The sequence below is a fragment of the Pyrus communis genome, chromosome 14 (assembly GCF_963583255.1).
Source record: "Pyrus communis chromosome 14, drPyrComm1.1, whole genome shotgun sequence".
NCBI classification, from domain to species: domain Eukaryota; kingdom Viridiplantae; phylum Streptophyta; class Magnoliopsida; order Rosales; family Rosaceae; genus Pyrus; species Pyrus communis.
This window is the reverse complement of record NC_084816.1, coordinates 3,062,378-3,186,255: the sequence shown is the minus strand read 5'-3', so window position 1 is coordinate 3,186,255 and position 123,878 is coordinate 3,062,378. Positions and strand designations below refer to the sequence as shown.

The following is a 123,878-nucleotide window of genomic DNA, read 5'->3' as shown; positions in this document are numbered from 1 at the left end:
GTCAAAATGAGTGCACATGAAGGAAAAAATTTGGAAGATGCGACGATGTATCGACAATTGGTAGGTAGTCTGATCTACTTAACCTTGACTCGACCTGACATTTCTTATGCAGTTGGTGTGATGAGTCGGTACATGCAAAATCCAAAGAAGCCTCACTTGGAAGCAGTTCGACGAATACTAAGATATGTGAAGAGTACAATTGATTATGGTCTTTTGTACAAGAAAGGTGAAGACTGCAAGTTAGTTGGTTACTGTGATGCTGACTATGCGGGAGATCATGACACCAGGAGATCAACAACTGGGTATGTGTTTAAGCTTGGTTCTGGAACCATCTCTTGGTGTAGCAAGAGACAGCCGACGGTATCATTGTCAACCACTGAAGCAGAGTATAGAGCAGCAGCAATGGCAGCTCAAGAGAATGCATGGCTAATACAGTTGATGAGTGATCTACATCAACCAGTAGATTATCCAGTACCATTGTACTGTGATAACCAATCGGCAATTCGCTTGGCGGAAAATCCAGTCTTTCATGCAAGAACTAAACATGTGGAAGTGCACTACCACTTTATCAGAGAAAAGGTTCTACAAGAAGAGATTGAGATGAGACAGGTCAAGACGAATGATCAAGTTGCGGACTTGTTCACAAAAAGTTTGAGTACAGGCAAGCTCGAAAATTTTCGCTGTCTGCTCAGCACAGTGCAAAGAATGAGAGCTAACATTGAGGGGGAGTGTTGAGAATCAATGTTAGGTAGAATCAATGTTAGGTATGGTTGAGTGGAAAAAATTAGGTGCAATTAATGGGTTTTGTGTGGTAGCAAATAATCTTAGTTTAATTAAGTGTGTGGTGTAGCTTTCATTTGGTTTGCTATAAATACCCAAGTCCTCAAGCATTGTAAATCATCCAAGGAAAAACAAAGCCTAGAGCTAAATAAGAAAAGCTTTGCTAATTAGTTTGTTTTGTAAGCTTTCTTTAAGAGTGTGCTCTATTTTCTTCTTCTTGAGATCATTAGAGTTATCTTGGATACTCTTCTTATTCAACACTATATCACTCTTTTCTGATAAAAAACAGAACCTACACACTAGAGGCCTAGGAACTCTTCTCCAGCCATTAATGGACATTGGAGGATATCATCCATCCACTTGGAAGAAGATGGGAAACACAGTACAATTAAAAAACAGATAAGAACACAGCGGTAAGCATTCTAAAATCAGAAACTCAACTAGCCGTTGCACATTTGAACCTAACGGCTACTTGCTAAAAATAGCAAGTTCTTCACCTCTTCGATTTCAGAGTTCTCTTCACTTCTTTCTGCAGGATTGTCATCTGCAGTTCGACATTAAGCTTGTATGCAGCTTAAATCTCAACATTTTTCTTATTCTGCTTTAGTTTAAAAAGTGTAATATTATATTGTGTTTGTTATACTTCTCTCTTCCTTATGTTTCGTGTCTTTTCCCTTTTGAGCAGTCACATGAACAACAATTCAATAAGCGGGCAAATTCCACCCGAGCTTTCCAGATTACCAATGCTTAAGCACTTGTAAGTAGAACGCCAGCGATATTCAGAATACAACTTGGTTCATTAGTTTCAGTTTACCCTCTTCATTTGTGTGTCTGTATGGCCACCTCGAGTTGAATAAATGTATCGAACTCATTGCAGTCTTCTTGACAACAACAACTTATCTGGGTATCTTCCACCGCAGTTCTCGGAGTTGCCAAGCTTATCAATACTGTATGTTTCCTTACTTTTGGAACATAAATTCGCATCTTAATTATGTGTTCATGCTTTCCTTTCTTGAATTTTCTCACTGTTGGTGAACAATTCTTTAGAATTTCCTTTTCTACAACAACAATCCCGCATTGAGTTTCTTAGCCTTATCATCTTATTTGTCTTGCAGTCAACTTGACAGCAACAACTTTGAAGGCACTACAATTCCAGATTCGTATAGCGACATGTCTAAACTGTTGAAGTTGTAAGTGCTCCTTCTGATTCTGTCTTTTAGTTGGTTTAAAGGTAAAAGTGTGTGATCTAAGGACTAGAATCTCTATTTATTCATAATTCATACATCAGATGTAAAGCGAAAAGATTTGTGATTAATCATAGCAAAAAACAGAGAGAATCATAGTTTTTGTTGGGAAACACGTATTTCTGACCACTGCATAGGGAACATCTCCCGTTGCTGTTTATATCACGTTAGGTGAGGTGCCCTGGTTGTTTGGAATGACAATCAAGAAGTATGCTCTATATTTAACGCGACGAATCAGGTCAAGATTGAATGTCTTTGTGTTCTTTCAGGAGTTTGAGGAACTGCAACTTACAAGGGCCTATTCCTGATTTGAGTAGGATTCCAAACCTTGCTTATATGTAAGTTCATTCAAGAAGTTTCACTTCATACCTGATTATTTGTTCTGATTTTCTGGCTTTTCTAAATTCTTGAATATAGTATACGTTATGTTTTGACAGTATCTTAAGTAATTCGTTATTTATTCATACCAATTTTCAGAGACCTAAGCTCAAATCAGCTAAACGGATCCTTGCCTGAGGGTATACTTTCTGATAACATCACAACGATGTAAGACGCTATCTACCTTGCAAATGATACGCCATATGTATTGTATTTGACATTTAGTAGCATTTTCCCGTTAAATGTTCTCTAAAAAACATTGTTTAGCTTTGAAGATCATATAATCAAATTCTAAAAGGATTACATGGATTTTTAATATTCAACTTATGAACTTTGTGTGCAGCAATTTATCAAACAACACTCTGACCGGAACAATTCCCAGCAACTTTTCGGATCTTCCTAATCTTCAGAGATTGTGAGCCACTTCAAACTGATCTTTTGGTGTTTTTGAGCTTCCGTCTATCTTACTTTGTGAACAGCAAGAGTTTGAAGTTATTCTCTTTTAGCAGTGCCAATAATGGAAACTATGTTATGAAGTAAAGTGGGAGTTTATTCCGCATGGCAGGTCTATAGCAAACAATTCATTGAACGGCTCCATTCCAGCAACGCTTTGGGAGAACAGGAAACTCAACGAGACAGAAAGACTAATCATGTAAGAACTGGAGTGAGAAAAGTTGTTACTTCTGTTGTGTGTGTGAATTTAAACTCTCTAGTGTTAGGATGCCGGTGTATAGAAATGTTATTCAATTTCCTATTCTGGTCATCCTTTTCTTTTTACTAATATGTTTTATAGCATGTTCTTGAAATTTTGTTAAGAAGTGGAGTGTGGCTTCTGATATTGCAGGGAGATGCAGAACAATAACCTTACAAATATTACCGGCAGTACTGTACTTCCGCAAAATGTCACTGTCTGGTTTGCTTCTGGACTTTGTTCTCTGTTAATATATCTCTAAGTGCAAGTTATGTTGTTCTTATACTCCGTTAAACTTTCTCTTCTGATTATTATTGTTCAGGCTTCGGGGAAATCCGGTTTGCTTAAATGGCAACCTTGATAACTTCTGTGGAACCGAAAGTGATGACGAAAGTGATAGTCAGATTTCGACAAACTCCACTGCCAACTGTGTGAATCAAGGATGTCCACCCCCTTTCGAATATATTCCTGTAGCCTGTTTTTGTGCTGCTCCTCTAATTGTTGACATTCGGTTGAAAAGTCCCGCATTCACAGATTTTCGCCCTTACGAAAGTACATTTGAGCAGCATCTTACTTCTGGTATCAAATTACATCTCGATCAGCTGGACATTACTTCGTTTGTGTGGGAAAACGGACCTCGTCTGGGAATATCTCTGAAGCTTTTCCCTGTATATGTTGATAATGCCAATAATTCCAATACTTTCAATAGAACTGAACTTAAAAGAATCATGAATATGTTCGCATCATGGAACATTCCTACTAGTGGCCTATTTGGACCCTATGAACTTCTCAACTTCATTCTACTGGATCCTTACAAGGACGGTTTGTCTCAAAAGCCTTATTTTTTCTAGATGTGAAACTGTGTGTTGATTTTGATTTGTTGATCTCACGTCTCTTCTTGATATCACAGTGGTTGCCTCCTCTTCAAAGTCCGGTCTAGGCAAGGGCGCTCTGGCTGGCGTAATACTAGGGACTATTGCTGGTGCCGTTACATTATCTGCAATTGTTTCTCTTCTTATATTGAGAAAGCATTTGAAGGATCGCCATGCAATTTCAAGAAGACGTCGTAGTGAGTGTCTTACTATCATAAGGCAGAAGACATATTTGTATAAATGATCATTTCCATGGGGCTTCTCCCGAGTTAGGAATCCTGAGAAGCCCCGCACCCAATTGAATTTAACAAGATTGAACAGGTGCATCAGCTCTTGGTGCAAATACTTTCACTTTTAACATTGCGCCTTCGTTTATATGCAGCAACCAAGAGCTCCATAAAAATTGAAGGTGTCAAGGATTTTACTTTTAGAGAAATGGCCACGGCTACAAACAACTTTAACAGCTCTGCTCAAGTTGGACAAGGAGGTTATGGAAATGTTTATAAAGGCATCCTGGCTGACGGAACCAATGTGGCCATAAAACGTGCACAAGAGGGATCATTACAGGGCGAGAAGGAGTTTCTAACAGAAATAGAATTATTGTCACCCTTACATCATAGGAATCTCGTGTCCTTAGTCGGGTATTGTGATGAAGAAGGGGAACAGGTACATTTGATTATCCTTTCTGAATGTAGTTCTGCTACATTTTATCTCCTCTTCTTGCTCTCTTTTTTTTATGTCGGACCAACAATTTTACTTGGGAAAAGCTTGACGTTTGTTATTTTTGTGCTTGCAGATGTTGGTTTATGAGTTTATGTCCAATGGAACTCTAAGGGATCACCTTTCTGGTAAACCTAATACTCTTGTTTTACTGTCTTTGGTTCTTACTTCATCTCTGTCTGAATTTCAGTAGAGTAATTTACCGCTCGTAAATGTTCGACTAAGAATTTACAGTAGGGATTTCGGTTACATGCCATTCAACAAGCTTTATAATTGATGTGTGTCTCAGCAGCTAGGTCTAAAGAACCACTGGGTTTTGAGATGAGATTAAGAATTGCTCTGGGATCAGCCAAGGGCATCCTATACCTCCATACAGAAGCCAACCCTCCGATATTTCATCGAGATATCAAGGCCACCAATATATTATTGGACTCTAAGTTGATTGCAAAGGTTGCTGATTTTGGCCTTTCCCGTCTTGCCCCGGTTCCAGATTTTGAAGGGACTGTGCCTGCTCATGTATCCACAGTAGTGAAGGGGACACCGGTAAGACTCATAAACATTGTAATTACCTAACTAATAGCTACGCAGGTTAAAAACTCTCTTATTATTTGAATTGATTTTTCAGGGGTACCTTGATCCGGAGTACTTCTTAACTCATAAGCTAACGGATAAGAGCGATGTTTATAGCCTCGGTGTTGTGTTTTTGGAGCTCTTAACAGGCATGCAGCCAATCTCACATGGAAAAAACATTGTTCGAGAGGTAATTACTCGAACCTAATTACAGACTCTGTGGTTTGGATAGCACTATATATGTAGACCATCTTTTATGATTTGCACGTAAGGATATAATGTCTTAGTCAAGACCACTTATGGTTGACGCTAATTAATCCTTGTGATCGACTAGATGCATCAGTTTAGTGTTATTTACAAGTTTTTTTTTGCACTTCAGGTAAACATTGCATTTCAATCCGGTATGATCTTCTCAGTTATTGATGGAAGAATGGGGTCTTATCCTTCCGAGTGTGTGGAAAAGTTCTTGAGTTTGGCTCTCAAGTGTTGCAAAGAGGAGACAGACGCGAGACCCTCAATGGCAGAGGTTGTTCGAGAACTCGAGAACATATGGTTTATGTTGCCGGAGTCTGACAGCAGAACATCGGAATCAGTGACGAGCAGTAGTGGTGGAAAGGTAGTGACTCCTCCACCCTCATCCAATGCAGCGAGGCATCCTTACGTCTCTATAGACGTCTCTGGCAGTGACCTTGTTAGCGGAGTCGTACCGACAATTACACCAAGATAGGAACCGTAGAGAGAACAACTATAGCCGCATTTGATTTGGATTTTTGTAAGATAGGGGAGGTAGAGGAGTGCATTTTTTTATCCTTTTGTTATAAAACTAGTATACTTGAACATTCAAAACAGTGCGCATACTTGCATACAAGAAACTAAAATCTTTTGCCATAGATCAGATAATTCAGGAATGTTTTCTTCCAGTTTGTTCAAGTTGAGTACGCAAATACGATTAACGTTTTGAGTTCGCAAGGGCAGGAGGGAAGAGGAGAAACGGAGAGGGAAGGGCGGCGCTACGGGAGGCAGCTGGTTAGGAGGCGGTGGTTGGTGGCCAGTTACAGTGAAAAGTTACAAGCAGATTTTTAGGGGAAATGATAGCTGTTGTAGTCATATTTAGAATAGGAATGTGATTGTGTAAATCCTAGAGAATATGAGAATGTATCTTATATTCATATTAGGAGTAGATTACCTATTAAATATTGTAATCCTAAATGGAAAGGTTTTACCCTTCCTACTACTATAAATAAAGGCATAAGGGGGTGAATCAAACACACCTCAGAATTAAATCAATCTCTCTTCTCTCTAATAGTGGCCGGCCCCCTCTCTCTCTCAACCTTAGATCGTTCAATCAAATAGGCCTACAACACATTATCAGCACGCTCTTGCCAGAAACTGAGGAATTGACGCATCGTAGGAGGAGGCTATCATCCACCACATTCAAAGACTTATTCGTTTTCTACTAATCAGATACGCTTAAAATAAAAGAAGATATTTGAAACGTCCACGAAGTATGAAAACATTCCCATGATGCACGAACCCCTCTATGTTTATATTTTCCTTTCGATATATATATATATATATATATATATATATATATATTGTATATGTTCATATATTTGTCAATATATATATATATTTATATATATATGTGTGTGTGTTTCATGCATCGCACAATTAAATTGTTATGTGGAATTTGTGAGTCAAAATATAAAATTAGATTAGAACTGAAACCCTAGGTTCGAAAATTGGGTATGTTTTTGGTCTCACCATGGGATGGCATCACCCTGATGCCCTTGGACTACCTGCGCAGCCCCTGTAGGGCTTGCTGCTCCACAACCACGGGCTTGCAGCCCTAGTTTTTGGTCCACAACCCGCAAGGCTAGCTTGCTGGGTCCCCTGTGTCAAGGCATGCATCATCAGCAGCCAGCCCATTTGTTGGGCTTAGCTTCTCGTGCCCAAGACCCAGGTCCCAGCCTTCGCTGGGCCTTCTCGAGTGCTCGCCCACAAGCCAGCGTGTGCTCGGCTTATTTCCATGCCCCCCTCACGGTCCAATTTCAAAACCCAGCTTGCGGCTGGGGTTTCCTCCCTTCACTGTGGCCTGCAGACCACCTCAAGGTCCTTTTTGGGCCTCGCCTTATATTTAAGGCACCCACACTCGTGCCCTATTACCCACGACACTAAGCCCAAATTATTTTGGGACTATATTTTCGATCCAATAATATTATTTTAATATTATTTAGCTTCTACAATCGACCATGTATGACCCGATTTATTGAATTAATTAAAAGTGACATGCAGTCCATTAATCTGATAATGAATCCAAAATTATTGACCTGAAGATCACTTTTGGACATTAACGTACTTTGAACCGTCACATACTTTCATAGTAACAAAGCTCTCACACTTGAGTTCCCGAAGAACCTCATATCCACTATATTCAAATTAGTATATTGCATTATGTGTTTCTTGCAGGAACCTCTCATTATGAACTAATTGTTCATAAAAACTAAATAGAACCTGTAGTTTCAAATTTAGTGCCTTTGAAACCTGAAGTTTTCATTCAAAACATACCACATGAAACCCATAGTTTTCATGCATAAATTGAACCAATATATGTCTATATAACCTGTATGTTCTACGATATATGTCTATGGCTTACCATATGACTAATCACATTTTTTTCCCTCTATTTTAGGGACACGTCGAACTTGAACAAGCTCGATTTCTCCGCTCTAGAAGTCTCTGGAAAAACATTTCACAGCAACAAAAAAAGTGAAACAAAAAACTCAATTGAATCAAATGAAGAATTTTCTAGAGTGCAAACAATTAGTGTTATCAGCAAGAAGTTTCAGACCTTAAAATGCAAAAGCATGTGCCCAAAATGCAATCCTACAAAACATGAAACAGCAGCCATAAGAGAATTGGAAATTTTCTAATAAAATGAACCGAAGACCAACTTCGAATAATTGGTAACGATGACGCTTTGACATTGGCAGAGTGTATGTGTGAGAGAGAGAGAGAGAGAGAGAGAGATGGAAATAGAGTTAGAATTAGATCAATGCAGAAATCAACCTTAAGATTCCCTCTGGGTCAAATGGTTGCACCATAGATGAGAAACAGTTGGTAGAGGTTGATAGTAGGAGAACTGACATTGCATTCCTGAAACACAAAGTATTAACATTTTTCAATTATCATCAGTGAATGCACTAATACAGGACTTAAATTTGATATATTCAATAATCTATTTACCAGAGAAGGACCATGAGAATGACTTTTATTCTTCTACAAAGAGGCAGTTGATAAAGGTGACTCATTTTTGTTAACCTTCCATTCCCCCTTCCTCCAGATTCATCCTTATTTCCTCCTTTTTTTTCCACCCACTCCTCTGGACGACAATTCTCTGCTCTTGTTTTATTTGAATCAAAATATGGAATTACATTTTCTCAGCTACCAAACAAAAATTTACGAACTAAAATCACAGAAACACCAAAACTAAAACATGAGATCACATATTCTCAGTCAACAAACAAAAATTACAAATCCAAAGCTAAAAAGAATCAGAAACAAACTAAAACATGGGATTGGTGAAGGCCATACCTTCGAAAGCATAGACGCGGACAACTCTTCGAGAGCGATCCCAACTCCGGGCTCGGAGACGGAAACAGAGGCCAATATCCTCAAGATTTTGCGTTGACGATTGTGAGATCGCGATAAAACGGTCGAAACCAAATTTGCACGTTTTGAAAAAACGTTAAGGAATCTGGGTTTCAATGAATATGGAGGGTGCACATAAAATCCGAAACCAAAAGAAGGCCTCCTATGTCGGTATTTTGTGAGAGAAAAAGCGCAAGATTCGAGAGCGAGTTCAACAGCGACAGAAACACAGATTTGTGAGAGAGAAGAAACCCAAGGAAAAATCGGGAAGATGCAAGAGAGGCTTGGACGATGAACAGTACCATTATGTTTGGGTTTTGGTATATACTAGCCTCTCGCACGCACGCTGCGTGCAGCGTGCGTGCGAGAGACATTTTTGCATCACGGGCGCTACGCGCTCCAAAGATGTGTTGTTTTAGATATTCTTATATTTCTTAAGTGATTATTTTATAAATTGTGTTTGTGTCTATCACAACAATTTCTTATTATTTTCAATTTTTTATTATGTTCAATCATATAACTTAGTCTTTTTGCACCTGCCATTGTACCCAAAAATGAAATTTATGAATTGTACACTAACTAATCCACCTTTTTTTTTTTTTTTTTTTTTGCTTGCTAATTATTATGGTGTCTTTTTTTTTTTTTTTTTTTTGTTTGGCTGATAGAATTTGATTTCACGAAATGAACTATGCTTGATCATTATTATGACTTTGGTAATTAAGTTACTCAGTCTAGTTAGAATTTTGTTATCTCCATCAGTACCATTTTACCCTTATATATTGTACAGAAGAAGATCAAGAGTTAGGTTCCTTAAACTCTCATATAAAAAATAAAAAAATATGCTTAATTATTTAATGTTGTATAGAAAATATGAAATGATCAATATATTTTGTAACATGAGGATTAGTGGCTGTATTAAAAGGGTGCACAACAACATTTTTTTTATTATGGTGGACAAAAAGGTATTATGGGCAATATTTGGCGTCATTCGAGCAGGTTGGTAGATCATTTGTTCAATGGTTGTGTGAATGGGATAGTTGATGCAGTTAGAGGAGTGAGTACATAATTATGGGTGTGCCATTTTGGGTTGGGACTGAGATGTTCAACATTAGAGCATGGGCCAGACTACGTAGTTCCAATTGCTTGAGTTGAAGAAAGGTTGATGAGATAATGATGTTACCGTACAATCATCCCATCATTCCAATGTGATAATGGTGTTATCGCATGCCATATTGTCATATTGCCACATTTGTTGAATAATTTAGGAGCATATATTCCATCCAATTTGCACATATGTGAGTAATCTCTCATACATTTTTTTACTATTTTTCTTTAAAACAACAACGAAGATAAAATGGGAAAACATATACTATTTATAAATAAAAAAAATATGAAAATATGACATGTAATTTGATTTCTAAATACATATTGACAACACTTGATGTCCTTAAATCAAAATGTTTCAGATTCATAAGTTTTCAACCAAAGTTATAGGCTAGCTAGGGATGAACTCATAATATATGAAGCAAAGCAAAATATGGACAACATGTACATATGTAAACATAGCGCCTACGTGTGAAATCAAAGCCATGCTTGCCACCCATTTGCTTGCACTTGATGCTTTAGATTTTCATGATTAATCTGCAAGCAATGATGATAAAATAAGAAGTCTAACTATAATGCACAATCCCAACTATAAAGATTGTAAGCAACTTAACCTAAATACCTTTAAGTTTGACAATTTTCTCATGGCAATACTTTTACTCCAGTTACTTGTAGAATACTGAAAGATAAATATATTTATCAAGTTTGAGGTAACAAATTGTAACCATATTTACAAAATTAAATAATAAGAAATATTACCTTAATCTTGTACTTCAACCTTTGTACTTTGAGACGGGTGTGATGCTTGTAAAACTGACAAAAAATGCAATTTTATTTATATTTGAAAATTGAATGCAATTTGAATTTATAGTATACTTTTGTATGAAAATAAGAGAAGACTTACCGTATTTAGAAAAGTTGTTTGGCCACTGTTAATCTTTTTTCTGCACCCATAAATTGTTTTATTTTATTTTATAATTTGAGATAATTAATTTGTAGAATGATATAGAGAATGCCATTAAAAATAAATAGGTAAGAAATGGTGTTGTACCTTATTTGTTGGACTTTATTCCAAATACGTATAATCTGAGGAGTTGTTGAAGGTATTAATTCTTCCACAGCCTTTTTCAAGTGCCACCTATATATTGAAGGTATATATAATGTTAGATTTCTTGTAACAAATTTGTATATAATTTAGGATACATACTGCTCATGCTACTTCTTTTTCCACTCTTTGAGAATCAGTTGGCTTAGATCAGTAGTTTTTACTCCGACAGATATCTCCCAACCAGGTGTAAAAATAGAGACACGTCTGTTTGAGATCTTATCAATAGGTTCCTTCTTCATTTTTTGTGCGTATTTTTGTAAATATCCTAAGAATGAAAACAAATAATTTTTAAAATTATCATAGCACACGTATAGCACATTAAGATAATCAAAAGTGAAACTCATAATCTGACCGAAATTTTAAAAAACACACAATGAAGATTTCAAAGGAAGAAGTTAAAAGAACCCATATGAAGCTAAACCTGGATATGAAAATAAAAAAGACAAAGTAAAACAAAAAGTTTAATTACCAAAATGATTTGGAAAATTATAGGAGTGCAAAATGGAAAAGGGATATGATCAATACCCGATCGAATCACTGGCGAGAGAGCTCCGATTCCAAAAATTAATCCACAAATACTTAATGTTAGCCTCTTCAATCAAATTCTACTTAACCTAAGTCTAATCCAATCCTAATCAGCGAACATGACTTGAATATTTGTATGGCAAATAAACAGCAAGCAAATGCTCAAACCTGGAATGTGTAGCCACTGGTATGCTCCATGTGTATCACTCCCGAAACACGTTAAGAGCTTTGGCAAGTAAGCAAACTGCAACATCGATACAATGACAAACAGAACTTCAATTACACATTGCCAAACCATCCAAAACTTTACTCAATAAGAGAACAATTAAAACATATTATATTGTAATGAAAAAAATATTGGCCAATATTTAAGATTGAATTGTAGAGATAAAATTTAGAAATTGAAGAAACGTGACATACTTGTAAAGAAGGTGGATGGATTAAGGTGCAAAACAGGCAATGCTCCTTTAGGTTTTTCTTCTGCAAATTTGTCAAAGCCTCCTCAAACAAAACCGAAAACAAAAACAAAAACTTACCCATTGCCAAAGCCTCCTCAAGCAAAAAACAGAATGCCAAAATCAATTACATAGAAAACAAATTTCAAACCTCGTTACTTGTTTGTTCCACGATTGGTAAATTCCAGAGACTGATTTGTAGAAGAAATTCAATAATTCTGTGAAAATGCATGAGAAGATTAACAGTAAGGAATAAGGAGCACTGTGACAGAGAACAAAATACAAAAGTTTAATTAATAATTGAGAACTATGGAGGAGGAATTAAACTCAATTAACAGCAAAAAAAAAAATAAAAAAAAAATAAAATACACATACTTTATCGAATGACCAGTTCTTGTTGGTTTTTCACCAATTTCATCTTCTCCTCCGGGCTCCAGCAAAACAATTTCAATTTGCTCTTTTCAGGTTCTTTTATTTTGTGCTTTACTTAGATCTCCTTCCGCAAAACTGCTTCCCCTCCCATGTTTGAATTTTTTTTCATGCACGATCGTGTTTATAGTTCTACAAAACTACTCCCTTCACACGCTTCAAGTGTTCAATTGTTGAATAGCAGTTCTAATTCTAAACATATTAGGGTTCTTTTTATTTATTTATTTATTTTTATTCCATTAGTTTTACAATAACGTGAGTATGTAAACTACAGTCTCTCCCACGTTTCTTTCCTCATTTTTTTTCAAAATTTTCTAATTCTAAACATATTTGGTTTTTTTTTTTTTTCATTCGGTCAAATTTTACAATAACATGAGAGTTTGTAAACTAAAACCTGCAGTCTCTCTCCCACGTTTCTTTCCTCAATTTCCCAACATTTTTTTTCGTTTTTTTCTCATTTTTTTAACGGCATCCGTCTCTTTATGTTTTCATCTACTTTTTTTTTTTTTTTTTTTTTTTTTTTAAATCAAGATGAGTACCAATATTGCATTCATGGGTTATCTATTACGTGGACTCGTGACCAATATGCGTTTTAATTTCCGGTTTCCTATGTATTTTTTTTGCATTCCTTGCTCTCAATTTATAGTAAAAATTTAATATTTTTTTCATTACAGTTTTCTATTTGGTTATGAGTTTTTTACCAATTTGTCCTTATTTTCTGATTTCTTTTGGGTTTGATTGTGAAGCTTTGAGGGAGGGTTTGATTCATCCAACGAATAAAAACAATCTTGGCTAAGAGTGTAGAAAAAGTATATCTCACGTAAGCATCTCCCATGTGTGTTGTGTTTCATTTCACTATGTTACCCCTATTATAAGCACTTACTTTTGTGTTGTCTTTTTTATTGAATGAGGACATTATGGGAATATTGAAAACTTCATCAAACTGGGGCTCTCACTTTATATATATAGATTTTCTTATTTCTTTTGGGTTTGATTGTGAAGCTTTGAGGGAGGGTTTGATTCATCCAACGAATAAAAACAATCTTGGCTAAGAGTGTAGAAAAAGTATATCTCACGTAAGCATCTCCCATGTGTGTTGTGTTTCATTTCACTATGTTACCCCTATTATAAGCAGTTACTTTTGTGTTGTCTTTTTTATTGAATAATGACATTATGGGAATATTGAAAGCTTCATCAAACTGGGGCTCTCACTTTATATATATAGATAAATATAATTTTATTTGAATGCGACTTTTTTACATGATTTGTGACAGATAATTAGTAAACGCGATAATGAATATACCGTCGTGTTCACTTTGATCACTTCAAAACTCGATTGATGTTCACTTTGATCACTTCAAAACGGTCTCTCCCGCTCATTGGATAGTTGGCCGTTTCCCCAGACGTCAGTTTCTTGTCTTCCCCTCCTTGGTTGTAAACAATTACAAACTCTCACCAACTCCCTTTCCGTTTATGCATTTTTTATACAAAGAAGATTTCTCCAAATTGTTAAAAAAAAAAAAAGAGCAATAGAAAAGGATGGGCTGTATCATCATCGCCATCATCAACTTCAGTCATCTATGCAGCATTAGCTGTGGCGACCTGGTCAGAAAATACCAAGCCCAACTCCCGGGTAACTTTTCTTCTATTATTTTCATGCTATTAATCTTCTCACAGTTGGTACTATATATACAAATAAAATTCAACCCAAAACCAAAAGCTTATCTCGTTTTGCATCATTTGGTTTTAAATTTCAAAGCTTTGATTTTGTCCATGGTATCAATATCCCCGTTTTGCTATGTTTCTGTGAGTTTCTGGCAGTTCGGTTTTCTTTATTTCGTGTCCAAGCTGTCCGCCGTATGAATTTTCACTTTTAGATTCTTGTATATTTTGTTCTGAAGTTGTTGGAGCTTATTGTTGGTATTTGACAGTTTACTAACTCAATACCAAAATATGTGGGTGATAAGTTTACAAACTCTATCACACCTCTTTCACTTTGCACTCTCAAATAAAATTGGACAAAGAAAGAAATAGAGAAAGGAGGGAAGCAACAAGCTTTGGCAAAACACTTGGACTTTGATATATGAAAAAAGGTTTACAAACTTTTGGAATAAGAAAGCTTACAAGCTTCTTCACAATTGGAAGTGGGATTTGGATGGGATGATTTACAATGCTTGAGAACTTGGGTATTTATAGCAAACCAAATGATTAAACTAAGATTATTTATTACCACACAAAACACATTAATTGCACCTAATAATTTTTATTCAACCATACCTAACATTGCCTAACTTTCCATGCCTAACTTTGACATTGATTTTCAACAATAGCAACTTGTTTTGATTTGAATTTCCAACACTTATTGCTATTAGTGTTGAATTGCTTGAAGACTTGAGATATCAGTTCACTTTGTAGTGTTGAAGCTGTGATTTCAATATGTTTGGTTGCTTTCCGATTCAATTTGTAATCTTTTTTATGCTTGCTATCAGGGGGACTGTTCCAATTCTGCATAAATTTCTGCCGTTGTGTTGTAAGGGGTAAATTCGAGTTGTAGTGATTTTTGCGGTCTCGGGATGCATCAATCAAGAGTTTGGACATATGCATTTGTTTTCGCCACATTCCTGTGCTGGTCTTCGCTACGCGCTGGAGCACAAAATCTTAATATCACCGACCCTGCAGAAGGTGATTTTGCTTATGATTTGTGAAGCTTTGAATTCTGAATGGCTTTCTTCAGGAAATTGTACTATAGGGAATACTTGAATACATTTATTATGGTATGAGTTCAGTTTAGAAGTTTTTCGATTCAGGTGTATGGTTGGCTTATGTGCTGACACGGTAACTTCAATTGACAAACTAAGTGACTGATTTCTAGTTTACTTTCATCTAGATGGATTGAGGTCTATGTCCACTTCCAGTACATACATGCACTTGAATAATAATCTTGTGATTTTCGACTCATTTCTGATGTATAGCATGATTTTTGACATTCCCTTGTTTCTCAATTCTGATATGTGTTAGCGTTTTGTAAAATGGAAGAAGAAGAAAATGCACTGAGAATATAGAAAATGACTGCTATTCTCTCTGCAAGTTACAGAGGAACCTTTTCTTTCTTTGTAAAATATATTTTCCACCCAGCACACACACTCGTGCAAAAGGGAATAATTCTGTTAACAAGGCTTAGCTGCATACACACAACCAACAATACAATCTCAGCCTTACACTTGTCATAATCTAAGACTAAGTGAATACACAATTAGAAACAAGGCTTATTTACTTTAACTTTACTTAGCTCACAGCTTATACACTAATACTCCCCTTTAAGCTTTGAGCTGATATAACTCCAAGTTTGTCCCTGAGATAGTTGAATCTGTCCTTTGGTAATGCCTTGGTGAAAATGTCTGCCACTTGTTCTTTGGTAGGACAGTAAACCAAGTCAATTATCCCTTGCTGCAAGGCATCCTTGATGAAGTGATATCTCCTGTCAATGTGTTTTGTCTTCTGGTGAAACACAGGGTTCTTGGATATTGAGATTGCAGATGTGTTATCACACTGCAGAGGAGTTGCCTCAGCTTGTAATTCTCCAAAATCTTCAAGAACAAACCTGATCCATATAGCTTGAGATGTTGCTTCGGCAGCACTTATATATTCAGCCTCTGCTGTGGATAGTGCAACACAATTTTGTTTCACAGAAGCCCATGAGAACACTCCACTGCCAAAAGAAAACGCATAGCCTGAGGTACTCTTGCTGTCATCTATTGATCCTCCCCAATCACTATCACAGAAACCAACCAAAACTGTCTTCTTGCCTTTCATATAATGCAAACCATAGTCCAGTGTTCCCTTGATATATCTGAGCACTCTCTTAGCTATCCCATAGTGCTTGTTAGAAGGGCCATGCATATATCTAGCTAACAAACTAGCTGCATACATCACATCTGGTCTTGTAGCAGTAAGATACAATAAACTGCCTACAAGTTTTCTGTATTTCTCTTCATCTGCTGCACCACTTCCATCTTCTTTACTTAACTTTTCAGTAGCCACAAGAGGAATAGAGACAGATTTACATTCTTTCAATCCAAACTTATCCAACAGAGAAGAAGCATACTTCTTTTGATGAATGAAGATGCTAGATTCTGTTTGAATCACCCCCATCCCCAGAAAATGGTGAAGAAGACCCAAGTCTGACATCTCATACTTCTCCTTCATATCATCTTTGAACTCATCCAGCATATCTTGATTGTTTCCAGTATACACAATATCATCCACATATATGGAAACTATTAGTATATCCTTTTCTCCCCTTGTCTTAGTGTAGAGAGTTGCTTCACTTAAGCTTTTCTCAAACCCACACTTAGCAAAATAGCTGTCAATCTCTCCATACCAGGCCCTAGGCGCCTGTTTCAAGCCATAAAGAGCCTTGTGCAGCTTGTAAACCTTATCTTCCTTGCCACTAATCACAAACCCTTCAGGTTGATCAACATATACTTCTTCCTACAATATTCCATTTAAGAAAGCAGACTTAACGTCTAATTGAAGTAGCTTCCAGCTTCTGTGTGCAGCAAGTGCAATTAGTGTTCTGATGGTGTCCAATCTGGCAACTGGAGCAAACGTCTCATTGTAATCAAGTCCTGGTTTCTGCACATATCCTTTAGCAACCAGCCTTGCCTTGTTCTTTTGTACTGAGCCATCCAAATTTAGTTTGGTTTTGAACACCCATTTCACACCAATAACCTGCTTATCACTTGGTCTGTCTACAAGCTTCCAAGTCTCATTTTTCTCAATCATGGACAATTCTTCTTTCATAGCTTTTATCCAAGCTTTATCTTGTGCAGCTTCCTCATACTTCTCTGGCTCCACAATACAAAGATTGCATTGTGCTAGGATATCACTGATATTTCTCCATTTAACTGGTGTATGGTCATATGGACTAGTGATCTCAACAGTTTCAGAGACATCTCTATCTTGTTCTTCCATTTGATTACTGTCTACTATTTCTGTCACTTCTTGTAGACTGAAATCATTCACATTCCTATACTGATCTTGAATGTTAGTTATTGCAATAGACTTCTCTGAATTCTCCTTCCAATTCCAAGACATAGTTTCATCGAAGACCACATCCCTTGATAGAATTAGCTTCCTTGAACATGGATCAAATACTCTGTACCCTTTCTCACAAGTTGCATAACCCACAAACACACCTTTGACAGACTTTGCATCAAGCTTTTGTCTTCTTTCAGCTGGTACATGAACATAACAGAGTGATCCAAACACCTTTAAGTGACCAATTCCTGGTTTTCTCCCACTATAGGCTTTAAAAGGAGTCATGTTCTCAAGAGCTTTTGTAGGCGATCTGTTCAGAATATAAACAGATGTATGTACAGCTTCTGCCCACAGAAAGTATGGCATGCTCTTATCATGAAGCATTGCCTTAGCCATCTCTACAACTGTTCTATTCTTTCTCTCCACTACTCCATTTTGCTGTGGAGTATAAGCAATGGATAACTGTCTTTGTATGCCTTCAGATTCCAACAACTTGCTGAATTCAGTTGAGAGAAATTCTCCCCCTCTGTCACTTCTTAGACATTTCACTTTAAATCCACATTGTAACTCCACCATTGTTTTGAACTTTCTAAAACAGATTAGTGCCTCAGACTTATGTCGTAGGAAATAAACCCATGACATTCTTGTGTGATCATCAATAAACAACATGAAATATTTATTCCCAGCAATTGATTCATTATTCATGGGACCACACAAATCTGTGTGTATCAATTCTAGAGGATTCTTGGCTCTCCAAGCTTGTCCTTTTGGAAACCAATCTCTGTGTTGTTTTCCCATTTGACATCCTGCACACACACCATCAACATTTTCAAGGTGCGGACGACCATGCACCATTTCTTTTTCTCTAAGCTGCTTGAGGCTTCTAAGATTTAGGTGTCCTAGTCTCTTGTGCCAAGTCCAGGTACATTCAGCTACACTAGTTTTCAATGCAACTTGATCAGTTTGCATTAAAAACAAAGGGTAGCACCTATTACTTTTCATCTTAACCTTGATAACCAGACAATCAAGTGAAGGACCATCAAAGATACAACACTCTCCTCCACCAAATAGCAAATAATATCCATGTTCGTCCATCTATCCCACACTCAACAGATTTTCCTTCAAACCAGGTAGAAACATGACTTCCTTGATGCATTTACTACCAGAATTTGTATCAATCATAAGTGAACCTATTCCAGCAACATCTACCAGATTTCCAGTGGGCATTTGTACCTTTCCAGTGACATTTGTTCTTACATCCCTAAGTAGCTCAGCATTTCCAGTCATGTGGTTACTACAACCACTATCAATGTACCATTTTTCATTCACCTTGGCCTCAGTAATTGCACTGTTAGCATAAAACAGATTACCTGTCACTTCTGCCTGATTAGCACAGTTTGCCTTCTGAACAACCTTGCCTGCTGTGCATTCTCTAGCCCAATGTCCAAACCTATCACAGTTGTGACATTTGGATTGCCCCTTGTATCGACATTCTCCAAAGTGAAACTTAGAGCACACTTTACACTGTGGTTTAACTATATCTTGCTTCACATACCCAGAAGAGTTTGAGCTCTGTGTAGGATTAGTGAATGACCTCTGTTGAAACTTAGGCTTAGATTCCCATTTCTTTCCCTTCGAATTCAAGTGCTTATAGGATTTGAATGTACCAGATTGAGCATTTCCACTGGTTTGTCCTTTTGAACTCACAGAGAATGAGGCAAAAGCCTTTTCAGTGACATCAACACTATGCAAATCAAATCGTTGTTCTTGACTCTTCAAAATTGCTACAACCTCCTGCAGTTCTACAGTTTCTAAGCACTTGGTATTTTCAATAACTAGACATATGGGATCATATGGTTTACTGAGACTAATGAGCACTTTCTGTACAAGCCTTTCATTAGACAGAATCTCACCAAATGTTTTCATCTGATTGATCAATTCATTTAGCCTAGTAAGATACCCAGACAGAGTTTCATCATCACGCATCCTAGCATACTCAAATTCACGTCTCAGATTTTGTAGTTTCACAGATCTCACCTGATCACCACCATGATACTCGCCATATAACAGATCCCAAGCCATCTTCGCAGAATCTGCATTAGCAATCCGAGGAAATATCTGATCTGAGACTGCGTTCTGAATAATACCCAGAGCTTTTGCATCTTGCATATATGCTGCGACCATTTTCTCATCGTCTTCTTCTTCCTCTGAGCTTCCTTCAGCTTTCTTCTTCTTCTTTGTTTCTGAGATCGTAATCCCTTTTTCAACTAATTTCCATAACCCATGAGATTTGAAGATCGTCACCATCTTGATTCTCCAGAACTCGTAGTTCTCACCGGAGAAGATCGGAGTTCTCACCTCAGAACTTCCAGGTCCAGCCATCTTCGAGCTTTGATGATGCGAATACAAATCGAAATCGAGTTTTGTAAATTTCCGGCAACGTCACCCAACCCGGAACGAGTTCGAGTGTAGCTCGATTGGTTTTACGCCCAGATCTCAAACAATCGATCCTGGCTCTGAGGCCATGTTAGCGTTTTGTAAAATGGAAGAAGAAGAAAATGCACTGAGAATATAGAAAATGACTGCTATTCTCTCTGCAAGTTACAGAGGAACCTTTTCTTTCTTTGTAAAATATATTTTCCACCCAGCACACACACTCGTGCAAAAGGGAATAATTCTGTTAACAAGGCTTAGCTGCATACACACAACCAACAATACAATCTCAGCCTTACACTTGTCATAATCTAAGACTAAGTGAATACACAATTAGAAACAAGGCTTATTTACTTTAACTTTACTTAGCTCACAGCTTATACACTAATAATATGTTCATAGTTGGTCTCCTTCGAAAAACTTAGTCTGGTTGTGTTAATCAAGTAAGGTTTATCAATTGTGTAAAATTGCAGTGACCGCGCTGCGGGCCATCAAAAGCAGTTTGGTTGATCCCAACGAGTATCTGAGCGACTGGAATAGAGGAGACCCATGCACAGCAAATTGGACAGGAGTGTTTTGCTGCAACACAATATTAGATGATGGCTATCTTCATGTTCAAGAACTGTATGTTTCAATCTTTCTAAATTTTACCTGTACCTTGCAGCAACTGACTGAATGGAAATATTTTCCTTTTGACCCTTGCCTTTTCTCGTTTCATCTTGTTCCCCGTGTGTGGAGAGATTTAATTCCCATGTCTCTGGTTCCAAGTGGTCTTAACGAGCAAATTTCCCTGCACATAGGTGATTCCATTATGAACTTCGCAGAAATATCTGAATGAAATAAGAAAATCTGCCAATTTGATCCTGTTCCCACATCAATCAATAGTCATCTAGGGTTTACGGAATCAAGTAATGATCAATGTCTTGCATGAAAAGTATATTTTGTAACCGTTGGAAGCATGTTGAACTTTTAAACTTAGAGTAGAGTTTGGCTATAATGACATGTTCTCCTTCTTTACTGCAGGCGACTACTAAATATGAACCTGTCAGGAAGTTTATCGCCAGAGCTCGGACACTTATCTTATATGAAGATACTGTAAGGCACCACATACCTTGAAAGAAGCTTTAAATTCTTGGCCACTGTTCTCTCAGCATTACGGAAAACTTGTTAATCTCCTCCCTAATATGCCGGTGAATGATTTTATCTCTCCTCTGATCAATTCTTCTGATAGGGATTTTATGTGGAACACAATAAGTGGAAGTATACCAAAGGAGATAGGCAACATTACATCCTTGGACCTTTTGTAAGTTAAGCTGTTCGGATATTTTTGGCAATATTTGGTTAAATCTCTATCTAATATTCTGTGTTTACAGGCTCCTTAATGGAAACCAGTTATCAGGTTCCTTGCCCGAAATGCTCGGTTATCTTCCAAACTTGGAGAGACTACAAATTGACCAGAACCAAATATCGGGATCAATACCTATATCGTTTGCAAATTTAAACAAGACAAAGCATTTGTAAGGGTTTTTCTGATGCTGCTTTAGTTTAAAAAGTGTAATATTATCTTGTGTTTGTTATACTTCCTCTCTTCCTTATGTTTCATATCTTTTCCCTTTTGAGCAGTCACATGAACAACAATTCAATAAGTGGGCAAATTCCACCGGAGCTTTCCAGATTACCAAGGCTTGTTCACTTGTGAGTAGAACGCCAGCAATATTCAGAATCTTCAACTTGGTTCATTAGTTTCAATTTACCCTCTTCGTTTGTGTGTCTGTATGGCCACTTCAAACTTTTCGGATCTTCCTGATCTTCAGAGATTGTGAGCCACTTCAAACTGATCTTTTGGTGTTTTCGAGCTTCCGTCTATCTTACTTTGTGAACAGCAAGAGTTTGAAGTTATTATCTTTAAGATGTTATCAAATGTTTTAGCAGTGCCAATAATGAAAACTACGTTATGAAATAAAGTGGGAGTTTATTCCGCATGGCAGGTCTATAGCAAACAATTCATTGAGCGGCTCCATTCCAGGAACGCTTTGGGAGAACAGGAAACTCAACGAGGCAGAAAGACTAATCATGTAAGAACTGGAGTGAGAAAATTTGTTACTTCCATTGGTTAAGAGGAAGTGGTGTGTGTGAATTTACACTCTCTAGTGTTAGGATGCTGGTGTTTATAAATGTTATTCCATTTCCTATTCCGATCATCCTTTTTCTTGACTAATAAGTTTTATAGCATCTTCTTGAAGTTTTGTTAAGAAGTGGAATGTGGCTTCTGATATTGTAGGGAGATGCAAAACAATAACCTTACAAATATTACCGGCAGCACTGTACTTTCGCAAAATGTCACAGTCTGGTTTGCTTCTGGACTTTGTTCTCTTTTAATATATCTCTAAGCGCAAGTTATGTTGTTCTTATGCTCCGTTAAACTTTCTCTTCTGATTATTATTGTTCAGGCTTCGGGGAAATCCGGTTTGCTCAAATGGCAACCTTGATAACTTCTGTGGAACCGAAGGTGATGATGAAAGTGATAGTCAGATTTCGACTTCCACTGTCAACTGTGTGATTCAAGTATGCCCACCCCCTTTCGAATGTATTCCTGTAGCTTGTTTTTGTGCTGCTCCTCTAATTATTGACATTCGGTTGAAAAGTCCCGCATTCACAGATTTTAGCCCTTACAAAAGTACATTTGAGCAGCATCTTACTTCTGGTATCAAATTAGATCTCGATCAGCTGGACATTACTTCGTTTTTATGGGAAAAAGGACCTCGACTGATTATATCTCTGAAGCTTTTTCCTGTATATGTTGATAATGCCAATAATTCCCATACTTTCAATAGAACTGAACTTAAAAGAATCATGAGTGTGTTCGCAACATGGAAAATTCCCGACAGTGACCTATTTGGACCCTATGAACTTCTCGACTTCATTCTACTGGATCCTTACAAGGACAGTTTGTCTTAAAAGCCTTATTTTTTCTAGATGTGAAACTGTGTGTTGATTTTGATTTGTTGATCTCACGGCTCTTTTGATGTCGCAGTGGTTGCCCCCTCTTCAAAGTCCAGTCTAGGCAAGGGTGCTCTAGCTGGCGTAATACTAGGGACTATTGCTGGTGCCGTTACACTATCTGCAATTGTTTCTCTTCTTATATTGAGAAAGCATTTGAAGGATCGCCATGCAATTTCAAGAAGACGTCGTAGTGAGTGTCTTACTATCATAAGGCAGAAGACATATTTGTATAAATGATCATTTCCATGGGGCTTCTCCCGAGTTAGGAATCCTGAGAAGCCCCGCACCCAATTGAATTTAACAAGATTGAACAGGTACATCGGCTCTTGGTCCAAATAATTTCATTTTTAACATCGTGCCTTCGTTTATATGCAGCAACAAAGAGCTCCATAAAAATTGAGGGTGTCAAGGATTTTACTTTTGGAGAAATGGCCGTGGCTACAAACAATTTTAGCAGCTCTGCTCAAGTTGGACAAGGAGGTTATGGAAAGGTTTATAAAGGCATCCTGGCTGACAGAACCGTTGTGGCCATAAAACGTGCACAAGAGGGATCATTACAGGGCGAGAAGGAGTTTCTAACAGAGATAGAATTATTGTCACCCTTACATCATAGGAATCTCGTGTCCTTAGTCGAGTATTGTGATGAAGAAGGGGAACAGGCACCTTTGCTTATCCTTTCTGAATGTAGTTCTGCTGCATTTTTTTCTCCTCATCGTCTTGCTCTCTTTTGTTATGTCGGAGTCAGACCAACAATTTTATTTGGGAAAAGGTTGACGTGTGTGTATTTTTGTGCGTGCAGATGTTGGTTTATGAGTTTATGTCCAATGGAACTCTAAGGGATCACCTTTCTGGTAAACCTAATACTCTTGTTGTACTGTCTTTGGTTCTTACTTCATCTCTGTCTGAATTGGTAGAGTAATTTACCGCTCGTAAATGTTTGACTAAGAATTTACAGTAGGGATTTCGGTTACATGCCATTCGACAAGCTTTATAATTGATGCGTGTCTCAGCAGCTAGGTCTAAAGAACCACTGGGTTTTGAGATGAGATTAAGAATTGCTCTGGGATCAGCCAAGGGCATCCTATACCTCCATACAGAAGCCAACCCTCCGATATTTCATCGAGATATCAAGGCCACCAATATATTACTGGACTCTAAGTTTATTGCAAAGGTTGCTGATTTTGGCCTTTCCCGTCTTGCCCCGGTTCCAGATTTTGAAGGGACTGTGCCTGCTCATGTATCCACAGTAGTGAAGGGGACACCGGTAAGACTCATAAGCATTGTAATTACCTAACTAATAGCTACGCAGGTTAAAAACTATCTTATTATTTGAATTGATTTTTCGGGGTTACCTTGATCCGGAGTACTTCTTAACTCATAAGCTAACGGATAAGAGCGATGTTTATAGCCTCGGTGTTGTGTTTTTGGAGCTCTTAACAGGCATGCAGCCAATCTCACATGGAAAAAACATTGTTCGAGAGGTAATTACTCGAACCTAATTACAGACTCTGTGTTTTTTATAACACTACCATCTTCTATGCTTTGCATGTAAGGATATAACGTCTTAGTCAAGACCGCCTGGTTGACGCTAATTAATCCCTGTGATCGACTAGATGCACCAGTTTAGTGTTATTTACAAGTTTTTTTTTGCACTTCAGGTAAACATTGCATTCCAATCCGGTCTGATCTTCTCAGTTATTGATGGAAGAATGGGGTCTTATCCTTCCGAGTGTGAGGAAAAGTTCCTGAGTTTGGCTCTGAAGTGTTGCCGAGATGAGACAGACGCGAGACCCTCAATGGCGGAGGTTGTTCGAGAACTCGAAAACATATGGTTTATGATGCCGGAGTCTGACAGCAGAACATCGGAATCAGTGACGAGCAGTAGTGGTGGAAAGGTAGTGACTCTTCCACCCTCATCCAATGCAGCGAGGCATCCTTACGTCTCTATAGATGTCTCTGGCAGTGACCTTGTTAGCGGAGTCGTACCGACAATTACACCAAGATAGAAACCGTAGAGAGAACTATAGCCGCATTTGACTTGGATTTTTGTGAAGATTGGGGAGGTAGAGGAGTGCATTTTTTTTTTTTTTGGTATCCTTTTGATGTAAAACTAGTATACTTTGGACAGTCAAAACAGTTGCATACTTGCATACAAGAAACTAAAATCTTTTGCCATAGATAAGATAATTCAGGAATGTTTTCTTCCAGTTTGTTCAACTTGAGTATGAAAATACAATTAACGTTTTGAGTTCGCAAGGGCAGGAGGGAAGAGGAGAAACGGAGAGGGAAGGGCGGCGCTACGGGAGGCAGCTAGTTAGGAGGTGGTGGTTGCACTACAAAAAATATGGCCACTGCGCACAATAAATTATTAGTGCTCTTTGAGGCCAAAGAACACCAACATATGTGCCCATAGACCAATAGCAATAGTGCGGCAACTATATATCTATTTGTGCCCTCTATAGGCGTTGCCTTCGCTAAAAGAGCACAATAGACAGTTTGGTGCTCAACGAGGCAGGCACAAATGGACCACAATTTGTGCCTCGTTTCTGACAACTTGTCAGATAACCTTTTCCAGACAAGTTGGCACTTCATATTGTAATTGTGCCAACATGAATTAAATATTAAAAAAAAATCAAAATTTGAAACTAAAATTGAGGAAATGAAAATTTTAATTTTCTTAAAATGAAAAGGCCTGCAACACATTCCCAATCTCACAAACATCATGTAATGTTACATATTTTATCTCTAATACAATAAAACTTGAAAGCACATATTTTTGGGCACATGCACTTTCCCCAGCAAGCCTTGCACCTCATTAGAAGCCATAACAAATGTAGTCAAATTCAAAACAAGATCAGTCCAAAATTACACCTAAAAAGGAGTTAGTTAAAATCAATACGTACAAGTTTCAGATCTGCCATATCAAAGATTCATATTCCTCACTTTAGGTTGTAAAAGTAGCTTTTGGGTCTGAGACAACACATTTCTTCAGCTCATAGTCACCTGAATCGAAAAAATATGTAAGTTTGCATATTATTTAGGGTCAAAGTGAGTTGCTTATTTTAATGACATGTCTAGTATACATCATCAATAAACCTACAATTTTAAAGGAGAAATGAGTCTTAACAGTTGGAAACAATGAATAAATAGAATATTCACAAATATACAACTAAACAATGGAGAAAATGAGTCTTAACTATCAGTGATACTTAAATCTTCAAAGCGTGAAATGTCCAAATGGGGAGGCCAACTTGCTGGTACTTCCAAATCTCTGGTAACAAGACAAACACACTAACAAAGGCCAGTACTCTTTAGTCTTTAGTAAGAATAATTAAAGAAAAAAGTGCATCTTGTATACAATTCTAAGAAGACATAGTATAACTAGAATGCAAAACAGCAGACCCCTCAAGCCATTTCTCCTTGCAGAGATTGATAAAAGCATTTGTATATCTTTTAAAGATACCATCCAAACGATCCACCAAAATATCAATACCTTGTAGATCAGGCAATTAAACTATGGGTAGGGCAAAAACAAGCTTTTATGATTTAGTTCTACAAACCGATTTAGTTCTACAAACCGAATCATACGATATCCATTAGCTCATCTCACTAGCATACCTCACACAAATTAAGAATTTAGATCTCTCTCTTTAGCCGCCCAAATCTCCAAATTCTTGAGCTTCGGCCGCAGAAATCTAGAGAGTATCTCGAGTTATGTTCCATAGCCCTCGCTTTCAAAAGTGCCGTTTGGTTATTTATTTTCTTTAAATAATCTTTTTGAATTTTTTTTACATGTGGTTGAATTACAGACTGCAGGTTTTTTAATCTGTTGATTAGGATAGATAATACCGATTTGATAAATAATATTAATTCGTGCCATATATATAGGGCCGGACTTAATAGACAATACACATGTCATGCAAAAACATGCTGGTTGAGGAGGACTGAATTTTACGTGTTCCCACTTGCCACGTATTGATTATTATTCTTGCAATAGTTATGTTAGGATTGGATTATTCTTGCAATGGTTATGTTAGGATTGGATTATTAGTGTTTAACACCAATATCCTTTAGATATGAAATTATCAAGTTGGTAGGAGCAGTGTGATTTTCCGTTTAAATTTCCTTTCTACAATATAGATAAATTTAGTGTAAGAATTTTGTGTTGATTGTCGAACAATTAGTAAAGCAGGAGCGGTCATAATTAAAGATGAAATGAGAGAAAATCAGTTAAGATGGTTTGAACATGTTAATCGATGACCTACAGATGCTCCAGTTAAAATATGCAAATATGATATAGATGCTCGTGGTAAAAAAGTAGATGAAAACCTAAGAAGACTTGGAAATAGACTCCAAGAAAACACATGAAGCAGTTTGAGCTTACGGAAGATTTGAAGCAAGACCACGTGCAGTGATGTTTTAAAATTCATAGAACCGACTCTCCTTTGTGGAATAAGACTTTGTTGTCATTATCAGACAATCCATATTTAAGTAACTCAAATGGACCGTCTTCGTCGAATGAGGATCCTCTCTGGATCTTCTTTGGGATTCTCAAATCACATTTGTTTATCATACATTGTGCGGTCATAAATCATTATAATTTTTTTATTTAAAATAGAATATAAACAGTACCTGACAAAAACTGATCGTAGGATGTACGATGACCGAATGTGATTGAAGGATCCTCGAGATCGTCACAAAGAGGATCCGAATTCGTCTTCGTCTAGCTAAACGATTGAATTTTAACTAATTGCCTTCATAAATAGTAGCTCTACTTCTTGTTCTAATAGGCCAAGCTGGTTTATTTGGCCACCTAATTATATTGTGTAATACTTTATGGTAAAGAGATAATTAATGAGATGTGGAATCACTTTTCAAAAATGGAGTCAAGTTGAAACTCTTAGCAATGTTTATGGATTTATAAGTCTTGTTTTACCTTGTCTTATAATTTTCAATCCAATTATGATCTCTCTAAACTTTTATTTCGTTCATGTCAATGTCCCTCTCTACCATTAGTTTTATCAATTATCCTGTCAAACTAACGATTATTTTTGTTCATTTTGCATAACGAAATCGTTTGAATTTGCTGCGCAAGTTTCGGTTTCTCTAATTTTTTTCTTTCTCATAACTCAATTATCATAATTCTTAATATTTACTAATTTTTGTTGTGAATAAGATAGCATTTTGTTGATGTCTATAAGCCCTAAAAGTTATATTCATCATAGGTGATGGAAATAACTAAGAATTGTGACATAATTAATAGTTGGGAGGATATTGACACGAATTGAAAGTTTTAACTAACGGATTCAAAACTAATTGTAAGTTTGAAAGGCAAATCGAACATTGTCCAAAGTTTTAGGAAAATTCTTGTGTCCACTCTTAACACGATGGTATTTGTACGCTCATCCATGCATGCAATCAAGAGAGACTGCTTGGTTGAATAGGCATACATATGAACTCGTCCTCCAGGTGAATACAAAAATCCTCCCCTAACCTGAAACGAAAAGTTTCTCCTTTGTTTACTTTAATCAAACTAATTTTACGAGAATCTGATTCCTGATAGTTAGTAGACACTTTATTTGAATGCGACTTCTTTTCAGCATGATTCGTGATAAATAATTAGTAAACGTCATTATGAAAATACCGTCGTGTTCACTTTGATCACTTCAAAACTCGAATGATGTTCACTTTGATCACTTCAAAACGGTCTCTCCCGCTCCTTGGGTCGTTGGCCGTTTCCTCAGACGTCAGTTTCTTGTCTTCCCCTCCTTGGTTGTAAACAATTACAAACTCTCACCAACTCCCCTTTCGTTTATGCATTTTTTATACAAAGAAGATTTCTCTAAATTGTAAAATTAAAAAAAATTAAAAAAAGAGTAATGGAAAAGCATGGGCTGTATCATCATCGCCCTCATCAACTTCAGTCATCTACGCAGCATTAGCTATGGCGGACCTGGTCCTGGTCAGAAAAATACCAAGCCCAAATCCCGGGTAACTTTTCTTCTATTATTTTCATGCTATTAATCTTCTCACAGTTGGCAGTATATTCAAATAAAATTCGACCCAAAACCAAAAGCTTATCTCGTTTTGCATCATTGGTTTTTAAATTTCAAAGCTTTGAATTAGTCAATGGTATCAATATCTCCGTTTTGCTATGTTTCTGTGAGTTTCTGGCAGTTCTGTTTTCTTTATTTCGTATCCAAGCTGTCTGCCGTATGAATTTTCACTTTAGATTCTGAATCTGGTATATTTTGTTCTGAAGTTGTTGGAGCTTATTGGTTTTAGTGTTGAATTGCTTGAAGACTTGAGATATCAGTTCACTTTGTAGTGTTGAAGCTGTGTTTTCAATATGTTGGGTTGCTTTCTGATTCAATTTGCTTTCTTTTTTTATGCTTGCTATCAGGGGAACTGTTCCCATCCTGCATAAATTTCTGTCGTTGTGTTGTAAGGGGTAAATTACGATTGTAGTGATTTTTGAGGTATCGGGATGCATCAATCAAGAGTTTGGACATATGCATTTGTTTTCGCCACCTTCCTGTGCTGGTCTTCGCCACGAGCTGGAGCACAAAATTCTAATATCACCCATGTTGGGCAAATTTGTGGACTGAAATTAAACCTGCTTTTCCAGTTTTGTGTGAAAAAACAAAATTTCATGAGTCATGAAGTCTATTATTTTGAAAGGTGGGTCATTTGTGTTTCGAGCTTGATCCTAAAGGGAAAATTAGCCAGTTTTCCAATATTTGACGAATAATCATTAAAAGCTTTCTCAAAGAGGTGGTTCATATATGGTCTACAAAATGTGGTATTCCAAACATTTTTCTTCTATTAAGAGCTTTTTTTTTAGGTAAAATTATATATAAGCGTAAATGTTATGTATAAAAGTAGTCCTAAACAAACGTCAGACTGATAAAGAACTAGTCTTACCCATTATGCATAAGAATTGACCCAGTCCATTCAAAATATTGGATTAGCCCAATGGTCCCAAGGCCCAATTCATAGGGTTTCGTTTCTTTCTATATTTTTTGGGTCTGCAAGCTTATGGCATGAGATTGGTGAACGGTGATGAGTTTTGAGAATTGAGATCCACTTCTGATCTATGTGTCGAATCCTGCGAAATTAGAGATCTGAACTATTCAATTTCAATTTTACAGTCCTCATTAATCAATCTCACTCACTTAGTCCTAACCTTTCTCTCTCTTGAACGGTCCGGATTTTGGGTATGCGGGTTTTGAACACAAAAATTATGAGCGGATCTCAATCCGAATTTTGATCCAAAAATCTTAGTTTAATTATATGAAAACTAATTAGCCGGCCACACCCCTCTCAAAATAATTATATTGTAAAAAATCAAACTCAAAATAATAAATTGATAGCTTCATATTCACGTGACTATGAAATTTCTAAGTGATTCAAGGCAAAAAATAAAATAAACAACAAAATATAACATGCCAAAAATAATATATATAAATATATATATATATATTAGTTGAAGCTATAAACAAAAAGTCAATGTGTCGAGGTAAACAGTTGAGAATCAGATATTAATATTCCTTGTTTAAAGGTAGAAGAGTTCCATTTAACTGTATCTCCTTGTAATTAGACACAAAAGCTTGACAGTCCACACGTATCAATTAAACATTACCTAATTTGAGGAAATTGGATGATTCTTTGCAACTTTGTTATATTATTTGTTACATATAAAAGAAAATTGTACCCCAGATTCAACGTTGGAGCGAAACTCTATCTATGGAGGCCGATGCCATGGATTTTTATAAAAATTGCGTAAACATTTGTGAATGTATGCCACGGCTTTGACCATGTCTGTAATACATGATCATAATTCTAATATAACGTCACTCTCGCTCGTCGCTTGAGCTAACTTTGCATCTTTCAGTTTAACGCATTAATGTAATTATTCGGCTAGAATTAGATATTACCAACAAATCCAACTTTGATGGTTTAAAAATTTGTATGCCTAAACTCATCCACTACTATATAATTGATCCTAAAATCATATATAAATTTGATTTCATATTTCTTGAATTGAGATTCTCTTCGGATCTCTGTCTGGAGTCCGCGAATCAAGAGATTCGGACTACTCAATTTCAATCATACAACATCTATTAGCTCATCTCACTAACATACCTCACACAAACTAAAAATTAAATCTCTCTCTTCAACCGCTCAAACCTCTAAAATCTTGAGCTTCGTACACAGAGCTCTTGAGAAGATCTCTATTCATGTTCAATAGCCCTCGCTTTCAAAATTGCCGTTTGGTTATTTATTTATTTTACATAATAATTTTTAATTTTTGTTACGTGTGGTTGAATTGCAGACTGCAGGTTTTTTAATGGGGCTTTTAGATCCAGGTCCAAAAATGTAGAGTGTTTTTAGGAGTGAGTCCAGTTATCTAATTATATGTTTTTATTTCTTTTATACTCATTTTATATTTTCTAAAAATATTAAAAATCAATTAAAATCTTCTAATATTATGCATTTTCCAACTCCAAAAGAATATATTTAATATCTTATAACAAAAAAACTAATATACTAACATAAATTTATCTACAAAACATTCTACCCTAACTCAAGTAACAAATATATGAATGTATATAATACCTATACGTGAGATATGAAACCTAATTAAAATGTAGAAAAAACATAACATACCTACAAGTAAGACACATTAATTTGTGACAAGTTGATTATAAAAAAAGAATCTGTCATATAGGTAGATAAATATAATTAACCTGTGATATAGGTTGATTATAAAAATTAAAAATAAAATCTATAAATGGGGTTTAAAGTAGGAGGAAGAACGAGAAATAACAAAAAGATAAATAAAAAGAAATAAGCAAAGAGATAATCGGGAAGAAATTTGATTTTTATAATAAATCTTATCATTGAACAGATAACTATTGATAATTAAATAATTAAATATAACAAATTAGACTTATTTTAATAAACTGGACTATTCCTACTATTGGCTCAAAAAATTGAACTTATATCAAGTTTCCCTTTTTTAATCTGCTGATTATTGAGAGAAGGATAGATAATAACGATTAAATAAATAATATTAATTCACACCATGTATATAGGGCCGGACTTAATAGACAATACACATGTCATGCAAAAACATGCTGGTTGACGAGGACTGAATTTTACACGTTCCCACTCGCCACGTATTGATTATTATTCTTGCAATAGTTATGTTAGGATTATTCTTACAATAATTAATAATTAAAGTTAGTTTTTAACACCAATATCTTGTTTCTTCTCTATAAAAAAAAAAAAAGCACCGATGTCTTGTAGATATGAGCTTTTCGAGTTGGTAGGAGCAGTGTGTTTTTCTGTTTAAAACTCCTTTTTACATTATAGATAAATTTAGTTTAGAATTTCTTGTCGTTTATCAGACAATTAATAAAGCAAGAGCGGCCACAATTACAAATAAAATGAGAGAAAATCGATAAACATGATTTGGACATATGAACTGATGACCTACAAATGTTATGGTTAAAAGATGCAATTATGATATAGATGCTCATCGTAGAAGAGTAGATGAAAACCTAGGAAGACTTGGAAAGAGACTATTAGAAAATACAAGAAATAATTTGAGCTTACAGAATATTTGACGCAAAACCGAGTGCTAATGCTTTAAAATTCATAGAAACAACTCTCCTTAGTGGAATAAGACTTTGTTATTATTGTCAGACAATCAATATTTAAGTAACTCAATGGACGGTCTTCGTCTTGCTAAATGATTGAATTTTAACTAATTGCCTTCTTTAGTCATGCAGTTACCACCTAATTAAATAGTACCTCTACTTCTTGTTCCTATAGGCCAAGCAGTTTTAGTTGGCCACCTAATTATATTGTGTAATACTTTGTGATTTATCTTTTCAAATACTGTGTAGAAAAGAGATAAAGTTAATGAGATGTGGATAATTTAATCAACTTTTAAATATGGAGTCATGGACTTCTTTTTGTTGAAACTTTTAGCGGTGTTTTTTGGATTTATAGGTCTTGTTTTACTTTGTCTTATAATTTTTAATCCGGTTCTGAGCTCCCTAAATTTTTATTTCGTTCGTGCTAATGCTCCTCTACCATTAGTTTTATCAATTATCCTGTCAAACTAATGGTTATTTTGTTAATTTTGCATAACGAAATCATTTGAATTTGCAGTAAATGTGTAAGTTTCGGTTCCTCTTTTTTTTTTCTTCTCATAACTCAATTATCAGAATTCTTAATATTTACTAATTTGTGTTGTGAATAAGATAGCATTTTGTTGATGTCTATAAGCCCTAAAAGTTATATTCATCATAGGTGATGGAAATAACTAAGAATTGTGACATAATTAATAGTTGGGAGGATATTGACACGAATTGAAAGTTTTAACTAACAGATTCAAAATTATTTGTAAGTTTGAAAGGCAAATCGAACATTGTCCAAAGTTCTAGGAAAATTCTTGTGTCCACTCTTAACACGACGGTATTTGTACGCTCATCCATGCATGCAATCAAGAGAGATTGCTTTGTTGAATAGGCATACATATGAACTCGTCCTCCAGGTGAACACAAAAATCCTCTCCTAACCTGAAACGAGAAGTTTCTCCTTTGTTTACTTTAATCAAACTAATTTTCCGAAAATCTGATTCCTGATAGTTAGTAGACACTTTATTTGAATGCGACTTCTTTTCAGCATGATTCGTGACAGATAATTAATAAACACCATTATGAAAATACCGTTGTGTTCACTTTGATCACTTCAAAACTGGAATGATGTTCACTTTGATCACTTCAAAACGGTCTCTCCCGCTCATTGGGTCGTTGGCCGTTTCCTTAGACGTCAGTTTCTTCTCTTCCCCTCCTTGGTTGTAAACAATTACAAACTCTCACCAACTCCCTTTTCGTTTATGCATTTTTTATACAAAGAAGATTTCTCTAAATTGTAAAATAAAAAAAAAAATAAAAAAAAGGGTAATGGAAAAGGATGGGCTGTATCATCATCGCCCTCATCAACTTCATTCATCTACGCAGCATTAGCTATGGCGGACCTGGTCCTGGTCAGAAAAATACCAAGCCCAAATCCCGGGTAACTTTTCTTCTATTATTTTCATGTTATTAATCTTCTCACAGTTGGCAGTATATTCAAATAAAATTCAACCCAAAACCAAAATCTTATCTCGTTTTGCATCATTGTTTTTTAAATTTCAAAGCTTTGAATTTGCCAATGGCATAAATATCTCCGTTTTGCCATGTTTCTGTGAGTTTCTGGCAGTTCTGTTTTCTTTATTTCGTATCCAAGCTGTCTGCCGTATGAATTTTCACTTTAGATTCTGAATCTGGTATATTTTGTTCTGAAGTTGTTGGAGCTTATTGCTTTTAGTGTTGAATTGCTTAAAGACTTGAGATATCAGTTCACTTTGTAGTGTTGAAGCTGTGCTTTCAATATGTTGGGTTGCTTTCTGATTCAATTTGCTTTCTTTTTTCATGCTTGCTATCAGGGGGACTGTTCCAATTCTGCATAAATTTCTGCCGTTGTGTTGTAAGGGGTAAATTACAATTGTAGTGATTTTTGAGGTATCGGGATGCATCAATCAAGAGTTTGGACATATGCATTTGTTTTCGCCACGTTCCTGTGCTGGTCTTCGCCACGAGCTGGAGCACAAAATTCTAATATTACCCATCCTGGAGAAGGTGATTTTGCATATGTTTTGTGAAGCTTTGAATTCTGCATGGCTTTCAGGAAATTGTAGTACAGGGAATGCCTGAGTACAGTTATTATGGTGTGAGTTCGGTTTAGAAGTTCATCTATTCAGGTGTATGGTTGCTTTATGTGCTAACACGGTAACTTCAATTGACAAACGAAGTGACCGATTTCTAGTTTACTTTCATCTAGACGAATTGATGTCTATATCCACTTCCAGTACATACATGCACTCGAATAATAATCTTGTGATTTTCGACTCATTTCTAACGTATAGCTTGATTTTTGACATTCCCTTGTTGCTTAATTCTGATATGCTCATAGTTGGTCTCTTTTGAAAAACTTAGTCTGGTTGTGTTAATCAAGTAAGGTTTATCAATTGTGTAAAATTGCAGTGACCGCGCTGCGGGCCATCAAAAGCAGTTTGGTTGATCCCAACAAGAATCTGAGCAACTGGAATAGAGGAGACCCATGCACAGCAAATTGGACAGGAGTGTTTTGCTACAACACAACATTAGATGATGGCTATCTTCATGTTCAAGAACTGTATGTTTCAATCTTTCTAAATTTTACCTGTACCTTGCAGCAGCTGACTGAATGGAAATATTTTCCCTTTGACCCTTGCCTTTTCTCGTTTCATCTTGTTCCCCGTGTGTGGAGGGATTTAATTCCCATGTCTCTGGTTCCAAGTGGTCTTAACGAGCAAATTTCCCTGCTCATAGGTGATTCCATTATGAACTTCGTAGAAATATCTGAATGAAATAAGAAAATCTGCCAATTTGATCCTGTTCCGACATCAATCAATAGTCATCTAGGGTTTCCGGAATCAAGTAATGATCAATATCTTGCATGAAAAGTATATTTTGTTACCGTCGGAAACATGTTGAACTTTTAAACTTAGAGTAGACTTTGGCCATATGACATGTTTTCCTTCTCTACTGCAGGCGACTGCTAAATATGAACCTGTCAGGAAGTTTATCGCCAGAGCTTGGCCTTTTATCTTACATGAAGATATTGTAAGGCACCACATACCTTGAAAGAAGCTTTAAATTCTTGGCCAATCTTCTCTCAGTATTACGGAAAACTTGTTAATCTCTTCCCTAATATGCCGGTCAATGAATTTATCTTTCTCTGATGCATATTCCTCTATCAATCTTCTAATAGGGATTTTATGTGGAACAAAATAAGTGGAAGTATACCAAAGGAGATAGGCAACATTACATCCTTGGAACTTTTGTAAGTTAAGCTGTTTGGATATTTTTGGCAATGTTTGGTTAAATCTCTATCTAACATTCTGTGTTTACAGGCTCCTTAATGGAAACCAGTTATCAGGTTCCTTGCCCGAAAAGCTCGGTTATCTTCCAAACTTGGACAGACTACAAATTGACGAGAACCAAATATCGGGATCATTACCTGCATCGTTTGCAAACTTAAACAAGACAAGGCATTTGTAAGGGTTTTTCTTATTCTGCTTTAGTTTAAAAAGTGTAATATTATATTGTGTTTGTTATACTTCTCTCTTCCTTATGTTTCGTGTCTTTTCCCTTTTGAGCAGTCACATGAACAACAATTCAATAAGCGGGCAAATTCCACCCGAGCTTTCCAGATTACCAATGCTTAAGCACTTGTAAGTAGAACGCCAGCGATATTCAGAATACAACTTGGTTCATTAGTTTCAGTTTACCCTCTTCATTTGTGTGTCTGTATGGCCACCTCGAGTTGAATAAATGTATCGAACTCATTGCAGTCTTCTTGACAACAACAACTTATCTGGGTATCTTCCACCGCAGTTCTCGGAGTTGCCAAGCTTATCAATACTGTATGTTTCCTTACTTTTGGAACATAAATTCGCATCTTAATTATGTGTTCATGCTTTCCTTTCTTGAATTTTCTCACTGTTGGTGAACAATTCTTTAGAATTTCCTTTTCTACAACAACAATCCCGCATTGAGTTTCTTAGCCTTATCATCTTATTTGTCTTGCAGTCAACTTGACAGCAACAACTTTGAAGGCACTACAATTCCAGATTCGTATAGCGACATGTCTAAACTGTTGAAGTTGTAAGTGCTCCTTCTGATTCTGTCTTTTAGTTGGTTTAAAGGTAAAAGTGTGTGATCTAAGGACTAGAATCTCTATTTATTCATAATTCATACATCAGATGTAAAGCGAAAAGATTTGTGATTAATCATAGCAAAAAACAGAGAGAATCATAGTTTTTGTTGGGAAACACGTATTTCTGACCACTGCATAGGGAACAACGCCCGTTGCTGTTTATATCACGTTAGGTGATGTGCCCTGGTTGTTTGGAATGACAATCGAGAAGTATGCTCTATATTTAACGCGACGAATCGTGTCAAGATTGAATGTCTTTGTATTCTTTCAGGAGTTTGAGGAACTGCAACTTACAAGGGCCTATTCCTGATTTGAGTAGGATTCCAAACCTTGCTTATATGTAAGTTCATTCAAGAAGTTTCACTTCATACCCGATTATTTGTTCTGATTTTCTGGCTTTTCTAAATTCTTGAATATAGTATACGTTATGTTTTGACAGTATCTTAAGTAATTCGTTATTTATTCATACCAATTTTCAGAGACCTAAGCTCAAATCAGCTAAACGGATCCTTGCCTGAGGGTATACTTTCTGATAACATCACAACGATGTAAGACGCTATCTACCTTGCAAATGATACGCCATACGTATTGTATTTGACATTTAGTAGCATTTTCCCGTTAAATGTTCTCTAAAAAACATTGTTTAGCTTTGAAGATCATATAATCAAATTCTAAAAGGATTACATGGATTTTTAATATTCAACTTATGAACTTTGTGTGCAGCAATTTATCAAACAACACTCTGACCGGAACAATTCCCAGCAACTTTTCGGATCTTCCTAATCTTCAGAGATTGTGAGCCACTTCAAACTGATCTTTTGGTGTTTTTGAGCTTCCGTCTATCTTACTTTGTGAACAGCAAGAGTTTGAAGTTATTCTCTTTAAGATGTTATCAAATATTTTAGCAGTGCCAATAATGGAAACTATGTTATGAAGTAAAGTGGGAGTTTATTCCGCATGGCAGGTCTATAGCAAACAATTCATTGAACGGCTCCATTCCAGCAACGCTTTGGGAGAACAGGAAACTCAACGAGACAGAAAGACTAATCATGTAAGAACTGGAGTGAGAAAAGTTGTTACTTCTGTTGTGTGTGTGAATTTAAACTCTCTAGTGTTAGGATGCCGGTGTATAGAAATGTTATTCAATTTCCTATTCCGGTCATCGTTTTCTTTTTACTAATATGTTTTATAGCATCTTCTTGAAATTTTGTTAAGAAGTGGAGTGTGGCTTCTGATATTGCAGGGATATGCAGAACAATAACCTTACAAATATTACCGGCAGTACTGTACTTCCGCAAAATGTCACTGTCTGGTTTGCTTCTGGACTTTGTTTTCTGTTAATATATCTCTAATTGCAAGTTATGTTGTTCTTATACTCCGTTAAACTTTCTCTTCTGATTATTATTGTTCAGGCTTCGGGGAAATCCGGTTTGCTTAAATGGCAACCTTGATAACTTCTGTGGAACCGAAAGTGATGACGAAAGTGATAGTCAGATTTCGACAAACTCCACTGCCAACTGTGTGAATCAAGGATGTCCACCCCCTTTCGAATATATTCCTGTAGCCTGTTTTTGTGCTGCTCCTCTAATTGTTGACATTCGGTTGAAAAGTCCCGCATTCACAGATTTTCGCCCTTACGAAAGTACATTTGAGCAGTATCTTACTTCTGGTATCAAATTAGATCTCGATCAGCTGGACATTACTTCGTTTGTGTGGGAAAACGGACCTCGTCTGAGAATATCTCTGAAGCTTTTTCCTGTATATGTTGATAATGCCAATAATTCCAATACTTTCAATAGAACTGAACTTAAAAGAATCATGAATATGTTCGCATCATGGAACATTCCTGATAGTGGCCTATTTGGACCCTATGAACTTCTCAACTTACCGGATCCTTACAAGGACGGTTTGTCTCAAAAGCCTTATTTTTTCTAGATGTGAAACTGTGTGTTGATTTTGATTTGTTGATCTCACGTCTCTTCTTGATATCGCAGTGGTTGCCTCCTCTTCAAAGTCCGGTCTAGGCAAGGGTGCTCTGGCTGGCGTAATACTAGGGACTATTGCTGGTGCCGTTACATTATCTGCAATTGTTTCTCTTCTTATATTGAGAAAGCATTTGAAGGATCGCCATGCAATTTCAAGAAGACGTCGTAGTGAGTGTCTTACTATCATAAGGCAGAAGACATATTTGTATAAATGATCATTTCCATGGGGCTTCTCTTGAGTTAGGAATCCTGAGAAGCCCCGCACCCAATTGAATTTAACAAGATTGAACAGGTGCATCAGCTCTTGGTCCAAATACTTTCACTTTTAACATTGCGCCTTCGTTTATATGCAGCAACCAAGAGCTCCATAAAAATTGAAGGTGTCAAGGATTTTACTTTTAGAGAAATGGCCACGGCTACAAACAACTTTAACAGCTCTGCTCAAGTTGGACAAGGAGGTTATGGAAATGTTTATAAAGGCATCCTGGCTGACGGAACCGTTGTGGCCATAAAACGTGCACAAGAGGGATCATTACAGGGCGAGAAGGAGTTTCTAACAGAAATAGAATTATTGTCACCCTTACATCATAGGAATCTCGTGTCCTTAGTCGGGTATTGTGATGAAGAAGGGGAACAGGTACATTTTCTTATCCTTTCTGAATGTAGTTCTGCTACATTTTGTCTCCTCTTCTTGCTCTCTTTTTTTATGTCGGACCAACAATTTTACTTGGGAAAAGCTTGACGTGTGTTATTTTTGTGCGTGCAGATGTTGGTTTATGAGTTTATGTCCAATGGAACTCTAAGGGATCACCTTTCTGGTAAACCTAATACTCTTGTTTTACTGTCTTTGGTTCTTACTTCATCTCTGTCTGAATTTCAGTAGAGTAATTTACCGCTCGTAAATGTTGGACTAAGAATTTACAATAGGGATTTCGGTTACATGCCATTCAACAAGCTTTATAATTGATGCGTGTCTCAGCAGCTAGGTCTAAAGAACCACTGGGTTTTGAGATGAGATTAAGAATTGCTCTGGGATCAGCCAAGGGCATCCTATACCTCCATACAGAAGCCAACCCTCCGATATTTCATCGAGATATCAAGGCCACCAATATATTATTGGACTCTAAGTTTATTGCAAAGGTTGCTGATTTTGGCCTTTCCCGTCTTGCCCCGGTTCCAGATTTTGAAGGGACTGTGCCTGCTCATGTATCCACAGTAGTGAAGGGGACACCGGTAAGACTCATAAGCATTGTACTTACCTAACTAATAGCTACGCAGGTTAAAAACTCTCTCATTATTTGAATTGATTTTTCAGGGTTACCTTGATCCGGAGTACTTCTTAACTCATAAGCTAACGGATAAGAGCGATGTTTATAGCCTTGGTGTTGTGTTTTTGGAGCTCTTAACAGGCATGCAGCCAATCTCACATGGAAAAAACATTGTTCGAGAGGTAATTACTCGAACCTAATTACAGACTCTGTGTTTTGGATAACACTATATATGTAGACCATCTTCTATGCTTTGCATGTAAGGATATAACGTCTTAGTCAAGACCACTTATGGTTGACGCTAATTAATCCTTGTGATTGACTGGATGCATCAGTTTAGTGTTATTCACAAGTCTTTTTTGCACTTCAGGTAAACATTGCATTTCAATCCGGTATGATCTTCTCAGTTATTGATGGAAGAATGGGGTCTTATCCTTCCGAGTGTGTGGAAAAGTTCTTGAGTTTGGCTCTCAAGTGTTGCAAAGAGGAGACAGACGCGAGACCCCCAATGGCGGAGGTTGTTCGAGAACTCGAGAACATATGGCTTATGATGCCGGAGTCTGACAGCAGAACATCGGAATCAGTGACGAGCAGTAGTGGTGGAAAGGTCGTGACTCCTCCACCCTCATCCAATGCAGCGAGGCATCCTTACGTCTCTATAGACGTCTCTGGCAGTGACCTTGTTAGCGGAGTCGTACCGACAATTACACCAAGATAGGAACCGTAGAGAGAACTGTAGCCGCATTTGATTTGGATCTTTGTAAGATTGGGGAGGTAGAGGAGTGCATTTTTTTATCCTTTTGTTGTAAAACTAGTATACTTGAACATTCAAAACAGTTGCATACTTGCATACAAGAAACTAAAATCTTTTGCCATAGATCAGATAATTCAGGAATGTTTTCTTCCAGTTTGTTCAAGTTGAGTATGCAAATACGATTAACGTTTTGAGTTCGCAAGGGCAGGAGGGAAGAGGAGAAACGGAGAAGGAAGGGCGGCGCTACGGGAGGCAGCTGATTAGGAGGCCGTGGTTGGTGGCCAGTTACAGTGAAAAGTTACAAGAAGATTTTTAGAAGAAATGATAGCAATTTTATTAAGAGAATTAAGAGATATTTCAATCTTCGTAAAGGTCTTTATGAATCAAATTCAGAGGATCTCGAATATTAAAATAAAAACTTCAGAATCTGAATACAAGATTAACTTGGTCAATCTATGTGTCACCATACTAGTGAATTAGCGGACTTGACAAGCACAAGAAGCACCAATTGACCTTAACCAAGCATTGATGTCCATAGCCAAGTGAATGCCGTCTCTAGCAACTTTTTTAAATTTCAATCATATCAGTGCTCGTCGTGTGGGAAATTTTTAATCGAAAAACCCTCCAACATAGTTATCGGCTTCGTTGAGGAAAAACCACACCAACACTCTCATTATATGACACTGGTACACCGTCATGTTGGTGTCCCGTGCCAATGAAGAAAAGACACGTGTAAGTTTTTGTCCACATGTTATTGTTTCATTGGCATGAGACGCTAAAGTAAATTGTCACCCATTACAAAGAAGGCTTGGAGTGCAAGGCAAGTAGCCTACAACATATAAATTCCTACAATAATAGTCAACCTATACAAGAAAGGAAAGAACGTCGTTTAATAACTTGAGATTTTCCTAATCCAAATGGCGTGAGGATTTCCCATTGAACTTGAGGCGGCTGGAAAATTTTTAGTAATGATAAGAGGATTCCTAGCTAGTGGAGAAAAGAGTTGGCATCGATCAAACACATAAATATCCATTCCCTCTCGTTTCTATTTCACAGTCCGACGTTCACATCCAAACCCTAATTCTGTAACACAGCCATGACGCAACAACCGTCCAAGCTCCGATGGGGAGAGCTCGAAGACAAAGACGGCGAGGAGGACCTGGCATTCCTTCTGCCGCCGAAGCAGGTGATTGGGCCCGACAAGAACGGCATCAAGAAGGTGATTGAGTACAAGATCAAGAAGGACGGCACTAAGGTCAAGATCACAACCAATATTCAGGTTCGGAAAATCGTCGTCAATAAGCGGGTCGTGGACCGCCGCTCGTGGGCAAAGTTTGGTGACGCCGCGCCGTGAATAAAGATGCCGGTGACCAAGGGGTGGTAGACGACAGGCTCACTATGGTCTCCACGGAAGAGATCGTCCTCGAGCGCCCTAGGGCTCCAGGTATGTCTTGCTCTTCCTCTTTTAGGGTTTTTGGATTGTTTTGTTTTTTTTTTAATTTTCACATTATCTGAAATTTATTAGGGAGCTCTACATGTGTTAAAAAAAAAAAAAAAAAAAAAAAAAAAAAAGTTAGTGCCTTCATCACGGTAGTTCACTGTTTCAGAGGCAAAAAGATGGCTCTACATGTGTTTTGACTTGCATGAAATGAATTTTTTTATTAGCGAATCACATATATAATTTAGGTTTTTATAAAGTGGTTAGAAATGTTGATTAAGAAATTGTTGAATTGTCGTCTCAACTTCAAACAAATTTTAATTTATCAGTTCAAACTAAAGAAAATCATTACTTTAAATTTCAAAATCCTTAATGTGTCACTTAACACTGTCTCCATTCAAAATTCAATTAGAAGTTTAGTTTGTAATTTGTTCTATAATTTAGTATAAAAATTTAAAAAAAAAGAAAAAAGAGACGTTACCTGATTCTTCAGAATCTTTTAATGTGTCATATAACACGTATGAATGGGTTGTATGTTTATTTTTTAAAATTTTCTTTCTAAAGTTGTCTTTGTCTTTTAACTTTTTACTTCTCAAGTCGAATTAGATTATTGTTGACACTCCATTTTAACAGGTAGCAAAACTGCAGGAGGAGATGCTTTGGGTGATGGACTTGGAAAAGAAGGGGAGATCAAACTTTGTAGGACTTGTGGTAAGAAGGGTGACCACTGGACTGCCCATTGCCCTAACAAGGATTTAGCCCCACAGGACCCCGAACCGTTTACTGATCATAAGCGTCCTACGTCCGGACATGGCAAGTATGTGCCTCCTAACAAAAATGCAAGTGGTGACATGAGACGAAGGAACGATGACAACTCGGCTCGCGTTTCCAACCTTTCGGAGGACACGCAGGAGGCCGACTTGCACGAACTTTTCCGGCCTTTCGGCCCCGTGACCCGTGCTCACGTTGAATGGGCCCCACCCAATACAAAACAGAGCCTTCCATTCTAAAATTGTATCATGCTCTCACTCACTAATACGCGAATTAATCACATTTAGAGTTCTATATCTCATATATTGGTCGAGTTAGCATTGTCTTTTTTAATCCTTAATCATTTTGATTTAAAGAATTTTCGAATATTATTCGCGATGTTCTCATAGTTGTAATCCTCTCTATATTCAAGAAATTTGCTACTTTTTAACTTTCTATATTCAAGTTAGCTTTATTTTTTATTATATTTATTCGTGATCATATTACATTTCTAAAAAATAAATTTACATCTGTAACTCACGACGTTGCTACAGACACTTTAATTTAGTTAAAAAAAAAAAAGGACTAAAATATCATGCAAGAATGAGTTTAAGGAATAAAAAACGAAAACCATATGTTTAAATTATTTTTTGTAGACCATATAATGTGACAGTTATCCAACTGTCACATTATATGGTCTATAAAAAAAATGATATCTGTAACATTTTTCTTTCTGCAATGAACCTACACATTGTTTTCGAATTAGATTCAAAGCCCAAATAAGATGAGTCGGGTCCAACAAGCAACCCAAAACATTGATTTGGGCTAAATCCACCGACCTCAGCCGACCCAAGCTTCACATGACGCAAGCCCATACGCACACGCTCGAACGTCGCCTTAGGGCCTCCGATTTCAGAGACTATAAATACAAACACCAAACCGCATTTCGTCTTCAATCTCTCACTCCATCTTTCCCATCCAGAAAAACTAGGGTTTTGAGAACCAGCCGCCGCCGCCATGGGGAGAAGGCCCGCCAGATGCTACCGCCAGATCAAGAACAAGCCCTACCCGAAATCCCGCTTCTGCCGCGGTGTGCCCGACCCGAAGATCCGAATCTATGACGTCGGCATGAAGAAGAAGGGCGTCGACGAGTTCCCCTTCTGCATCCACCTCGTCTCCTGGGAGAAGGAAAACGTTTCCAGCGAGGCTCTCGAGGCGGCGCGAATTGCATGCAACAAGTACATGACCAAGTTCGCTGGCAAGGATACCTTCCACCTGAGAGTTAGGGTTCACCCCTTCCATGTCCTCCGAATCAACAAGATGCTTTCGTGCGCCGGAGCCGATAGGCTTCAGACTGGTATGCGCGGAGCTTTCGGGAAGCCGCTCGGTACTTGCGCTAGGGTTGCTATTGGGCAGGTGCTGCTCTCTGTGCGTTGCAAGGAAAGCAACAAGAGCCACGCTGCTGAGGCCCTCCGCCGTGCCAAGTTCAAGTTTCCCGGCCGCCAAAAGATCATTGAGAGCAGGAAATGGTATGATTTCTCACCTCTGAGTTTTTTTGGGCTTATTGGTTTTTGGGTTTTGATCTCTCTAACATAAAATCTAAAACCCAAAATCGTATTTCGATTGTTGTTCCTTCTCTTCTGATTTGTAAGATTAAGTCTTTTGCTTGTCATAAGTAGATTATAGTTAAACCATATTTTGCTGCAATATTGACATTTAACATTTTTTGTTGGAATATTGTCACTGCAATTTGTTAAATTTGGATTGTGAACTCTAAAACTCATAACCCAGAACCCAAAAGTTTGTTTTGGATTGTTTTGTATAATGGTTTCTCTAGAATTAGGCCTTATTGTGCTTCAAATTGGTGTGGTTTTATTCATGGCATGATAGCTAATGTGTTTCGAATCCGAGTAGTTTGATAACTAAAAGTGATCATGAATTCAAACTGGAATGCTTTCATGACTTCAGTAGAGGATTTCGTGTAGCTTCCGTTGATGAAATGTGTAGAATTGAACCTTATGCTGCAACTTCGTTGCTTTTTTCAGGGGATTCACCAAGTTCAACAGAACTGACTATGTGAGGTTGAAGTCCGAGGGTCGTATCATACCTGATGGTGTCAATGCCAAGGTTTGTCCATTTATTCCAAGTTAGCACGTTGTGTTTTACTGTTACTTCCTCGAATTGATTCTGGTTTTCTCGTATTTGTTCGTACAAATTAGTGATTCAGTTGTTGCTTTTGCAGCTTTTGGGATGCCATGGATCTTTGGCATTGCGTCGCCCTGGTGGAGCATTCATTGATGCTGCTGTGAACTGATTTCGCGTAATCCAACTTCCGCTAGGAATTGTATTCGTGTAATCCGAACTTCGTTTCTGTTCTCATTTCTGTTTGCTAGATTACGTGTTTTGAACAAGTTTTTGGAGATGTTATCCTTAAGCATTTGTTTAAGTTGTTATAATTTTGGGCAAACTTCTATCGGAGTTGAATTTCATATTTTGAGTAATGCCATTTGGTTAGATTCAATGTTACAAGAATGGGTTTTTTTTTTATAACAATTTGTCTGGAGAGATCTATATTGCATAAGTAATGTTGACTAACACTTAATTAATAATTTAATCATCTGTAATCACATCATTTATTTTGTAAATTTGTTCTTTTGAGCATTACTGTTGTTACGTATCCTTCGAGATTTGATAGATTCTTTGCGCTTACCATTGGATGTTGGTTACCGTGTAGCCGATCGATTGGCTGAACACAAACAAAGATTATTTAATGGATAATATTTGCATTTTTTAACTTACAAATAACATATTTGACCGTTTTCATAATTGGAACCCGTCAATTTCTTTTCCGTAGTGGTATACGATTTTGTAATACCACCCGATGTTTATGAAATGAATCTCGAGTCTAAGTTGACCAAAAGAAAGAAATTATGAACAAATTCCTGCCATTGAGCTAATCCACGTGTTATAATATCAAGCATATAACGGATCAATTTTTCCGATTTCTATCACTTGATATGATTCTGAAAATAAGTTTTTTGAATGAAATAAGACTCTGCAGACATGGAATGTCTTCTTGCTTCTACTTTTCAATTTTGCTTCTGAATCCTAACTGAACCGAGGTACGAACTTGGATCATAACAATTTGTAGTCTCGTCCAACAATTCTCTCTTCAGAATCCCGAGGTACGAAGAGTTCGTACCTCGAGTTCTGCCAGGCTTGATGCATGTGTTTTTAACGGAAGGAACTGTGGTGTTATTTTTATAGGCTTAATTGTCAGTTGTTCTAAAAGACTATCGGTTTCATATCGAGAAGCCCCAAAATGTTCTGCTGCAGCTCCGCCAAAGCTTGAGCGGAATCACTTTCCACTTCACAGCAGCCGCCACCAGCCACCGTCTGCAGCCCGCAAAGCACTTGGCTGCACAGGCAGCAACAAAGTGTTTATTTGGCTGCATGCTAATCAGAAAAACTAAAACCAATCAAGAGAAACAATCAATGGTTGAGACTCGAGAGCTGTTACGTACCAAAAAAGTTTCTAAATTTTGAGGGCTTGCTCCAAGTTTCGCCGTCAACTACAGTGGTTAATGAATCAGATGATTGGCTGCATAGTGGGCGAATCTGCAATGTTCAAATAAATAGTTTTCGTTTTATTGACTTGCTATGTGAGTCACACGACACACATTAGGATGCAGAGTTTTGATGAAAATGTAGTAAAGAACGCAGAACTTTACCTCACACGCTTTCTACCGTTTCGCTCTATATCCAACTCAACTCCTTTCCTCTTTCGTGCTTCAGTTCAACGGGATACTCCTAAATTCAAACGCGAAGAAATTATTATCTTAGAAACAAGCAAATGGAACTTAACACAGCGGAGATTGGAAAATTCAATTACAGCTCATCTGCAGTGCCCAACGTAAGAAATATCGGCCAACCACTTAATGTAGAACAAAATTTTCTGGAATTCCAACGAGCACAAGCATGACGACAGTGCTACGAGGAACGCATGCATGCACTCTTCAACTGCTTTGTCCGTATGCAAACATATCTGCACCCACTCGAAGATGACAGTGACATAGAGAGAAGATGAAAAGGCATGCCTCTCGCATTGAAACCTTAGCAATATCAGAAAAAAAAAGAAAAACATGATTCCAGGGGTTACCTCTCCAATTAAAGGAGAAATATATTCATACAATACGGCAGGAGCACCATTCAAGGACAACTAGTTCCAGAGTTTCGCTTTCTGCATCGATGAAGCCAACAGATACGTTAGTCCCATCACGTTGTCCTAGCTGATATCGTAATTGAATTGCACTGCTAAACATTTACGGATAAGTAGAACGTGCGATATTTACAAAAGCCTCGCGGATGATTTTTTTGCCCTTTCCCTTTATCACATTTTATCATGGCGATCAAATTCTGAAATAGGGAACAGAATTTAGCAGGCTTGTCCACTCATTAGGTGATAGTTTAGCTAGGGAATGAAAAACCAGGGGATCCAGAATTTGACAAGGAAAGAAGCCAATATGTTTTTGAGTCGCTGAATGCAAAATATCAAAGTCCTTCGTACCTTCACGTGTTTTCTCCCACTTCCGTTCAACATCAAATTTGCAAAACACCTATTTCTTGTCGTTGCTATTTATGTCGGTGTCAACTCAAGCGAATTCCTTTTTCATACCTCATCTCAACATCGCACTCCTAAATTCAAACATTAAGCTATATGAATTTATACAGTGAGATATCAGAAAACACGCAAACTGATCTTGTAGCTACAATGGAAATTAACGAATTAGCACAACTTCTTTAAATAAATACCACTTTATCCATCACAAAATTATTATGAGAAAACCATCATCCATTACCTTTTCCCATGCAGAACTCATATTCACCACAGATAACCAGAGGGAAAACTCAACGGTTTCTGATTGACTTAGGTGGCCGTGAGATAAAGACCACCAATAAGTCACCACCAGCTCGTTGTCCGGTAATCTCAAGAACCAGATTTTTTTCAAAGAAAGTCATGTCGAAGAGTAGCATAGTTGAATTCGAAATGTTGAACAAAACCAATCAATTCAAGAGAAATTTCTGCAGAAACAAGTAACAAATGTTACTCCTATTTTTTTTTCCCATTTGATCATACATCATAGCAGTTAAACTCTGAAACTTGAAATTAAAAAGGCGTGGTGGTAAATGCGTACCTGAGTTTGTCTAGAGAGCTGGAGGGAGTGAAATGAAAGCTCATATGGCAATTTCATAATCGTATAGAAGATCACAGAACAAACTTGAACTTTTCAAGTTTCAACTGACGGTACAAAGCTTGGAAATATCATCTAGCATTGCAATTGAAGATTCTTTTACCTAATTTCTGCAATAATGCGGGTATTTGACATTTCATCGAGTTCCTTAAGGGATACGAAATAGAGATAAAGAAATCAACCAAATCACAAACAAAAAGCATTTGCAGCAATTCTATATATTATATGAACATGGTTTTACATGATGATGAGCCTTTGGCATTACTCATCTAACACTACTTGGGTGCTGGTAATGTGTGATTAAACAAGATTCAGTACCATGATGGGTAATCAAATTGATGTTCCAGATGAAGTAAAGAAAGTTAAAATATCGAATTGATGTTGCAGGAACTAAGAAAGATAACATGTAAAAGAGAATGCCCAAATGGTACGAAAAAAAGAGGGTGGCTAGCTTGATAAGGACTATAACGTAAGGTATATTATTGAGAAATGAAGGTAGAGCGAGAGAGCTACCTGGACTCAGTTTACACCTATTGAGCATCCCAAGAAACGCCACAGCATGCTAAAAGAAATATAGATGCCACTGGAAAACACAACATATATAGCAAGTCAGGAGTCAGGAGTCAAGAGTAGAATGCATTTAGAAGAGGAGGAGATGCGGATTTGAAGAGCTTACATGGATTAATCTCAATGCGAAAGTTGACGCCATTTGGAGTCGTTTGTACATAAAACCGGAATAACTGTGGCCTTACCCACCATGAAATTTGGTTTTTCCAATACAAATTTGAGGTAGTTTGGTAAGGTGCTGCCTACCTTCCATCCAACTACTGTCTGTGACCGTCAACTGATTTAAAAGAAGAGGTAGAAGAATAAATAACTTTTGTTATGCTAGTTTAAATTTGTATGTAGTAGTTGAGACGAATAAAAGAAGAAAAGAGATAAACATGTAACATGATCTCTGTAATTTTAAGAATTTTAAAACGTACTTTCGATATATGGAATGTGAGAAATCTTGGGCCAATCTGTGCCGCTGTCCCTGCTGCATCTTTGCTTTAGAAGGGGATGACATTCATAAATATCCAGGGTTCGTAATTTGGTGAGGCGTTGCATAGCTTGGACACTAGGCAAATTCATCAGATTCTTGCACCCTCCAATACGCAGATATGTAAGGGATGTAAGGCTACCCAACCATTCTGGCAAAGTCTCCACTCCGTCAAAGTTACGTACCCACAATGATGTTAGAGAAGTGAGGTGTTGAATTTGTTGAGGCAGAGACTTGAGCTTAGGCCAACCCGTCAACTCTAAGCCTGTAAGGTGCATTAATGATCCAACTTGAAAATCAGGGAAGCAATCGAGCTCCTCCCAGAACCCACCGACTTCCAATATCTTCAAGGGCGGGAGCTGTTGTAACCCCATCGGCAGATATTTTAGCTTTTTCCAATTTACAATCCCCAATTCACGGAGAGAATTGAGGTTGTCTAAACTTGGAAGAATCTCTAAATTAGGGAAACCTTTTAATACTAGCTTCTCAAGAGAGAGTGGAAATTGCAGCCTGCTCACCCAACTTTCTAATCTTTCACATTCTCCTTCAATCCTCAGTTCTCGAAGGGAGGTGAAGGTGCGCCAATCTGAAAAAGATTGTAGACTAATGCTGCTACTTTGGACACCAAACCATGCTACCTTTGGGCATTTCCGTATAAACAAATGCTGAAGAGAAGGACATTGTTGTGGAAGAGCAGGTAAGCTTGATAATTCTTTGCAATTACTAATTCTCAAATGCTGAAGAGAGGACATGCCGCCTTTAATTTCAATTGATGTCAGATTATTACCACCAACTATAATCAATTCCACGAGAGAGGCCCATACACTCAGTGGGCCTGATAGTCCATTACAATCCCAAATATACAAACGGCGAAGACGTGCAAGGGTGTAAAATGGAAACGATGTTACACCACCGCAGTTACTTATAGACAAGTTCTGGAGAGAGGAGCAGTACTCTAACCCACTCGGTAGGCTTGACAATCCTTCACAATACGTAATGCGTAATTCCCGAAGAGATGTCATGCCTTGTGTAATAGGAATCAACTCTAGACTAGGACACCGCCTAATACTCAGATATTCAAGAAGGGGGAGCGTGTCTAGCCCATCCGTCAAATGCCTCAGCTTTTCACATATCGAAATATCCAGTCTCTCAAGAGAGCCCGGCAATCCAAATACATCGGGGGCAATACAAGTTAAATCATTGCAATCTCTTATCTCCAAAGAAGAGAGATTATTATTGTTCTTCAAAATTCCTTGCGGCAAACAAGTAAGCTTCTTAATACTTTCTATTTTGAGGAAAGTGAGAGTTGTTAATCCATTGCTTACTTCTTTTATTGGCTTTCCACTATCACTAGAAATTATCTTCAACTTTTGAAGAGATGGAAAATGACTCGGAACATTTCTCAATTTGGAACAGCCTTTTATGGTCAACTTCTCGAGGCATGGAAAAACCACTACTTTTTGTGCTGACATCGTTGGTGCTTTCTTCCATTCAATTAGATCACCACAACTAGAAATATTTAATACTTTTAGTGCAGGAAATAAAGTAATTATCTCCTTACTTGTTGTGGCTACATTGTGGACATGATCATAACCGTAGAACTCAGCTCCAACACATTTCAAGTTAGCCATTCCGCTAATCTTAAGCTCCGTAAGATTGGGTAGATGACCGAGCGGTGGGACTCCTTCACATTTGTCGCATCCAAGTAATTGAATCTTCTTCAAGTTGTTGAGCAGTAATGACCCACTCATCATCCACAATGGAAACTTATCGCCCATGAAATTTTCAATACTTAAGCTCTCCAACTCAGAATGCGGTCGAAGGCCTTCCAGTACATCCCCCTCCTCATTGTTGTTGGTTATTAACCTATCTTTTGTCCATTGGAAGCTTAAATGGCATATTTTTCTCTTATCCTTCAACTTAGCTTTCTTTGCTTCTTCTCCATTCTTTACGTGCTCCAAATTACAAACAATTAATTCACCTCTCAATTGTTGCAAGTCAGCCAACTCTTCAATTTGACGACCAAGCTCATTACCCACAGAAAAGTAAGGTAATGTTTGAAGGCAAGTCAACTGTTTTAACCCCTGTGGGAATTTTGTACTCCCATCAAAATAAATATGCCTCAGGTTGATCAAGTTTTGCAACTCTTTTGGAAACTTTTCAAGGGCACAGTCTGTGGCTCTTAAGGTCTGTAGGTTATAGAGCTTGCCAATAGACTTGGGGAGTGCTTTGAATCTTGTTTCAGAAATGTCAAGATACCTCAAGTGTTTCATCCTTCCAACAGAAACTGGAAGTTCTTTAATATTAGCATTACTTAAATTTAAGACACGTAAAGCTTTGAACCGTGACAAAATGTTACTAGGAACTTCACCCTTGTTGGAAAACAGCGACCGCAACTTCCCAACACTTCTTTTTGGAATGTTTTCGAGTGTAAAAGTAGAAACCCAAGCAACATGTCGAATCTCAAGTGCTTTACCAGTGTCACATAAGTCTTTTGTCAAGATTTCAGATTTGGATATAAGTTCTGCCAGATCATGCACAAGATCGTGCATTTGCTAACAATGCCATTATCACTCATTGTAGCATCTTGAAATAAGGAGCTTTGTAATAGAATATCAAAATATTCATTGCCAATGTCTTCCATATCTCTACTTTCGCAAGGTGAAGGGTGAAGTAGTCCTTGAGCCATCCAAAGTTGTATCAAGCTATCTCTTTGAATTTCAAAATCTTTCTTGAACACTGAGCAATATGCAAAACATTGCTTCAGTGATGGTGATTCTAAATTGTCAAAACTCAACTTCAAGATTGGCATAATTCTTTCTTGTCCTTTTGATAGGTTCTCCCATATTCTACTTTCTTTAAACGACGACCATTCTTCAATATCTTTTTTATTGAGCAAAATGCCTCCCAAACCCTGTTTGATTTGAGAGTTTGTATCAATACAGTAGTTTAGAAGGATTTTTTTTTTTTTTTTTTTTTTGGATCTATGCGAAGCAAAATAATGTTCTCCACTATATTTTTTTATCAAATGAAAAATAAAAAGAAAAATATATGACAGAAAAAAGAAAGAAAAAAAAAAGGAATAGTTATAACTAGTTTTAAGGGTAAATTACGGTTTGACCTCCTGAACTATCACCCAAGTTGAAAACGACCCCCTAAACTATTTTTTTGGTAATTAACCCCCTGAACTATTTAAAATTAGTCATCCTCAAACCAGGGCAGCCCAGAAAGAAATTACAAACCTAACTTAAATTCTCAACCAAATTCATTACCTAAAATCCCTCAAAATTACAGTGGTAGAACAAATCTAAGAAAAACACCATAAAATTGAAACTAAACAAAAAACTATGGGGAAAGAATAGGGTAGATAGAGATTGAGAACTTACCCAAAGTTTTAGAGAACGAAATGCAGAGAAGCACCCTGCATTGGAAATTTCGGATCTAGAATGGTCGAGCACTTCGACAGTGACGTGAGCAGATGAATCAACGACGATGTTGAGCACATGGAACGACGGCGATGTCGAGCATATGGAGCAACGACGAGCAGATAGAGCGAGATCGGAGAGCAGAGAGTTACGATTTCAAAGAGAAAGGGAGGAGTGGGCTATCAAAAGTTTTTTTTTTTGTTTTTTTGGAAACTCTATCGACAGTTAAGATTAGGGTTCAATGAAAATACAATGATTTTCACAGGAGCAATTTTTCGATTGAAGAAGCGGGTGAATCAAAAAGACCAAAAAACAAAAGGCGCGAGAATAAATTAGTCCATGCCCATCTTTTGATTGTCAGAGACTACAAACTTGCATGCTTTCTCGAGTGTCATTTTATTTGTCAATATAAATATTTTTCGTCGACGGAAGTATTGTCGGCACAAGTTCAACGACTATGAGCCTACAAATTAAAATTTTCGTCAGGGGAGGAGTCTTGTGGCGACAAAATTTTACTTTGTCGGCTTAAAATTTGTCGGCAAAATGATATTTTCTAGTAGTATTTGCTTTAGATTATAGTCATTAGACACGTTTAGTTCCTTCCTTCCGCGGTGCTTCCAAGTATTTTACCTTCGGATTGAATTCGTCCGTCTTGATGCCTTGAGTGTACCGTATATGTCGTGAAGTATAATATGTACTTAATTAATTCTTCATAGATTCTTAATTTACATATGAAAATATGTGCTTCCAAGTTTCTGCAATTTTTCTGCCTTATAACTTATGAAAAGATTCTCATATATAATTGAGGATATATTCTCTTTTGCTTTAGATATGTGTCTACTTTCTCATTCATTTGTTCTTTTCTTCTTTAATGCTTTCAGTAATCTTTATTCGTCCTTCTAGGTTCTGCAATCTTATCTTGTACGTTGATTAGTCAGTCAATCACTCGTTCGTTTGTTCTTTTCTTTCTTAATCTTTCAGAAATGTTACCTTTTGATAAATTGCTTTCAAGTTCTAACTACTTTTCTTGATGCTTTCATTGTACGTATTGGCCCTTATGTTTTGTCAATGTCGACATAACGCTTTACGCTTCGGCTCTTTTTCATCATAATCATGAACAAGAAATCATGCGCTTATAAGGAATAACAATACGTACTTCAACGTATACAGGTAATATCAATCAACGATTCTAAATTTAACCCCAATATGAGTAACTCGCTTTTCTATCTACACCCCATCTTTAAACTTAAATTCTCATTCTTTCTAAAACCACCCTATGTTTCTATCTAATTGTCTTCCACTCCTACATATGTCTTTCTCTCTCTGTTAGGACAGTTTGATCGCAAAACACATTTCTATATTTGTCACTTGCCCTTGCCCAACAGGTGGAGTTGCGCAAAAGCAATTACCTTTCCGCCTTTAGGAAAGAGGACCAAAACATTTGTTTTAAAGCTCTTAGATTTTGGCCAAATCCCACTGCCGATAACAACAACAATAATGTCACTCTCGAGAGTGGCATTTCGACTAACTTCATCTCTGAATCCCATAAATTCTGAAGATCTTGTTGTTTGCAGCTTGAATTTTCTGCTTAAAAGAACAGAGACTACTTCCTTCACATCTGCAATGCACAGTTTGTTGTAAACAGGGCTAATTTTCAAAGAAACAAATGTCAATCCTGTATAATGGCATAAGAAAGCGTCTCAAAGGAGACAGTGTTACCTTCCCGGACCGAGAACTCTGTAGAATACTAAGATGTTGAGCCAATGCTGCGTAAACATCATCAGGCAGAGTGACCCCAATTACACAATATGGATATGCACCGACACCGTTATGGAATTCCATGTAAAACTCTTTTACAACCAAAAGTGAAAACTTTGTTTTGCAACAAAGATGGCTGTTACGTCATTGTTACCATCTTCAGTAAAACATCCAAAATTTCTCTCTTTCGTTACAGACAGTACTGAGTGCATAGGACTGTACGAACCTTCCATACACGCAAGCTGGGGTACGTCCACGTTTAGTAGTTTCTCCGGTTTTTACTATAATAATGTAGGTTACATTTCAAAACGAGCAATCTGTTTGCAAGCTCATAAGGATGCATTCGATTTGGCGATGAGTGTCAAAACGAAGAATATTGATCCAGTTGTAATCGACAAGATAAAAGATTTGTCTCCAAATTATACAAGACACATAAAATTATGCCATTTTAATTTTGTCAAGGCGAGTTCAAAATGTTGAGTCAAAATCCAAGAGATTGGGATGGTTTCACTGAGAACCGAAATTCAAGTGCCTTGTCCAAATAACCTTCACCTACGAGACGTATCTCGATAACCGCAGCTAAAATCTACGATGCCGACAAGTTGTTAAGCTTTCTTCGTCACTCTCTCCAGCTACGCTCTCTTTCGGAAAAGCCTTTGCTTCACTACTTTCTTTCTAGGTTTCTTGGCTACACATTCGTTCTCATCTTCGGCTCTCGCATTCTTCTCCTCCACTTCAGGTTTATTCTCTGGTACCTCGGGTTTCTCCTCTGTTTTTTCGGGTTTGAATTCACAGCCTTCTGGACTCTCTGTGAGACGTACTCTGTTTGCTTTAGCTTTCTTTCTCACTTGTTTAGGAGCAACTTCATCCACCTTCATTGCAGAGACTTCCTGCTTGGTTTCACAACCTTTGGGGCTCTCTGTGGAAAGCTTGGGAGAGGTTTCTAGGCCATCCATTTCAGGCACGACACCTCTCTTGGACCTTCGTTTCTGATCTGATCCCAAGTCTGGCGAAGCTTTTGTGTCATCCATGGCAGGCACAGTACCTCTCTTGGACCTTCGTTTCTGATGTGATCCCAAGTCTGGCGAAGCTTTTGTGTCATCCATTGCAGGCACAGTACCTCTCCTTGACCTTCGTAGCTGATTTGATTCAGAGTTGAAGTTGGTTTTTGAGTCATCTGCTACAGGCGCAGCCCCTCTCTTTGACCTTCTTATCTGATTTGATTCCAAGTCTGTGGGAACTTTTGCATCATCCGTTGGAGGTACAATACCTCTCTTTGACCTTCGCCTCTGATCTGATTCTGAGCCCGGGGAAGGTTGTGAGTCATCAATATCAGACACAGAACCTCTCTTAGTTCTTCGTTTTTGAGTTGATTCTGAGTTAGGCTTCACGGCTGTCTTCAATGTATTTTCAGCACTGGGACTATCTTCTTTGTCCACAATGCTTTTTATACTAGACATTGATGATACTTTGACAATGTAGATCTGCAGTCCATAACAACTGGTAGTTCAAGATTTGGTGTTTGAAAGAAGTTCGAAATTTATCAAGTCAAGCCTAAGCCAATAATGATATATTCATGACTTTGAAAGACATCAATTGAAAGACTAAATAAACGATACTCTAATTACAAATTGCTCAAACGTATCATTGCTAGATTGAGACTAAATGCTTACCTTAAATCTTGTGGGTTCGGTCAGTTCAAACACAAGCGCATCACCATCATCCAACTTGTGTTCCAGTGCAAACGCTCTCCAGCCCCCACTAAGCCCAGTTCTCGAGCCAATGTAGACAGCATCGTACTCTTTGCCATGTTCATCCTCCAGCACCATATCTGAGCCCGTTTTTGAGAGATATTCATCACAAAATCTTGTGGGAAGACCCTTGAAATCGAAACAAAATTCTCAAGCAAATAGATTAGCAAATAATACTAGGTCTCCCACAACTTGAATTGATACTGGTCAGATTATATGAAAAACTGAAAACTAGTGATGGCCATAGGCTTAAAATGCAAATTTGGTTGCAACTTACCAACCAAAAACAGCTATAAACATGCGATCGAACCATCGTTTTGACGAAAGATGGATTATCAGTTTGTAGATTCTCCAGAAGCTTCTCTGCAGCTTTAAGAGCAGCTTGCCTTTCTTCATAAGAACAAAGTCTGACTTCTTCCATCGGCCTTGCAAGGTAGCTGAAAAATTCACACAAATACTACTAAAACTCTACATTACCAATGCAGTATGGAAACATCAATTAAACAACCAAACAAATCTATTCAACCTTCCACAAAAAGATGAACTCGACCTCGACCTCGACCTCTTTCTCAAAGACGAAAGGTCTATGTCAACCTGAAATGGGGAACCAAAGTCCATTCTTTTTCTGTTAGTATAAACTATTAAGATAACTATCAACTGCATTGTTTTCCGTAAATTTATGGAAAGATTGATTGCTCAAAACTTGGTTCTCACACAAGGAACAGTTGTGATTAGAGACATGGATCACTTACTTCGTCACAATACGTTTGAACTGTATTGCGTTGACGGGAAGACCTTCTCGGCTCTATATCCAAACAAGCATTCCTTGCTTTGGGTTTCGAGACGCGAGGCTGCACCACAGAGATATTCATGTTAATTATAATATAAGTGAACGGATTCAGTGCTAATTCAGTGTTACTCAAAGTGGTAAAATCCGTACTTATACAAGGCAATGACGAAATTAAAAGCGGCTATCCATTCCAACAGACTGAATTAACAAAATAATTAAGCTAGATGACGCGGCGATGGAGATAATTGAGAGCATTTAGCAATCTTTAGCTTCGGAAACTTTCAGCTGTTGCAACAATGAAAATTTTGTACGTGTTCCTAAGAAAAGAAAAGGATTTTGTTCATTTTTCGGGGTCCGAAGGAGCGTACAACAAGGGCTAAAACGAGATATCCAAACAGAATAACAAGTACATGTAAATGTAATAGAAATGAAGGGACAAATTAGAAGTTGGAAACAAAGCCTGGTTCTTTTTCTAACCTGGGTCTTGTTCGGAGAAGCAGTCAAGTGGGTCAATGTCTTCGAAATGCTTGAGATTCCCAAATCCTTCGTCAGCCAAACAGAAGAAACTACAGTTAAAAGATCGAAACTTTTTCGCAGGAGGAGGAAGAAGAAATGAGTGGGATTTTTAGACGCAGACCTGAAATTTCCTTTTATTTTCTTCGAGACGCTGGTTGCGAGCTTCTTCGTAAGTGGTGGCGGCGATGGCTACCATTTTCGGTCGGAAACGGATTCGATACAACGGCGGGAAGCGGAGGTGAGATCGATGGGAGAAGAGTGGGAACGGCGATTGAGAAAACGAGAGTCGAGTTATTGGGGCTGCGGGCAAAGAGAGTGGGGAGAGCGGAGGGAGTGGAGAGAGTGGCGCGTTGAACGAGGTAAAGAAAGTGCGCCTTTTTGAATTTCAAATTTACTTGGCTTTCCAACCCAAAGTTAAATAAATAAATTTCACTTGCCTACGACCTGATTTGGTACTGAGATGATTCTGAAAAAAATTGGTATAAAAAAAAGTTAGGAGCTCTTTTTGTATTTGGTAAACATCCAGCTTCAGTTTTTTTTTCACAGTTTTGGATAAAAAAAAAAGCCAAAAACAAGAAGCTGCAAAACTCAGCTTTGAAAAACTAGCTTTTTTTCACAAATGTTTTACATAAAAGTTTACCAAACACTATAATACTGCTTTTTTTTTTCAAAAGCACGTTTACAAAAAAGTTTACCAAACGCTCTACTGCTTTATTTCACAACTGCTTATTCTCACAGCACAGCAGAAACAGCTTTTTTTCAAAGCACAGCAATACCAAACCAGTCCTAAAAGGTTAAACTTGACTGCCCTACTGCCTATACGACGTCGTTTCGGTTCATTAAGTTTAGTTGAGAACACAATCCAATACATTAAATATCATAATATAAATAGTTGAAATATTTTTTAAATATACAACCATTTATATTAAGGAAAATTAATAAAAATAATTTGAAAGTTTTGAGTTTGAATGATAAAGACAAAATAAAAGGTAAAGTGAATAATATCAGGATTGACTTTTTAGTGTAAAAATATGATTTTTCATTAAAATAAACAGTATTACAAACTTTTCGTTAAAACTCTTTTTATATTAAAATATTTGATGTACATGAACATATTTTCAGTACGCTGATCGTTTCTACGCGTACTGAAAGCTCACTAGTCACTGAATGGATGAGGAAGGTAGGAACTAGGATTTGTGCACGCGTTCATCTTGATTGTGGCCGTGCATCAACTCACAACATGTCAAAGGTCAAGAATAGTCATGAGTGGAATAGTCATGAGTGGAAATCCAATTCCGTTTTGTCCGTTCTGCATTAAAATCAACCGAGGGTCAATGTTTTACCAAACCTGTATACAACTTCTTTCTGTGTATTGATTTCCTACTTTACACATTAGAAAGAAGAATCGATAAACGATAGACCAAACATTACAAAGCTAATAACTTTTTTAATCTATATTAATTAATAAAACGTTAATTGATCATTGTCAACCAAAATTTTATGAAATTACCAGTTTAACTTTGTAATTAAAACAGAACATGAATAAGAAATATGGAGCAAAAATGTAATTTCACATAACTAAATTTTACTTTTTTTTTTCAAAGCATTACCTACATATAATCATAACATATCTCTAATAAATAAATAAATAAATAAAAACTTCTTTCTCCCACATTCTCTATCACTCTCTTCTTCTCTCCTTCTATTTCAAAAAACAAAACAAAAAAAACAAAAAACAAAAAATTCTCAAAACACTTTATGTGTGCTCATATGCTAATATTGATTAAAAGAGCAAAAAAAAATACATAGACTAATTGTGACCATCATAATCATTGATGCATATCAAACTCAACGCATCAATTGCACAAAGAAACGCTAGTTACATCCACTAACATTCTTCTTCTATTTCAAAAAAATAAAAAAATAAAAAAATAATAATAATAATAAAATTCTCACACACTTTATATGTACCCATATGTTAGTGTTGATTAAAAGAGCAAAAAAATACGTAGACTAATTATAACCATCATAATCATTGATGCATATCAAACTCAACGCATCAATTGCGCAAAGAAACCGCGAGTTACATCCACTAACATTCTTCTTGCCATAGTAGCCAAGACATTTTAAAAAATTTCGACGTATAAGGGAAATAACCTCTTGCGAGCAACAGAATATCCCAAATCACATCAATAAATTGGTCTAAAGTTAACCGTCTTAACCTGATATCAATTTAAAATTATGTACCAAAGAAATCAATAGCAAATTTACGGTTGAGAGAGAACAAACAATGATGCCAGCTAAACTCTTATTAGGTTAATGAAGCTTTTGAAATAGCTGAAAACGTTTTTGATGAAAATGTTTTAAGACTAATCCTTAGGTTAAAATGCAAATACAAGTAAATCCTAAAAAAACATTTGAAGTGTTTTTTCTGCAAGAAGCACATAACCGGTTCTTCTTTGTAAGAGGCACCAACAGAGCCACAAAAGGGCTACCCTGGACTGTCGCCTAGGTAGCTTTTGGTAGAAAATAAAATTTTACGTGTAATATTTATTGATTTTCGAATGTAGCCCACCATATATTTAGTCACCGATTCCAATTCTCTCGGTTTAATTATATAATACAATTTACAAATCATCTATTTTTCTCACATCTTTTTTCTCATTGCTTCTTGTACATGTAGAAGTTTGAATAGCGAAAGTTCTTAGCTCACCTTGTGAAAATTTTCTTAAGCTAGCTGATACTGTAAAAAAATACAGTATCAAGTTTCTTTATTTATAAAAATTTAAATCTTTAAGCTAGCCTACCTGATGAAAAATTTCTAACTCCGCCATTGGTAAGAGGCACTTCGTTATGTGCTTCTTGTAGGAGGGGCTTCGTTATGTGCTTCTCGTAGGAGGCACATCAATGCTTTTGGAACCCAAACATAATGCCAGAAAAGTTTTCAGTCATTTTAAATGTGTTTCCAAACTAGCCTTTAGGCCACACATAAGCCATATGAAATTTGAAAGCATTATTCTATTTGGCACCAAACCAATTTCATATCCAGCAACACCCAAAAATTGTCAATTTAACGAGTACTCGTCGAGACAAGGACTGGAATTCGCAGTAGCTAAGCTCAACATTGAAGTACAAGTTTAATCAACTTAAACAGAAGCTAAAAACCTAAAATCTCAACTTATTGGCAGTAGAAACGAGAAAAGCTACAATCTTTCTGGCAAATCACCAGAAATCGTCCGAAACCACGATCTCAGTACCTGTGCTCCAACTTCTCCTTTTCCTGGTAGGCATTAACATACCTGCAACAATTCAAGATTGAGCATACAAATGAAAAATGTTGCTGACCTGAAACAATTTTACAGATTGGGCTGACATCGAGTGATGACGAAGTAAAAACATCGATTATGAAAAGAAAGCGGATGGCATATACAGACTTGCCCAAACATAGCAAAGTTAAAACGTACAATTGACGAACAAGATGCCTATCAAAACAAGAATCCTATATACTTTAAGCCTTATACACAACTTACCTATATATATGATTCTATATGTTAGTTTATACGTCTGATTTCCGTCATTAAATGGCGATTAAGCCGGCATTAACAGTCTTAGCAATACATCATAACCGCGATTGATCACTGATGATGGTTTCAAGCTACACAACTCGCTACATTAATACCTTTGTATCGACATAAGATAAACAAATTGACCTTCTTTCGTGTATATATGTAAACAAAGACCCGAAAATCCGTATCTCAGGATTGCCCCTTTTCACCAAGCAGGCTCAAATCCAATGACAGGAGCTAAAACAATCAACTAATCCAAAAAAACCAAAAAGATTATTACTTTTAATTTTTTTTCACAAAATCCAGTAAAAATTACAGTCTGCATGCGACTATAAAATATCAAAAGATGCCACATTTTTTTTTTTTTTCTTCCTATTTTCATCCAACATCATCAGCTCCAATCCAAACAAATAATCAAAATATAAATAAGATTTAATCATCGTTACGAAATTAAAATCCTTGTGCCGAATATCATAGAAAAGTACGGTGAATTGGTGATTGGTGAAGTTTTGCGAGGAAATTGTATTCAATATATCAATTTTCCTATGTGTGTGTGTGTATATACAGATAAATAGATAAAAAATAATTAGACGACGAAGATTCGGAGGAGGAGAAGGAGAAGAGCGTACGTGTAGACGCCGACGAGAGGGCCGAGGAGGAGGGTGGCGCTAATCCAGTTCTCGGAGACCTTGTGGTGGATCTTGTTGGGCAGATCTTTCCAGAGTCCCGGCATCACCTTCTGCTGGAACGGCGACAGGGCGTACACCACCGCCTTCATCTTCACCGGCAGCTTCCCCATTTTTCTCAGTCCTCTCCAGAAACTTCTCAACTTTCCTTCTTCTCCGTCCTCTCTGATGTGAAATGAAACCGCTTTGCCTTACGCAACTCTAGTTCTTATTATATAATCAAAGCCCATCGTTAGGCCCATACAACAAAGTTGGAGATTATATCATTTTTAGGCCCATTAAAAACGTCATAAAGCCCATTCACTTAAACAAGCTATGGGCGAGGCCCGGTCTCCGGACTTAGCCTCTCACACAACCCTTTGGGGGTGGGAAAATAGGAATTTGAGCGAAGTCTCGCAATGAGTCAGACACAAGTTAGTATTGAAGTTGCCATTTAGGGCAATAGGGCAATCTAGCCTGTGGTCTCTCACTTAAAAGTTGAGAAAGATATCGCTAAACTATAGTGCTGGTGGCATTATTCGAGTTATGAATATGAAGGGAATGATACGAATTGCTTGAGTTACAAGTTACTTGTACAAAGTTTGGCAAATTCAGTCATTTCCAAACTCAAATTCGCAAGGGTCTCAAGTCCAATTTCCCCCTGCAAATTGGTTAAAGAGTATTCTCGCATGCACATGAGATCTTGAGTTCGATTTTCCCGTCCTCTATCGTTGTATGGTCATATCACTGCAGGTGGAAATAATGTTGATCAAAGTGTATGTTCGTCATCTTACTTTGCAAAAACACTAATTTAGAGAACTGAATTCACCCAAAAATGTAAAAACATATAAAACAATCGATGCATATTCCTCTTCAGAGTTTAGACAGCGTCGAGTTAATAACGGATACATGTTCAGCATAATAAGGAATAACTTATATGACATAATTTTTCTACTTCTACAATCACAATCGACTACAAACACGAAAGCTATAACAAAAGAATATCTCCGCTCATCCGTATATCCTAATGTCATGGAAGAAAACCCCTGCATTGATCCTCACCGAACAGATCCACAACGCATCGTCCCTTACAGTTTGCATACAGAATTGAATTACACAGACAAGCATCCTGTGGCAAGTAAGCTCAAGAGTCGTAAGGGAGTACGAACCAATAGAAGAGGAGTTAAGTGAACCATTACAGACCAGTTTTGGCACGCTTCATCCCGCTTGAAGTGAAAGGAGAGACACTACCATATGGTTGAGGGCTCTCTTCTCGTAAATTGGATTTTAGCATAGCTAGTTCTCTCAACTGTTCCCTCTTGTAGTGGTCTTGCGACTCATCCTGAAATGAAAATCATAATCCAGTATCCATGATTTTTGTGAAGAAAAAATGTGATTAAAAAACCGAGAGTTATAGCTCACAATTTGAGTGAAAAACGTGATTAAAGACCAAGCGGTACTTTTTTATGAATGAAGGGCATCTTGTATATTGAGGGAAGGAGAAATCAGTTTCATCATTCATTGTAATATGTATTTGAGAAAGAAAAACGACATTTTATAGCGTAAAGGCAAAATAAAGTATTTGTATTGGAAAGCCAAAGGGACGAGTTAGAAACGATACCATAGGTTTGAGAAGTTCTTCTATGATTTGTTTTGCCTGTCTCAACCGCATATCAACAATATTAGCAGGCAATTCGGCCTCAATTATAATGTGCAGTGGATCATTCAGATGTTCATAACCTGGCCTTCCCCTCAAAGATTCCTCCTTGAGAATAAGAAGGCAAGAAATACATGTCAAAATATGTCAACAAAATAGATAGCATAAAATGAAAACTCAAGAAAAAAAAAAGAACTTGATTTAAAATAATGAAAATTTCTTTTCTTAATAAATAACAAAACTGGGAATAATTATACCTTGTCAATATCTCTTATTGAACATTTTCCTCTTATGTACACACGACAGCCTGTAGAAGCTTCCACTCGCTTTAGTGAATTGCCTCTAGGACCCAGAAGCCGGCCCACAAAATTGAACTACAAAATAGAAGTTTCAGTACCGAAAACAAGAGAAGGGGTGAATATCAATAAGGTCCTTAAATACGGACTTGTTTCTCAGTCAATCATAAATCATATGTGCGGCTGAGAATCCTGAGAAACATGCACTTATTTTAAGAACCTTATCGAATAATAACTCTATGCGTGCTTGCGCATGCAAACACCTCCCAATAATATGTTTTTGTTAACCGTTAAACCAACAACTCCGAATTTAAGATAGCAATGTCCCTTAACGCACTGTCAAGTTATATGGGTGGCTTACATTTGGAAAGCTATCTACTGGAATATCCAAGCGCAATATCCTCTTCACAATGTAGGAACTTGGGCTTGATGGTGCAACTTGCCACTCCATATTCATCCCTTGTGGACCGGCCATTCTCTGTTACATTACGCAAGCAAATCCAGACTATTGAAACTATACCAAGATGCAAAAAAGATGAACAGATATAGCATTGCAGTACTGATAAAAAGATAAAACTGAGAAAAACAAGGAAGATGGGAACCTGTAGTGCATTCCATATAAAATAAATGTGACAAAAGCTTAATATACATACAATTAACGTAGCGGGAATCCAAGCTTGTCAAGCAACATAAAATGGCATGGGAATAAATAAAATCAATTAAACTTTAACCGTATTGTAAAGCTGAAACTTCCACTATTTACCATATAATAATGGATTTATATGAAGCCAGTGCATTTACGGGCACCCTGCCTTAACCACACTTTGACTATATCCTGGATCAAAATGAATTCAGAATTGAGAAAGCCGCCTATGGGAAATAGATGAATTCGGAAAAAGTCAGTGGATAACTGACCCAGGAAGAAACAATGCCGTAGGCTGATACATAAGAGTGTTTTAGCAGTCTTCAAGTCCACAAAAAAGTAAGCAACACTGTGTTTCAACCTGTGGATAGAAGACCACCATAATTAACTTCCAAACTCCCCATACTGCATTGCACATTCTAATCCCACTTCAGGCCAGATCCAAATCTTCCAAGTGGAATACTATTGGCTATCTCTCAGGACCTGATTATGCTTTCTTCTTGCTGAATGCCACACTACTATTTACGAGTAATATAACTAGTTTTTCAGACTTGCATTCTTTTCATACGAGTTACAGAGGTATGCCCAGACAAGCATACAAATCTAGCAGGAAACTCATTTAGGGATATGCATTTTAATTAAATCAGGCAGGGGACAGCAAGAAAAATAATCAATAAACTACTGTGATATATATAAAATAAAATGGAAATGCAGATGTGCACCGTAAGGGTGTTGCATTAGGGAGTACATAATTGCCGACACTTACATCATGAGGCCGTCCGTTCCAGCCACCGAGGCCTGACCCTCTATAATTTGGTATTATGTCTGAACCAATAGGGCTAGGGCTTCCACGTTGCAGTCTGTCAAAGTCACTAAACCCTTGGTTGGGCATCATTCCTGAGACGCGAATTATCTCTATCAACACAGAAGAGTACCAAAGTTAGTAAATTCCTTCCACAACATTTAACACAATGAAAACAAAAATATAGGCATGGAATCAGTTTCCTGACAGAGTTCAACTCGTCAACCTTACGAATAGAAAACTCATGAGTTGGAGTGATTAGTAATTCCATGAAATGAAAGAACACATAACATGAACAAACATACAAGTCAACTCCAATATTGTGGGGGAAAATGAAGTTCCATTTTACCCCAAAGAATTTAATCTTCAAGCCGTTCCTAGAGGCAGAAAATTCAACATTCTAATCTCCCTATCAACAAGTTCTGATCTTTTTCCTCAAGCATTTCATAGTTCATCAATTACCCAATTCTGAAACACAGAAATGAACAGCAGGTAGATCTTTTTCATGGCATAATCTCAATTGGGTTCACGGGAAAAAGCTGAAAGATTCCGGTTTTCGGCACAAACGACATCCAGAAAAAGCAATTGCCCAATACACACATACAGAAAGAACAAGCATACAGAGCTTTTTCATTGCACAATCTCAATTGGGTTCACAGAAAAAAGCTCAACAAACATCCAAAACAATTCCAAATCCAAATCACAACACATAAAATAAGAACTTAATCCGATAGTAAAAATACGGTTGAAAGGGTAGAAACCTTGATTCAAGAGGCGGCCGCATATGGGGACGACCTGCGCGAAAGGCCCGAGCTTTTGGTGCTCCGCCAGCAGCTCCGTCAAGTACTGGCTCTCCATATCCGGCGGCGTTCTCAGGTGCGGCGAGAGCGCTCTCGCCGGTGAGAAATTCTGAGCGTATGAACCCGACATTGAAATCCCAATGGAGGATAAGAGCTCAGAAGGGGTACAGAATTGAGTGAAATGGTGAGAGACTTGTACCGTGCTGGGTCTTCTGGGTTTGCTGGGTAGAAGTAAAAGTAATGGTAGGCAGAGTGGTGGGGTTTATAATTGAGAAGGTTTTAATGGCGTCTTTTGCTTACTTGCTGTAGCTAGAGAGAGAAAGAGAGAGGAGAGAGAGGCGATGCGGATTCCATATCGTTCAGATTTTCACACTCTCTCTCTCTCTCTCCTCCCTCTCTCTCTCTCTCTCTCTCTCTCTAGCTCCTTCCTTCTCTGTCGTTGCTGTAAGATTTTAAGACTGACACCTCACGCCGAGACTGACAGGAGGAGGAGAGGAGCGAACCCACTCGCTCTCACAGCGCGTGAGAGCATGGATCCAATCGGGTGCTGGGGAAAGGTCACCGGGTGTGGGACCAGGGGCCGCGGTGTGGGCCCGGATCCCGCATGTGAGCTGTGCAAATGAAAACCACGCTCCTTTTTCAGGGTGGGGCTGGCGGCCCCCTTTCACTCCCTTGAATATTCGCATCGTTAGTCTACGAATCCACGGTCTCCATGTCTACACCTCCTACACTATACAATTTAAAATATAAATAAATAAGAGTTGAAGATTAATTGTTTACGACTCCGTGATTAACTGGCAACCGTTGAATTAATATATGTAAGAATTGGTTATGATTATGAATTAAAGTGATACTTGTAGATGCAGGTTACATATTTCTATTATATTTGTCAAAGATCAGAAGCTATGTGCAAATTCTCATTTAAAATTGAAAATTTTCGTTGAAATTGCTCGTTTGAAAATTTCTCGATATCTGATGACGGCTCACATGTGAAAAACAATTATTAAAGCATGATTTGTCTTTGAATTAGGTTAAGCAACAAATTAGAACCCCAATGAAATTATGAATTTATTAAGACATTGCGATAATGGTCTTAATCAAAGGGTGGGGAGGGTTAAGTTGTCATCTTGTTCTTGGAGTATAAATAGTTTGGTTAGTTGAAGAGGGTTCCTCTTTGAACCACAACTTGGTATTTTGGAAACTTGAGGTCATGGTATATGATTCTGATGGCAACTAGTTTGACCAAGGCTCTACCCAACGAGAAACTTCTTTATGTATTTACGTAACTACATATCGATGAATGCTAAATACAATCGTACGTGTACTGCTGGCGTATATAATCTTAGGCATAATTATACTTTTGTTAAGTTTCACTGCTTTTTAATTTGGTATCAAATTCATTATTCATGATAGTTAAACTCAACACGTTTTATTTACAAATAAAAAAGTATACATAAATGCTGGAAAATGAAATCCAGCCTCAATGAATGTCAATGGTATTTTGGTTTATTATACTTTTACCCTATTTTGTATCATGGTTGTGATTGATATCATGAGCTGTGTTTGGTATGACTAACATGATACCCAAAAAAAAAAACTACAATGTGATTTTTATGCATAAGAAATAAGAGTGCAAGTGACTAGGGTTTTGCAAGATGGATTGAGATTCTCTTTGAATTTTTGTATTCAGATCTCGCAAATGGAGAGACTTAGACCACTTAATTTTAATTATACGATCCTCATTAGTCTATTACACCGATTCACTTCAAAAGAATTTGAATGACTCGATTATCTTTATCTCTCTCTTAAACGGTTCAAAGATCCGGTCTACAAACTCTAGATACAAAGATTCGCAGTAGATCTAAATCCTTACCAGATGTGCAAGAGTTTAATAATTTAGGGAGGTTCCCAAAGGTGACATGGATTGTTTTGATCCCTACATTGTTGTCTCCGGCGCAACGTGCTGTGCCCATCTACTTTTTTTTCTAACACACCTTAGACGTTGGAGGAATCCTATGCAAACTATGTTTCATTTCCAACCATGTCTCAAGAGAAATGAAAAAAAAAAAACAAATAAAAAACAAAGTAGTTTAATTAATCTGTTTTTGTAATATAAATTAGTGTATAGCAAACTTTTGCATTTGTTTCTTTTCTGACTCTTCTTTTCATCTTACAATATTGCACAATGATTTAAAGCGTTTATTTTTTATGTCACTCTTTAAAGATCAACTATGCCAAAAATCAACCAAAATTGAAATCGTTTAATCATCTTACGAATATCCAATAGATAGACGAACTATGTAATTCAGTTAAACATTGAAATTTCAACAATCTTAATCAAACAGTTGACCAATTTCTAATTTTGTTTATTTTTTTCCAAACTTCATATTTGAAGTGCGAGTAAAAAAGTAAACGGTTCCAACCACAATGCAATTAAAAAAATAGAACGAGAAAGTCTGACAAATAAGGACAGCATCCCTAAAATGGTTATATACTAATGATTTGATGCATAAGTAGGCCGCCGAATGAAATGAATTCTTAAAAACAAAAAAAAAAAGCTAGGTAGGAGCTGTCCACAAGCTCTGGACATCACATCTGTCTTGAGGTTGTTTGCTTAATTGGTACATAGGAAAGTAGTTAACTATATTAGGCAATTATTCTCTGTTATAAACAAACTGCCATGCCATCTAACTATCACTTTGATTCCTCAAAAGAAATAAAGAAAACAAAAACTCATGACCATCTCTTTATAGAGATGACTTCTATTATTTCAATTTTCATGGCACCGATATATATTTACTGATTCTTTTTGTGTTAATAATATAATATCATATATAAACACATGTTTCTAGCAACGGTGTAATCATTTCATTAAAGTTCTTATTGAATTAATAAGGTTTTGACATCAAAATATGGGATATGGCTACAATGTTACGTCAACAATCTAACTGTTGTAAGATCCACTAAATTCTTGTATGCGAAACTTGAACCGTTAATTTTTTTTAATCACTCAGTGGTGCGTACCATGAAAGAAAAATAACAAAGTATGAACAAATAACCAATGGTACGAGTAACACTTTGAAGGGCATGAGATTATGTATTTGATATTCAGAAGAACTTGCATGCATTTGGGACAACAAAGTTGCAGTATCACAAACCAAAAACGCAATATCATCAGAGAAATTAAAACACATGGCGGCTATGATAGGCTTCGAATGCCGCCACCTTATCATCCCACTTGCATGTAAGTTTCTCTCGTTGAGACATATTGCTAACAGTGAGACTTGAGTGCATTCAAATTTATCAAAATGCAAAGAGATACTTCAACTCCCAAGCACTAATAAATTAACATTCTGGATTAACAAGCTTGATAGCTTAAAACTCACTACACGGAACTGCATCACATATAGGCCAAGCAATTGGGAGGACCGATTATAAATGGCAAAAAGTATATTACAAACAACAAATAATATTGCTACAAATTCAAGTTTTTGTTGAAAGTACATATCCCCTTGCCAATCAAAGAAGAACATCTTCGGGGCCATTCGGTACCATTTGCCATTATTGGGAAGCACTTTGAGAAGCTCCCCGGACTTCTGATGGCGGTGAAGGATAAGGAGGGATGACCTGAGTCAATGAATAGTTATGTCAAAGTCGGTCAAGAAGGCAGCGAAGGCAACAGGGATTGGGGAAAGACTGGAAACTAGAAGGTACCTTGATGGGATAAACTTCGGTGACTTCTTCAGTTCCCTCATCCAAGTATACAACATCCTGCATAGTTAGTTGGTGATATTCGACAATCTCCCTTAGGAAGCGGTTTTCACGTGCATAAACTGAATTTTCATGTGCCAATCTTGCCTTTTCTGCCAAAAGGGTTTCCAATTGCAGTCTTATCTGAACAGAAATATTAGTATCAAACACAGTGCAACCCAATACCAAAATGGATGTAGAAAGAGATATGATGCACAAAAATTTCAATGTAAACAAGTAGATTACTTTACTGCTTAAACTACCCAAAGGTCTCGAATATATCATATAAAAAATAACTTACAGAAGGAAGGTGGTGACCGTAAACCATACATAATTTTCACGAGTCTCAACATAAAAGAAAACGGCAATGTGACAGAATACACCAAGAAACACTAGAAATGAAGAAGGGGAGCAAAATGGATACCAAATCATCATCTTCAGGGCTGTCTCCCCTTTCACGATTCTCCCGAAGGATTTTACTTTCTTCCTCCAGCTGCGCACATCGCTCCTTCGCAAAGGCAAAATCTGCTTTGACAGTCTTCAACTCCCGAAGAAGAAGTTTTGCTTTGGCAGCCATTGCCATTGCAACCTGTAGTGCAAAAAGAAAAGGGCAAATCATGCATTTACTAATACAAGTAACATACAAACATCAAACATTATGATAGAAGGCACTGTATATATAACTCCGCCATCTTAAAATTCCTTCTTTTCCCTATAGTTTCCTGCTTTCATAAATAAGATAGAGTGGGCTCCGCTAAGCCTATGGTTCAAAAGATGCTACGCATGAACCCAATCGCAAGCTTATGGATGAAGCATTGAAGTCATTTGAGACTTTTCATTCCATTAACTATTGGGGCACACCAGATTCCATTAATCTTCATACACGATAGAAGAAAACTAGTAACATCCTATTAAAATATTCCAATTCCAACATTGTTCATATCCCACTATAATAACACATGCGAAAAGTTCAACCTACACCAAAAAAACATCTATTATATCAACCAGTGACACAAAAGTTGCCACCTTACGTCGCGAGATGCCTTCAATTGGAGTTCGAGGTCAGCTTGCGTCTGAGGTTCTGATTTTTGTCCAGAACCACTAGGCTTTTTCCTGATATGCTTACGAGTTTCTTGAATGATGTCTGCAGTCCCCTTCTCAACAATTGTACGACCCTCCTGTCAAAGGGTGAAAGGCAGACAGTGCATATATGATCAACTAGGCACAAGTACCAATTATTGGACCAACTCCAGAGTAAGGAGACAGCTAAAGATAAAATTGCATAAATATGCACATGCAATGAATTTGTGCGGATACAGAAACACACACACAGAGTCAATGTTCATTCTTATTAGCATTCTTTATAAACACGCCAGGATAACTGTACTACGTTTCAAGAATAGAGTTAAACAGAAGGCTAAATATTGGAATTACTTTTGGAAGCATGAGCAAAACATTTAAAATCAATTGTCAACTGAACATAAATTCACATTGCCTACCTCCAAAGCATTCCCAATGGTGCCACTAATATAACTAAGTGATGATGTAAATGCCCCCAATCCCTTCTGTAATGTGGGATTCTCAGTCTTTCCGCTGCTCTCAACAAATTGGTTCGGTTCAGGATACTGCAAATAGTTAGTAGATACACAAATTAGAGTATTAGATACCATAAATCTGCAAATACACAATCATTCAACAATGCAGCAGCAGCTAAAAGTCTTTGGAAAATGCCAAGCTACTATAAAGACTTGACAAAATCTATATCTCACCTTACCCCTTGTCGGTGTAGACTGCATGCCCGCCCTTGTTGTTCGGGGTGAATCATAATCTTGAGCTCCATTATCGTCATCGTCGAGAATGGCTTTGGCTTTTCTGGCAAGAACACCCCAAAACCCATGTTTGGATTCATTCACATTCTTCAATGAAGTATACTCATGTGGCTGAAAATCCAACAGAAAGCAGGACAATTTAAGTAATGGGAAGAACAAAAACAGCAATCAGATGCAACAAAACACACAATTCACGAATGAAACAGCATAAAAGCATATGAATCCAAAGACCTTGGAGGACGGAGAAGAAGATGCAGCGGTGGCGGGGTTGGAATATCGGGAAGGCAATGAGGACGTTGGGGAGGAGGAGTTGACAGCAGGCTGAGCACCGCGAGCAGAGTAAGCGGAGGAGAGAGAGGAGTCGCGATGCGCCGACGAGGCTCGAATGGCTTTGGCCGCAAGCGAATCGTCAGACTGCGGCGGCGGCAATGGGTGCCGAGATTTATCTTCCTCTTCTTCTTCAAATCGAAAGCTCGTGCTTGATGTCGATGACGACGACCAAGACAAAACCTGCTGCCTCCTTCTGTAAGCCATTTCTGACTACCCCTCTTTCCTCCACTCAATCGAATTGCAAAATCCTAATCTCCAAATCAATTTCCGAGCCTCTGACACTCGCCGCTCATTCAAAATGCGAGCTTTACCCCTCTTTCTTCTTCGTTTGGGTCACCAAAAACAGAGTCTCCCTGCGACTGCACGGATTGGATATTGAAGAGGGCTGATGACGAAAGCCCTAAACTTGGAAACCCTAATATAGTCACAGAGAAGAAGATCTCCTTCCTCCGCCTTCAGCCGGACGAATCAGCCCTCTTTCTTCTGAATTCACCCGCCTGTGTGCGTTGTGTTCCTCCGTCTCCGCCTTCGTCAACGCCCCTCCGACTGTCCTTTGAAACAGAGTTACTGTTTTCTTACTAAAATTAAGATGGGCCTCTTTTGATTTGGGCCTGGTGCTTTGATCTGCCCAGGTTTTTGGGTATGGGCTTTTTCTGTTGTACACAGTCACAAAAACCTCTTTCTTTTCCTAATTCAACAGAAATGATGATAGTAGAGATAAGCCCAAATCTAAATACAAATGACAACTCTAATTGAACGTGTATTAAGAGAGATTGGTTTCGTTTTATGTGAATGACGATTTCGATATTTGATTAATTATAATGACTAATTTTGTAATTTAGCTCAAAATTCTCATATTTTCTCGATGCAAGTAGTATTGAGAAAATGAGGAATCAAACTAAAAAACAAGTCCCTACCCTTATAGTAAAATATCGTTGCCTATCATACACTCAAATATCAATGTACTAGTTCAAATAGATAAAGTGACAATAAGGAGATGGGTTTGGATATTTAAAAGAATGCTTAACTATTGTAATTTGACCATATAGTTGTTTAAAGTTTCAGTTTGGCTCCTGATATTTTCAAAATAATGATAAATTGACCTCAAACATGTCATGTCAATTTTTTGACTGTGTTTAAAAGTCAAAGCACACTCTAAAATTCATGTTCTATGCTTCATCTGCGTGTTCAACACAACATACTCAAAATATAAAGTGTCCATACGAAATATATGCTTGCTGATGAGAATATAACATGTTTGTTTACTGTTTTTAGATGAGAAAACTGATTCAATTTTTAACTAATTTTAAACATTAAAAAGAGAAGCATCGCTGATCATATTAATTGATTTTAAGTCCACTTTTTATATATAAGACGACATTGACATGCTACTTGTGTAACAATACTCTTATCAATTATTTACTAGTTGAAATTAAAAACAATTCTTCAGTCCTGTACACACTCGACTTGAAGAGAATCGTATACAGAAAATGTGACATAAATTTTGATGTGTATTGATGTACATTGCACATTTTATATATTTTATTGCTACCTACTCATGAGTAGGGTTTGCCAGTTAGGTCCAGGGTCGATTAACCTTCTTATACAAGCAATCATTTTAATATCTCATTTAGTTAAAAATTTGCACTACTAAACTCGATCGCCATTGGACTTATATTTGTGAGGATGTACATGGGGACAATGTTCCACTGTAGTGAGAAATCAAACCATGCAACGGCTTATAAAGAGTTGAACTACTCTCTATATTGCTAATTGGTTTTATGATGGAACATCGATTTTCTTCATGATATCAGAGTCAGGTTGATCCACATGTGAAACCATTGGCCACACGTGCTCCATGTCACCCAATTTGTGTCCATGTATTAGACTTGAAAATTTGCTACACGTGAGGGGGCGTGTGAGAATGTAAGGACAAAGTCCCACATAAGTGAACCATACAAAGGTTTGTAAGAGTTAAATTATTATTTATATTGCCAATTAATTTTACAACGGAACCTCAATTTTCTTTATTATCCTTTGCTAATAGAAATGAAGGGAATATATAAGTACTTTGAATGTGCACATGTTTTCTTGTTGTTGGATTGTGGTGGCGCTGGTGTGAATGAAATATGAAAATGGTAGGTAAAGGGAGGGTGGCGTGGCCAGTGGCCACCCTTTTGCCAGACAAACAAACATGGGGTGGCTCTGAAGGCGGTGGCAAACTCCATTATTTTGGTGTCAAATTATAAGAAAATTAATTAAAGACTTGTCGATCGTGTCAACTTCGAAACATTGTGCTGGTATACTCTTGCACATGAAGACATAACAACACATGATCGTGCTTACTTGTTTGCCTTAGCTATAGAGGAATCATCATATCTGAGAGTCCTTTTGCGAGGAGAGAAGGACATGGATCAGAAAGACATATTCTCTCAGGGAATCCTGGACAAGGTCTCCCAATGGACCCAACCAATGTTCAACAACTATATACTTATTGCACCATGCAAGAGTTAAACGTGACATTTGTTATTTATACGTATGCTGATACACTTGTTAACAGTGACACACTCTCAAATACATATGAGTTTCATAGATAGAATGAACTCATCTCTATTAGAGTGCATGGATCAATAGCTATATTGCTGTTAATTTTCTTGGTTTTACTAATTTTTATTTGTCTATCTTTTTTTTTTTAATTTTATAAATTTCAATCGATATTGTAATCGGTAAGTAATTTTCCTTTTCAATGGAAAATGAGTATGGTGCAACATTTTTTTCCTTAATTAGAGAAAGATTATGCAAAATTAGCACTTGGGCAAGGGTTATGTGCGGGGCACTTACCCCTTCTCTAAAGAAGAGAGGACCATTACAGAAATCCTCGCCTGTCTCTTCTCCAAAAAATTTATTGATAAACTTGGTGCGACACTTAAATACAAACAAATACTACTCTTGTTCAAATGAATCCCAAAAGAAGAAAATCTGACACAATAGATGAACTCCAAGTACATGTAAAATCGATGGACTCAAAACCTTACTGAACTTTTATCTAAAGCGAGACTTCCTTGTAAATACTTGGATTCGCTTACAACAGTAATACGTTCTCTCATCCTTTATTCTGTATAAAATATGACTGCATGCTCCACAAATAGTAAGCTTGAATAAAACATTTCAACTACCCATAATTTATTGAAATACATGAGAAACAGTGATCAATAGCAGAGATGAAAAGATTATAATCAACGACCTGTATTGACAAAAAAAATTATATGAGGTATTTGCCGATTTCCCCCTCAAACTTGTAAGTTGTTGTCAAATTTTCCTCTGAATTTTAATTTTAGTCAATTACCCCCATAAACTATTATAATTGGCCGAAACCCCCCATACTGTTAGATTTTCTAATTTTCTATTAGATATTTCATCCATCTCTGTCAACGCCACAAAATTCGACGGGCATAAAAGTAATTTGGCCGCTCACCAAAGCCAAACAAACCGAGAGAGAGCATCAGGGTCGACGATCTGGCAAAAGAGGTCTAACTGTTGAACGCAAAGTTTTTGGAAGTGAGGGTTGGGGAGCACAATCTTCTGCTCGTTCTCGAACCTCTGAAAGAAGTCGACGGGGGAGGTGGAAGCTAGGAGGCGACGGTGGATGCCGAGGGATCGTGGAATTGGAATTGGGGTCACCATCAAAGCTGGAGTGATGTGACGTAGCGGGGGGGGGGGGGGTGAGGAGGGGGGTTTCTAGAGTTTTGGAGGGATGAGGGTGTTAAGGTGTTAATGGTGGTGAAGAGGTCATGGGGTCGGGGAGTGGAAGTGGCGTTGGGTTTAAGGGATGTGGGAGTTTGTGGAAATAGGGGAAAAAGGTGGGTAAAAGTGGAAATTGATGGGTGTTGGTGGGGTGGTTGCAGAGAAAAGAAGCATGGATTGGTGGGCAGGTTGGGATTTGGGTGTTAATTGGTGGAAGTAGATTTTTGGAGGTGGTTTTGGGAGAGAGATTGAGGTTTAGAGACGTGGGGTGGAAAGAATTGGAAATGGGATTTAACTATCAAATTCAGTGGGGAATTTTGCAGGAGTGACATTTCTTATTGCTCTGTGTGTAATATGTTGTGAACTTTGGAGAGAGAGAAGCATAGAAAATGAAAAAAGGAGGAGGTTGTGGTGAGTTGAGTTGAGCAAGTTAGTCTCCCTGTAAAAAGACATTTTTGTTTAGGATGAACGGAATATCAGATGGATGAAAAATTAGGAAATCTAACGGCGTGGGGAATTTGGCTAATTATAAGAATTCAGAGGAGTAATCGGCTAAAGTTAAAGTCCCCCCGGGGGGGGGGGGGGAGAATTGACAATGCCTTACAAGTTCGAGAGGGAAATCAACAAATAAACCAAAAATTATATAGGCTTGATTTCATTAGCATCCTTAAAACTCAACTCAAGTGTCACTTATTTTTTTTAAACTCAAATTTGGTCATTTAATTTCTTAAAATTCATCATATCTCACTTTATTCCATACAGTCCAATTTCGTCAATAAATTTATTAAAATTGTTTATGTGGAACATAGAGACCCATTATAGCTGAGATGTGTGCCACATTGTAGCAAAAAATAAATATAAACTAGATTTTTTTTTTATTTCAAAATAAGAGAAACATAATTCTAATAAATATTTTTAGAGCTCAAGATAGACTTGGCTAGCTCCTTATCCAAACCAAGCTCAAGTAAGCTTAGAAACTTCAAATTTAATACGAAGCTCAAGCTGGTACGAGCTATTTAAAGCAATAAGATGTCTGATTTTGCAACAAAACTTCACGACTTGCCAACACTGTTAGACCTGGTTTGGTACTGAGGTGATTCTGAAAAAAGCTGCTATCAAAAAAAGCTGGGAGCTGTTTTTGTGTTTGGTAAACACTCAGCTTCAACTTTTTTTCACAGTTTTGGGTGAAAAAAAAGCCAAAAACAAGAAGCTGCAAAACCCAGCTTTGAAAAATCGGCTTTTTTTCACATCTGTTTTACATAAAAGTTTACCAAACACTCTAATACTGTTTTTTTTTTCTTTTCAAAAGCACTTTTACAAAAAAGTTTACCAAACACTCTGTTGCTTTATTTCATAGCTGCTTATTCTCACAGCACAGCAGAAGCAGTTTTTTTTCAAAGCACAGCAATACCAAACCAGCCCTTAATAATATTATATATATATATATATATATAGGGAATTAATATTGTCACTCTAAAAAATCAATTGTGCACTTCTCATAATTAAGAGTATTTTTTTTCTAAATATAATAAATTTGGGATGCATAATTAGATTTTTAAAGTGATAATAACAAGTTTATATATATAAATAAATAAACAGTATGACATAAAATTTTCAAAAATAATACTTTAAAATAGTATCTTTCTTTTTCCATACCTGTAGTTTCCTTAAAAACAAAATACGACGAAGGGACACTATATCGATCTCCATCTAAAAGAAAACTAAAAGTGAAGATAATCAATCTAAAGTTAGATGAATAGTAAATATATATAATTATCCAAAAGCAAAAGCTTGAACATGATATTTCATCCAAGCAAACTTGTTGAGTGGAATCGAGTTTAAACCATCTCGTAAAAAATAAATGAGCTGATCACAAGCTTTACGAGTTGAATTATACACTTGGCTTGTTCTTTCATGAATTGAGCTTCCACGAACCAAATAAGAGTCGAACTTGTTGCAAGCTTGAGCTGTTTCGAGCTGGTTTACAACCCTAGCAACAATGAATCTATTTGTGTCACATAAACAATTTTAATGGATTTGTAACAAATTTTGACGATAGGAGGCAAAATGAGACTCAAGTTAAGTTTTAAAGAGTTCAGTTACAATATTTGGATTTTAAAAAATTAAGTAAGACTCGAGTTGAGTTTTAGTTGTAGAAAAGAAAAATGATTTACATGAAAAATGTTCACGACCACCATAGCATCACATTCTTATAGTATAATGACAGATGCAGGTTTTTCAACACACCAATTAATTGGCAAAAATAAAATAAAATAATACATGACATTGATTGGGATGTCACATAATGATAAACTCATTGCAGGTAAGTTGTTTTTATACAGAAGGCATATTGTATGTGTGGTCAAATACAATATCAGTCATCATTGTATTTTAGTTGGACCTACATGGTATCTCCATATAGATCAGGATCCTATCATGAGCTAAGGGTGAGGATTCTTCTGAGCAAGCTTATCTGGTCATTCAAATTTTATCCAATGATTACAAACAGGGGTCCCTCTAAAAATTATAATAACTATAATCATTGGATAAAATTTGAATGGCCCGATGGGCTTGCTCAGGAGGATCCTCACCCTTAGCTCATGAGAGGATCCTGATCCCTATATATATAAAGCCAACAGCCCCAAACAAAGAAAATTCAAAAGCAACCCAAAACAATGCACCAAATAATGCAGGGGTATTTTCGTCATATAAATAATGTTTTTTTTTTAATAAATAATTCTTTTTGTACATTTTATTTAGTATCTCACAATAGGCTAGTTGTCAAATCCCGGCCCGGGCGGGACCACTTCCCCTGCCCGACTCCACCGTAACATGATATTGTCCGTTTTAGGCCCTCAGCACACCTTCATGGTTTTGTTTTTGGGAACTCACACGAGAACTTCCTAGTGGGTCACCCATCATGGGAGTGCTCTCGCGTGCTACTTGCTTAACTTCGAAGTTCCAACGGAATCCGAAGCCAGTGAGCTCTCAAAAAGCCTCGTGCTAGGTAGAAATGAAAATATACATATAAGGATCACTCCCCTGGGCGATGTGGGATGTCACAATCCTCACGTGACGGCCAACACGCCCTGATTTCGGTCGGGGTGTGTCACTAGCAGTAATGTGATTTAATCAGTTATTTATTGAATATTATTTTCTCCTTTTTAAACACGTTCCAAACATCTTAAGAAGCGTGTAATGCCGATTATAAAAAAGGTCTTTCATACGTGTATGATAATGTAATTCAATTAGTTGTCAAATGATTTTTTTTTTTTTAACAAACGATATTATCTACACTAAGGTGGAGGGGGGGTAGACTTAGCCTCGCAATGGGCTAGCAATAATGTGATTCAACAAGTTGTTTATTAAATATTATTTTCTTTATTTTTAGACATGTTCAAAACATTTTAAAAGGCGCGCAGTGCCGGTTATAAAAAATGTCTTTTACACGCGCACAATAATGTGACTCAATTAGTTGTCAAATGATTTTTTTTTTTTTTTTCTGAACAAACGATATTATCTATACTAAGGGGAAGGGGATGTGCGTAACCTCACAATGAGTTAGCAATAATGTGATTGAATCAGTTATTTATTAAATATTATTTTCTCTATTTTTAAACACGTTTAAAGCATCTTAAGAGACCCGTGTTACCGATGATAAAAAAGGTATTTTGCATGCGCACAATAATGTGATTCAATTAGTTGTCAAATGATTGTTTTTTTTAAACAAACGATGTTATATACACTAAGGAGTGGATTCAACTGCTTTGATTGGTTTATGAGATTTCTTCTAGCATAATCTAATATTATTCATTTACTTCAAATATTTGATTTTCTTTTTGTCATAAAAAAAATTATTGAAGCAATTCACGCATATATATATATATATATCTGACTTTCCTTTTGTCATAAAAAATTATTGAAGCAATTCACGCATATAAATACATTTACAACGAGTAAGTTGTGCGTATCATACCGTAATTCAGAAAATGTCTTCTGCACATGAAGGCTAGTGTATATAAAATAAGGACGTTTTGATATAGGTGCCTCGTTTTTTAATTTTTTAGACTAAACATACACTCATTTTGAAAATTTGATCAAACATTTTCCTAAAATTTTGATTATTAATTTAAGTTTTTCACATAAGTTCAATTTTGTTTAGAATTTTAGTAGAATATTTATAAAAAAAATTGTCAGATTTTATTATTTTGAAGACCCAACACATAATAAATATTTGTTTGATTATATAGCTACGTCTAGTTACCTATAATATGGACACATTTAGTTTTATAGTGGATTTGATTTTTTGTATTTTTCGGTACATTTGAAATGTAAATGTACCAAAAGGGTTATCCGATAGAGATATTTGGTTTTGTGGTACATTTGTGATTTTTTGTTCATTTAGTCTTTTGGTACATTTGGAATCTAAACGTACCAAACAGGTTACCTAACAATGGGCACATTTGGTTTTATGGTATATTTGAAATTTTGGTACATTTGGTTTCTCTGTACATTTGAAATCTAAACGTACCAAAAGGGTTACATAACAATGGGAACATTTGGTTTTATGGTACATTTGAATTTTTGGTACATTTGGTTTCTCGGTACATTTGAAATATAAACGTACCAAAAGTCGATACTTTTGTTCTCAAATGTACCAAAGTTTTAAGTATATTTTTTATATATCTATACGTGAAAAAATATGTATTGAAGACTTTTTATTGAGACATTTTTAATAGAAAGAGAATTTAAAAAAAAATACTGATAATAAGGTAATGAGGAATTAGTTAAATTTTTTATTTTAATTTATTAAAAAAAAATGTCATTTAATTCGTAGAAGGTGATTGACGAAATTGAATTCCTATATTGTAGGCAATTAGTTGCTAAGCTACCTTATGCCTCTATATAAATGCATTTAAATTAATGACATGAAAATTAAATGAATAGAAAATTATTGAGGTGACAATTGATCAAAGTACCTTAATCAAATCTTTAAAAATAATGAATATTTAATCTAACAACAAAAAAAAAAAATATAAGACATTCTAATTTTTCCTATAAAATACAATGGGGTAGTAGGGTGAGGGCTAGTTAAGTCATTTCGATATTCAGAATGACTCAACGAGTATGAGACCCTGACTTTCTCCGCCGGACTAATCTGTGACCTCAAACCCTATATATAGAGTACTTCTGCCCTGCAAATACTGAGAGAAGATTTAGACCTAGATACTAGTGCAACACACAGTAGTAGACGGGGGAGAGAGAGAGAGAGAAGCAAGCAAAACTATGGTCAAAGAAACCCCACCACCTATTTCTTCTCCACATGGTAGTGGAGAGGATGAGCTGTATATATCAGTGGCATAATCATCTCTCTGAGTCTGTGGTGATGTATCTGGAGATGGAGAGAGAGAGAGAGGGAGCCTTGTATTGTAGCGTATCCATGTTGGATGAGTAAATACTGGTAACAATAAGAAAAGGAAAGAAAAGTAAAGAAAAGAAAATACCACTTTTCACTCTTTTATTTTATTTTTTTTTACTTTTATTCTTTTGGTATATAGTAACACACAAACACCAGTGCTTTTGCCAGATTTGTGTAGAGAGATCAGGTAGATAGAGAGATCTCCAATATATCGTTTTCCCTTCTCTGATTCCCATGAAAGACAGCGACACTTCCTCACCTCCTTCCCCCCATTTTCCCTCTCCCTCCTCCCTCTCCCTCCTTGATTTTTGCATCACTCGTTTCGATTAATTATTTTTTTTCTTCTTAATAGTGTCATTTAATTATTCATGGGTTTTGTCTATTTTTCTGTGTCTGCGTTTCTTCAATTCTTCTGAATGTATCATCACAGACTTATACACAGTGCGGCTGCTGATGGAGGTTGAATTGCAAGGATTTACTTTTTGGTGAAGTTGTAAGGACGTTTCTGTGGAGGTTCTATTCTTAGTAAGTCTGAAAGTCTTTTAGTCCTTTAGTCTATCAGGTATGTGTTTGCTTCATTTTTGATAAGTTGGTCTTTCTCACACCATTTTATTTATTTGTTCCCTCCTAATCTCTAAAAAGCTCCTTAATTTTACGATGAGATTCTCGTGGAAGAAACTGTTACACAATCTTTACTAATTTTAATCTTTAATTTTACTAAATTGTGGTGATGAAAGCTGTTATACCATCTTTGTTTATTATATATATATATATATATATATATATATATATATATATATATATATATTGTTAAGAGTAATTCATAGGGCATCTAAGGCGATGATATATGATCTGATATTTTTGGTGGTTGTGAATCTTTGGTGCATAGTAGTGGGATTACATTTACTTGGGGTCAGGGTTTATGCAAGAAATACTAACTTTGAGATCTGAATAAAAAGAAGTTACTCCCCCACTTTAAATTATCTGGTTCTAATTATGTGTAAGTGGAAAACAGAAGAAATGGAGAGAAAGCAAGTCTTGGACATACATTATAAGTCATGGAAAGTCAGAATTCGACACTATTTTCTGGTAATTTGCATAATCTCTACACCTATTTGAGAATATATACAGGAATTACCCCAAAAAAATACAGATATGTTAATTGGGTTTTAAGAGCTCTGTAACATTAAAGTAATAGGATTTTAGGTTAGATTTGAACATTTCTGCTGCCAGAATTTCGGTAAGATTTCAGTTATATAAATAAAAGTTCTGCTTGCAGGACTTCTGTAATTAAGTTAAGTAAGAATTAATATTATTGCTTTCAGGATTTCTATAACATTTCAGTAATAACTATTAATGGAATGTACTTGAACATGAAATTTGAATGCTGGTCATCTGCATACACAAATTCCATCCAAGGAAGCACTAGTGAATACTGTGATCACTTTTTAACTTGTCATTTGCTTGTTTTCGTTTATTAATTAGACTTCAAAATGATTCAGGGAAACCTTATTAAGTTTATATGGTTGCATCATAGGCAAAAATGTACTTGGAATTGCAACCACATCGTATTAACATTTTGTTCAATTAGCTAGTCATTAGTGAAAAAGAGAGAAAATTGAGTCTTCTTGTTGGTCTTTCTTGTTTTACCCCCTTCTGAATTAGCATAAACGTACCAAAATGTTTGTTTCCATTTTTCATCCCTTTGAATAATAGTTTTCATGGAGCAGTAAATATTGTTGGAATCATGTGTATTATGTGTTCTAAGAGATGGTTTAAGTGAGCTTTCTTCAGTCCACTCACGGAAGGGCAAAGGGTTTGAATTAGCTGCCGACTCATTCATTCAAACTCAGTAGAAAAGGAGTGGATATTTCTACTGCGAATGTGTGAATGATGCGGGAGATAAATTTCATTCTTTTCTTCTCTGTGCTTGGACTGAAGGGAGCTCCCTTTTTCTATCTTCTTTGTTGTATATATTGTTTACCTAACCATTTCTTTTCATGATGTACTTAGTGATCAGAACTGTGTTTATCTCCGCATTTTTTTGTTACATATTCGTCAGGTGAATTAAATTATGTCCGATTTCTCTATTGATACTATAATTGCAGTTCTCTCCGTTAATTTCCATCATTTTTCTACACCACAATTTATGTTTGTGCATTTTGAACATGCTGAAGTTAAACTTAATTGGTCAGGGGTGCTATATCTATTACAATGGATGATGTGACACCACTTGAAATTCGACAACAAATTTAGTGTACATTTTTTGTTGTATCCATATATTTTGGTTGCAGGTAGTAGGAAATAAGAGAAAGAGGCTGATCAACCCTATGAAATTAGTGGCATGGAACTTTAATGGAGAGGGAACTTCTTTCTCCCTTCAAAACCCTTCAAAACATTTCCATTGAATTGAACAAAATGATTGTGGAGGGAAAAAGAACTTTCCAGTCCTGCCATCGTTCCCCTCTCTTTCGTACTAACCACTTGGACTATCACACTAGACTGGATGAGTGAGAGATCTGGAGACTTATTTTTAGTAAAAACTTGAGAGTTAAAAACATGCTGCTAGAGCGAGATGCTGTGTATACCCCGTTGCATGGAAGTTTCTCTCCAACTGCTACTAGAGAGAGAGAGAGTATGTAGGTATATATATTCCCATTGCATCAAAGCTTCTCTCCTGTGCTTAGAGATTATTATTTTTAGTAAAAACTAGACAGTTAAAAACATGTTACTAGAGAACGAACAAGTCGAGCAGTGTCAACTGAACCCTCGCCAGGAGAAGGAGCTTTTCATTTGATGCTTCACAATTTACAGGTGCATGTTTTATGTTGGGGAAATATGGAGGCTGTGGTTGGTTGTCTTTATTCTTTTGGCAATGTTTGGCAACGCATCATAATTAGAAAGTGAAATTTTATGGCATGCGTTTTGGTATCTTAAAACCCGCCTCATGTCTACGTCTAGTGGGGCTAAACGCAGTCTCTCAGTCTCTCAGAATTGCAGAGGTTGGAACTTGGAGCTATATGCTATTGTTGCACTTCATGCTTCATTGGCAGTCGTGATCTCCGTATTTTATTGTATATCACATACCCCACAATCCACTTTTAGTCTTTATCAGCAGAAAATCTGTTTCTTGAGCATTATTTTTGCACAAATTTGTTAGCCTTTGAGGTAAAAATTAAGAAAGAAACATGGCTTCCTTCTTAGGTCATTGTCATTCATCCTAAACTGAAAATTACAATCTAACACGTATAAAAACGGTTTTTTGGTGTGATTTTAATGAGTTGTTACGTGCACCTATCAAGTTGTAAGTTGTGAGTTCTGTTTGATCCTTACAAGTAATGAGTCAAGCAGAGTTAAAATTTAATTGTGAGTAGGGTTTTCTTGTTTGTATGGAGCGGTAAACCCCTTTTTTAGGGCTCAAAAGGTGGTATGCATATACTATGTGTACGTGTGTGTGAAGATCTAAAGTGAATTAAAATAAGCAGTTCATTGGTTGTCGATAATGGAAGTACACCAAAAAAAAAGATAATGAAAGTACAAGTGAAGTAGATTTTTAACTGTATTTATCGAGTAATGAGCATGTGTTACGGTCTTTGATTAACTTACGGTAAAATTAATATTCTGTCTATATGGGGGTGTGTTTCCATGTTGTCAGTTGCCCTATTTTATTATGTTGTTGATGTCATTCGAAGAAATCTCTAATTGGCTCAGTGCATGAGGTGATCTACTAGAAGACAACGGATCTTTTTGCTTTCTTTAGACTTCTTTCTTGGAAGCATAAGTACCTAGTTCGACCTATTTCATTACCAATTTGGGCAAGGAAGGAAATTACTTGTATACCCAAGATATCTATGTCTTAATCTTATGAGAATGCTCTCGTCACTCGTATACAATGTCTCTCTCACAACTGATCGGGGAGATCAGCTAGGTTTGAAAGAAGTGGAGTTGGATGTGAGAGAACCTCTTGTATTTGTATATAATGAGAGAGGGAATTGCAGTTTCTCCTCACTTGTTTGTGTGCGCTTCCTCAATGTATGCTTGAAACTCCCTTGGTGTGACGGGTTTTAGCAAGGGAGGTCATATTTTACTCGAGCCGAAACGATGCATGAACAATTGTTGGGCTGCAAAAGGTTAAACTGTTAGAAAATTAACCAACAGTGCCATAGAGATCCATGTTAGACGGTAATTAGACTTTCGAGGCTTAAACTGTTAATGATACTCTTCGATTGTGAGAGAAATTTCTCTTGTAAGTTTGCAACTTCTATATGAAGTATGTCAGTTTTTATTAGAAAATGCCTCAGTGATGGTTGGAGTAGGGTTATGATATTTAAACTCTTCTTTTCTCATTGATACAGTCGATGTGGGACATTTCAACATACTGGACTTATGAAGTTTAAAGACATTTCAACATACTAGACTTAGGAAGTTTAAACTGTTAGTGCGTGAGTCAACAATGTATCCAAGTGAATAATGCAACTATAAACTTGCATGCATTATGTACTTTCCAGATATCACATATGGGATCCGTCAGGTGTGAGGTTTTATCAGAAAGGGCCTAAGTGATAGTTGGAGTAGAGTTATGATATTTAAACTCTTATTTTCTCATTGATACGGTCGATGTGGAGCATTTCAACATACTAGATTTATGAAGTTTAAACTGTTAGCGCGCGAGTCAACGATGTATCCAAATGAATAATGCAATTATAAGCCTACATGCTTTATGTGCTTTCCAGATATCACACATGGGAGGGAAAAGTTATCACACCTACTTATCAAGGCTCTCCGCAAAGGATAGATCCAGAACCAAAAACATCTCCTCCAACCCTAGGGGTCATAAAATAGTAAGTGTTCTCAACTCTTTTGCTTTCAGCCTTTACATAATAGTTCATTGACATGTGAAGTAAGCTAAAGGTGGCCCTCTCTTGTAAACCCTAGTCAGTGAAAACGATACGTACAGTAATGGTCCCCCCTCCCTGATAACTAAAGACTAAAAAGTAAGAGGTGGCAGCCTGCCAACATCGTATCATATGTTGACGTGTCGGTAAGTTAAAGCATAAATTTTAGGCTTATTTTTTGTTGATAAGTTAAAGCATAAATTGTAGGCTTATTTTTTGTTATGCTCTTTTGGCACTTCACTTCAATTTTTAACTTCTGAAACTTAATTTTGATCACTGTACTCATTGAAAGTCAATTTTTGTTTCGTTTTATCATTTTTGTTAGTTCTCTTAAAAAATCTGTTAGGTTCACTAATGTGGCATGATTGGGCCCACTTATTTGCCATGTGTACAAAATAATATTAAAAACTATTATAATATTTTGAAAGCTAAAAATATAATTAAAAAAATGACAAGCTCTTCCTCGATCCCCTCCATCAGTCCATCACAGCAGCACCTCCATGCCCAAAGCTTCCTAATCTAAACTACCCACCCATTCGCTCAATAAAAATTCACAGATCTGCAACCTCCCACCCCCTCAAGGGAGCTGTCATTAATCTCCGTCCAAAATAATGCCAACAATAAGCAATAAACCCAGCAACGAGCTTCCTAATCGAAGTGAAGTTTCACAGGCATAGCAAAACATGCAAGTGTTGTTTAATGATTAACTTTTACTTGTTATTTGTTATTGGAGGGTTAAGTATCTGCTTAGAATGGTACACACGAGCCTAGTTAAAATATAAATACTATAAAGCTTAAACTATCAGGTTGAAGGAAGGAGCCAGCCCATGTACAGGCGAAGTGGCTTTCACTAGGAGTAAGTGCTTTTTGTCTTTTCACTTGCCCTCTTTGAGAACTTATGCGTCTTTTGATGCCACATTGCGAGAATTCATCATTTTAACGTTCATTTTTTAGACTCTTGAACTATAGCTGCGAGTGAAGAAAAAATTCAATTTGAAGCTCAGCCGGTTAAAAGAGGACTTAAATTGAAGTCCTAGCAAATTTTGTTTAGTCAAGTTGGCTAGAGTAGTGTACTCACCTATGCTTGCAAATTTGAATCCCTCTTCTTGTAGTTTAAATTAAATTAAATAGAGTATTGCAGTTAAATAAATAAAAAATTGAAGCCCTAAGGGATGGACATAGATGAACACAAATGAAGACATTACTAGAATATAAAACATAAGTCTGGGGTGCTACGAAAGCAGTTCAAGGACGACATAGATGAACAACGCTAAGAAAGACATCATGCACTAGAACATAAAACATAAAATTATCTCTAACTTACGACAAGGCAAAGGACATTCAAAGGAGAAATACAAAACAAGTTTTGATCCACATTCATAGGATGATAGTTCAAAGGAGTCCCTCAAATAGCTCAACTCACAGCTGAAGAGACAAGTTAGGCTGCTGACAGTCCACCAGCCAGGGCAGAAGAGGTTCAGGAGTAGGCTCCTTTTGGTACCATTGAGTTGAAGCTCTTTCATGGCTACCAAATGCATTGTACAAGGGAGGAGGCTTCACTATTCCCTGAACTGCCAGTGACTCCACCCCTTGTTCTCTCCTCATAAACATGTCACTCTTTGCCAATGCACTATGATCCTCACCAAGCTTCAGTTTCATGCTGGGAAAGCTACTCATTTCTTGCACACCTTGCGCCGCATTGGGACTGTTAAATTGAGGCATGCGCTGACCTGCCTGTGTAGGGTTAGCTATATAGTTATTCTTTTGAGGAAGCTGACCTGCATGAAAAGAGTTAGCTGCATAGTTGCTACTCAGTTGCGTGTCGAAACCATTGAAGGAAGTTGTTGTCTGGATCAAACTCGACAGCTCTGGAGTGGGTGAAGGCAAGTAAGATGATGTCCTGAGGTAGGTGTTGGTATTTGACATGATCTCTTGCAGCCTCGACTGATTCAATGCAGTCCTAGACATCCGAGCTTGCGGAAGCTGCTGCAGGTTTCCTACATTGTTACGTTCTGCTAGCATATCCACAGTCCTAAACTTTGTGCTGTTTCCCTCAGGACCACCCAAATCTCTAACAACGCGAATGTGCGACTCCAACTGAACGTTGCTGTTCTGATTTTGATGAGGCCTGCCTTCCATTTTGCTCTCGTGAAGTCTTATACCATTGGTAAGGCTAGGGGAGTCCATGATTTTGTTTATATCAATACCTATCCGTTCCGGGAAAGCTTTTTTGTAAGTATGTCCTTCCTCATGTGCCTTCCCTTTCGGGTCAATGAGATTACCCTTCATGTCTATTCTGGATGTGTCGGGTGCATTCATTTTTCCCTTGTAAGCACCCTCATTGATGCATAGGCTGGCTCTAACTGGGGCATATCCTTGTGCAGAAGCATCACCAAGAAAATAAGGAACATTCACTTCCCTTGGCAAGTTATACAGGGAATTATGTTGCATTTGAGTCATTTGAGAACTATTAACAGTAACACCAATAGGATGGCCAAGTGCCGGTGATGCAGATAGGGCGAAAGCAGGATAATTTTGGTTCTGAAATGGAGGGGTTGCCTGAGGCTGACAATTCTGAGCTGCAACTAGACTTTCTAATTTCTTCTTAGCAACCATTTGAGCTGTTGGTCCCAAATTTTTAATAAACCGCATGAGACTTTCTTTGTATCCTAATCCAGCATCAATCTACATTGTCAAGAAGAAGCAACCAAGTTATATATTTAATTATTTATACTTATATATCAAGTTTGCCCAAACCAGTATATAATCTCAAAGTTAAAACATTTTTCAAACACTTCCATAAAGTTCTATGAGAACAACTGAATACAGACAGGCTATAAAAATCTTCGGTCATGGAACAAATTGCATGCCAAATAAAAGTCCTTTTCTGTGTGCATATGAAACATATCGTGCAGAAGTTACGAAAAATCTTGTGTGTAAAAAACTAACTTGCTGTACTTCCTTATGCAGGTGAGGTTATATCATAGTAACTTACATGAACAAGTGATTTGTTGGGTGCATTGTAGACAGGTGAGATTAAAGATTCATTCTCTTTGGAAGGCGTACAATAAGTGTAACGCCTCTGCGCTCCGGCTAAATTTGAGTCCCTACCATCTCTCAATCCTGTCCAAAGCAAGGCAAAAGAAAACCAGGTTAGCTTCCTTTTCCATCCATAAAAATGCATGAAGGTAGAAACATTCTTCGAATTCTGCCTGTTCTAGTTATCTTCTAATCAGTAGTCTCTAAGCCATTGCAATACTTACCAGGATTTGGATCTGCTTGTTTTTCTCTTCTGAGGGATGAGCCACACAAGCGCCATGGTTTGCCAGTTGGTTCAAGAAACTTTGGCTTCCCAGTTGGTTCAAGAAACTTTGAGTGTATATCTCCACCATGCCCATGAGGGCAGAGTATTTCATGGAAGTAATATTTTAACAGAAAACGTATTCGATCACATCTCAGAGTTCTGAAAAGTTCGTCGGCTAGATCTTTTATACCTTGAGCCTGGCAAGAAAAATAAGATTTTCATGGTAGTTTATATTACAAAAAAAAAAAAAAAAAAAAAAAAAAAAAAAAAACGATGAAAAGGAAGAATTAAATAAATTAACCTACCTCTTGGTAATATATGGTGGCTTCTGCGTTAAAGTGAATTGCATTTTTGGGTATCAGCAGCACATCACGCTGTTAATTCAAAGGAAAAAGTTCATAATTTCGCCAATTACACATGCAACTCGGTGCAATTCAAAACATAAGATGATGTGGTAATTTTTTCCGGTTTCTGAAAGACACCGGATACGAAGGAGAGTTGAAAATGGTGCAACACAAACTGCAAGAAGAAGAAGAAGAGGAAAGAATATGAAAGGAGGAAGAGTGTTTGTTTCGGCACGAACCTTGAATTGTTGCAGGGTTGCATACATTTCTGCATGAAGTTTATCTCTCACGGTGCCAAAATCCATTGGATTTTTTATGATTGCGTAATAGGTTATTACCTTGGAAACCAAGAAACATATTGTTGTTTTCTGATTAGAAAGATGAAAAAAAAATGTGAGAAAAATTTGGCAACAAGTATAGAACTAACCTTGTTAGGGTCAACAGGCTGAGCAAATGCATCATGTGTGTCCCTCCTATGTAAAGCAGAAAGATTAGGATAAAAAAAACATATCGTATGTAAATAATCGACGTCCTTAAGTAATTTTTCAAGTAGTAATTCAAGCATTGCAGAAGAGGGAAAAAAAATTGTGCACACACCTCTGTAATGTATCAAGGATGTACTCGCAGACTTGTTTCACCGACAATGGCGTAGATAACAGTTGTTCTGCAACATGAACACTAACTACGTTACTGCATTCGGAAATCTTGAATTAAACAAACATCTATGTTAGAAATAAGAGGCTCACTGATCTTGATTGCATCGACATCATGTATTCGGTCTTCAAAATCCCGCATGCAACGGCAAATGAGAAGGGAAGGATTACCGAGCTGCAACTTATGGTAAGGACCCTGCAGCTGAAAGAAGCATCAAAGATAAACTAGAGTTTCAATTTACATATGCACATATATACATTAGTTTTTCACTTAAACGGACATTGTTCCTCTCTAACTATCCGTATTATATTGTTAAGGTGTCGATATCATTGGCAATAAGTACCAACATGTTATTGATACACTATCGACAATATCAATACAAAGAATATATGTAAATACATAATGCAAGAGTAGGGCAGGGACAGAACGACCTGTTGAGAGGATAGAACTACTTCGTCAAGTTTTTTGCGCTTTCGGCCTCTCTTGGCACCAGAAGCTGCTGTTTTTGCTGCAACGGGTGTCTGACCGTTCTCTCTACGGACATTGTCTTTGGATTTGGAGATTTCCTTGTTCTTCTTAACCTCCTTCAATGCCAATATTCGGGCGCTCTTCCTTCTCCCTTCAACTAGTTCACTTCCCTCCCATATTTCCATCTCTGGATTGCACCATATACATTTTAATTTCAACCCACGTTTGTAATATAGAAAATGCGCACAAAAAAGGGTCGGTTACAAACTTTTAATCAAAAATAGAACCGGAGGCTCACTAAACTTATAATAATGTCGGACATAATCCACGATTCAGTTTTCTTGAGTTTCATTTTTGATTAAGGGTTTGTAATTAGTTTGTGTGTGTAATTCGCTTCTAATTTTCTGTTACTATTCCCATATCAGCTTTTATAAGAAATTTTACTTTCTATGTTACTCTCTTTAAAATTAATCTATAAAAAAGGAACAAAGAAAGAACATGAAAACTTAGCTGAAGTAAAGTTTGAAGCAAAAGTAAATTAGGACGTAATAGAAAAGGAATTTTTTTTAGGGAGTATTAACAAAAAACCCGCGGTACTATTCACTTTAACGAAAAATCATATTTTTACACTAAAAAGTCAATCATGTTACTATTCACTTTACCCTTTATTTTGTCCTTATCGTTAAAACTAAAAGTTTTCAAACTCTTTTCATTAGTTTTTTTTTTTTTTTTTTTTACCGCCGTTGTGACCTTGTTGTGTGGAATGGAGGGAGGAAAACAACAAATAAATATTGTGGGGCTTTTTAGTTCTCTGAGATTGACATAACTTCTCATTTTGATCAATAACATTAAAAATCGATAGAAGCGATCTCTGAATTTGTCCACCGTAAATCATTTTGTTTCTTCCGTGAAAAATAGTTTAATCTCCTCGTTAAGTAGAGGAGTTGATTTGACAAAAATATCCATAAAAAGGTGGTCACGTGGTCGTTCACGTGACAATTTGACAAAGATATTGATAAATTTTTTCGGAATGACCAAAATAATTTATGGTGTACAAACTCAAGAATTATGTCAATCTAAAAAACTATTTTAACTATAAAACCGTACCTAAGTGCAAAATACCAATTCATTTGTAACGGACGCTCCCACATCAGCATCAGCATCAGCACCAAGATATTTTACCAAAATATTTTACAGCTCATCACCGATGATGTCACTTTCGTTGCTAGTTTTACCACAAAGAGAAGGTTGGCAAGGTGAAAATATTTTGCTTTTTTCAAACAATGTCTTGAAACAAACTTCCTTTTGATGAAAAGTAGAACTAGAAATTTTTACCGCGATGTTTTATTGACAAAAAGCATTTCGTCAGTGTTTGACATACATTTAGATTGTAAAAGTCCTTTTCAGATTTTAATTAAATTTCAACGTACTTCCAACAAAAGCGTTTAGACATAATAGTAAGTTTTGGAAAATTGCTCCCTAAACAAAGAGAGAAGGTTTGCAAGGTAAAACTATTTCTGTTATTATTTTTTTTGCCAAAACAATAACGGCTTGAAGCAAATTCCCTTGTGATGAAAAGTAGAACTTGAAATTTTTACCATGATAATTTATTGAAACAACCGCAACTCTTGATTTCTAGAGGTATCCGCTTGGAAGTGTTTTCAGAAAAGCTAAAAACGCCTTGAAATTACACAAAAAAATTAAAAAAAAAAAAAAAAAATCTCAGACAACTTTTGATAGAAAAAGTCAAGTGTTTCCGAATGATAAAAGCACTTTTAAAATAACATTTAAGACTTTAATTCAAATTTGAACGTGCATCTAGCAAAAATGCTTGTTCTTAGAAGTGCTTCATGAAGCACTTCCTCAATTGTAAGCTCGTTTTCAAACTCCTACATTGAGGATCCATTGTTAACATGCACATGCAAAAGGAGAGGAGAATAAGGATGAAAGCTACACAGGCCAAATGGAAGTCTTCCTTTTCCTCCTTTTGCAGCACAAGTACATTTTTGTATCTTCCAAATTTGAAGCAAGAATGGTTAAAGGATACAGGAAAATGAAAAATTACTGAAATTAAGGTAAGAAAAATAACACGGGACCGGAAAACCCCGCCAACCGAACCTTAGAAGCTCGAAACAAAGATGTTACGAACAACCGGGTAAAAATGCAGCTATGTACAGAATCTGTATAGAAGGAAAGGTAGATTGGAGCAAAGAAAAGAGAACAAACCTTATGAGAGAGCCAATGCAGCACTTGAGATAACAGCAAATGGGAAAGTGCAGGTAAAATTACCAAATGAACACTCACAGCCCTAGAACTCTTTCAAATCTGGTAAAATTCTCATCACATAACATGCATTCAAACCACTCTCAGACTCAAGTGATCAAGAACTTCTATACAGATGAATTTATACACCGGGCACTTTTGTCTGTGCTCGGGGTAGGTGGTCAGGCAAGCGTTACATGCAACGATTATTTTGACAACTGTGCGATGAACAAACTCGACTTCTACAAGTGCCAGTATCTTCCTAATCTGTTCAACATGCAATTGTTACGCCAGATTTGGCAAAACACTATTTACGTTACACAATGTCGCTATTGATACGACAAAAGAATAACGTAAGCAAAATTACCTTTCACTCCACAAACGCAATAAAGAACCATAAATTCGCACAATGCTAGGCGCAATTTGCGCGAAAAAGAAGAAGATACATGTGTAAACACAAATTGCCAAAATGATTTACATCTTGTGCATGGATGGATAGAACTAAAAGCACAAAGCCAAACTCTATTGTTTACAAATAGTGCACAAGTGATACAATGGAGAACTCTGACTAACAAATGGAACGGAAAAAATTCCACAATCCTTCCTAAAATGATGTATACAAGTGACCTGAATTCAATCCTGAGCAGCAAGGATATAGTTAAGAAGCTGTTTCGGGTATCAGTAAGCTAATTTACACAAAATTTCTTCCGATGATCATAGGCTGCAAAGGTAACAGCGCATGCTTCTCAAAGCTAAACTGGCTACTGTACAATTTATCAGAAGGAACAAGCAGTACTACATACCTTACATAGTGCTTGAAACTTATTGTCAAGTGAAGACCAAAGAAGAACCGTATGGCAAAATACAAATGCCATTTATTGATTTTTCAAGCGTGCGCGAGATCCTTGCTTAAACCCATGTGCATCCTCATGTATACTAATCCAACGTATCTATAAGTTGGTTATCCAAGGTGGCTAATAAAGTACTGCAAGACTGACAAAAAAAATACAGCTACTTAAGCCACTCTTTCTTATTTTGGTAGGGAGAGAGGGGCGGAGGAATAGGAACAAGGTCATGCCCCCAATTTAACGGTGGAATCAAGTGCATCAATTGTGTTATTTTGCTGTCCCCAGAGCTGTGCATATCGTCCTGCCTTAGACAATAGAACATCATGGGATCCCTGCTCAACTACTTTCCCGTTCTCCAGAACTATTATCTGAGATTTTGTTCGAAAAGAGAGGAGTAAGATAAAAGGAATACGGAAAGATATAGCAATGTACAAAAGGAATATGAAAATATAAAGGAATTGTAGGACAGAGGGTAGCACAACAATGACTTTGATAACAAGACATTTATGCCTTGTTTGGTGACTAGGATTGGGAAGCTCACTAGATTTCAATAAATGTTGAATGAAGTGGATGCCCACTTGCATAGTTTTTCAAATTGAAGGTAAGAGAAGGATTAATTGTGAAAACTTATTCCTCCTAATCCATCTTCTACCTGCACTTGGACAAACTATTCAAGTGAGCATCTACAGTTGAATGCTTTTTCATTCAACATTCATCAAATCTAGCGAGTTATCCAATGCAAGCCAGTTGTAGACATCAAACGAGGCCTTAATAGCTTAAGAGTTCAATAGTTTAAAAGGTATGACAAAACTGCAACTCATATAACACTCTTTCATGCCCACGAACCAAACTTAAGTATGAATTACAGAGTCTAAGATGTTAAGGTGAAAAAGATATAAAAATGCAGGAGAATCCACACATAGGTGAAAGAATGCTTACCTCATCGCACTGCATTGCAGTGGTTAGCCTATGGGCAATGAAAACTGATGTTCGATTAGTTATGCTTACCTCATTGCACTGCATTGCAGTGGTTAGCCTATGGGCAATGAAAACTGATGTTCGATTAGTTGCCAAGGACTTCAATGCGGTTAATATTTCTGCTTCTGTGGTGCTATCTAGTGCACTTGTAGCTTCATCACATAAACTGTGGATGTCAAATAAAAAGAACATCATAAAATAGTCAGCCTACTTTCTCCTTAAAGGATGAGAGCAAGAATAAAAAGAACAAAAAATTATGGATAAAAAAGAATGGTTACAGAATTGGAGGTGCTTTCAAGAATGCACGAGCCAGTGCCACACGCTGTTTCTCACCACCACTTAACTGCACAGAATTATTATCCAAATTTTCAGAATTCAATAGTTCCACCAAGAAGGATTAACAAACAGCTGTGTATTCCTTTCCCCCCCCTTTTTCTGTCAGCATGTTACAAAGTCAACAATAATAACCAATTTAAAAAAAAACTACAAAAAACTGACTTTGCAGGAGGTAGATGTACTGCAGAAAAGTAAACTCATGTAGTACCCTAACCCAACCTAACCCTTAGAGAGGGATGTTTATTCCATGACTACAGCAAACAAATTAGATAGCATCAGTCTTCTCACCTTGAGCCCTCGTTCCCCTACGACAGTAGAATACTTGTCAGGGAACTTCATGATAGTGTCATGTATTGCTGCACGTCGAGCTGCATCATAAACCTAAACAAAAATAATTATTTAGGCCAAGAAATAGCACCGTAGATTAAACGATAAGCTTTTCAAAGACAAAAAAAAATAAAAGAGATAATCATCCATCTTATACCTCTTCTTTTGGTGCTGAAAGATTACCATAATGAATGTTGTGAAATATTGTGTCATTGAATAGTACCTGCCAAATATTTCCTTATTAGGTTGTTACTACTTAAGACCAGCAAGATCCTGCATAGCCACCTCAGAGTTTGCTGTAGTACCTACTAAAACCAGAAACAAAACAAAAATGAAGTTGCTTATTTGGACTTACTGTATCTTGGGGCACAACACCAATGGACTTCCGTAGACTCTCAAGTGTTACATCCTGAATATCTTGACCATCTATCTTTATCTGTCAATGGCAAACTTGTTATGAGAAAGGGAGGAATGTGACAATGTCCATTTGAATTGTGAAATACAATTTATTAAAACCTCTTAACTCAACCCTTGCTTGGTCATCTCTAATCAAGTCATAATTCAATTCAATTCCTTGTTTAGTTACATAGATTGTTATTTTTCAGGGAATATTTATGTTCTTCCCTTTAATAATTCAATCCTTAGTCATCCCTAGGTGTGTTACACCAAGCTGTTTCCTGATACCTAGCAGATTAAAAATTTTAAACAGCTTAAAGCATGTTTTGAGCTGACGAGTAGATTGATGGCAAGTTCTTACTAGTACTATCATCATCATAAACTTTGTCTAAATGATTAGAAATTGCAAACAACATAAAAACTTTCAGCAATGACAATAAGCAAGGCAAAACCACTGGCTACTTGAACCATCAGCATCAGACTCCACCACTAAGATAACACCGCATGCTTTGTAAATAAAGTCCATATTGTACCAACAGGAAAAACTAACAGAAAACAGAATTAGTTTGCTTACACTTCCAGAATGGGTGTCAAAGAACCTGAAGAGCAATCTGAGAATGGTGGACTTGCCTGCAAGCAAATGCAAATTCAATACATACATGAACCCATGCTATTGCGTAAAAACAAAAATACGCTGTACCATGCAAAAGTGATAAAAATAAAAGAAATAAATATGCATGGGCATCACTTGCTTATCCTAATAACTGCCAGGCTAACATCAAGCAATAGCAGCAGAACTATCGTAGAACCATGTCACAAAGGAAGCACACAAACCATAAACATATAGAATTTCATGTTGAACATTAAATTATATCAATGAGGAAAGGAACATTGTATCAAGAGATTATCCCCTTACCACTTCCGCTGGTTCCAACGATGGCCACACTCTTTCCAGCAGGTACAACAAATGATATTCCATCAAGAATCTTTCTTTCTGTCAGGTAACTGCATAAATGGAAAAAAAGGAAATATAGTGCATCAGCAACGGATCATATAAACAATACACTTATAATAATATCACACGCAAATCTGGGACATAAAGATCACGTCTATCTTCCAAGGAACCCTTTACATCATCATGCTTAGTCGCTAACTATTTCGACTACTCTACAAGTACAGGATGATATATCAATGACAGAACAGCCAGAGAGAGAAATGCCGGCTCAGAGAAAAGGCAAGCAAAGCCTTCACTCCCACCCAATTTAAGCCTTCTTCTGAGATCCAATTCTTTTAAACAGCCAAAATTATAATAATAGAAGGATAGAAAGATAGAAGGAGAAGCATACACCACCTGAAGTGTACATTGTCAAACTGAATGCTTCCCCCGCGTAACTCCAGAGGCTTTGCATCAGCTTTGTCACCAATTTCAGCCTTTTCCTACGGTAGTAACGAAAACAAAAGTACGAGTTAAAACAAGAAAAAGGTATTAGAAACTGAAAAATTGCCATCTCACCAATGTACAGGATAACAAATCTCAAAATAACGTTAACGGCAAACAAAATCTCTCTCATTCTTATAAAAGTTTTAAGTACAAAGTAAAAACCCAAAATTAAAAAAATAAGAGTTGTGTAAAAACCCAAAATTAAAAAAATAAGAGTTGTATATATTTCCTTCTTTTTTCTTCATTAACAAGGCTTGAAAATAGAAAGAGCATAGATTTTGTCCATTATAAGATAGATTTTCTTATAGTGAAAAACTGAATAAAAATAAAGAAAAAGAGAAACACTCTATACATCAACTAAAAGCCAACTTGCAAGTAAACTGTGAAGTTCCTTCATTTACCTCCAGTAACTGAAACATAGATTTCATGTCAACCAGACTCTGTATAGTCTCACGATAAACACTACCAAGGAAATTGAGTGGAAGCGAGAGCTGGAATAGAAGTCCATTCACCATGACCTGTATATTGATTCAACCATAATTTGAATTACCTTTTTTTTAACAATAATTTGAATTACCATTTTTTTTAACAATAATTTGAATTACCATTAGAGAATCACTTCGCAACAAAAAAATTTCAAAATCTAAGTCGGCATCTCAAGGAAAATTACCAAATCACCAACTGTCATATTGCCACTCATAATACCATTTGAACACAACACCATAGCAGTTGATAGAGCCGTGCTAAATATAATATTTTGGCCGAAATTCAGAAAAGCCAGACTGCGTTGTGTTTTTAAAGCAGCATCCTCATACCCTGAAAGATAAAATAACGGCAAGCAACAGAAGAAGCATTAAGAAACCATGAAAATAAGATTTTAGGGTATATGAGTGCGAGCTCAATTTAAACTCAGAAAAAAACCTACTATTATTAGTGCAAGCAAACCAAAAATATTTCAGGGAGGAACAAACATGTCCAATACCATGTGAACAAATACCCCACAAAGCACATTCAGTAAAAGCAAAATAAAAGTCGGCTTGGTGGAATGCCACCTGAGATTACCATGCAAACCCATAAATGCATGAAACAGAAGGAAGCATCAAGGTTGGTTCAGGAAATAATTTTCTTGATAAGGAAGCAAGCAGTGCATATGTATGTCGTGAATAAATACATGTTTATGCCTAACGTCAAAATAATTTGACATTTTATGACTTTAAGTTTATCAGAAAGACTAATAGCAGCTTTTACATTTTGTGTACCATGAACTAGTGGGTTTAATTCATATTAGTTTCCAGACCAATGCTAATTCAGGAAAAAAAAAAACTTACTCTTTAAGTACTCATCATATTTGGTGGCTTCAAAAGATTCATTATTGAAATATTTCACGGTCTGTAGAAAGAAAACAGCATCAGATGATGAAACCACAGAACATCAACTTGTGCATAAAGTGAGTAGAAGCCATACAAAGTACATCATGTTACCTCATAATTTATAAGTGAATCGATTGCCCTTGTACTAGCATCATTATCAGCCTTATTCATGGCCTTTCTAAACTTAGTCCTCCACTGTAAAGGCAAGAAAATCATTTACAAAAAGTTCGTAAACCAAAAGCTATCAGCATATCGATAGACAGGATAAGGCGATGAAGTGCAAGATATTCTAGAAATATATCAATATGGCATTATATGCATGTATGAATAGAAAAGTACATACCAATACAGACCACTAATAAGAGAAAAAAGGTGTGACCAACAAGGAATGGAAATTAGAGCATCCCCAAGGGGACTCTTCATATTTAGTTAAAATAACTAAAAAGTCATTTTAGCTAGCCACTTTTGTATTGTTACTCCAACCCTGCTCCCGACTTTAAGTAGTCATGAATGTTTCTAAATTTTTTCTCTCTCCAGAATATTCAAAACGAAGAAGTTTGCTTGCTAATTATTATTAAAATATTAGATAGCAAGTCACTAGGAATCACTTTCTCTCCCTCATATTTATAAGATTGTAGAGGTTGAGTAATTTTTAGGGGCAAATAGCCAGTAGTATGATGGGGGCATCTTTTATGAAACTGCTCTATATTTTAGCTATGGAAATTTCATTAGCTAGTCCTTTGTAGATGCTCTAAGAGACTGGAAAAAATTGCACAATTCATTCCAGAGACTCTAAGCAAACGATTGACAAGAGACACAATACCTGTGTGACAGTCAATGTAAATGCGACATATGCAGCAACTGATAGTGAAGTTATCCATGCAAAAGGTGCTCCAAATTTGTAAGCCAGTATACCTGAAACCATAGATATCTGGAAGGGTACATGTCAAATCAGTTGAATTTGTTCAGAAACTTAGTAATGTAGTTCTGTCATATATACAAAGCGAGTGGAACCTCAACCTTCGTACAAATAACAGCACAAACTCCAGTGTCTTTATACATGTCAACAAGCTTGACAATAACCAAAGGTACAGATCATACCTCTAAGATGGTAGGTACAACGTTGAACACCATAGATGAGAGAATAAAATTTATTGCACGGCTACCACGGTCAATTATTCTATTTAGTGCACCGGTTTCTCGACTGAAATTACATTAGACAAGGGATAACGCAATTGTAAGCATGCAACTAATAGCTCAAAATATCAACTTTATTGAAAAGCTGTTATTATAAACTAAAGCACAATATCTCCCCTAAGGACAACTAAATTCTCACCCCACCTCTACAACTAATTCATACATTCTTAAAAAAACATGGAAAATAATAGACATGGATACCTAAGATGATATCGAAGACCAAGGTCGTGCAGATGAGAAAAGACCTGCAAAATGTTTAAATTGCATTTGTCACGGAAAATTTTAGGATATAAAGCATCTAACTTCTTAGAGTAATCCAAGCATGCTATATATGTAACCAACAAAGGATACATTTTGGAGAACGCTACTTTCATACCTTCCTAGATACCGATCGGATTGTTCGCAGCGCTACCTTAGAAAACACGGCAGTCCGCAATTCTGCAACGATATTTGCGCAAAATTTTAGATATAAACAACAACCCAGTTCCAAATTCACGTATATAAACATGTTACTGAAGCATGAATATCCAAAGAAAATGGTATGAGCAAGCAATTACTTCATGCGTAGTAGTACCGTTGAAAGCAGAAGCACAAGTACGTGCAATCCCATATCCAATCAAAACGGAAGCCGGGGTTGCAAAAAGCGCCAACTGGGTCGAATTGGCTGCTGTGAAAGAAGCCAGAGCAGTGGCATTGCCAGTAGCCGAGCTCAACCAATCAACAGCAAGCTTGAAAAGGAAGGGCACCTGCACATTGAGGACCTTCGCTCCAACCAAGAACCCCAACGCAGCAATGACCCTGAGGCGGAACTCATAGTTGTCTTTCATCCACAAGTAACTGGCTAGAGTTCGGAAAATCTGCACATTCGTAATCTGTTCGACGGAATTCCCTTTAGAAACTCTAGGAGTCGGGTTGTTCTTGTCCGGCAAAGTGGAGAACAATGACCGCCCGTCCGGCGGAGAAGGGGTGGATGTGGCATCGGCGATGAAGGCATTGATGCGGAAAGGGAATATTGATGCTGTGCGGACGGGGTTCGAAGTCAAAGGCTTTGGGAGACGAATTGGGCTGCCGTGGAAGGCGGTTCTGGCGGCGAAGGCAGTTGAATTGAAGCTCCGGTGGGGTTTGTGGTGGAGGAGAAGCCCGCCGACTCTGTACCACTTCGACGCGGTGGAACCCAGCATTCTTCTTCTTGTTGTTGCTTGGACCCAACAAGGTTATTTCATTGGGACAATCTGAAAACCCTAAATTGGGAAAACTTTGAATTGGGAGGGGATTTACGGAGGGAGGGAAGGATGAATCAGGACGGAAAAGAAGGGAAGGGGGGAGGAAGTCAAGGTTGATTCCTTGATGATTCTCTGTATTAAAAGCCAATGTTCTAAAATTTTTACTTGCTGGGAGTATTTGGGTATGGTGTGGTTGCCGGGCCAAGGAAAGTGGTGTGAGCCCCATGGCGATTGGGGGTGCACATGTTAGAAAGCATCAGGGAATCAGTCTCGTTTGTAAGTATTTTTGAAATGATCCAAGAAGTATTTCTAAAGAAAATATTTTTAAGTTTTAAAAAGATGTAAATGTTTCTGAGAAGAAACGTCAGTTATATACTTCTTGTATGATTCACTTCCAATTGTATTTTCAAGATTCACACTTGCATTTTTAGTGATGATTGATTCAAAAACCATTTTCATTAAAAGTGTTTTTAGTCATTTTAAAAGAAATTTCAAATAAGTCATTAGGGATTGTTTGATAACCATAGCGAATCAAAATATCTTGCATGTGATTATAACGGGTTAAGCTACTCTCTGTATTATAAATTGATTTAAGATAAAATCTAAAATCTGAACTTTACCAAATAAGATTATCTTAGTTGATCTTGAGATAATAATTTTATAGTGAAACATTGATGGAATGGATCTTGCTTCTGAAGTTCATGAAATCAATATTTTATTGTATGTTACAGTAACTTACATTTTACTCATCTTTTAAGTAACCAAGTATTTTTTCTTTTTATTTTAATTTTTGTCAAACATAATAGAAGAAAGAGTTGTGAATTCTTATCTTTGTTGTCCACCATACAAACGCATTGTCTTCGCATTACTTCCCGCTATTGGCATTATCTCCCACACCATCACTACCTTTCTTTCAAGTTAGAATATGGCAGCTGCAAGCTGCTTCAAGCATGGAACAATACTTCCCGTCTCCGCGAATCTCCGGCACAAGCAGCCACCGCCTCGAAGCAGCTTCATCGGAAACAATGAGCTGAAGGGAAACATAAGCATGATGCTATTGATGGGATTGAGTGGGGGACATGGAAATGGTAAGGGATCCAAGAGGGCTGGGATGATAAGGTGTGGGAGAGGGATAGAGGACTTCATAGGAGGGGACTTGGTGAGGTTTGATCTTGGCCGTTGGCTTTCTGACGTGGAAGAGCACAAGGCCCTCGCCGTCTACTCTCCCCACGAGGGAGGGTACGAGGGCCGCTACCTTAACCGCCTGACTTACCAAGGTTACTATTTCCTCGACCTTAGCGCGCGAGGGCTTGGTGATCCTGAGACCACCCTCACCAAGGTTCACCCTGTTTGTCCGGTGAGTTCAGATATCTAATATGTTATGTTATCAAATTGTTAGTCGTCATCTAGCCTTTCATTTTGTTTTTCTTATTCAACTGTTGTTGGAAAGTAGCCTCATCTAGGGAAGCAGCCCATATCAAGATGGTACTTTCCACCAGAGGTGGATTACAGGCTTGCCGCTCTGCCTCCAAAAGCCAAAGGCCTTGTAGTCTGGATCATTGAAGCCAAGGTATTTACTCTTGCAGACAGAAGCAGAGTGCGAAAATCACTTTCCAAAGAAAAATCGGAATATAATCACTCTAATGTTGTCCCATGTACTTCAGGTTCTGTCGAAGGCTGAATTGCAGTTTCTTGCTCTGCTTCCCACGCTACGTCCCAAAGTGAGGGTCATCGCCGAGTGTGGAAACTGGTAATGCCAAATGCCCTTTTGTCCTGGATGTTTAGGTGTTCATGCCTACTTTCATAGCATAGATCATCTTACGATTATGTCAAAAAACTGATACATTGGCAGGAGGAAATTTGTGTGGAAGCCACTCAAAGAAATTTCGGGACTAACTGCTAACGAGGCATGAGAACAAGAGCAAAAGACAATCGATGAATTCAAGTCGCTCTCATCCTGCACTTACCGTTGTTTAGCAGCGCTGCATTTTGTTGATCCATGGAACAAGAAATACGCAAAGAGTTTTCACTATTGCCGTTGTTTACCGGCGCTGCTTTTTCCCCGATCACATGTCAAAGTGTACATCGTTTCATCCAAACATTGTAATCAATCCGCGTTCATCCGACATACAATTTTGACCATGTAATCAGTCTACTGCATGACATGAAAGTGAAACCAAACAAGCATCTGTATTGCATTGCACTGATGACATAAACTATGTTTCCCAAGGATCAAGGAATCAAGTAAATATGGTAACGTTGCCCGATAACATTACATTCACCAAAAAATATACAGCATTTCTCATACCAGCGCTAACAAACGCTACTCTCTCGCTGGAGTTAACCTACTTCACAACACTATACATAGATTTCAAAGTGCTCAACTTCAATCTCCTCTAAGTTATCAGCCTCCCATTTTCCCTAAGAAGGGAAAAATAGAGGATGTTTCGAACTGTACAAGTCAGAATCTAAATTCTCCTCTTCCCACGTCTTCCTGAGTCTAAATCAACTAGCCTTGATGATGAATGAGTAGGCAACTGGGCAGATAGACCAATAGATTCTGGAATGTCAAGACTGTCACTCATGGATGGGCCCATGTTTGCACGATTGATGTCAACCCCGTGAAATTGTTGTACTTCAACCTTCACTTGTTCAATCTGCAAGTTATATGTACAGGAGAAATGATCAGCGAGTGCCCCGTATTGAAAGATTAAATCATTGTTCAGACATGTCAAGCAACTTTGAGATGTGTTGCCCTCACTAGTTCAATATGGTAAATGGATGAATGTGCATCTGCAAGTCTCTTTTGCAGTTCATCTGCCCTTTTCTTCTGGAACTCAAGATTCTCCAATTCATGTCCCTTTTCGCCTAACTCTTGATACAAAGCTACCATAAAAATAGCATGTATCAGCAGAATAAATCCAATGAAGATTCCAGTTAAAATCTACTCAATTGAGTTAGTTAAATGATGAAATCCGACATGCTTTACTAATATGCAGAAGAATGACCTAAAATACAACCGTAAGCATTAAATTTCTTCCGGTTACAAAATATTTGTTCCAAAACTCTGATACATGAATGCAGAACATGGTCATGTATACAAATTTGGAACCATTAGAAAATATCACATAGCATTGCAAGTAAAAGGATAAACGTGAATTTGATCAGTCCAGTCAGTGCATACCACAACCTAGAGTGTGGCAGGGCTCTCTGTTGCACTAATGGAGAAACTAGATTGTCTGTTCTATATAATGAGCCAAAAGGAACATATATACCTGTCAGAATAGAGAGCACCGATATCTGTGCTGGGATATCGGAAAGTTTCTTTGCCAATGTTAAGGATGATCTCAAGATCTCTCTGGCTTGTCCAGGATCATGAAGAGCTAGTGCCAAACTCCCAAGGATGGTCAAATACTGTGAAACAAGCTGGAGGTTCCCCAAATGAGTATGTGTCAACTGCAAACCTTTGGCAAGTTGATTTCTGCACCAAAATGAGATTTAGGAGAGAGTCAATATTGTAAATAATTCAAGTATCATATCCGTTATCACGATTAGCTGGATTTATAAGTTTATGTACACAAGAACTAAAACAAAGAGTAAGCAAAAAGCAGAGCCTGGAGGACTTGGTTTCCATAGTAGTAGTTTGTGCTCTTCTCTTTGTCCGTATGGTTGGATCTGTAGGGTTAACCCCCGTGGGTCTCCTAGAAACCAGGATTCAGCTAGACAGCAAATATTCATCACTTCATAGTTTGAAGGATAATGGTGCACTTTTCTTAGATAGCATTTCAAGGAGTGAATTAATTAACAATATATAGAGTTGAAGAAAAATTTGATACATCACTTGAAAATATTATCCAATATTAACATACAAACAATTGAAACATCAATGACATTATAAATATGACATGTTCAACTCGTATAAATGCTTTAGGAGATAAAATGGACTCGGTCCAAATGACTAAGGAAACAGAGTAGACAGATTAATCTCCACACAGCAGTCAAATTCAAAACTTTTCCGACTTTAAAACAACAGTTTAAAATCTATAATGCCAACCGCAGAAGATGATAAAGGACTTGAATGTACCTTGCTTCCTGTAGATCTTGTTGCTTCATCAATAAAAGACCATAGGCAAAAAGAGCACTGGTTTTCTCTCGAACTCCAACAAATGAGTCCATCATTCTGTAAACAGGTCCAATCAAGTCAAGTGCCTGCATCCAAACATCTGTTCAGCAATGGGAAAATCCAAAGAAAAAAAAAAATGAAAACTACGTGCAATCAAATACTAAATTTTAAAAAAATATAAAAGCAACAGAACAGAAATTACAGAAAACCTTTCACCTGTGTAGATGATTCCGAATCACCAATGCAGATGTAGGAGACAGCTGCATAAATTTGGCAGATAGCTTGCATTGATTTGCTCTCTGTCAGCTGCTCATACACAACACATGTAACACATAGTTTAGATGCCAAGGGAAATTACGTCCATATGTCTTATTTGTTTTGTTTATCTTTTACCAAACAGAATGAAATCTAACAAACATGGTAGAGGACACAAATTAGCATATTGCTCTCTCATTGTAAAAACAATAAAACCTTTAATTTTTGGCTAGTGATATATGGCAGATACTGAAGTTCAAGAAATATTTACCTTTGCAGCTTCAATGTAATGGAAAGCTGCTTCATGATAACAGCCAACAGCATGAGCATACTGCCCCCTGAGCATTTCGATGATGCTCTCACATGTCTGTAAAATTGTTGGGAAGCGCATAAACCAATTTTTCATCTGTACCAATGCCTGCAAGGTGCACGTATATTGATTTGACTATACTCATTACATGCAGTCACCTTGAGATTAAGAATACACACAAGTATGTCTTGAGACATGCACTTACCTCTTGTGCTTCTACAAATTCGGATCGCGTCAACTCCATAGCCACTTTGTTTTCAAGAAACTGCATTAGTAGCGTCAAATACACACCAGCCATCCAGATAGCAGAGTGTTGCAAATTCACCTCTGCTCAGAAAATTTTACGAAAGGTTGCTTTAACAATGTTCAAACAAAAATAAAAGCAACGTAACCATGTTATTATAGCCACCTCAAAGTGAACTTACCTCTCACACCATCAGTTATTCCAAGCTTCACAAGTTCCTCTGAAAAGAAAAAGGAAAGGAATAAAAAACCAAAATAATTCAAGTTAAAGTGTGTATCACCATCAGTCAGAGGCTCATAGAATGACATGTTAATCCCCCTCCCGCCCTCCCTTCCCACAAAAATAAAAGGAGTAAAAAGAAAACCTTGGATGGTTTGAATTCCGGATTGTATACGCTTTCCAGAGTCCTTAAAATTTCCTTTTGGACGACTCAACGCAACCACCATAAGATCAACAAGAGCATAAACCGCACTTTTTGGTAGCCATTCCCCATCAAGAGGAGGCGGTGCTAGCTCAAGCTTATCTCCATATGTTCGTTTCATATTTCCAAAATACGCTGGTTCCAGGGAACCTGGGGCAGTTGACCTCCATGTTGAAAGACTAGAGAGCTGGTGTTGAAGCCGAGCCTGTTTTTCAGACAATGCTGACCTCTCCCTGTGGTGTAGATCAAACCGGGAAAGACTCTGATTTACAGCATTGAGTTCCCTTCCCAGCTGCTGCACATGCTGCATTTGCTGCAAATCAGCCTTCATAGCAGCATCCAATCTTTCTACATGTGCTCCAGCATTCTTGTAGTCACATATCCGGAGTCGATAAAATATGTGCAGCAGTTCATTATAGAAGAGTAAACCAAGGCATTGTTGCCTCTTTATGGGTGTAACCAAGCAAGAACGAGGTAAAAGTAAAACAAGCAACCATTATCAGCATTATGGAAAGTATGAATTAGAATAAGCAATGTAGAAAACTATTAAGACGGCAAGATGGGAACATACTTTCTGCGGGTCTAAGGACTCCCACACTTCATTGCATTTGGTAACAGCTCGCTCAACGGTACTCTCATCATCCCATTGCATTAGGTGTACATGAAGGATAGAAGTTGCAAAGAACATCTAAATCCAAAATGAGTAAATTAAGCCATGAAATTAACCTACAAGTAATGTTATCTTGTCAGACAGTTTCGTTTACCTGTAACTCGGGATAATATATTTCGGCAGCGCAAACAAAACCGGCCTCCAAGGCGGAGATAGAACTCCGGTAATCCCCTTCGATGATCAGAGCATTTGCAAGCTGAGAATTGAAGTTGCAAGACCATAACTTGACCGTAATTCTTCAACAACAACACCAATCACAACACCACCAACATGAGATTTTAAGTTCCAAATACTTGAACAAAAACAACAATTACAAAAACGAAACGTCAAAAACTAAAAACGAAATGGGTACCAAAAGGGGTCGGAAAATTAAGCATTAAAAGTAGGGAAATTGAAGGCTACTGGCACTGCTACTACATACTCGTGGCCGGCGGAAGCGGAAAGCTCGAGGGCTTTGTGGAGGATCTGCTTCTGCGGCGGAATGGCGCCGACGAGGTGGTAGCACTGGCTGAGGAGGCTGTAGGCGCGGCACTTGAGGTCGAAGCAGGAAGGGATGGACTTGAGGAGCAGTTGAGCTCGCTCCAGGTGCGACTTGGCGTGGTTGACGTTGTGCGAGTGCTTCAGGAGCAGGGTGGCGATACGGAGGCGCGTTTTGACTTCGACGATGGGGAAAAACGACACGTCGCTTTGGCATATGGCTTCCAGGCACTTCACCGCCTTCCCGATCTCCCCTTTCTGCTCCTGGTGGTCCGCCAACGCCCACAGCCCCTCCGCCACCGCTTCCATCTCTCTCTCTCTCTCTCTTAATTTTAATTAATTGAGTAATTTCATGGAGAAGATCGGGAATTTGCTGGGAATTTGGGAGGGAGAAGCACGGAGTTGCAGAGTTATGGACTGTTTGCGTTCAGAAGTCAAACGACATTACCAATCCGGCGGTCCAGAGTCCCTCGCTTTTTTGGGTGCGTATCTGAAGCATACGGCAGGTCGTTTACATTGCGGAGCATTCCGTCCCATCTATGAAGATTTGGTAATGGATAATACGAAAAATGAATGAATCAGATTCAAAATAAAAAGTTCGTATGACAGTAAAAATCAAATTTAATAGTTAAAATATTTGTAGCATTGAATGATACTATCTTACCTGGGCTTTGTAAAGTTTGGCTATACAAGTGTGTTTATCCATGTGCGCACATTTTCAAAATTTTCTCAAAAGCTAGATAAATTGTGTGTAAAATATAATCTCCTCACAAAGTGGAATGAATACCCTAGTGGGTGGGGGAGAATGTCTTATATGAAATCAGTTCGTTAACACGTAGTGTCTCCTATTCAGTAATACATTATCATTGAAATTTTTTTCTCCACATCTCAATGTATTAAGTTGTTTTCGGTTGTGGGAGGGGGTGGGTGAGGTGACAAGGAATTCAAACTCAATGCATAAAAAAAAGTATGGATAATGTCAGTGAGACCAAATTTTTTAATCCAAAGAAGCAAACCAAATGATATGGTTGTTAATGATTGAATTATTACTCAAGCAATAATTACCATGTTTATTTCTTATTAGTAACATATCATTTGATTTGCAAATTTAATTTAAAATTTTGGTCTCCCTAATATACCAAAAAGGTATATCTACTTTATTTAACGTGGCTATGCTCACATCTGTAACTCTTTAGGCTTTAGGTATCAGTTAGTTAAGGTATCAAATATGCGTTGTCAAGGTTAGCAGATCAACAAATAAAGCGTCACGGAGATTTGCACCTCCAAATTCACAACCTTCGAAGCAAAGCATCTTCAAAGACTGCACCCTCACCCTCAGCGTCCACATAACCGGATTTTGCACCTCGAGATCACACCATGAGAAACAAACATTTCTCAGACACGCAAAACTGAAGTCAGCGTTTGCCAAGTCCAGTTTCGAAAGGTGAAGGCCAGAGAGGTTAACGCCTCGAAGCCGGATTCTTCCATTTGATTGATACATGACTTGATGATATCAAAGCGCATAAATTCCAACTTTTCAGTGTTTTGATCATCCTCCTCCATCTTGTGTAGAGAAACAAGTATGCCATCCCTTCGAATGAAACCATATCCCTTTTCAGGGTCCTGATGGACGAGACAACACGACGTCCACTAAACGTTGCAGCATTGCAGCAAGTATTGAATTATGCCTAAACGGAGACTTGCCCCGATAAATGAAGATGATGCTTTCTTCTCCATGTTCATAGCTTTCTCTTTCTATGTAAGAATTCTACGGTCTGTTTATGAAAACGTGAAAGGGTTGATGAACTGGATACAGATCGAAGGCGCCCTATAACATATATGATCAAATCCTAAACGGAATTGGAACAAGTTAACAAAACTAAATTCTAGAGAGCCAAGTTCTCTTTAATGTTATAAATGATATGATTAAACTGCACCTTCGTCTCCAACAGATATAGCTGAGTGAAACTAGTGTCATCTCTCAGTTTGTCCGACGACGTGGTGTTACAAGTTCATGCAAATAACAACGTGTGTCACTTCTAGCGGTTATTAAGGAGGTGTATTCAATTAGGATTTTAAGGGATTTCAATTCTTTTAATCAATCTAAGGGTATTTAATCAGGATTTTAAGTGATTCTTTAAAATTCAATGTGTATTCAATCACGATTTTAACATAGTTTATTAAAATCCTTATAAATCCGGGTGTATTCAATTAGAATTTGAAAAAGTTGAGGAATTTGAGAGATTTTGTAGTGTATTTTAAGCATTCACAAATCTCTCTTCTTTCTATGAGATTTCGAGCGAATTGAATCAAAATTTTACATGAAATCTCTTCAAATCAATTAGACTCCCATGGATTTATAAATTTATTGAAATCTCTCAAATTTCCAATTGAATACACCCCTAAATCGGCGTATTCAATTCAAAGGGCTGAATAAAAGTTCATACAAAATTTAGGTTTGTGGCTCCAACGAGACATATATAGGTAAAGAAAAACAAGCCTAATGAGAGGACCAAGAAAATTTAAACGCGTCAATGAATAACACCAGAAAATTGTGCATCCTCGAAATGTTGCCAATTCACATTTTCTCCACAAGCTCCTTCAAGATTTGCATCCTTAAAATCTGTGTTGGACATCATCTAAAGACTCATCAAGTAAGCCTTATCCAGACTGGCCGCCTCTAAATTTGCATTTGTAAGATCAGCACCATGGAGCTCTGCAGATATCAAATTTGCGTTGTAAAGGTTAGCACCAACAAATAAAGCGTTGCGGAGATTCGCCCCAATAAATTCAGAACTTTGCAGACTAGCATGTTGAAAGATGGCACCCTCAGCATCCGCGTGATTAAAATTTACACCTCGAAGATCACAACCCTTGAAACACACATTTCTCAGACATGCATCACTGAAGTCAATGTTTGTCAAGTCCAAGTTCGAAAGGTTAAGGCCGGAGAGGTTAACGCCTCGAAGCCGGATTCTCTCATTTGATTTTATACATGATTTGATGATATCAATGCGCGCTAGTTCAGCACCCAACTTTTCAGTGTTTTGATCATCATCCTTCCTCTTGTTTAGAAAAGCCTGTATATTATCTCTTAGACCAAGTAGTTGATAATACTCCGCCTCTCTTATAAGTTCCGAATATTTGGAAAATTCTTCCGGCGAGGGAACAACTCCATCCCTTAACCAGTTAAGGATGTGCCGAAAATGTTTGCCATCCCTGTCGATGAAAACATATCCCGTTTCCGGGTCCTGATGGACAACATGACGTCCGCTAAACATTGCAGCAAGCATTGAATTAGGCTCACGCCGAGTTAGAGTATCAACCGTTGTACAAAACTCTTTTACTCCGATCTTGAGATGAACCATAGAAAAGATGTTAAGGTCCTTCGCCATTGCCTTGAAACTTTCCGATCATATAACTTTTTGATACGCTGATGACCGATCGTGTAACTTTGAACTCTCTAGAGCATTCTGTTTTTATGTGCCGCGGACACTCCCTTAAGTAAATGCAGTAGGCATAAATTAATCACAAAGATTTGTAATTGATCACAAATCGGTGTCACCAATAGGAAAGAATCAGCTTAATAGATACTTAATAATAATCTAATCATTAACATCCAAGTAAATTTTATAAAAATCTAATGTTTAATTTCCCAATCCTAAAAGGTGTTCCTTTTTTTGGTATTCTAACATTGATGTGTTGTAGGCCTATTTAATTGAATGATCTAGGGTTTACAGGGAGAGAGAGAGGGCAGGCAATATTGAGGGAGAAGAGAGAGTGATTTAATTGTGAGGTGTGTTTGATTCACACCCATTGTGCCTTTATTTATAGTAGTACGATAGGTAAAACCTTTCCCTTTAGCTAGGATTACAACATTTAATAGGTAATCTACTCCTAATATGAATATAAGATACATTCTCAGATTTCCTAGGATTTACACAATCACATTCCTATTTTAAATATGACTGCAACATGATGAATATTCTTGTATTATTGTTCCAATTTTTAGTTATATCTATTCATTCTGATGAATAAATGCATTACTATCTTGTGTGTGTATATATAATTTGAACAAACGATATTTATATAAATTAACAGAGAGGGGGTCGAAACCCTTAAATGAAAGCTAAATCATGGATTCAAAAATATGTTATCTCCTTGTGCATTAACCACTTTTGGGCGAAAAGCCAATCTTTAAGTGATAAGGCTTATCTTCATAATGGGCTAGCAATAATGAGGTTCAAATTCGCCTTTGGCGAGAATTAGATCTAAGATATCTTACTTACAAGTGAAGAGTAATATTACTAAACCGTAGTACTCAATGGCATAAGAAACACTATTTAAATTGCAAAATTCGTTTTAATTTATTTATATATTTACCTGTGGTAATGCATATGTTGGATAGGAAATCTACTAGTAGAATTGAGTTCATTTGGTTTTGTCTTTATCCTCAATTTAGAATACATCATATGAGAATTGCGTGATGTAACGTTAAACATCAGACAAACAACAAACAAATTGATTATAATACTACGAATATTACTTTATTACCACAAAAACAAAGACTATAAATATGCCGAGATGACTATATCTTGTCATGGCTTATTATTCTACGAGTTATAAGGTAACTTATTTATAGAAAAAACTAAAGCAAACCCTAATACCTAACAAGTAAGAAATCATAAACTTAACCGGTAAGGAATCCTAATCCTTGACCCACAAGAAAACAAATAAAATAACAATAATAATAATAATATTAATAATAATAATTACCAACATTTAATTCATAGGGATGTTAAACTAATATACTTAATCTAATAATTAATTCTCAACAAACGATCTTATCTACACTAAGGGATGAGGTGAGCTTAGCATCACAATGAATTAACAATAATGTGGTTCAAATTCACAAGAATCGAACATAAGAACTCTCACTTACAAGTGAAGAGAATACCACTAAACTGTAGTACTAAGTGGCAATCTAATATTTAATTAAAACACTAATGATAAATTGACAAACCTAGAGCAGCCACTGATCACGAGAAAAGATTGCTTAAGCACCAAGGTGGATGGAGAATAGAAAGCCTTTTGTTGAGTGTGTTAGCATGTGCAGAGAGACCCTTGTATATTTATACACGTTGGGGGTCCTAGCTAGAGTCCTGTCGATAATAAACCTCCCAAATCTTTCTTGATGCCGTCTAACAAGACTTCAAATCCATATGGTTTTAGAATTCCTGTAGCCTCTCTTGGTGGAGTCCTAAACCCTAGCTAAAGCACGAAAACCCTGGCTAGTAGGATAAACATCCAACGAGAAAACTGTCGTAGGCTTAAAACATAAATTATGCACAAGCCTAAACGGAATTGGAACAACCAAGGTAATACAGGCTTAAAACGAGAGAACAAAGTAAAACTAAAGAGCAGAGCCCCATGGTCGTTCTTTTATCAAATTTCCATCTTAACTTTTGAAGCTGTATATTTTTTATTCGAAAAAGTTTAGGAGAAGATTGGTTGCTCTCACCACCAACGCTAAGGCATACTCACAACCTCGAGTCATAATGACTTATGGCGAAGCTACATAGGGTCGGCCGCCCTTCCCCTCGTCGGAAATCAAGCCCAGGAGTAGTGGTTCCGGCCCTCTGGTCCCATCGAAAGTGATGAAGTTCATCTGTATTTTCTGAGCTATTTGTCAGTTTGCCCCCTAAACTTGTATTGAGGTGCCAATTTTTCCCCTAAGCTTTAATGTTAACCAATTACCCTTGAACTTTTAAAATTAGTTAATTTCCCCCTAAACTTTAACTTTAGCCGATTATCCTCCTAAAATTTTATAAATAGTCAATTCCCCCCTAGCATTAAATTTAAAAAATTGCATTCAATTTTCATCCAGCCAATTTTCCATTCTTTTTGTCCCTATACAATTGTTATGTGTTATCTGCACGATCAAAATGGGTAAAAAATAAGATGAAAATTTTTAAAATCTAGCGTCAGGGGGAAATTGGTTATTTATAAAAGTTCGTTGTACATATATTGCTGATTGAAACGTCAAAATTTTCAAATTCATTGTATTTAATTAAGCAATTGAGGGTGATTAACTGCAACACATTTTATAAGACATTTGATGATTCTTGTTCCTAAAAGTTGTTTGGGGGTGTTAGTTAAATTTAGATTTTTCATGGATTTTGGGCTAATATACTATTTTTGTTCTAACTGCTGCATGAGCTTTGTAGTGGGGAATTTGGAGTGAGACAGCTTGATGATTTTACTTTGCTTCCTTCAGGGGACAAGCCGGGAAGGAGTTTAAGGTCAACGTGGAAGCGATTGGCGGTGCTCGCCGTAAGAATCTAGTGAGGTTGCTTGGTTTTTGTGCTGAAGGAGTTCATAGGTAATTTGATCTTCATTTTCTATATCGTGTATACTTTCGAGTTTCGCTCTTTTGTTTAATGTGTGACCTTCTCTTGATGGCTAATTTGTTAAGAATCCTTGTGATTATTTCTTCTTTTTGGATTAACTATAATATATATTTGCCTGAAATGATTGCGCTAATGCAGTAGAGTTTTTGTAGGATGCTTGCAGAAGGAATTTCTATGAAAACATATCAATGTCAAATAGTTAATAAGTTGTGTTTTTTTATAACGCTTCAGGTTCATGGGGATGAAAGCTGCTACATTTACAAACAATTCAAGTTTGAAATCTTTTGGTACCAAACTTAGTTTCAGCGTGTTCACAATTGACGGTTTTCATAACAACGGTCCAGGCGACGCTGAACAACTAGTTGATTTTGGGGCATCTGAGCTACTTAAGCTGCTTGGTTTTCAAGAAGGGAAGACAGCGGAGTGGAGCCAGTATGATTTGGTTTTTGTTCATGTTGGGGCTGGTGAGTTGGAATTTCTTAAGACTTTGGTTGGTGGTATATCACAAATAGAGGGTATTAAAATGTATCACTTTGCAGCGGGGTATGTAGTTTTTCCTCGAACCTAAATCTCTATTTGGTTTCATCAACTGAATCTCGTGTGTCTTCCTTTGTTAAAGAAAATGGTGAACTGTCAATTTAGTCCCTGAATTATCACCTGAGTGAAAATTAGGTCCCTAAACTATTTTTTTTTTAGAAAAATTAGTCGTTGAATTATAAAAATCTGCCAATTACATCCCTAATATTAGATTTGAAGCTACTATATATATTCAATTTTCCGTCAATTTAAGTCACGTTACTTGCATGTGATACACATTGGAGGGTAATTGGTAATTTTTCATAAAGAAATAGTGTATGAAGTTAACTTTGGAGGGTAAATTAGACCTTAGATTCGCAACCTATATGAAATATTAAGGTCTTATAGGTGAGAAAATGACAGTATTACACTCTAAAGTATGTCAAGTGACTTAAGTTGACGAAAGATTGGATAAAATATCTTTGAATAGAATAGTAGGGATGAAATTAGCAATTTTTAATGAATTTAGGGACTTATTATATCAAAAATATAATTTATAGACCTAATTTTCACTGAGGTGATAGTTCATGAACTAAATTGGCACTTGACCCTAAAGAAAATCCAACCATTTTCTATTTCATCATACAAATCTCTATATGTATCTTCTTTTGTTCAGTTACTTTTCTAATTGATTGCCATACATTTTGTGTTTGAAAATGTTTAACCAAACATAGTTTTTGCATTTATAAATCATTTAACCAAACATAGTTTTAATGAGGCTTTACGCTGCTATACCAAAATGATGAAATATTCATTTTTAATATAGTTTTATAATTAGGTGCGTTTTAATTCGGGGTTTTAATTTGATCAGTGTAATTTTTTGTGGTTAATTAGGAATTTAGGACGTTGGTAACTTGATTGATTAGGATTTTTTTGATTAGAAATTTGTGGGTTTACCTCCTAATTAGTATTCAAATTTAGTGCATATAAGTCCCTTTCTTAACAGGGATCGATTTTGATAAGAAACAAACTGTTGCATTCTTCGTTTTCTTGAATTTCTTTGGTTTTTGATGGGTGTTTGATTGAGAAATTTGGGGATTAGGGTTGGGTTGGGGTCTGTTTGATCTCCTAGAAAATTTGGGAAGGAAAATGGGGTCATGGGGTTTCTTGATTTGTTGTTGGATGCGTGGGAATTGTAATTTCTGGTTGTATTTTTGTGTGTATTTTCTTAAGGGATAAAAACTACTTCACTTTTTTTGGTTTTCTTACCCATCAAATGGGGAATATTTCATTTTCTTTTGTTTGTGTTTGTAGTGATGTAATTCAGGTTATGTTTATTGTGATTTTAAATCAAATGCCTTACTTTGTCTAAATTTTTCATGCTTTGATTTGTTTGCCAATTTTTAAGACAAGTTTACAAACTCTGCACACTGCGTCCAAGCTATTATATGCTCGTGCCTTTCGCATGCAGCCACCCAACTGTCTCACTAGTCTATTAGGGAACCTAGCACTCTTGTTCATACTTTCTGGCCTTATATTCGAGCTGATTCTCTGGGAGCACTCAATCCTATGTTTTTTTTGTTGTTTTCCATTTTGGTTCGTATTGATACTTCCACAGATTCAAATAACTTAACATCCCTCCTCAATTAATAGGAAAAACAATGAAAATTCAGAAATTGAATTAAAATTCTCACATAATCACACACAAAACACAATCTTTACTCCATTGCTAATGGTTGCACACTTCTTTACTCCATATAAATGTACATCCTTATATATTTCAATCTTTAGACTAAATAAAACAAAGAAACATCAACAAATTGCTAATGGATTTATTATGTTTGGGAATTTCAGGAATTTGGAATATCGTTGGAGGGAGAAGTTGGTTCCTTTATGTCAAAATGATTCATGTATGTCCTGTATTTCAGTTTCAAAACTTGCAGCAGCGCGTGGGCAATTTCCTATTTGGATCTAGAGTGTAGAGTTGTGTATGGACAAGAATTTGAGATGTCCAATAGTTATTTTTGAATTGATGGAATAGACAACCAATATAGCTATTTTAAATTGACAGGGGATTTTCTCAAAAAAAAAAAAAAAAATTTTAAAAAAAATTGACGGTGGATAGAAGAAGAGCGAACATGTTATTATGAAATTTCAATATATAGTTACAAGCAGTAGTGCAAATAAACAAAACCCAATTGGCATCAGCGATGTCAATAAAAAGCTTACAAGTGAACAAACTAAACTCTAGAGAGGAGGGAACCCAACCAACCTCTTTTATTCAATTTTAGCTTCTCCTAGTCATAACTTCTTCACCAAGAGATCAACACCATGTTCCGGCTCTAAGACCAATCTAAGAGTAGGCGCATGGCGGTACTTGGGAGAAAGTGAGAAGGAGAAGTTGGATACAATGAGAGCTATCAGAACCTTGAGTTCAACCATGGCAAAGTACTGTCCAAGACACACTCGAGGACCAACTCCGAATGGCATGTACAACTGTGGAAGCTTGCAAGCACCTGTGATTCCATTTGCAAACCTATTGGGGTTGAAAGCATACGAATCCGGTCCCCATAGTTTCGGATCAGTGTGCAATGTTATCACCATTGTCCAAACATTGATACCCTTTGGAACATGAATGTCCCCGAACTTCATGTCCTTGAAAGCCTCCCTTGACACCACACTAACCGGGGGATATAGGCGCAATGATTCATGAATGACCATTGTTAGCTGCACACCACACATCGATCATTCAAACAGTCAAGTTTATGTTCCCAACTTGAGATTATCTCAAAACAATGTAGTTTTCGAACATGAAAAATTCTAGAGGTTGATCATGTAAAACATATATCTTAATCAGGGAGTTATATACTACTATGTCTTAATAAGAAAACATATGCAGTAATCATGTAAAGATCATATACCTGTTTCATGTTGCGAACCATATCAGCGTCTGGAATGTGGCCCTGGCAAACTTGAAGGGCCTCTGCTCTCACACGTTCTTGCCATTCTTGGTTCGAAGCCAACAGCATGAGGCACCATGTGGCTGCAACTGCTGTGGTTTCATACCCGGCCAAGTATATGTTCTTGCAGTTATCAACGATGAAGCGGTCCGTTGCATCTTGGCTAAGGTTACTGTTTTTAGCACTCTCAAGAATAATTTGCAATAAGTCTTTCTCATTTTCTGCTGCCCGCCTTTCCTTCACTACCTGCAGTATCAAAGCGCTAGCCTCCTTTTCGAAGGCCCAAACTTCCCTATTGCTCTTAGTGGGAAGGTGCCTGCAACAAGATTGCAATTAATTAAGATAACTGGTAAACAAGTATTGAGCTATAGAATAATGTTATATGTAAAACATTTGCAGATCATGTGTCACATATGCCAGATTACCTGTATACCTACCAAAGATGTTACCGCAAATGTACATAAATGTGATAAACATAGATTTGTCCAAATTTTTTATAGTTGGTTATGGATTTATATAAGGAAGACCAAATGGCATAGGAGAACTTGTCCGCAATGGGGATGCCATGACAGTAAAGCCAATCAACTATTGTTATATGGGAATGTTAAAATGTTTGGTAGCACATGATTGGCTTAAGATACCGCTACAACAGCATCCCACTTGTGGGTATGTTTTCCCAAGTGAGTACCTCATTCCAGGAATTCCGGCCAGAAAAGCTTTCCTCCCCATTGCCTCCTGGATTTGCTTTAGTTTCTGAAATATCTCCTCCCCTTTGGAATAGTTGCTTCCAAAACAAGCTCTTGAGATAGCATCGCCAGAGAAGCTTCCAATGTAGCTGTCTATTTTCATGTCAGAAATTCCTCCCTCTGCCTCGATTCTACTGTTCCACGAATTTATTAGAGTAATTGTAGACTCCGTGATTAAGTTAACCATTCCCTGCAGGGTGACCATATATAACCACAATCAAAACAAAGAATGTGGCCTAGAGATTTTTTTTTTTTTTTCCTGCCTTATTTTTATTTCTAATATGATACCAAAGGACCATCACTACAAATATTACAACACCCTTGATCGTTAAATAACAACTGCTTAAGAGCATATATACCTTAACTTTCTCCATGTATAGTTCAGGAGCAATGATTTTGCGCTGATGCACCCACGAGGTGCCATTTGAGGTTAAAATACCTTGACCAAGCAAAGGACCGCGCTCTTTAAATTGATACGTTGGTTTCCCCAAGTCCAATGATGTGCACGTTGTAATGTCCCTCACTGCGTCAGGCTGGTTCACATATAATATTTGTGTGTTTCCAAGTGCAAACACAAATACTTCACCTGTAGAATGTTTTCCACTACCCTTTAGCAGACATAAACCTCATTATTCAGAAGAAAGAAACTTAATTAATTTTGCATCCTAGCTAATGTTCATAAATCTGCATATATATAGGGTGAAGTGTCGATTTAGTTCCTGGACTATCACCTCAGAGAAAATTAAGTCTCTGAATTATTTTTTCCATAAAATAAGTCCCTAAATTCATTAAAAATTGCTAATTTCATCCCTCCTATTATATTTAAAGTTATTTTATCCAATCTTTCGTCAACTTAAGTCACTCGACACACTTTAGTGTGTAATACTGTCTTTTTCTCGCCTATAAGCCCTTAACATTTCATATAGGTTGCGAATCAAATGTCTAATTTACCCTCCAAAGTTAACTCCATACACTATTTCTTTATGTAAAATTACCAATCTACCCTCTAATATGTATCACATGCAAGTAACGTGACTTAAATTGATAGAAAATTGAATATAGTAGCTTCAAATCTTATATTGGGGATGTAATTGGTAGATTTTATAATTCAAGGACTAATTTTTCTGAAGGAAAAAAAAAGTTTAGAGACCTAATTTTCACTTAGGTGATAATTAGGGACTAAATTGGCAATTCACCCTATATTATATATGCATATACAAAATATAGCTTCCTCTAGTACGTAGAAAACTTTTGTAGTGTATCCGGGAATAAGACAGAAACATATGTCGGACCCGTTACATGTGTGAGGATGTGGAGTAGAAGTCTCACATCAGATAAAGGAAAAACCTTGTAAGAGTTTATAAAATTATAAGGGGTTAGGTTACTCCTAATATTGCTTAGGATTGAACCTCAACTTCCCTCAACATGGAAGTTGTCCTCATATGTGATGAGGAGGATCATGACACAAACATAATACTAAATGTATAATTATAGGCATATAGATACCATATAGCTTCCTCCACTTCTCAAAGAATGGAAAGAGAAGAGCAGCACAGTTGTGAGAGGTCGGGGATTCACTTGTAGGATTGCTGGAGCCTCGAGCCTTCTTTATTTCCAAAATATTTCCCAGGAGAATAGTATGTGGAGGTCCATTGATTCCTTGCTTGGTTAGCAAGGATCGAAGCCTCTTTGGCTTCGCAACAAGCCCGTTGTAGAGACCTGCCACCAATCCTATAAACCCTAGCAACACAAGGGACAGTAACACTTTTGCATCAAATTGGAGGAGCTGCATTGATGCAATTATATTATTCATGCAGCTGGGAAACCCTAGCAGACTGCCTTACATATTATATAGTAGTCAAGAAGGACTAATTCATTTAAGGTTGTCAAGTCACGGTTCTGTCCATCTCCAATTTGCATCTTGGAGATGCTCTTATAAATTTCGGGTTGCGGAAGATTACATTGGCTGGCGCTTGTATAATTTATTGAGGAGCTGTTGACAAAGTAAATATAAAATAAAAACTTGTCTAGTTCAGCTGGACGGCATTGATGCTATTGAAGTCTTTTGGTGACCGAGTCTTTGCTTTTATATTTTTCTGTGTGTAGTGCGTGTGTGCCAAGTTTCCAACTTGGATTGGTATTTATCAAAGTACGTAATTTGGCCTTACAAATATTTGCATTTTATATTTGTTTGACGGGCAAAATATAAAGATATTTCTAAGAACCAAGAACAAAAAAGAAACTGGTTTTCTGGAAGTAGTGTTGTACTTATCCAGAAAATTGATCAACTAAGAGCATCTCTAATGGAATGCAAGATGCCTGGGAATGATTATTTTACATTATTAGTTGGCGGAAAACTTTCAAATGAAGAGTGGAAAATATCCCTCTTGGCCAAGAAATGTAATAAAAACCTAATTTACCTCTTTCTCCTTATAACAAACTCACATTTATATTTTTGTCGAAAATATAAAAATAGAATTTACATCTTGAAAATGCTCTTATGTAGGGTTGCGGAACAATCCATTTTCTGGCACTTGTAAATTTTTTTTAGGAGTTGTTAAAAATAAATTTAACATTAAAATATAAAATATAAACTAGTTTAGTTTTGTTGGCCGGCATTTTAGTAAAGTCCTTTGTTGGTATTTTCGTCCTATTGCTTTTTAGTCAATATTAAAGTCTTTTGTTGGTAGTCGTCGATTGTTGTTTGTTCAATAATCCCTCCATTTCCTTGGTATTTCCGTCCCATTGTTATTCAGTCAATATTGTTTTTCGGTCAATATCTTGGTATTTTCGTCCCATTGTTTTTCAGTCAATATCTTTTGTATTCGTCGATTGTTGTTTGTTCAATAATCCGTCCATTTCCTTTGTATTTTCGTCCTATTGTTTTTCAGTCAATATCTTTTGTATTCGTCGATTGTTGTTTGTTCAATAATCCGTCCATTTCCTTTGTATTTTCGTCCTATTGTTTTTCAGTCAATATCTTTTGTATTCGTCGATTGTTGTTTGTATTCGTTGATAGTATGATTAAGAAGAAATTGTATCAATGATTTTTCAACTTTAACTTAATTAGAGGTGATCTCTTAACTAAAAATTCTTGATCATTGGTCCCTCAACTCATCAAAACATGTATCTATGATCATTTTCGTCAACTCCGTTAGAACTTCTGTCAAAACGAACCACGTGTCACGCACATAAAGCTGAATCAAGGAGCAAATATAGAAAACCAAATAATAAAAATTGTGGAAATGATCCCTCAATTTTAACCCAATTGGAGAAATAGTTCATCAACTTTAACTCAATTAGAGCAATGACTCTTCAATTTTAACCTAATTGTAGAAATGATCTTTCCAACACGACTCACTTTAATTGAATTATGACAGGGTTGATAAAAATAGGACTATAGTTGAACGTTTTAAAGAGTTAAGAGACTAATGTTCATGAAATTTTAGTTGATGAACCATTAATCCAATTAGGTTAAAGTTAAGGTACCATTGTTATAATTTTTTTTATGATTTAATATCGCTTGTATTAAAAAATAATTATAATTTATTCTCTTTGTAGTTAAAGTTCAAATTGACCTCAAAACGAGACCTATCCAGACACAAGTAAGTATCTGGAACACAACCGTATTCGGTGTTGCCATTTCACTGAAAATCTTATGAGATTTATTTTTTATTACTGTACTCTAGAAGTAAACAATATCACGTTGTGTTTGTGGTATCAATAATTTTAAGAGAACCTTAATGAAAATGATTTCTCCAACTTTTTAGTGACCAAACATCATAATAACTTTATTTAATAAAGTTGACCAACTTTAATAAAAAAAAACTTAAATTTTAATAAAAATGACAAAAGTTTAATATAATAATTATAAAAACAAAAATTGACGCCTCGTACTCTCACAAAAACTAAAAAAAACTTAACTGAACACTGTATTTCTAAAACTAAAACGGGTACTCTCATTATTTCTTAAACTGAACACTGTATTATCATTTTTTCTTAAACTGAACACTGTATTATCATTTTTTCTTAAACTTAGCACTGACTATTTCTAAAACTAAATACTGACTATTTCTTAAATTTCCATAATAAAAAAAAAAATTTAAAAAAAAAAAGACAAAGTACTGCGGTGTTTTATATGTTTTAAGAAGCTTCAGGTGCAAAATAACAAGTTCTTCTTGGATCTAATTTTAGTATTTTACAATAATTTTTCTGACTCTTTTATGTATTTTTGGTCTGTTCGAAACCCTTTTATTAGTTACGTATTTAGCTGTTAGCGATTGTTCCGTTGAAGCCATTGTCTGTTTAGTTTCCCATAGAGTGATCAAATTGGTAGAGCCCAATTAGCTTTTCAGTTAATAATTTTGAAGATTAATGAATCAGTAAAGTTACATTTTCTCAGTAACCAAACATGGAGAACAAGAAAATTGCTTTTATTCATTTGAGCTTTAGACACTAAGATCATCTCCAACTCTTAAGTTAAAACTTATAAATTTTAACCCATAAAATTTAGGTTTTAATTCAGAAATAATTTTTCTACTACAACCCTTATGGGTTAAATTTTTAGCCCGAGACGATCAAATAATGAATTTAGGATAATTTTTTCTTAAAGTAACTTTAAAAAAATTATGTAGACTATCGTAATTTAATTTTATGAATATTTTAATCTAAAAATATTTAGACTCTTTTTGTGACATCCCACATCGCCCAGATGAGTGATCCTTATATGTATATTCTCATCCCTACTTAGCACGAGGCCTTTTGGGAGCTCACTGGCTTCGAGTTCCGTAGGAACTCCGAAGTTAAGCGAGAAGGGGGCTAGAGCAATCCCATGATGGGTGACCCACTGGGAAGTTGCTCGTGAGTTCCCAAAAACAAAACCGTGAGGGAATGGTAAGCCCAAAGCGGACAATATTGTGCTACGGTGGTGGAGTGGGTCCGCGAAGTGATCCGCCCCGGGCCGGGATGTGACAAATTGGTATCAAAGCCTAACCCTGGTCACATGTGTGCCGACGAGGACGTCGGGCCCCTAAGGGGGGTGGATTGTGACATCCCACATCGCCCAGGGGAGTGATCCTTATATGTATATTCACATCCCTACCTAGCACGAGGCCTTTTGGGAGCTCACTGGCTTCGGGTTCCGTAGGAACTCCGAAGTTAAGCGAGAAGGAGGCTTGAGCACTCCCATGATGGGTGACCCACTGGGAAGTTCTCGTGTGAATTCCCAGAAACAAAACCGTGAGGGCGTGGTCGGGACCCAAAGCGGACAATATCGTGCTACGGTGGAGTCAGGCCAGGGAAGTGGTCCCGCCCGGACCGGGATGTGACACTTTTGTTCAAAAATAAATATTTAGACTCTGATTAAAAAATTGTTAAACTAACACCATGGAACACTATGAAAGAATGTGAAACACATGAAAGATTTTTTTTATAATTATTTTAACCGTTGGATTTAATTTGGACCGTTAGATCTTTTTTTTTTTCCCATTAGATTTGATCATATTAAGTCTTAGTCGTTGAATTCAATAAATTCATAAATATAAAACTAAAAAAAATACACATATATAATGAGCCAGCTACTAAACCAGAGATAATTTTGGCCTAAATTTGTCTCAAAAATAAGTTTTTAGTTAAAGCTCATATTTGGCCCAA

At 36.9% G+C, this 123,878-nt stretch overlaps 12 protein-coding genes and 3 pseudogenes across 12 annotated transcripts in view; 6 read left to right on the top strand and 9 right to left on the bottom strand.

The window, feature by feature from the left end:
• LOC137715823 (probable LRR receptor-like serine/threonine-protein kinase At1g06840) overlaps positions 1-6,143 on the top strand; it is an 11,884-nt gene extending 5,741 nt beyond the window's left edge. The window contains exons 6-20 of the mRNA XM_068455170.1: positions 1,466-1,537; positions 1,658-1,729; positions 1,896-1,970; positions 2,294-2,362; positions 2,502-2,570; positions 2,746-2,817; positions 2,968-3,054; positions 3,247-3,315; positions 3,416-3,915; positions 4,004-4,162; positions 4,348-4,631; positions 4,762-4,813; positions 4,978-5,228; positions 5,311-5,445; positions 5,635-6,143. Of these exons, the coding sequence (XP_068311271.1) occupies positions 1,466-1,537; positions 1,658-1,729; positions 1,896-1,970; positions 2,294-2,362; positions 2,502-2,570; positions 2,746-2,817; positions 2,968-3,054; positions 3,247-3,315; positions 3,416-3,915; positions 4,004-4,162; positions 4,348-4,631; positions 4,762-4,813; positions 4,978-5,228; positions 5,311-5,445; positions 5,635-5,982 (2,314 nt within the window). The 3' untranslated portion in view covers positions 5,983-6,143. The remainder of the gene's footprint in view (positions 1-1,465; positions 1,538-1,657; positions 1,730-1,895; positions 1,971-2,293; positions 2,363-2,501; positions 2,571-2,745; positions 2,818-2,967; positions 3,055-3,246; positions 3,316-3,415; positions 3,916-4,003; positions 4,163-4,347; positions 4,632-4,761; positions 4,814-4,977; positions 5,229-5,310; positions 5,446-5,634) is intronic.
• An 8,788-nt stretch (positions 6,144-14,931) lies between these two features.
• LOC137715650 (probable LRR receptor-like serine/threonine-protein kinase At1g06840) lies at positions 14,932-25,027 on the top strand (annotated as a pseudogene).
• A 9,287-nt stretch (positions 25,028-34,314) lies between these two features.
• Positions 34,315-40,962, top strand: LOC137715900 (probable LRR receptor-like serine/threonine-protein kinase At1g06840). The gene is made up of 20 exons (XM_068455261.1): positions 34,315-34,699; positions 35,105-35,255; positions 35,654-35,725; positions 35,874-35,945; positions 36,016-36,159; positions 36,265-36,336; positions 36,457-36,528; positions 36,695-36,769; positions 37,093-37,161; positions 37,301-37,369; positions 37,545-37,616; positions 37,786-37,872; positions 38,065-38,133; positions 38,234-38,727; positions 38,816-38,974; positions 39,160-39,443; positions 39,573-39,624; positions 39,789-40,039; positions 40,122-40,256; positions 40,445-40,962. Exons 1-20 carry the CDS (start codon positions 34,591-34,593, stop codon positions 40,790-40,792), a joined length of 2,856 nt encoding a protein of 951 aa, XP_068311362.1. The 5' UTR covers positions 34,315-34,590; the 3' UTR covers positions 40,793-40,962.
• A 944-nt stretch (positions 40,963-41,906) lies between these two features.
• On the top strand, positions 41,907-43,276 carry LOC137715648 (uncharacterized; annotated as a pseudogene).
• A 688-nt stretch (positions 43,277-43,964) lies between these two features.
• Positions 43,965-45,560, top strand: LOC137714746 (large ribosomal subunit protein uL16). The gene is made up of 3 exons (XM_068453885.1): positions 43,965-44,545; positions 45,062-45,143; positions 45,259-45,560. Exons 1-3 carry the CDS (start codon positions 44,034-44,036, stop codon positions 45,328-45,330), a joined length of 666 nt encoding a protein of 221 aa, XP_068309986.1. The 5' UTR covers positions 43,965-44,033; the 3' UTR covers positions 45,331-45,560.
• On the bottom strand, positions 45,438-54,726 carry LOC137715647 (putative disease resistance protein RGA3; annotated as a pseudogene).
• A 98-nt stretch (positions 54,727-54,824) lies between these two features.
• LOC137716620 (putative B3 domain-containing protein At5g58280) lies at positions 54,825-57,862 on the bottom strand. The gene is made up of 7 exons (XM_068456064.1): positions 57,672-57,862; positions 57,512-57,577; positions 56,997-57,095; positions 56,771-56,838; positions 56,522-56,681; positions 56,167-56,373; positions 54,825-55,977 (listed from the first exon to the last, which is right to left on the bottom strand). Exons 1-7 carry the CDS (start codon positions 57,744-57,746, stop codon positions 55,126-55,128), a joined length of 1,527 nt encoding a protein of 508 aa, XP_068312165.1. The 5' UTR covers positions 57,747-57,862; the 3' UTR covers positions 54,825-55,125.
• A 2,686-nt stretch (positions 57,863-60,548) lies between these two features.
• LOC137716568 (cytochrome b-c1 complex subunit 8) lies at positions 60,549-62,008 on the bottom strand. Its single transcript, XM_068456021.1, has 2 exons — positions 61,746-62,008; positions 60,549-60,849 (listed from the first exon to the last, which is right to left on the bottom strand). Exons 1-2 carry the CDS (start codon positions 61,913-61,915, stop codon positions 60,801-60,803), a joined length of 219 nt encoding a protein of 72 aa, XP_068312122.1. The 5' UTR covers positions 61,916-62,008; the 3' UTR covers positions 60,549-60,800.
• Positions 62,009-62,617: 609 nt separating this feature from the next.
• On the bottom strand, positions 62,618-66,377 carry LOC137715375 (KH domain-containing protein At3g08620-like). The gene is made up of 7 exons (XM_068454680.1): positions 65,941-66,377; positions 65,144-65,292; positions 64,096-64,212; positions 63,696-63,812; positions 63,403-63,546; positions 62,985-63,123; positions 62,618-62,910 (listed from the first exon to the last, which is right to left on the bottom strand). The coding sequence occupies exons 1-7, from the start codon at positions 66,107-66,109 to the stop codon at positions 62,894-62,896; spliced, it is 852 nt and encodes a 283-aa protein (XP_068310781.1). The 5' UTR covers positions 66,110-66,377; the 3' UTR covers positions 62,618-62,893.
• Positions 66,378-69,285: 2,908 nt separating this feature from the next.
• Positions 69,286-72,444, bottom strand: LOC137715956 (uncharacterized). Its single transcript, XM_068455323.1, has 7 exons — positions 71,790-72,444; positions 71,499-71,669; positions 71,229-71,354; positions 70,761-70,907; positions 70,154-70,318; positions 69,694-69,873; positions 69,286-69,606 (listed from the first exon to the last, which is right to left on the bottom strand). The coding sequence occupies exons 1-7, from the start codon at positions 72,090-72,092 to the stop codon at positions 69,541-69,543; spliced, it is 1,158 nt and encodes a 385-aa protein (XP_068311424.1). The 5' UTR covers positions 72,093-72,444; the 3' UTR covers positions 69,286-69,540.
• A 20,985-nt stretch (positions 72,445-93,429) lies between these two features.
• Positions 93,430-101,267, bottom strand: LOC137715939 (ABC transporter B family member 25, mitochondrial-like). Its single transcript, XM_068455302.1, has 18 exons — positions 100,446-101,267; positions 100,248-100,309; positions 100,073-100,116; positions 99,776-99,878; positions 99,498-99,605; positions 98,786-98,869; positions 98,633-98,693; positions 97,975-98,120; positions 97,706-97,822; positions 97,215-97,300; positions 96,780-96,868; positions 96,438-96,493; positions 95,823-95,903; positions 95,625-95,690; positions 95,429-95,521; positions 95,083-95,147; positions 94,835-94,970; positions 93,430-94,194 (listed from the first exon to the last, which is right to left on the bottom strand). The coding sequence occupies exons 1-18, from the start codon at positions 101,050-101,052 to the stop codon at positions 94,051-94,053; spliced, it is 2,148 nt and encodes a 715-aa protein (XP_068311403.1). The 5' UTR covers positions 101,053-101,267; the 3' UTR covers positions 93,430-94,050.
• A 691-nt stretch (positions 101,268-101,958) lies between these two features.
• LOC137715867 (NAD(P)H-quinone oxidoreductase subunit N, chloroplastic-like) lies at positions 101,959-103,201 on the top strand. Its single transcript, XM_068455219.1, has 4 exons — positions 101,959-102,451; positions 102,548-102,664; positions 102,759-102,844; positions 102,947-103,201. Exons 1-4 carry the CDS (start codon positions 102,020-102,022, stop codon positions 103,005-103,007), a joined length of 696 nt encoding a protein of 231 aa, XP_068311320.1. The 5' UTR covers positions 101,959-102,019; the 3' UTR covers positions 103,008-103,201.
• Positions 103,043-108,094, bottom strand: LOC137715866 (sister chromatid cohesion protein SCC4). Its single transcript, XM_068455217.1, has 12 exons — positions 107,539-108,094; positions 107,212-107,353; positions 107,019-107,135; positions 106,391-106,892; positions 106,208-106,246; positions 105,988-106,109; positions 105,744-105,890; positions 105,434-105,523; positions 105,179-105,303; positions 104,370-104,575; positions 103,856-103,980; positions 103,043-103,751 (listed from the first exon to the last, which is right to left on the bottom strand). Exons 1-12 carry the CDS (start codon positions 107,901-107,903, stop codon positions 103,563-103,565), a joined length of 2,169 nt encoding a protein of 722 aa, XP_068311318.1. The 5' UTR covers positions 107,904-108,094; the 3' UTR covers positions 103,043-103,562.
• Positions 108,095-110,233: 2,139 nt separating this feature from the next.
• LOC137714805 (FH protein interacting protein FIP2-like) lies at positions 110,234-110,989 on the bottom strand. The gene has a single exon (XM_068453940.1). It carries the CDS (start codon positions 110,987-110,989, stop codon positions 110,234-110,236), a length of 756 nt encoding a protein of 251 aa, XP_068310041.1.
• Positions 110,990-116,642: 5,653 nt separating this feature from the next.
• On the bottom strand, positions 116,643-120,258 carry LOC137715679 (cytochrome P450 714C2-like). Its single transcript, XM_068455012.1, has 5 exons — positions 119,733-120,258; positions 118,586-118,812; positions 118,169-118,416; positions 117,442-117,796; positions 116,643-117,247 (listed from the first exon to the last, which is right to left on the bottom strand). The coding sequence occupies exons 1-5, from the start codon at positions 120,037-120,039 to the stop codon at positions 116,822-116,824; spliced, it is 1,563 nt and encodes a 520-aa protein (XP_068311113.1). The 5' UTR covers positions 120,040-120,258; the 3' UTR covers positions 116,643-116,821.
• Between the last annotated feature and the right edge of the window lie 3,620 nt (positions 120,259-123,878).

Excerpts from the sequence above, each read along its gene's own strand:
- LOC137715900 (XM_068455261.1), top strand. The coding sequence starts at position 34,591 with ATGCATCAATCAAGAGTTTGGACATATGCATTTGTTTTCGCCACGTTC. Across the intron at positions 36,160-36,264 it reads TTAAACAAGACAAGGCATTT|TCACATGAACAACAATTCAA; the intron begins GTAAGGGTTTTT and ends CCTTTTGAGCAG. Across the intron at positions 37,162-37,300 it reads ATTCCAAACCTTGCTTATAT|AGACCTAAGCTCAAATCAGC; the intron begins GTAAGTTCATTC and ends ACCAATTTTCAG.
- LOC137714746 (XM_068453885.1), top strand. The coding sequence starts at position 44,034 with ATGGGGAGAAGGCCCGCCAGATGCTACCGCCAGATCAAGAACAAGCCC. Across the intron at positions 44,546-45,061 it reads ATCATTGAGAGCAGGAAATG|GGGATTCACCAAGTTCAACA; the intron begins GTATGATTTCTC and ends TGCTTTTTTCAG. Across the intron at positions 45,144-45,258 it reads CTGATGGTGTCAATGCCAAG|CTTTTGGGATGCCATGGATC; the intron begins GTTTGTCCATTT and ends TTGCTTTTGCAG.
- LOC137716620 (XM_068456064.1), bottom strand. The coding sequence starts at position 57,746 with ATGGTAGCCATCGCCGCCACCACTTACGAAGAAGCTCGCAACCAGCGT. Across the intron at positions 56,839-56,996 it reads TTCAAACGTATTGTGACGAA|GTTGACATAGACCTTTCGTC; the intron begins GTAAGTGATCCA and ends TCCCCATTTCAG. Across the intron at positions 55,978-56,166 it reads CCGAACCCACAAGATTTAAG|ATCTACATTGTCAAAGTATC; the intron begins GTAAGCATTTAG and ends TATGGACTGCAG.
- LOC137716568 (XM_068456021.1), bottom strand. The coding sequence starts at position 61,915 with ATGGGGAAGCTGCCGGTGAAGATGAAGGCGGTGGTGTACGCCCTGTCG. Across the intron at positions 60,850-61,745 it reads CCTCTCGTCGGCGTCTACAC|GTATGTTAATGCCTACCAGG; the intron begins GTACGCTCTTCT and ends GAATTGTTGCAG.
- LOC137715375 (XM_068454680.1), bottom strand. The coding sequence starts at position 66,109 with ATGTCGGGTTCATACGCTCAGAATTTCTCACCGGCGAGAGCGCTCTCG. Across the intron at positions 64,213-65,143 it reads GGAACGGACGGCCTCATGAT|AGAATGGCCGGTCCACAAGG; the intron begins GTAAGTGTCGGC and ends GTAATGTAACAG. Across the intron at positions 63,124-63,402 it reads AAGAACTTCTCAAACCTATG|GATGAGTCGCAAGACCACTA; the intron begins GTATCGTTTCTA and ends TTTTCATTTCAG.
- LOC137715956 (XM_068455323.1), bottom strand. The coding sequence starts at position 72,092 with ATGGCTTACAGAAGGAGGCAGCAGGTTTTGTCTTGGTCGTCGTCATCG. Across the intron at positions 71,670-71,789 it reads CTTCTTCTCCGTCCTCCAAG|CCACATGAGTATACTTCATT; the intron begins GTCTTTGGATTC and ends TTGGATTTTCAG. Across the intron at positions 70,319-70,760 it reads AATTGAAGGCATCTCGCGAC|GTTGCAATGGCAATGGCTGC; the intron begins GTAAGGTGGCAA and ends TTTGCACTACAG.
- LOC137715939 (XM_068455302.1), bottom strand. The coding sequence starts at position 101,052 with ATGCTGGGTTCCACCGCGTCGAAGTGGTACAGAGTCGGCGGGCTTCTC. Across the intron at positions 100,310-100,445 it reads TTGTGCTTCTGCTTTCAACG|AATTGCGGACTGCCGTGTTT; the intron begins GTACTACTACGC and ends ATATCGTTGCAG. Across the intron at positions 95,691-95,822 it reads GTGTTGTGCCCCAAGATACA|GTACTATTCAATGACACAAT; the intron begins GTAAGTCCAAAT and ends AATATTTGGCAG.
- LOC137715867 (XM_068455219.1), top strand. The coding sequence starts at position 102,020 with ATGGCAGCTGCAAGCTGCTTCAAGCATGGAACAATACTTCCCGTCTCC. Across the intron at positions 102,665-102,758 it reads TCTGGATCATTGAAGCCAAG|GTTCTGTCGAAGGCTGAATT; the intron begins GTATTTACTCTT and ends CATGTACTTCAG. Across the intron at positions 102,845-102,946 it reads ATCGCCGAGTGTGGAAACTG|GAGGAAATTTGTGTGGAAGC; the intron begins GTAATGCCAAAT and ends ATACATTGGCAG.
- LOC137715866 (XM_068455217.1), bottom strand. The coding sequence starts at position 107,903 with ATGGAAGCGGTGGCGGAGGGGCTGTGGGCGTTGGCGGACCACCAGGAG. Across the intron at positions 107,136-107,211 it reads TATATTATCCCGAGTTACAG|ATGTTCTTTGCAACTTCTAT; the intron begins GTAAACGAAACT and ends TTTTGGATTTAG. Across the intron at positions 103,752-103,855 it reads CCATTTACCATATTGAACTA|ATTGAACAAGTGAAGGTTGA; the intron begins GTGAGGGCAACA and ends TATAACTTGCAG.
- LOC137714805 (XM_068453940.1), bottom strand. The coding sequence starts at position 110,989 with ATGGCGAAGGACCTTAACATCTTTTCTATGGTTCATCTCAAGATCGGA.
- LOC137715679 (XM_068455012.1), bottom strand. The coding sequence starts at position 120,039 with ATGAATAATATAATTGCATCAATGCAGCTCCTCCAATTTGATGCAAAA. Across the intron at positions 117,797-118,168 it reads GCCGGAATTCCTGGAATGAG|GCACCTTCCCACTAAGAGCA; the intron begins GTACTCACTTGG and ends ATCTTGTTGCAG. Across the intron at positions 117,248-117,441 it reads TGGTTCGCAACATGAAACAG|CTAACAATGGTCATTCATGA; the intron begins GTATATGATCTT and ends TGTGGTGTGCAG.